This window comes from Eschrichtius robustus, chromosome 4 (assembly GCF_028021215.1).
Source record: "Eschrichtius robustus isolate mEscRob2 chromosome 4, mEscRob2.pri, whole genome shotgun sequence".
In the NCBI taxonomy this organism is placed as follows: Eukaryota; Metazoa; Chordata; class Mammalia; order Artiodactyla; family Eschrichtiidae; genus Eschrichtius; species Eschrichtius robustus.
In genome coordinates, this window is record NC_090827.1 from 65168001 (window position 1) to 65312179 (window position 144179).

At 35.4% G+C, this 144179-nt stretch overlaps 5 protein-coding genes and 1 long non-coding RNA gene across 9 annotated transcripts in view; 4 read left to right on the top strand and 2 right to left on the bottom strand.

Annotated features, from left to right (window-relative positions):
* Nucleotides 1-11838: 11838 nt before the first annotated feature.
* Nucleotides 11839-42851, top strand: LOC137764134 (UDP-glucuronosyltransferase 2C1-like). Its single transcript, XM_068542857.1, has 6 exons — nt 11839-12581; nt 18664-18812; nt 25716-25847; nt 34043-34130; nt 35477-35696; nt 42347-42851. Exons 1-6 carry the CDS (start codon nt 11861-11863, stop codon nt 42624-42626), a joined length of 1590 nt encoding a protein of 529 aa, XP_068398958.1. The 5' UTR covers nt 11839-11860; the 3' UTR covers nt 42627-42851.
* LOC137764136 (uncharacterized) lies at nt 42392-65870 on the bottom strand. Its single transcript, XR_011073922.1, has 3 exons — nt 65772-65870; nt 45222-45381; nt 42392-42600 (listed from the first exon to the last, which is right to left on the bottom strand). It is a non-coding gene; the product is annotated as an uncharacterized lncRNA (long non-coding RNA).
* A 295-nt stretch (nt 65871-66165) lies between these two features.
* On the top strand, nt 66166-72821 carry LOC137763473 (UDP-glucuronosyltransferase 2A1-like). Its single transcript, XM_068541980.1, is given in 4 exon segments — nt 66166-66200; nt 67234-67340; nt 68689-68914; nt 72542-72821. Coding segments are annotated over 4 exon segments (648 nt in total).
* Nucleotides 72822-79731: 6910 nt separating this feature from the next.
* LOC137764135 (UDP-glucuronosyltransferase 2B17-like) lies at nt 79732-88982 on the top strand. Its single transcript, XM_068542858.1, is given in 3 exon segments — nt 79732-80446; nt 85090-85238; nt 88845-88982. Coding segments are annotated over 3 exon segments (1002 nt in total).
* Nucleotides 88983-99056: 10074 nt separating this feature from the next.
* On the top strand, nt 99057-121720 carry LOC137763474 (UDP-glucuronosyltransferase 2B4-like). Its single transcript, XM_068541981.1, is given in 4 exon segments — nt 99057-99794; nt 100410-100558; nt 102888-102903; nt 121476-121720. Coding segments are annotated over 4 exon segments (1140 nt in total). The 5' UTR covers nt 99057-99064.
* A 7173-nt stretch (nt 121721-128893) lies between these two features.
* Nucleotides 128894-144179, bottom strand: part of YTHDC1 (YTH N6-methyladenosine RNA binding protein C1) — a 34741-nt gene continuing 19455 nt past the window's right edge. For 2 of the 4 annotated variants that reach the window (XM_068542863.1, XM_068542861.1), the window contains 8 exons: nt 138528-138612; nt 137367-137533; nt 134766-134848; nt 133482-133518; nt 133346-133385; nt 133175-133237; nt 131527-131661; nt 128894-129901 (listed from right to left, as the gene is read on the bottom strand). In XM_068542863.1, the coding sequence (XP_068398964.1) occupies nt 129677-129901; nt 131527-131661; nt 133175-133237; nt 133346-133385; nt 133482-133518; nt 134766-134848; nt 137367-137533; nt 138528-138612 (835 nt within the window). In that variant the 3' untranslated portion in view covers nt 128894-129676. Of the gene's footprint in view, nt 129902-131526; nt 131662-133174; nt 133238-133345; nt 133410-133481; nt 133519-134765; nt 134849-137366; nt 137534-138527; nt 138613-144179 lie in introns of all 4 variants that reach the window. The other 2 variants (XM_068542862.1, XM_068542860.1) reach the window with 1 other exon arrangement.

Consider the following 144179-nt stretch of genomic DNA (forward strand, 5'->3'; position numbering starts at 1 on the left):
TATATCAGGTACTGGATAAATATGAGAAAAACAGAAATTACGAGTAAATGAAGGTACATGTTTGTTTCTGCATTATATTTTCTGTGGCAAATATAATGACAGAATGAGGACTCTAAACCATCATATTAAGGCTAAGTGAGAAAGCCAGAGGAGCGTCCTTAGCAGCTCCTAATATAAAGAAATTCTCATCTCTTGCAGAAGGAAAAAGAATCAGTATCATTTTAAAATAAAACATTTCCAGTTCTGCTTAAATTCCCAACCTAGTTTTAAATTTTTCGAAGATCAAGACCCTAGTTGAGAAAGAGCAGAATGCCCGAGAAATAGTTAATGTATGTGAAAATCTTGAATTCCTAGATTCCCCTGAGCCCACTCCTCTCTGTGAAGGGGTAGCACTTCTCCATTGTTTGAGGATGATATACTGTCCTCTACCCTTCAGAACATCTTGCATCCCTGCCAGTATCTGCTCTTATCTCCCTTCTTGGCCACGGGCCAATACCTAGGGTTAATCACGTGTATAAAGCCAGGTATAAGATGGATCTACTAAGGGAGGAAACATAGTATAACTCAAAAGAACTGGAGGACCTACTAGTAGGAACTGAGAGATTATATGTGGAACTGTATGCTGAGGAAAGGATTAAGGAAAGTAGAAGATAAAGTTGTATAAGGAAGCATCTTTTTAAATTTTGGAGCCCTCTCTCAGGACATAGGATTTAATACCTGGGTTTAGACTCCAGGAGAAACTTGGAAAAAGTGATGGCCTATAGGAAGTAAAACTGATATGCTGAAAGTGCCATGATAAACAGTGAAAGAAGGAATCCAAAGGCTTAGAGTAGTGGATATATTAAGATTTATATGCTTGTAAGTCTGGAAAATCTACCACATGATTGTTTACTGAAGTTATAAAATGTTCATTGTGGCCATACTGTGAGGGCCAGGCTGTTGGCAGTAACAAAACTGAGCTCAATGATGTTAATTGTAATCAAATCCAAAAATAATACAGACTAGGTAATGGCACTCAGTCATCAGAGGTCAAGCAGTCACAATGGTCACAGTGAACAGTGAGGTTACAGTGGCAGCCAGGCAGTCTTAACCCATGAAAAGCTATCAATATGGCGATAGAGATAAACAGGCCACCAAAAAGGGCATTGTCCTGTCTATTCTACCAGAAGAGCTCGAGGATGAGTATCCGAAGGATGAGTCCCATCGCTTCACTCAAATCATAATCACTTGCCAAGCTTTTAGACCTGAGAGTGTTTAGACCTGATCCATTGACTAATGAAGAGACTGGGTCCTTTAGAGGAAGAACGCTGTAGCATCACAGTAAGTGTACATGCTAATAATTTCCTCAATTCTTTCCCAAGAGGACGACAGCATCCTGGGACAGCTGATGATTTTTTCAGTCCTTCAAATATATAATTGGATAGAAATACTTTGTCAGTGGCACAAATCCAAACTGTATCCTTGACATGTGGGATAAAAGGTGTAATAGTGGGAAAGGTCGGGTAGAAGCACTCTGTATTAGATTGCTAGGGCTGCTATAACAAATTACCACAAACTTGGTACTTTATAACAACTGAAGTTTATTCTTTCACAGTTATGGAAGCCAGAAGTCTGAAATCAAGGTGTTGTTATGGTCCATTACTTTTTGAGATTTCTTGAAAAATCCATTCCATGGCTCACTACAAGATTCTGTTGGCTTCTGACAATGCATGCTGTTCCTTGGCTGTGGTTTCTCTCCAGTTGCTGTCTCTCTTCACATCACCTCTTCCTTTGTGTGTCTATAAACCTCTTCCATCCTTCTTGCCATAAGAATATCTGTCATTGGATTTAGAGCCCATCCTAAATCCAGTAGGAACTTATCTTGATATCCTTAACTTAATTACAGGCATATTTCAGAGGTATTGCAGTTTGGGTTTCAGACCACCATAACAAAGCAAAAATCAAAATAAAATGAGTCACAAATTTTTTGGTTTCTCAGGGTATATAAAAGCTATGTTTACACTACAATGTAGTCTATTAAGTGTATAAAAATGTACCTTCCTTGATTAAAAAGTGCTCTATTGCTAATAAATCTGAACGTTCAGTGGGTCATAATCTTTTTGCTGGTGGAAGTCTTGCCTTGTTAAAGACTGTTAACAGATCAGGGAGTTGGCTGCTTAAGACCAGGTTGACTGTGACAATTTCTTAAAATAAGAAAACACTGAAGTCTGCACATCAACTGACTCTTCCTTTCATGAATAATTTCTCCGTAGCATGCAATGTTGTTCGATAGAAGTTTACTGTCAGTAGAACTCCATTGAAAATTGGAGTCTATCTGCTCAAACCCTGCTGCCACTTTATCAACTAAGTTTATGTAATATTCGAAATCCTTTATTTTCATTTCAACAATTTTCACAGCATCTGCACCAGCTGTACTTTCCATTTCAGGAAATCACTTTCTTTGCTCATCCATAAGAAGCAACTTCTCACCGGTTAGTTCTATCAGGAGATTGCTGCAGTGAATTCAGACCTTCAGGGTCCACATCTAATTCAAGTTCTCGTTCTATTTCCACCACATCTGCAGTTCCGTCCCCCACTGAAATCTTGAACCCCTCAAAATCATCCATGAGAGCTAAAATCAACTTCTTTCAAATCCCTGTTAATGTTGAGATTTTTACTTCTTCCCATGAATCACGAATGTTCTTAATGGTGTCTAGAATGGTGAATCCTTCCCAGAAAATTTTCAACAGACTTTACCTAGCTCCATCAGAGGGATCACGATCTGAGGCAGCCATAGCCTTAAAAGATGTATTCCTTAAATAATAGGAGTTGAATGTTGCAATTACTCTTTGATCTGTGGGATGCAGAATGGTTGCTGTGTTAGCAGGCATGAAAACTACAGTAATCTCATTACACATCTCCATCAGAGCTCTTGGGTGACCAGGTGCTTTGTCAATGAGCAGTATATTTGAAAGGAACCTTTTCTTTCTGAGCAGAGGACTCAACACTGGGCTGAAAATATTCAGTAATCCATGTTGTAAAGAGGAGATGTGCTGTCATCTGTGTTTTGTTGTTCCATTTATAAAGCACAGGCAGAGTAGATTTAGCATAATTCTTAAGGGCCGTAGGACTTTTGGAATGGTAAAAGAACACTGGCTTCAACTTCAAGTCACTAGCTGCTTTGGCCCCTAACACGAGAGTCAGCTTGTCCTCTGAAACTTTAAAGTCAGGCATTGACTTCTCTTCTCTAGCTATGAAAGTCCTAAATTGAATCATCTTCCAATATAAGGATCTTTTGTCAACATTGAATGTCTGTCGTTTAGGGTAGCCACTTTTATGAATGATCTTAACTAGATGTTCTGGATAACTTGCTGTAGCTTCTACATCAGCACTTGCTGCTTCACCTTGCACTTTTATGTTATGAAAATGGCTTCTTTCCTTCAACTAAATGATTCAAACTCTGCTAGTTCCAACGTTTCTTCTGCATCATCCTCACCACTCTCAGCCTTCTCAGAACTGAAGAGAGTTAGGGCCTTGCTCTGGATTAGGCTTTGGCTTACGAGAATGTTGTGGCTGATTTGATCTCCTATCTAGACCACAGAAATTTTCTCCATATCAATAATAAGACTATTTCACTTTCTTATCATTTGTGTGCTCGCTGGAGTAGCACTTTTCATTTCCTTCTAGAACTTTTCATTTGCAAAAATATTCCTTGATTTTGTGCAGGAGGCCTAGCTTTTGGCCTACCTTAGCTTTCCACCTGCCTTCATAACTAAGTTTTATTATTTCCAGCTTTTGATTTAAAATGAAGTACATTCAACTCTTCCTTTTACTAGATACTTAGAGGCCATTGCAGTGTTATTAATGGCCTAATATCAATATTGTTATGCCTCAGGGAAGCGGGAGATCTGAGGAATGGAAGAGAGACAGGGGAATAGCCTGTTGATGGAGCAGTTAGAACACATATATTTATTGATTAAGTTCACCATCTTATATGGGTGAGGTGTTCTGGTGCAACCCCACAACTTAAAATAGTAACATCAAAGATCACTGATCACAGATCACCATAGAAAATATAATAATAATGAAAAAATTTGAAATATTTCAAGATCATCCAAATGTAACACAAACATATGAAGTAAGCAAAGGCTGTTGGTAAATGGCATGGATTGACCTAATTCACTCAGGGTTACCACAAACTTTCACTTTGTCAAAAGCCAACATGTGTGATGCACAATAAAGCAAAACACAACAAAACAAGGTATGACTGTACATTTCAAGGACCCTTTCTCTATATAAGATCAGTTTCATAGTTACAACATGGACGTATTTTGGGATATCCACTATTCAACCCACTATAACCTTGAAACATCTTCCGCTCACCACCACCCTGACCCAAACCAAAGCACAAACAGAAGATAAGATCACATTTCTATGGATGGTACAAATTAGCGATCTTAAAAAGTTAAAGAATGCAGGATGATTAGCTCCATCATATCTGGGCCCTGCAAAACCAAAAGATCCTGGAAAATGGTACTGGCCTCCTGCAAACTCATCCAAGAATTCATTCTACTCTCAGCCTCTCTTTAAGATGGGATATCTCTGCTAGAGCCTATTAACACATCTTCAGGTACATAGTAGGAGGTCATTTCTTTGGTGCTTGTGTTCTCTGCCATCTCTACCTGAGAAGATCAGACAGAGTGCTCATTCACTTGGAACAGAAACAGCAGACATTTACAATTTTTACTGAGGACCAAATAAAGTAAACTTTTTTCTCTTCCCTCATGATATAGGCCAATGAGATATGAATTATCTGGATATCCTTCAGAAAATTGTATGAACTGACTATGTTAATATAACATTGAGCTAATCACACAGGACAAACAAGAAGTGAATAGTATGTTGGACACCTGTGTAAGACACATGCACCTTAGAAAGTGGGAGATAAACCCTATGAATATTCAAGTGTGATCTGCCACATCAGTGACATTAATTGGAATCCAGTGATCAGGGGTATTTGAGGTCATGATTTCCAAAAGAGAATAGATTTTTGTATTTGCCTTTCTTTCTACAAAGAGAAAAAAACAGTAGTTATTTGTAGGCCTTTCCAGGAATTGGGGAAAGCATATGTATTCCATCCTGTGACTCATATGCCAGGTAACACAAAACACTACCAGTTTTGAGTGGGCCCATAGCAGAACAGAATTCTGCAGTTGGTGTAGCCTGTGATGGGCTATAACATTAGGTAGACCTTATAGTATTAAATACATCAATAGTGAGGAAAGACAGTGTGTAGAATCTCTGCCAAGGTTAATGGCAGAATCACAACATAGCAATACAAAGTCATCTGGACTGAAGAATTACATGTGTTTGGAAAAACAACTCCTGGCATGCTATGGGACCCTGTTAGAGATGGAACATTCAACCATAGAACAGAATGTTATTTCCTACCAGAGATTATCCATCATAGAATAGGGATTAAGCAATAAAGTAGGCAAAATTATCCAGCCAGGTCACATCAGACAGCGTTTATTATCATCCACCCCAGTGCCTGTCCCTAGAACAAATTAACAAAGTGGTTATGGTGACAGCGAGTGGAGCTATGCATGGGCTCCAATGTATGGGCTCCTGTTTACCAAGGCTTATGTAACTACTCCCTAACTGAGTATCAAGATGATCACATCTGCTAGGAATCTAATTAAACACTGAGTTCCTGATAAGGCACTGTTGTATGAGCAGACCAACTGGATACTGGGGGCCACTTTCCTAACTTGGATCTCTTCCACACTGGCTATTTACCCTGACAGGAATAGTCACATATACTAGGAATTACTTTATCTTATTAGCTGCATGAACTCTGCAAAAAGGTCACATTCCATTAACCAGGAATTTTAGCAATTTTAACAGTTCATAACACTGAAAGATATAAAAATGGTAAAAAATCAAGATATTTTAAGGTCATGGGTGAAAATTGACTTCAGCATGTGAACACAAAATCTTACTTACCAAATGACTAGCTTACTTATTTGGTAGAAAACAGTGTGGGACATTTTGAATTTCCAAATTATGCTGTGCCTATTCCAGATGTCAATTCTCCTCAAATTCTAATTTCTTTTTCTTCAATCATTGATACCCCCAGTTTCTGCTGTTGATTCTATTTGGGGCAATGTAATCTCAAAAGTGGCTACAGTCAGAAAGCTATAGTGATCTTAGGGTTCACCTAATTAGCTTCCCTTCTCTTAGTTGTCATGTTTCTGTGATGCCTGATTTCATAACTGAAAATAGTGTTACATATAATTTGTCCAGTTTTCTATTTGTTCATGGCAGAGGGTTAGTCTGGTCCCTGTTAACACTACCATGGCCAGAAATGGAGTCAATACCTTAAATGACTTAATTACTAAGCAGTTTAACCAACTTGGAATAGTCTTTGAGTAGACAAATGGAAGCAGAAACTGAGGAAGATTTCTAACAAAAAGGGAATTTTTGTAATGTAGAAATTCAGTGACTCGCTGAACTCGTATGTAAGAGAAAGCATATCCTCTTGTTTTTCCAAACTTACTAAGATTAGGAGAACAAAGTAAACACCTTTTATTCCTCCTAAAGTACAACCAGGCCAGGAAACACCTAATAATATTGAGAGAGTAATGTTGATAATGGATATATTTGTTGGCTCTGGGTCAAAGTTCTTTAACTCTTCTGTAGTTCATGACAAATATAATTCTGAAAAAGTGTTGATGCAGAGAATTTTTTAGTGACATCTAAGCATTATTTAAAAATTTTTTTTCCAGTTTATTGAGATAAAATTGACACATAACATTGTATAATTTTGATGTGATTTGAAATGCTTATATATTACAAACATATACTGGTATTAATTAACACCTCTATGACATCACATAATTATCATTCTTTTCTTTTGTGGTGAGAAAATTGAAAATCTATTCACTTAACAACTTTCAAGCATAATACAATACTATTAACAATAATCACCATTCTGTACATTGAATGCGCAGAACTTACTCATCCTATAACTGGAAGTTCGTGCCCTTTGACCATCTTCTGCCCCTTTACCTTAACCCTCAGCCCCTGGAAACTATCATTCTATTCTCCGTTTCTATAAGTTTAGCTTTTTTAGATTCCATATATAAGTGATATCATACCGTATTTGTCTTTCTCTATCAGACTTATTTAACTTAACATAATGACCTCAAGGTCCATCCATGTTGTGGCAAAAAGAAAGACTTCCTTCTCTCTCATACATAGCTAAAGAATTTTCGATTGTATGCAATGTATCACATCAACTTTAGCCACTGATGGACACGCAAGTTGTTTCCATATTTTGGCTGTAGTTAATAACGCTGAAATAAACATGAAAGTGCAGATATCTCTCCAAGATTCTGTCTCCATTCCCATTGGATATATACCCAGAAGCAGAATTGCTTAATCATGTGGTAACTTCATTTGTCTTTTGAGAAACCTATATAGTGTTTTCCATAGTAGCCATATTAATTTACATTTCCCAAAACAGTATACTAGAGTTCTCTTTTCTCCACATCCTAACCAACACTTTTTATACTTTGTGTTTTGATGATAACCATTTCAATGGGAGTGAGGTGACATATCCCTGTGGCTTTGATTTGCATTTCTGTGATCTTTAGAAATGTTGAGCACATTTCAATGTAGTTGTTGGTCATATATGTATTCTTTGGAAAAATTATTCAATGTGTCTGCCCATTTTTAAATTAGACTTTTTTTTACTGTTAAATGTATGAGACTTTTTTCTTAATTTTTAGTGGAATATAGTTGATTTACAATGTTGTGTTAGTTTCTGCTGTACAGCAAAGCAAATTGGGAGATTGGGTTTGACGTATGAATTCTTTTTATATTTTGGATATTAATGTCTTATCAGATATATGATTTGCTAACATCTTCTCCCATTCTGTCAGTTACCTTCTCTTTTGTTGATTTCTCCTTTTTCTGTGCAGAACTTATTAGTCTGATAAGGTCCCACTTGTTTATTTTTGCTCCTGTTGCTGTGCTTTTGGTGTCAATCCAAAAAATCGTTGCCAAGACCAATGTCAAGGAGCATTTCTCCTGTCTGTTTCTCTAGGAATGTCTTCAGTTTTTGTTATATTTAATTCTTTATCCATTTCATGCTAATTTTGTGAGTGGTGCTGTATAGGGGTTCAGTTTCATTCTTCTACATGTGGTGATCTGGTTTTTCTACCCCATTTACTGAAGAGATTATCCATTCCCCATTTAGTGTTATTGGATTTTGTGTCAAATATTAGTTGACCTTACTTATGACAGTTTTTTTTGAACTCTCAATTCTGTTCCATTGGTCTATGTGCATATTTTATGCCAGTGTCGTACCGTTTTGATTATTATTATTCCTTTGTAATATAATTTGAATCAGGAAGTGTGATGCCTCCAGCTCTGTCCTTCTTTCTTGGGATTGCTTTGGTGTTTTGAGGCTCCATACAAATATTAGGATTGTTTTTTCCTATTTTTGTGAAGATGCATTGGAATTTTTATATTAACTGCATTAAATAGAGAACGCTTTGGTTAGTATGGACATTTTAACAATATTCTACTCATCCATGACTTTGTATATCATTATAACTTTTTGTGTCTTCTTCCATTTATTTCAAAAATGTCATAGTTTCCTGTGTACAGAACTTTCCTTTCACCTCCTAGGTAAATTTATTCCTACGCATTTTATTATTTGTTATGCTATTTTGAATGGGATTGTTTTCTTTGTCCCTTTTTTAGGTGTTTTGTTAATAGCGTATAGAAACACAAATCATTTCTTTTATGTTTATTTTTATCCTGAAAATATACTGAATCCACTGATTATTTCTAACAGTTTTTTGGTGGAGTCTTTAGAATTTCCTATGTATAAGATCATGTCATCTGCAAAGAAACACAATTTTACTTTTTCCTTTCAAATTTGGATGTCTTTTATTTTATTTATTTATTTATCTATTTATTTATTTATTTTTGGCTGAGTGCTCTGGCCATGACATCTAGTACTCTGTTGAATAGAGCATATGAGTTATTCCTGGTGAAATTTCAGAGGGAAAGTTTTCAATGTTTTATTATTTTCTATTATGTTATCTGTGGGTTTGTCATGGATTGCCTTTATTATGTTGAGTCATGTTCTTTTTATACCCAGTTTAAGTGTTTTTATCATGAAAAGATATTATGTTTTTTCAAAATTTTTGCATCTATTGAGATGATCACATAATTTTTATTTTTCATTCTCTTAATGTTGTGTATCACATTATTGATTTACTTATGTTGACCCATCCTTGAATCCCAGGGATAAATCCCATTTGATCATAGTGTATGGTCCCCTTTTTTGCACTGTTTAATTTGGTTTGCTAATGTCCTAGTGAAAAATTTTATGTCTATATTTGTCAAAGATATTGGTCTGTAATTTTTTACTCACTCAGATTTTGTTTTTCTGGGAAAGTATTTCTCTCTATTTTTGAAGGACATCATTTTCAGGTAAAATATTTTCGGTCACAGATTTTGTCTTTCAGAACTTTGAATATACGAACCAACTCTGTCCTGGCCTGCGAAGTTCCTACTGAGAAATCCAATAATATTCCAATGGGGATTTCCTTGTATGATATGAGGTGTTTTTTAGACTTTCTCAGAACATTTCTATGGATATGTCTGTTCCACATTGCTTCTTCCCTCTTGAGGGGGATTTCTTTTGATTGTATGTCTCCTTTTGATCCCACAATGCAAGCCACATGTTGAGAGTCTCCCATTCATTTTCCCTAGTACCAAGTCCTGAAATGTTAGTTTGTGAGTATTCTTCCAATCCAACAGATATGGGTCCGATTTCTGCACTTGCTAGTTCCCGCTTTCCATGGCAGTGCACAGAAGGATACATTTCTGTGGGTCAGGGAGGAGGAGCAGAGTGGTGTGGGTGAGGTACACGTAGCATTGGAGAAAACTGTGGCCACTCAGAGGGGTCTGCAGATGAGGTGCCCAAGGAGATGGTGGGAATCCTGATGGAGTCCACAAATTGTTTAGCAGGAAGAAGCACAAAGTGGTTAGTAGCAGTGCTTTGATGAGTTCTAAGGCCTGGCAATGATCCCAGCCTCTCGTAGCCCCTAAGCTTTTCAGATCACCTCAGTAATCTCGGTAAGGTGAGGAAAAAGGGGACATCCCTTATTGCTGGGGAAACCAGGCACTCACTCATACAATTTCACTTTCCCCTGTGGGAGACGTTACATTTCACATGGATCTTTCCTGGCACTAAGCCACAATAATTGGGAAAGGAGTGACACAGAAAAGTGAAACTATTCATCTTACCCTCTTCAATGCACACGTTCTTGGAATTATTTGCTCCAGGGGTGGGACAAAACTTCTTCACTGGACTTTCTGATTCCCAGAAAGTTATGCTCACCCCTGGGGGACTGCCAAAATCATTGTTCTGTGGGGATGACAGTAGAGATATCTTATTCTGCAGTCCTGCTGATGTTACTACAGAAAAGAAATTCTTACCATGAAAACCTCAAAGGAAGCTGATATCAATGGAGGTGGAAGAACATAAGATTAGAAAACAAGTCAGGATCTTGTGGGCCATTTCAGAGAGTATAGATTTTAATATATAGATGAGAGAAAGTTATTAAAGCATTTTTACCCAAGTATGATAATTTCTAAAACAGATTTTTTTTTGAAAGTCAGAAAAGTTTTTTATGGAGAGTGAGCTGCAGGTATGCAGAAGTTGAAGCAGTGATATCGGAAGGGTACTGCAGTAAGTCAAAGTTAGTTATAAAAATGACTAGAGTCAGATAGATGCAGTGAAGACTACAAATGAAAATAGGTTGATTTATAATTTGTGAGTAGAATGTATAGAAATAGTAAGCAATTGAATAATTACACAATTACATTTTTATTAAGGACCAGTTATTATCATCATATATTCTTATTGATTAATTGCTTGAGGAAAATCAACTTTTTAAGTAAAAGGATTATAGATGAAGTTATTGTCCTAAATATCATTGAATCCATTTCTACATGGGGTAGTGTCTTCCAGTTGTGAAGATCCAAGCAAAAAATAGAATTTTACATTATAAAAAGTATCTTAGAACAGGAAGGCAAAGAAAATAGAATTGGATGTGCTGGAAGGAAGGATAAGCTTATCAAGTTATGTTCTTCATGACTTCTCCATTCTAAGATATCTCTTCTCAATATAACATTAATCTGATGAGAACCAGAACTTGAACTCCTATCTTCAATAACAGTAAAAAGATATCTTTTTTCTTTTTCTCTTAAAGATAGATGTGATTTAGCAGGAAAGGCACTGAATTTAGCTTCAGAACATTTGGATCTAAATCTCCCTGCCTTAACATCTCAAAGTGTGCATATTCTCTCCTTCTGGCAGTAAGTGATGGCCTCATTCTTATCTGCAATATTTAGCAGAATTATCAGCAAGAGAAACACTACAGAGACCATTTTGTTCAAAAGAACATTCAAATAAAAGCAGAGAAAAAGATCCAAAAAATCTAGTCTTATTTGAATATGCATCAAATGATGACGGATTTTCTTAACATTATTTAGAAATTATTATGGATTTGTGTTTAACTTCACACCCCCTTTTTTTGATATCCTCTAAAAGAAGTTTGGTAACTCTCATTCTGAGGTTTGTTTTTTTTCCCTAACTTATTTTATTGACTTTATTGACATTTTTTTTTTCCATCAAGGCACTTGCGTTTCATTTTGCTCTTCAATACAAAGTACACAACTCAAAGTTCAGCCCAGCCTACTATAAATTGATTGGGAGGGTCAAGGACAAATCTTTGGATTGTGAGTTTCATGCACTTGGTATAAGCTCAGATTTAGTTTGAGCGAACTTAATATCATGAAGACTGTGAAAGGCTTCTGTGTCCTTTTTATGCTGCATCTATCGTTCTTTGACTCTGGAAGGACTGGGAAAGTACTTGTATGGCCCATAGATTTTAGTCATTGGATTAATCTAAAAGTTATTCTGGAAGAACTCCACCTTCATGGGCATGAGATAACCATCCTGGTACCTTCAACAAGTTCTCTGCTTGATCATACCAAGATTCCCTTTAATGTGGAGATACTTCAACTTTCAATAAGTAAAGAAAGTTTCATGGAAGAGTTCAGTGCTGATCTCTATACACTTTCTTTTGAACTGCCGAAACTTTCATGGTGGGACAGGCAAGTGAAACTGACAAAAGTTATAAACAATTTTTTCGCATCAGCCAAAAGAGTATGTGACAGTGCTGTCACAGACAAGGATTTACTCAGCAGGCTACAGGCAGCTAAATTTGATATCTGTATTGCTGACCCTTTAAGCTTTTGTGGGGAATTGGTGGCTGAACTCCTCAATATTCCATTTATATACTCTTTTCGGTTTTCCTATGGGAATGTCATTGAGAGATTGTGTGCTAGGCTTCCTATGCCTTCTTCATATGTTCCTGGCATCACATCAAGACTGACAGACAACATGACTTTTATACAGAGACTGGAGAACTGGTTATTGTATACAATGAGTGATATGATGTCTTCATACTACGCATTTGCAGAATGGGATGAGTATTACAGCAAGATTTTAGGTAAGAGAAATTTGCATGTAATAATGATTCTTATTTCGTATGTAAAATGTGAATATTTATCTGACTGTAGGAAAACTTACAAAAGCCTTTTTTAAGTGAGGACCCAAGCTCCTGTTGCTTAACTGTTTTGAGTGAAAACAATAAAAACAACTCTTTTTCTTTCTTTTTTTTTAACTTTTTCTTTTTTGTTTTTTTTTTTTAGATCATTGAGTACTGCAAATATATCAGAGAGGGAATATTCTCTATATTTCTCCATAAATTCTGTTTGATGCTACTAATTGTTTTTCAGAGTATCTGGAAAACCCAAATCTGATGTGCGCTTAAGTTCCATAAACTTGGACTACTTCTCTCTTGTTTACTTCTCCTTTTATACACTTGTTTTCTTTCTGATAAACCTGCTGTTTCTCAGGCTTTCTGTTTGCATCCTATCAAGGCTTGATTGACTGATTCCTGGGCTTGGAAAGTGGTAAGCATGAAACTGGAAAATAAATAAATATATCTTGATTTCATCTGCTCTTGTCTTCCAAAGGAGAAACAAGGAAGATTTTTCTCTAAAGGACCATGTTTCTAGACTTTTAAACTTATCTCATTGTTATCTTGTTGTTATTGTTCTATTCATAATTGCATTAGAGGTCAACTAGAGAGCTTTGACCCTGAGCGCAAAGCTTTTCTCAATTTAAACAGGTCTGTAACCACTTTAATTTTCCTTTTGCATAATTGATTTTTTTATTAAAGAAGCTTTTATTTAATTGTGTTAAGGATGATTTTCCATAGTATATTAGTTATCTTAGAGGAAGCAGTATCCTATTTATATTATTTAGTTAGATTTTTTGAGATATAATTAATATATAACATTGTATTAGTTTCAGGTGTGAATGAAAAAGTTAATCAATAGTCAATCTAAGAAATGGAAAACTTTATTTGAGCCAATGTGGGGATTATAGCCCAGGAGACAGTCTTTCAGAAAGCTCTGAGGAATGTTTCACCCATTAGAAGTCAAAGCACAGTTATATGTTTTTGAGACAAAGGGTTTTACATCAAAGGGTTATACATCCTAGTAATGTGTTGATGGTTTACATAGGCCAACAAAGCGAGTAATGAGTTACTGTGACCCTTTAGGGGATTAAGGAAAGAATGTTGTATCGTAAGGAGTTGCCTTGCTGGCACCAGGAGGAAATTGGCTTTTTTGTTTGTTTCGTTTTTGTTTTGTTTGTGAGCAGACATTCCTGTGTCTTCTAAGGAGATCTTGTTAATGTACAATGCAGATGCAAAATGTACACTAAAGGGGAGCAGGGTGGTGGCTCAAATGGCAGAGAAAATTTTACATTAAATTTTTCTTGTCCTGCCTTAAAATCGTTTTGTTTCATCACAGGTAGACAACGTAATGATTTTATATTTGTATATATAGTGAAATGATCGCAACAATAACTCTAGTTAACATTCATCACCACACATGGTTAAAAGCCTTTTTTATCTTGAGATGAGAACTTTAGATCTATTCTCTTAGCACATTTCAAATATTCAATACAGTATTATTAACTATAGTCACCATAGTCTACATTACATCCCTAGGACTTACTTATTTTAGAACTGGAAGTTTATAACTTTTGTCCACCTTTACCTACCTATTGTGCCCACCCTCCAAACCGTAGGATCTTGCAACAACCAATCTGTTCTCTGAAACGTTTTTTTTCTTTTTTGTTTTGTTTTCTTTTGAGGTTCCACATCTAAATGATATCAAACAGTATTTGTCTTTCTCAGTCTGACTTACTTCATTTACCACAATTTCCTCAAGTTCCATTCTTGTTTATGCAAATGGCGGGTTGTGCCTTCCTCTCATGACTTAATATTACTCCATTGTTTATATAACCATGCTTTCTTTATCCATCATCCATTGGAAAACAGATTGTTTCCGTAGTATGGCCATTGTAAATAATGATGCAATGGACATGAGAGTGCAGTAAGAATTTTATTTTGACTTTTTTGAGGAACATCCATACTATTTTCCAAAGTACCTGCACCAATTTACATTCCCACCAACAGTGCACAAGTGTTCCCTTTTCTGCACATCCTCACCAATATTTGTTATCTCTTGTCTTTTCGATGACAGCTATCCTAATAGGTGTGAGGTGATTCCTCACTGTGATTTTGATTTGCCTTTCTCTGATGATTAGTGATGCTGAGTACCTTTTTATGTATTTGTTGGCTATTTGAATATCTTCTTTGGAAAGATGTCTACTCAGGTCCTTTGCTCATTTTTTTAATTGAATTATTTGCATTTTTCTTTGTTTGTTTTTTTGCTGTCGAATTCTATGAGTTCCTTAGACATTTTGGGTGGTAATGACAAATCAGATACATGGTTTGCAAATATCTTCTCTCATTTCATAGGTTGCTTTTTCATTTTGTTGATCATTTCTTTTGCCGTTCAGAAGCTTTTAAATCTGAAGTAGTCTTCACTTTTTTATTTTTCATTTTATTGCTTATGCTTTTGGTGTCATATTTAAAAAACCATTGCCAAGACCCATGTCAAGGAGCTTTTCCCCTATGTTTCCTTCTAGGAATTTTATGGTTTTTCAGGTCTTATATTTATGTTTTTAATCCTTTGCAAGTTAATTTTTGTAGCAGAGTAAAATGGGGGTCTAGTTTCATTCTTTTGCATGTGAATACCCAATTTTTTCAGCAAAAATTATTTAAAAGACTGTCTTCCTCCATTAAGTATTTCTGGCTGCCTTGTGAAATAATAGTTGACCTTATATGCATGGGCTTATTTCTGGGCTGATCAATGGGTTTATTTTCATGCCAGTACCATATTGTTTTGATTAGTACAGCTTTAAAATATTGCTTGAAATCAGAAAGTGTGATGCTTCCAGGTTTGTTCTTCTTTATCACAATTGCTTTGGCTCTTTGGAGTCTTTTGCACTTCCATATGAATTTTAAAAGTGTTTTCTTTGTTACTAATTTTAACAGAAGTATCTCTAATACCCTATCGTTACTAAAAATTAATTTTATTCCTAAAGAATTAAAATTTACCCTTACAGTTGCGATCTATTATTTTATGTAGCCACTTCCTTTTTTCTTTTTTGGATATCTGTTCAAAATTTCCTCTGGGAAATTATTTCTTCAACCACTCACAAACAATATGAGTGCTTCTAATGAAGTATGCTGCCCAGGAATATACCATATATTCAAAAAAGGCATATGACCTAATCAAGGTCGATATGTTGCACTGAGGATTTTTCTGGGCACTCTGTGACAGAAACAGGTGCTTATATTTCTAGACTTGACCCTAAAAAAAAAAAAAAAAATGCACAGAAACTGCTGTACCCATCTCTTACCCAAAGTCACAGCCCAAGCTGCAAAAGGCAAAACCGAAAAAAGATAACTTAAAATCTCATCCTAGTGACATTTTCTGAGCCATGGATCAAGCAGTGACTGATCTACAGGTGTATTGAAGTTATTTGTTTACCTCTGGTTCCAGCAATTTTGTACTCAGTTTTGGAAGCTCTTTTATAGGGAGGCATACGTTATAGGACATAACTCTGTCTCTGATTCCTTGCTAGCTCTTGGCACCTTAGAACATTCTTTTGGGGAACGTATCAATAATCTGAGAAAGAATAATAAAGGCTTGGTAAATAGAAGAAAAAATTTCTTTTACTCTCATAAATTTTAAAATGCTATTAGATATAGATTGTCATTCAGTATCAATTTAGTATCTTCCTTATAAAATGCATTCCAAGTATATTTTTCAAATTTTAAAACTATAACTCATAACTTATACAATTATAAATTGAATCATGTCATAGATATGTTCAAATAATTGAGGAGGAAACAAGTAAGAAGGTATCTGGTTCAAACCATATTTTGAGGAAATATTAATATAACATTTTGGGAGACAAAGGAATGTTAGGATAATACTATTGGGTTAGACACAAAAATGGTCAATGTCTAATAGGGCAATAAATTCATAATTTAGGGGGTGATCTTTTCTACCAGACAGAAATATACACGCCAACTTTTTAACTTCACCGTGCCTGAACAAAAAAGTCCACAATAAATCAATAATAAATAACAAAATAAAATGTAGGCACACTTTCCTGAAGATGTAAATAATCCTTTAATCATTCAACGAGTGCCCTAGCATTATATCAAATGTGGCATTGCTTTTGGAAATTTGGAAAAGCTTTTCCAAATCTGAGATATTTTCTCACAATCTCCTTATTCAGATCAATTATTTTTTTACTTCTACAACATTATCTTCATTTCAATAAGATGCATTAAGCACACCAGATTACTAAATCAGTAGTGGAGAATTAACAGGAAAAAGATGCCATCTTGATATGAAAGAAAGTGAACCAAACATATGACCCTGCAATTCTACTCCTAGGTTTATAACCAAGAAAAATGAACACATATGTCCACAGAAAACATATACATGAATGCTCATAGCAGCATTATTCATAGTAGACAAATGTGAAAACAACCCAAAAGTTCACCAACTAATGAATGAGTAAACAAAATAACTTATATCCCTACAAAAATATCATTCAGCAGCAAAACGTAATGAAATACTGATACATACTACCACGTGGATGACCCTTGAAAAACATTGTGCTAAATGAAAGAAGGCAGCAAAAAAGACCACATAGTGTGTGATTTCATTTATATTAAGTTAAATAAGGTTTTTCTGGAATCGGCAAATGAAGGAAAAAGTAGATTAGTGGTTGTCATGGGCTGGGAAGAGGGAGAAATGAAGAATGACTGCCAATGGATACAGGATTTCTTTTGCAAGTAATAAAATATTTTTTAATTTGATAATGGTGATGGTTTCACAATGTTATAAATGTACTAAAAACTACTCAATAGTTTATTTAAAAAGAAGAATTGTATGGTATGTAAATTATACCTCAATAAAACTGTCATTAAAAAAGCGTGGGAGTAAAGCGTCACACAAAGAGAATAAAATTATACCCATGGCTGATACAAATAGGGCTCCAATATGGGGTCTGTACTGGGTCTGAAACTGGATTTTGAATACTTTTGTCATTACCAGAATAAAACCCTTAAATTACTGAGATTTGCTTGTGATCTCTTACATAGATAGATTGTCCTGGTCAGATCAAAACCCTTATATTTTCTGGTCAAAACTTTAGCACACTTAGAACATCAAGGAGCATATTCAAAAAGCCATGCGGTGAGAAACCAGATAGCTATGGTTTCCTCCTATCAGTGATATGGAGTACGTATTTCAAAAGGACACCAAAACTCTGGGTAAGGTTCCTTATACCACAGTAATTGAATAGAATTCAGAAATGAAGCTCTGGTTCCCAACTAAGTAAAATGATTTAATTCAGAGTCACTAATTTGAGTTTTTATTCTGTTAATGTTCACTTGATTTCCACTTCAGTTCAAAGGTATCCCTTTTGTACTGTTTATCAGCTAAATATGTCAAAATCGCAAATATTTCATCACCAAATTATTATGCAGTGCTCTCTCTTCACCAAAGAGGACAAGGGCTTGTAAAACAGGAGCTATAATTATGTACAGCAAAGGAATAATCACTTTTAAATTTTTATGAAAAGATTTCCATTCCTGATAGGATATAATTAGTTATGGAAGCACAGTCCCAAACACCAGAAGAAAAGATGGATAAATTTCAAAAGCTGTTTTTAAAAGATATCAGAGGCTTTTGGAGCAATGAGGATGAGATAAATTGGAATTCCAGAAGACGAGGAGACTCTACCATAGTAGGCTGGGATCACTGGCTGAATTTCTTGTTCATTGCTAGGAGCACGTGCTGATTCTGAGCTTGGAGTGGGGGCTCAGGCTTAGCTCAAGCAGAAAGAGTCTGTTGGCAGAGAGAAAGCAGCAGGCTTTTGCCTTGTTCCATACTTAAATCTGTGTTTGGTTATTCATAATCTCAGTATTGTGTACTCTTGGGGTGCAAAGGCCTATTGATTTCTCATGGGTTGCATAGAACTAATATTGCTTCTTTAAAGATTTTTCGTAGAAAATTCTATGGTAAAACATGTCTCACTTAACTTATCAGATTGTTTTCCCTCTATCGTCTTCTATTTTTGTTCAGGAAAACGTACCACATTATGTGAAATTATGGGGAAAGCTGAAATGTGGTTGATTCGAACATACTGGGATTTTGAATTTCCATTCCCTTACTTACCTAACGTTGAATTTGTTGGAGGACTGCACTGCAAGCCTGCAAAGCCCCTACCTAAGGTAATTAAAGGTGTTCCTTTTTGCTTCTCTGAGTATTTACCTCCTGGAATCATTTCTAGTTTATTATTTTTTTAGTATTTGATCCTCAAACTGAAAACCTGGACACAGGAATTAATGGGTATTATCCACCTTAGACTATTACATTACCATTAAGTATTTACTACATTATTGTGGTAATCATTAGTGATGCATATCGAATATGCCAGATATTTGACAACAAAAATGTCCCTAGCCCCTGAGTTTAGTGGAATCGTCCAATACTCTCAGGGCAGTGAGAATGAACTGAAGTGACAGGTATCACTTCCAGGTCCAACACTTAATTGTCAGGTGCACTTACTCCAGAGTTCTCTTTTCCTTTGTGATGTCTTTGGGGGCTGTGTTCCAGAGTAGCTACTCTGCCAATCTGAGTCCTGGTTAAAGAATATATATAACAGTTGCAGCTCAATAGATGGACATATGACACGGGAAAGAAAGAATGTAACAGGGAAGAGCCAGATCTTGACTACATGTTGGATCTGTTTCTTTTACTTTAACCTTTGCTTTCCGCTGCTTTTGTTCACTAAAAGGATACTGTCTATACATAGTGGCCTGCCTTGGGGAACCCTACCCCTCTGCCTGAATGTTAAACCAAAGTGCCTTTGTTCAGGCAAACATCCAGACCCTGTCCACCTGTGGATGGCTACAAGAAAGAAGAAATTAACACATCCCCTCCCCGAGGCTGGCCGTTCTAGGTGATATCTGCAAAACTTATGGCCTTTTTACTTTACTTCCTCATCTCCCCCCCACTCTCTGTGCTATAAAAGAAACTGGCATCCAAACCCCGATAAGATGGTTATTTTGAGACTTTAGTCTGCCGTCTTCTCAGTTTGCCGGCTTTCTGAATTAAGTCGTATTCCTTGCCTCAACACCTGGTCTTCAGTTCATTGGCCGGTCCTGCAGCGAGCAAAGTGAGCTTGGACTTGGTAACAATAAGGTGTTGTTTTAGGCCACTGAGATTTTGGAGCTGAAAGTTATTTTGCATAACCTAGTCTAAAAAATGGACATAGTAGGGAAATTATAGTAGTTTGAGAAAAGATCAAATAGAGATGGATGGCCCACCCAAAATCCTGGCATAAGTTCAGTAATGGTGACCTGTTTGGTTTGAATAGAGGAGAGAAATTAGCCTGGAGAGATGATCGCAGGATAGGTTATAAATAAACAAATGGGCAATACTAAGTATTCTTTACTTCAAATTTAAGGTCAATGAATGATCAATGTATAATTTTTAAGCAGTAACGTGATACAACTTACCCTTTCATAAATATTGTCTATTGAATTGTTTGGAATGTAACAAGATCTAAAGGAGGGAAATGAGCTGAGATAGAGGTGCAATAGTTCCTGCAAGCCGTTATAGAGATCCAAACTACAATATGATAGCAATTTTGAGTAGAAATGGAGAGGTTTAGGAAGTATTTACAAAGAAAGTCAATAGGATTTTCCGATAGGCTGGAGATGAAGGGAGAGAGTTCCAGAATTAATCCTTGGCTTTTTTTTTTCTTTGTACATGTCATTTCTTTACATTTATTTATTTATTTTTTGTACAGGCAATTTAGTAGAGAATATTATCATTTACGAGGAGAAGAGGGAAAGGGGACCAGTTGTGAGGGAAAATGATTTGTTCATATTTGCATATGCTGAATGCGGTACAATGCAGTGTCTAGCAAGCATCTATCAAATACATTGGTTTAATCTCAGGGAACAGATTTATGTAGTATTTGTGTTTTTTTTAATTAATAGACTATTTTTAGAGACACATTCACAGCAAAACTGAGCACAAAGTACAGAGAGTGCCACCTATCTCTTGCCCCCTCCCATGCACAGCTTCCCCAACCATCAATGTCCCACACTCCTGCAGCACATCTGTTACATTTTATAAACCAACATTCACATTAATCTCAACCAATGTCCACTGCATGCAAAAATGTTAACTCTTTGTGTTGTACATTCTATATTTTGATAAATATATAATGACATGTATCTACCCTTATACTCTCATACAGACTCTCCACTGTCCTAAAAATTCCCTGTGCTCCACTTCTTCATCCTTCCCTGTCCCTAAATCTCTAGAAATCACCATTTTTTAAACTTTCTCCATAGATTTGCCTTTTCCATAAGCAGTAGTCTCACATTAGTAGTCAAGGAATAAGAACTCATGACTTTTTACTGGCTGCTTTTTGTGAGCATTACATCACCCAGAGTGAAAAACAGAACTTGGGGTGGATCAAAATACTATAAACTAGATGCCTAAGGCTTCTGTGAAGAGGGGTTATTCCTGAAAACCTGACCATTGACATTAGAGCAATAGATGACAGTATAGAATAAAGACATAAAGACAAGGATACTTTTTTAAAAAATTGAATTTTAAAAAATATTTTATTTTATTATTATTATTTTTTACTAGGGTATACTTGCTTTACAATGTTGTGTTAGTTTCTACTGTACAGTGAAGTAGAGTTCCCTGTGCTATACAGCAAGTTCTCACTAGTTATTTATTTTTTACATATTAGTGTATATATGTCAATCCCAATTTCCCAATTCATCCCACCCCCCCTTTCCTCCCTTGGTGTCCATACATTTGTTCTCTACATCTGCGTTCTATTTCTGCCTTGCAAGCAGGTTCAACTGTACCATTTTTCTAGATTCCACATATATGTGTTAATATATGATATTTGTTTTTCTCTTTCTGACTTAACTTCACTCTGTATGACAGTCTCTAGGTCCATCCACATTTCTACAAATGACCCAGTTTCGTTCCTTTTTATGGCTGAGTAATATTCCATTGTTTATATGTACCACATCTTCTTTATCCATTCATCTGTCGATGGGCATTTAGGTTGCTTCCATTACCTGGTTATTGTAAATGGTGCCACAAAGAACATTGGGATACATGTGTCTTTTTGAATTTTGGTTTTCTCTGGGTATATGCCCAGTAGTGGGATTGCTGGATCATATGGTAATTCTATTTTTAGTTTTTCAAGGAACCTCCGTACTGTTCTCCATAGTGGTTGTATCAATTTACATTCTCACCAACAGTGCAAGAGGGTTCCCTTTTCTCCACACCCTCTGCAGCATTTATTGTTTGTAGATTTTTTGATGATGGCCATTCTGACTGGTCTGAGGTGATACGTCATTGAAGTTTTGATTTGCATTTCTCTAATAATTAGTGATGTTGAGCATCTTTTCATGTGTTTGTTGGCCATCTGTATGTCTTCTTTGGAGAAATGTCTATTTAGGTCTTCTGCCCATTTTTGGATTGGGTTGTTGTTTTTTTGATACTGAGCTGCATGAGCTGTTTGTATATTTTGGAGATTAATCTTTTGTTGATTCATTTGCAAATATTTTCTTCCATTCTGAGGGTTGTCTTTTTGTCTTGTTTATGGTTTCCCTTGCTGTGCAAAAGCTTTTAAGTTTTATTAGGTCCCATTTGTTTATTTTTGTTTTTATTTCCATTACTCTAGAAGGTGGGTCAAAAAGATCTTGCTGTGATTTATGTTAAAGAGTGTTCTGCCTATGTTTTCCTCTAAGAGTTTTATATTGTCCAGTCTTACATTTAGGTCTTTAATCCATTTTGACTTTATTTCTGTGTGTGGTGTTAGGGAGTGTTCTAATTTCATTCTTTTACATGTAGCTGTCCAGTTTTCCCAGCATCACTTATTGAAGAGGCTGTCTTTTCTCTATTGTATATTCTTGCCTCCTATGTCATAGAGTAGTTGACGATAGGTGCGTGGGTTTATCTCTGGGCTTTATATCCTGTTCCATTGATCTATAGTTCTGTTTTCGTGCCAGTATCTTTAGAACAGGGTCTTTTCTTTTTAAAATTTAGCCCCATCTACTGAAGAACTAGAGGGAGAATCACAGTTAAGCATGTATGTGTGTTCTTATAACTCTCAGCACAACAATCCTCTAGTGAATGTGACCCAACTAAGGATCTGCAGTAAGACTCAGACTTTCATCTTTTCCTTGTAAGGAAGACATAGGAAAATGTTGGGGAGAGGAGTGAAAAATTTCCCTCGCACTACAACATGATAAAAATGTCAGTTTGATTTTGAATGCCACAACATGTTTGTGGAATTACAGAATTTGTTTTTCTTTGTTTTTCGTGCATCTCGGGGCAACAGAATGTATTAATCATACTCTCAGTTCATTCCACTCCATAATCAGCCCATGACAAACATCTCTTTTGGTTGATTTTTCTTACGTTTTTTCTTTATCTTCTTCTCTTCCATTACCCCACAACCAGTGGGCACCCAGTCAAATGCATTTAATATTTATCATCTTATTTCAATTTAAACAGATAACTGTGGATCCTCAAACTATATGTAGAAATGATTTGAGTTTTTTAATTATATAAATGATGTTATGTTATAATTCACACTTTCTCATTCTTATTAGTCTATATAATTTTTTTCATATGTATCCAAGTTTCTATTTGTAAATCCATTTCATTCATTCTGACTATAGCAGAGAATTTTGGTATATGTATTTATTCCCCACAAAGGACAATTTGTGTCCCCATATCTATCATACAACAAAGAATATTGGGAGGAAAAATTGCAAACCTATGCATATATTTGAGAATTATATCCAATAGTGGGATGATAGTGTCATGGGTCATAGGCATACTTAATTTTTTTCTGCATTTAACTTCACTGAATATCTATAAAAATGTATTGTTTCATCAGGAATGCTTAGGGGGTTACATCTTCCACATCTTGTCTAAACCTTGATTATTATTCTATTTTCTAATATGGGTCAGTTTCATAGAGGTAAAGTGATATCACACTGATGAATTTTATTTGTAATCTCCATTTATAGCAAAGTTGAACATTGTTTCAGAAACTTATCAGTTGTTCTTATTTTCCCTTTGTGAAACTCATATATTTAGTATATTTTTTGGATAATCTTTTTTTTCAAGTAATATCAATTCTTTCCGTAATTTAGAATATCTAGGTATTAATCCTTGATCTAGCCATTGCAAATATCTTCTCCTATGACTCCATATATTTGTTAATATTTTCTCTAATTACCTTTTTTAAACATAAAGTACCAAATTTGATGTAATCAAATCCATCTTTTTATACATTATGATTTGTACTTTTAAGAATCTCATTTAAAATATTTTTCTCTTTACTAAGGTTAAAAAGACATTCTCCTATATTTTATTTTTAAATGTATAATATTATATTTTAACATGATACATTTAATCCATTCAGATTTTTAAAATTAATACATGGTAGGAGGTAAATATTCACCTCCCTTTTTTGTCTGAATAATGAACATATTATTGTACCACCACTTAATAAACCATCCACTCAGTGTGATATTTTCTCACTGATTATCCCAGTGAATTGTGATATCATCTTATCATACAGGAGGCTTTCACATACTCATGGCTCTCTTTCCGGCCTCACTACTTTATTCTATTGTTCACTTTGTTAGCAGGTCAGTAGATTTTATTTTGTATTGTGTATTATTATCGGATTGAAATAGTCTCCAGTACTCCTTTTTCTTTTTCAAAATTCATTCATTATTTATGAAAATGTATTTTTATATAATCTTTAAAATATTTCTTAGTATCTGAAGAATATGATGATATAATTGAAAACAAATTAAAAGTGATTGATAGCTTTACATATTATGTCAATCCATCTATAAATACAGTGTAACAGTTAATTTTATGCATCAATTTACCTGGGCCAGGTACCCAGGTATTTAGCCAAACATCACTCTGGAAGTTTCTGTGAGGGTATTTTTGGATGACATTAACATTTAAATATGTGGACCTTGAGTAAACAAATTGCTCTCCATTATGTGGCTGAGGCTCATCCAATTAGTTGACGACCTGAATCGAACAAAAGGCTGAACTCTCCCAAGGAAAAAAAGAATTCTGCCAGTAGACAGCCTTCAGACTTGAACTAGGGCTATGGCTCTTCTCTGAGTCTCCAGCATGATGACCTATTCTGCAGATTAAACTTTCCAAACTCCATAATCATGTGAGTTAATTCCTTAATATAAATTTCTTCCTTGTCTTTCCACTTTAAGTCTTACACATTTTTATCTTCTCTTATTTGGTTAAATTAGTTTTGTTACTAGTTCAACACAGGATGAAAAGATTTCTTTTTACTTCATCATAATTAGATATGATATTTTAATTTTTAATGGAAAGCCATATATTTCTATTATATTACTGTTAACCTCAGAGTATTCATTATAGTTCTTTCTGCATGTCTTATCTGGTCAGGAATTTATATGGCTACCTCATTTCTAAATGTGCTTGTGGAAGCTTATACGAAGAGAAAATAAACCAAAATAAAAGAAAGTTGAAATTTAGAAAACAGAAAAACGTAAATATACCAAAAGTATGTCATTATACTGTGATTCAGCAGAAAAATGAATGATAATCTTATTAGCATCCAAGGCTAAATATAAAGTGAAGCACCAGAACTATTTAACGTAAACTAGAAATTTGGCTCTGCCAGCTACTGCTGCATAGACTTGGACAAATTACTTAACCTTACTGAGATAGATTTCTCATCTGTAAATGTATACATACCTCTTAAGATTCCCATATATCTAAGTTAAATCATACATGTAAAGAGCTCTGTAATTGGGAGAAGATAACATGTAGTCAGTAATTTGTAAACACGCACACACACTCCCCTCTATCATGCTGAAGGGAACCTCCAATTTAAATCATTTTTAATTTGCTTAATAACCAGTGATTTCAGGTCATATTTTGTATACTGAAATGGTTAACATATGAAAAAACAGAAGTGTTATAAGAATTCAGACATATTGAGAAAAGTGTGTGACTTATTCTTGTAACTATCAACTTTCAAATAACAAAGACTATTTCCCTCACAGGAGTTAGAAGAGTTTGTTCAAAGCTCTGGAAAAGATGGAGTTGTGGTGTTTACTCTGGGGTCAATGATCAAAAACCTCACAGAAGAAAAGTCTAATGTGATTGCATCAGCCCTTGCTCAGATTCCGCAGAAGGTCAGATAATCTTATTTTTTCAGGGACAGCTACTTTAAATTCCATGAAGATATCCTTAAAAGTGTGCTTAAAAAAGTAGGAAAAGTTATTGGTATTGTTAGTGTCAATTTAACTGAACTGTAAAGAAAAAATATTAAATGGTAAAACAGGATATTTGATTCTTATCTTGCTTTAAACCTGGCATTACTAACAGGAAAACATATTGCAGAATTTTCTTTAAATAATGACCTAAAACTTAATCATTCACTACTGTCAAACAATCAGTCAACTTTGTGTCTAGGTTTTAAGGCTTCCATGTAATCTAACATTGTTTTTTGGTGTTTATTGGGGTTTTTTTGGTTTGTTTGTTCATTTTTTAATCTGAGGCATATACACAAGTTACAACTACCTTCATGGAGAATAAAGGAATAGATATTCAAAAATACAGCCTTAATTCACTGGATGCCTTGGGACTATATTTCCTTATAATTAGTGGATTTGTACCAGGCCATGGTTGAGCCTGGAATTGACAACTTATATTCCTGGAATGCTCCTAAATAGATACTCTTCATTTTAAACAGTTAAAATCTTTAATAATACAGTACAAGATTTATGCAGTTCACTCCTTGAGGTTCCCCCAAATTATAATTTTTAATTTATACCATTCTAGGTTATAACTGAGTGGCATTGTTTTTAAACTACCATGAACACTTTTTCCCCCTACATTTAGTTAAAATAGAAAATTGCATGTAACTTTAAGTTACAAATGCTCACAATAATTATTGTATTCATAACCAAATTACTTTCAATAATTGTTTTGTGGAAGCAGCACCCATTTAAATATTTAATCTAAATTCCCTCTTCATAAAAATATTAAACTTTCAATTGCATTAAAATACAATGTTTAGGGGTGAAACGAGGGTAGACTAGGAAGCACCAAGACCTGTCTCTCTACCTAAACAAAATTGCACTAGCAAAAACTGTCTGAAGTAACTATATTGGAACTCTGGACTCTAACTGAGCACTTGCAACTCACAGTGGAAAAACTGAGTGGGAACTGTGGTTAATTTTAGTCAATGCCATCCCTTTAGAATATCAGCAGCTTCAAAGTCTTCATCACTCTGTCCCATGGCAGCCAACATGCCTGCATTCCTGGTGTAATTTGGTGGAACCGGTAGACAATAAAGACCTTATCCTCCAAATACTGTGGTTCTGCATTCTAATTGCTGATTACTGCCCATGATCATTGAGGTATATGCACAGAAACTGGGCACAGTTGTTTCAACATTCACTAGAAGAAGCAACTTCCAGGGGTTTTAAAGGATAAGCTTTTTTTTTTTTTTTCTTTTTCCTTTTTTCTCCATTTGGGAGCCACGCGTTAAAGAATTAGACCATTAAAAAAACAACCTCACAAACAGTGGAATTTAGAAAACTATGTGCATGTCCAGGGAAAAACACTGGCTCATAAACTACCTGAGAAGACCTAAAGCTTTAACCTCAGCCTGATTTCTAGCAAAGAGAAACACTTCAACAACAGCAACAACAAAATCAAACTCTAACAAAAGGGCAAATCTGATTTCTGAAGATAGAACATTATAAAAAGCAAACGTACAATATTCGAAAAATATCACAAGGCATACAAAGATAGATGAAAGTATGGCCCAATCAAAGGAACAAAATAAACTGAGAGAAACCATTCTTGAGGGAGCCTGGATTTTGGAATTACTAGAAAAAGCCTTTAAAACCACATTTTTAAAGATGTACAAAGAACTAAAGGAAGACAATGACAAAGAGAAGAAAATGATGGAGGACCAAAAGGAAATATTGATAATGAGAAAGAAATTATTTTTAAAAAGAATCAAAAAGAAATTCCAGAGGTAAAAATTACAATAACTGTAATGAAAAGTTCACCTCGGGTTCAAAATCAGACACGAGCAGGCAAAAGCATCAGCAAACTTGAAGAAAGAATATTTGAAATTATCGAGTTCGAGGAAGAAAAACGAATGAAGAAAAATGAACAAAGCCTAAGGGACTTGTGGGACACCATCGTGTGAATGAGCATACACATTGTGGGAGTCTCAGAAAGAGAGAAATGGGCAGAATGGGCAGAAAGAATATTTAAAGAAATAATGGCTTAATATAGTCCCAATTTAATAAAATACATAAATTTACAAATCTAAGAAGCTTAGTGAACTTCAAGTTGGATAAACTCAAAGACACCTACACCAAGACACATTATATTCAAGTTGTTGAAAACCAAAGATAATAGTGACTATTGAAAGAAACAAGAGAAAGAATTCATCACCTAAAAGATATCTTCAGTAAAGTGATTATCCAGTTTCTCATCAGAAACACTGGAGGCCAAAAGGCAGTGGATTGATAAATTCAAAGTGCCGAAAGACAAAATTGAAATTGAGTTATTTGTAGTGAGTTGGATGGACCTAGAGTCTGTCATATAGAGTGAAGTAAGACAGAAAGAGAAAGACAAATACCATATGCTAACATATATATGGAATCTAAAAAAAAAAAAAAAATGGTTTTGAAGAACCTAAGGGCAGGACAGGAATAAAGACTCAGACGTAGAGAATGGACTTGAGGACATGGGGAGGAGGAACAGTAAGCTGGGACGAAGTGAGAGAGTGGCATGGACATATATACATTACCAAATGTAAAATAGTTAGCTAGTGGGAAGCAGCCACATAGCACAGGGAGATCAGCTCGTGCTTTGTGACCACCTAGGGGGGTGGGATAGGGAGGATGGGAGGGAGAGGCAAGAGGGAGGAGATATGGGGATATATGTATATGTATAGCTGATTCACTTTGTTATAAAGCAGGAACTAACACACCATTGTAAAGCAATTATACTCCAATAAAGATTAAAAAAAAAAAAAAGAAATCTTTAGCATTACTGTGAACTGGAAAATTAGACACCCATAACTTGTAGGCCCCTAGTTGAAATTTTGATACAAAGAGAATTGGTGAGGGAGTTATATTAAAACATTAAACCTGTGAATATGTGAACTCTTAAAAAAAAAAAAAAAGTAATGAGGACAGTTTAAGAGACCTCTGTGACAACATCAGGCATACTAACATTAACATTATAGGGGTTCCAGAACGAGAAGAGAGAGAGAAAAGGGCAGAGAACATATTTGAAGTCATAATAGCTGAAAACTTCCCTAACTTGGGAAAGGAAATGGTCTTCCAATTGTAGGAAGCTGAGACAGTACCAAATAGAATGAACCCAAAGAAGACCACACCAAGACACCTTGTAATGAAACAGCAAAAATAAAACATAAAGAGAGAATTTTAAAAGCCCAAGAAATAAGGAACTAGTTAAGTACAAGGAAACTCCCATAAGGCTAAAAGCTGACTAGTCAGCAGAAACACTGCAGGCCCGAAGGGAGTGGCAGGATATATTTAAAATAATGAAAGGGGAAAACTTACAACCAAGAATACTCTACCCAGTAAGGCTCTCATTCAGATTTGATGGAGAGATCAAAAGTTTTACAAGCAACCAAAAGCTAAGAGAGTTCAGCACCACCAAACAAGGTTTACAAGAAATGTTAAGGGGACTTCTCTAAGTGAGAAAGAAAAGCCCACAACTAGAAACATAAAAATTACAAAGGAAAAATCTCATTGGTAAAGGCAAATATGCTGCAAAGTCAGTAAATCAGCCATGTATTAAGCTAGAAGGAAGGCTAAAAGACAAAATTATACAATCATGTATACTCACAATAACTAGTTAAGGGATACACAAAACAAAAAGATTTAAAATATGATGTCAAAAACAGTAAGTGTGGTGAGGGAAGTAAAAAGACAAGGTTGTTTAAAATGCATTTGATCTTAAAAGATCAACAACTTAATCATGTATTTTACGTATATATGTATGTATTTTGCTAAGTACAGTGTGAGGAATATGGACAATAGCTATGTAATATCGTCACATGTTCTAACTAGACTTACCGTGATAATCATTTTGAAACATATAGAAGTACCAAATCACTATGTTGTGTAACAGATACTATCATAGTGCTATAGGTCAGTTTTACTTCAAAAACAAAAAAGAAACAAACAAACTCACAGAAAAACAGATCAGATTTGTGGTTACCAGAGTCAGGGGATGGGGGAAGGGACAATTGGAAGAAGGTGGTTAAAAGGTTCAAACTTCCAGTTATAAGATAAATAAGTACTAAGGATGCAATATACATCATAAATTTAGGTAACACTGCTGTACCTTATAGGTGAAAATTGTTAAGAGAGTAAATCCTAAGAGTTTTCATGTCAAGAAAAAAATTTTTTAACTTCTTTAATGTTGTACCTACTGTGAGAATCATTTCATAGTGTATGAGAGTAGAATCATAATGCTGTACACATTAAACTTACACAATGCTGTATGTCAATTATATCTCATAAAACTGGAAGATAAAAGAGGATATTATGAAAAGTTGCACAACAAAAACTAGACAATCTAGAAGAAGTGGATAAATGCCTTGAAAAACTCTATTTACTTACACTGACTAAAAAAGAAACAGATTACTTCAACAGACCTATATCAAATTAAGAGACTGAATTACTAATCAAAGACCTGCCAAAAAGGAAAAATCAGGGTCAGATAACATCAATGGTAAATTCTACCAAATGTTTAAGGAATTGAATAATTAAGGTAATCCTTTTCAAATATTCCAAAAATGTGGAAAGGATGAAACAATAAATTATTCTATGAGGTCTGATACAAAAGCCAGATAGGGCTTCCCTGGTGGCGCAGTGGTTGAGAATCTGCCTGCCAATGCAGGGGACACGGGTTCGAGCCCTGGTCTGGGAAGATCCCACATGCCACGGAGCAACTAGGCCCATGAGCCACAACTACTGAGCCTGCGCGTCTGGAGCCTGTGCTCCGCAACAGGAGAGGCCGTGATAGTGAGAGGCCCGCGCACCGCGATGAAGGGTGGCCCCAGCTTGCTGCAACTAGAGAAAGCCCTCGCACAGAAACGAAGACCCAACACAGCCATAAATAAATAAATAAATAAATAAATAAAGGAGTTCCTTTAAAAAAAAATAAAAAAAATTTTAAAAAGCCAGATAAAGACATCACACAAGAATAAAATTACGGACCATGATCATTTCTAAACATAGATATTAAAATACTCAAGAAAATATTTGCAGATCAGATCCACTAGAATGTTGAAAAGAGTATTCACCATAGTAAAATAGTATTTATGCTATTTATGCAAAGTAAATAAATATTACATTGATTAATTTACCGAAAGTAAATCAATCAATGTAATACATGATTATAATGAAGGGGAAAAAAAAAACCCACTATCAAATGATCATTTCAACTTACACAGAAAAGGAAGTTGAGAAAATCCAACATTCTCTCCTGATAAAAACTCTCAAGAAACTAGGAATAGAGGGAAAAGCCCTCAATATGATACAGGGTATTTCTGAAAAACCCACAGCTAATATCATACTCAATGGTGGAAACTAAGATCAGGAACAATACAAGGATGTATTGTTTCACTGCTGTTATATAACCTTATACTAGAAGTTTTAGCAAGGGGATTATATGGGAAAAAGAAATGAAAGGCATCCAAATTGGAAAGAGAGAGGTAAAACAATGTGTATTTGCAGATGACATGATCCTATGCATAGAAAATCTCAAGAATTCACAAAAAGCTACTAGAACTAATTACCAAACTTAACAAAAGTGCAGAATACAAGATTAACACACAAAAATCAGTTTTGTTTATATAAACGTCAATGAACACTCTGAACATGAAATTTTTAAAATTCCATTTACAAGAACAACAAAACAAATACTTAAGAATGAACCTAATCAAGGAAGTAAAATATTTGCTGCTGAAAACCACAAAACATTATTGCTGCAAGAAATTAAAGAATACCTAAATACTTGGAAAGTCATCCCATGTTCATAGATAGGAACGCTTAACATGGTTAAGAAGTCAACACTATCCAAAGCAATCTACAGATTCATGCAATGCCTATCAAAACTCTAACAGCCTTTTTTATAGAAATGAGTAATCCAATCCTCAACCTCATATGGAACTATAAGAACTACAAGCAGACAAAAAAATCTTGAAAAACAACAAAGTTAAAGGAGTCACATTTTCAAACATTGAAATTAGAAATATGCTGTAATACCTACAGTAAATTAACACTGTTGTACTGGAAGAGGGGCAGGCATATAACCCAATGGAACAGAAGAAAAGGCAGAACTTAATCCTCACATATATGGTCAATTGATTTTCAACAAGAGTGCAAGACCATTCAATAGGGGAAAGGACAGTCTCTTCTCAACAAATAATGCTGATAGAATCTTGATATCCACATGCAAAAGACTGAAGTTGGATCCTTACCCTACACCATATGCAAAAATTAACTGAAAATGGATCAGAGACAAACTTTAGAAGTAAAGCTGTAACACTTTCCCAAGAAAATTCTCAGGGAAAACTTTATCACATTGGATTATGTCAGGATTTCATAGATATAACACCAAAGCACAAGCAAAAAATTAAAAAATAAATAAATACATTGGACTACATCAAATTGAACTACATCAAATGCAGAACTTTTGTGCATCAAAAGATACTATCAAGAAAGTAAAATACAATGTACAGATTGGGAGAAAATCTTTGCAAATCATATTGCTGACAAGGAATTAACATGCACAATACATAAAGAACTCCTACAACTCAACAACAGCAACAAAAACCCAATTGAAAAAGGGGAAAGTACTTGAATAGACATTTCTCCAAAGAAGATATACAAGTGGTCAAAAAGTATATGAAAAGATGCTCAACATCGTTAATCATTAGGGAAATGCAAATCAAAGAACAAAGAGATACCACTTCACATAGGACAGCTATTATTTAAAAAAAAAAAAAAAAGAAAATACAAGTGTTAATGGAGAAATGAGACCTCCTGCATTGCTAGTAGGAGAGCAAAATCATGCATCTTCTCTGGAAAACATTTTTGTGGTTCCTCAGAAAATTAAACACGGAGCTATCATATAACCCAATAATTCTAATCCTGGCTATATAGCCAAAAGAATTGAAATCAGGGGCTCAAACAAATACTTGCACACCAATGTTCACAGCAACATCATTCACAATAGTAAATGAGTGAATAAAGTAAATGAGTGAATAGTAAATGAATGAATAAAGTGAATAGTAAATGAGTGAATAGTAAATGAGTGAATAGTAAATGAGAGAATAAATGAGTGCACACCAATGTTCACAGAAACATTATTCACAATAGTAAATGAGTGAATAAAGAAAATGTGATATACACACAAAACAGAATATTATTCAGCCTTAAAAAGAAAGGAAATTCTGGCATGGTACAACATGCATGAACCTTGAAGACAATGCTAAGTGAAATAATGCTAAGTGGGAAAAGGGCAAATACTGTATGATTCCACTTATATCAGATGTCTAGAGCAGTCAAATTCAAAGAGACAGGAAGTAGAATGTACTTTACCAGGGGCTAGAGAGTGGAGGAAATAGGGAGTTATTGCTTAATGGTACAGAGTCTATGTTAGGGAAGATGAAAATATCTGGGGTATAGATAGTGCTTATGGTTACAAACATTATAGATGTATTTAATGCCACCAAATTCTATACTTACAATACTTTAAAATGATAGACATCATTATGTATATTTTACTATAATTAAAAAAGGCAATGCTTGATTCTATATTACTGTGTCTGTGTGTATATATATACATATATATGTATATATATATATATATATACATATATATATATATATATATATATATATATACACACACATACATATATATATAAAACAAAGGTCAAAGCATTAACAGTTTCTTAGTGAGGTAAATAACATCTCTCCCCTTTGCCTCTGAAAACTGTTTCAAAAATCCCCTTTACCAGAATGGTTTAGTAACACCACTATGTAATTGTTTGAGGTACAGGTTATCTTTTTTCTTCATCTCCTAAGTGAGAATTAACCTGATGATAGCCTATCAATTAGAATTATTGCAAGCATTTGTAAACATGGTTATAGCGTCAATGGTTTGAAAACATTCATTACTTAATCATTTCAGGCCTCAGTTTGCTTGTGTATTACCTGGAGGCACCAAACCAGGTTAATTCTAAGTCAGTTGCTTCCTTCTGATAGGATGTGATTCTAAAAATTTTCTAGAGTAAAGGCATTTATCTTAACAGGTCCTATGGAGATACACAGGAAAGAAACCAGAAACTTTAGGAGCCAATACCCGACTATATGAGTGGATTCCACAGAATGATCTTCTTGGTAAGACCAAAGAGAAGCAAAATTAAATGGAAGTGAATGAGGGATAATCTGAATGATTACTCAATAACAAATATATCCAACAAATTTCTATTCAAAATAAGGAACAAACAACAACAAAAAAAACCCTTGATGTCTTCACATTTCTTGTGGAGCTTGTTAAAGAAAAAATTATAAATGGCACTTGTTAAAGACTGTAAAGCACACATTATTCAAAACCATCATGATAAGTATAGTTACTACTGCAATGGACTTCTACAGTAAATCAGAGAGATTGGGCTCAACTCTGAGTGCAAAAAGGAAAAGTGGGAAATTGGTAGGCAAAGTTCAGAGTGGGGGGTGTCACTGGATGGAAGAGTACTAAGGAAACCTCAGGAGTAAGGGGGGACCCTGGCAAAACTGACTTAATCAGATTCTTGCTGAAGGCAGACATCACTTGGGGGATGGTGAAGTATGAGGCAACAGTTACATAGGGTGATCAGATATCAGGCTGGAAGATTCTAGCTAAACTGACTTAGTAGGATGCTTGCTAAAATTGGGCAATGCAGAGATAAACAAATAAACCCCCAAATCAGGGCCTAGTTGAGAAGAGAGTTCAGAGGAGTTTGACTAGACTTTGGTCAAGGATAGAATCTTTGTTAAGTTCTAACATAAATATGGAATTTATAATTCTCCCATTTATGATACAATCTCTCCCTCCTCAGAATCAGAGTCAAGGAGAGTACCTTTAGATCAGGCTTTCATTAACTTTTGTATACAATATTGCAGCATCCTCCTGACTTTCAGTATCCATTTTCTCCCACCTCTCTTCTCTTTTCCTCACTATAACTACTTGAAAAAACTCTGATAAACCATTTCACCAACTATAATGTTATAAATGGTTCCATATTACTCAAAATAAAGGGCAAATTCCCATTTTCCTAAACAGAAACCTCATGACCTTGCCCTCATCTATCTTTCTAGCCATTCTCACATTGAAACCCTGCACATATTACCCCCCTTTCCCATCCACAGAAGCATTTTTGTCTTAAATCCCTCAGTCCTGTTTACTAAAGTATTCTCACCCCAAAAACTTGTCCAAAGGCAAGTATTCTTCATCATTTAACTCTGTGCAAACCTTTCAGAGGCTTATGGGATCACTTAATTGCTGGAATCACTAGTTGCTGCTTAGCATGGAGTAATCAATTTCTGCTTTCTTTAGCGTTTATAGGAATTTACATATGGCCTCATGGCACAGAATTATATAGAAGATACTCCATAACTGAATTAATTATTTATACAAGTGTCATGATTTTCTGTTTCTGAAACTCTTACAACATAGAATAATGATATATATTTTTTCGTTTTAGGTCATCCCAAAACCAGAGCTTTTATTACTCACTGTGGAACCAATGGGATCTATGAAGCTATTTACCATGGGGTCCCTATGGTGGGAATTCCCCTGTTTGGTGATCAGCATGATAATATTGCTCGTGTAAAAGCCAAAGGGGCAGCTGTTGAAGTAGACTTGCAAAGAATGACAAGTTCCGATCTGCTTAACACTTTGAAAGCAGTTATTAACAACCCTTCGTGAGTATAGAATATATTCTTTTCTGAGAAGCATCAGTATTTTAAAAGGAGTAAATTGTTTTATTCTACTAAACTGATTACTTTTACATAACCACCAGGGCCTGGCTAACATTAAATATGATTGTCTTATACCTTTCAAATTTTATGAATGCATTTAGATTCACCTGGGCAATAGATTACTGGGCAACAAATTACAACCTCAAAGAAATACCAAATTTATTTAAATAAACTAAGCTATTACTAAATATTATTATTTTTATTAATAGTATTTATTGTTTATTTCCTAAAAATTGCAGATATTACCATTATAAAGAATTTAGGCAATATGACAAAAACATAAGGAAATAAAAATGAAAACCCACTTAACTCTCCTCACGTAGCTATAACCAATTACCAGTAGAAATATTACCTCAGCTATTTCCTTGTGCTAATTTATAAATAGAAAAGAAAAATAATCTTATAAAAATGGGATTGTGCTACTTTTTAATTAAAAATATTTCAAGAGAAATTCAATGAAGTAAAATTGAGAGCTCCAAATGGAGACATAGAAGACCCCAGCCTCCCTGTCCCCTGACAAAGATCAACAATTAGACACTATCCATGAACAAAAACATCTCTGGGAGAGCTCTAAAGTTCACTTAAGAAATTTTAGCAACAATGTGGAACAAAAAACTCTGAGAATAATCACAGAAGAACAGTGAAGACAGCTTATTTATGCCTGCATCATCCCATCCCCAGGCCAGCATTGCTCAGCACCAACAGAGAACTTCCCAGCTAGAAAGAGTTCCTCACCAGGAAAGGAAGAGTGAACTGAGTGACCAGCTTCTAAAGCCTTTTGGGGCACAGAAATAGAAAAACCAATTCTAAATTTGTATGAAGCCACAAAATATCTCAAATAGCCAAAGAAGTCCTGAGAAAGAAGAATGAAGCTGAAGGCATCCCATTTCCTACTTCAAACTATACTGCAAAGCTATAGTGAATTTAAAAGTATGGTATTAGCATAAAAATAGACACATAGACCAATGGGCAGGATTGAGAGCACTGAAACAAACCTTCGTATACAAAGTTGAATAATATTTGAAAAAAGAGCCAAGAATAATCAATAGGAAAATGGTTGTCTCTTCATTAAATGGTACTGGGGTAAACTGATAATCATATGCAGGAGAATGAAATTTGGACCGCTATGTTCCATCACTTAGAATCATTGACTAGAAATGGATTAAATACTAAAACATAACCTGAAACCATGAAACTCCCAGAAGAAAATAAAGGGGAAAAATTCCTTGACAAGGGTTTTGCCAACAATATTTTAGGTATGACACCAACAACACAAGGAACAAATGCAAAAATCAACAAGTGGGACTACATCAAACTTAAAAACTTCTGCACAGCAAAATAAATGATCCACAAAATGAAAGGCAACCTACAAAATGGAAGAAAATATTTGCAAAGTACATATCTGATAAGAGGTTAATATACAAAACATATAAAGAACTCTTATAAAGTAGAGTTACTGAATAGATATTTGTCCAAAGAAGACACACAAATGGCTAACACGTACATGAAAAGGGGTTTGATGTCACTAAGCATCAGGAAATGTAAATCCAAACCTTAGTAAGGTATCACCTCACACCTGTTAGAATGGCCACTATCAAAAGACTAGGTATATTGTCTTTTCGTCTTGTTTATTGTTTCCTTTGCTGTGCAAAAGCTTTTAAGTGTCATTTGTTTATTTTTGTTTTTATTTTCATTACTCTAGGAGGTGAGTCAAAAAAGATCTTGCTGCAGTTTATGTCAAAGAGTTCCTACATTTTCCTCTAAGAGTTTTATAGTGTCTGGTCTTACATTTAGGTCTTTAATCCATTTGAAGTTTATTTTTGTGTATGGTGTTAGGTAGTGTTCTAATTTCATTCTTTTACATGTAGCTGTCCAGTTTCCCCAGCACCACTTATTGAAGAGACTGTCTTTTCTCCATTGTATGTTCTTGCCTCCTTTGTCATAAATTAGGTGACCATATGTGCGTGGGTCTATCTCTGGGCTTTCTATCCTGTACCATTGATCTTTATTTCCGTTTTTGTGCCAGTACCATACTGTCTTGATTACTGTAGCCTTGTAGTATAGTTTGAAGTCTGGGAGCCTGATTCCTCCAGCTCCATTTTTCTTTCTGAAAATTGCTTTGGCTATTCGGGGTCTTTTGTGTTTCCATACAAATTGTAAAAATTTTTGTTCTAATTCTGTGAAGAATGCCATTAGTTTGATAAGGATTGCATTGAATCTGTAGATTGCTTTGGGTAGTATAGTCATTTTCACAATATTGATTCTTCCAATCCAAGAACATGGTATATTTCTCCATCTGTTTATGTCATGTTTGATTTCTTTCATCAGAGTTTTATAGTTTTCTGAGTACAAGTCTTTTGCCTCCTTAGGTAGGTTTATTCCTAGGTATTTTATTCTTTTTCTTGCAATGGTAAATGGGATTGTTTCCTTAATTTCTCTTTCTGATTTTTCGTTGTCAGAGTATAGGAATGCCAGAGGTTTCTGTGCATTAATTTTGTATCCTGCAGCCTTACCAAATTCATTGATTAGTTCTAGTAGTTTCCTGGTGGCATCTATAGGATTTTCTATATATAGTATCATGTCATCTGCAAACAGTGACAGTTTTACTTCTTCTTTTCCAATTTGTATTCCTCTTATGTCTTTTTCTTCTCTGATTTCTGTGGCTAGGACCTCCAAAACTACGCTGAATAAGAGTGGCGAGAGTGGACATCCTTGTCTTGTTGCTGATCTTACAGGAAATGCTTTCAGTTTTTCACCATTGAGTGTGACGTTTGCTGTGGGTTTGTCATATATGGCCTTTATTATGTTGAGTAGGTTCCCTCTATGCCTTTTTTCTGGAAAGTTTTTATCATAAATGGGTATTGAACAAAAGCTTTTTCTGCATCTATGGAGATGATCATATGGTTTTTATTCCTTAATTTGTTAATATGGTGTATCACATTGATTGATTTGCATATACTGAAGAATCCTTGCATCCCTGGGCTAAATCCCACTTGATCATGGTGTATGATCATAAATACAATGCTCAGAATGGGAGAAAATATTTGCAAACGAAGCAATGGACAAAGGATTAATCTCCAAAATATACAAACAGCTCATGGAGCTCAATATCAAAAAAAAAAAACCAATCCAATTAAAAAATGGACAGAAGACCTAAATAGACATTTCACCAAAGAAGACATACAGATGGTCAAGAGGCACATGAAAAGATGCTCAACATCACTAATTATTAAAGAAATGCAAATCAAAACTACAACGAGGTATCACTGGTCAGAATGGCCATTATCAAAAAATCTAGAAACAATAAATGCTTGAAAGGGTGTGGTGAAAAGGGAACCCTCTTGCACTGTTGGTGGGAATGTAAATTGATACAACCATTATGGAGAACAGTATGGAGGTGCCTTAAAAAACTAAAAATAGAACTACTATATGACCCAGCAATCCCACTCCTGGGCATATACCCTGAGAAAACCATAATTCAAAAAGAGACATGTGGGCTTCCCTGGTGGCGCAGTGGTTGAGAATCTGCCTGCTAATGCAGGGGACACGGGTTCGAGCCCTGGTCTGGGAAGATCCCACATGCCACGGAGCAACTGGGCCCGTGAGCCACAATTACTGAGCCTGCGCGTCTGGAGCCTGTGCTCCGCAACATGAGAAGCCACGATAGTGAGAGGCCCGTGCAGGCCCGCGCACCACGATGAAGAGTGGCCCCCACTTGCTGCAACTAGAGAAAGCCCTAGCACAGAAATGAAGACCCGACATAGCAATCAATCAATCAATCAATAAATCTTTAAAGAAAAAAAAGAAAAAGAGACATGTACCACAATGTTCATTGCAGCACTATTTACAATAGCCAGGACATGGAAGCAACCTACATGCCCACTGACAGATGAATGGATAAAGAAGATGTGGCACATATACACAATGGACTATTAGCCATAAAAAGAAACAAAATTGAGTTATTTGTAGTGAGGTGGATGGGCCTAGAGTCTTTCATACAGAGTGAAATGTCAGAAAGAGAAAAACAAATACCGTATGCTAACGCATATATATGGAATTTAAAAAAAAATGGTACTGATGAATCTAGTGGCAGGGCAGGAATAAAGATGTAGACATAGAGAATGAACTTGAGGACACGGCGGGGGAGGGGGAAGCTGGGGTGAAGTTAGAGTAGCAGCGACATATATACACTACGAAATGTAAAATAGCTAGTAGGAAGCAGCAGCATAGCACAGGGAGATCAGCTTGGTGCTTTGCGATGACCTAGAAGGGTGGGATAGGGAGGGTGGGAGGGAGGCTCAAGAGGGAGGGGATATGGGGATATATGTATGCATATGGCTGATTCACTTTGTTGTACAACAGAAACTAACACAGTATTGTGAAGCAATTATACTCCAATAAAGATCTATTTAAAAAAGAAAGACAAGTTATAACAAGTGTTGGTGAGGATATGAAGGAAGGGGAACTCTAGTGCACTCTTGGTGGGAATGCAAATGGTGCAGTGACTATAAAAAAGAAGTATGGAGGTTCCTCAAAAGATTAAAAATAGAACTACTACACTATCCAGTAATCCTACTTCTGGTTATGTATCTAAAGGGAATAAAAACAGAATACGGAAGAGATATCTTCACTCCCATGTTCATTGCAGCATTGTTGACAATAGCCAAGATATGAAAACAACCTAAGTTTCTGTCAGTGGATGAAAGGATAAAGAATATGTAGTATACGTATGTAAAGAAATATTATTCAGCAAAGCGAAAATAGGAAATCTTTCCATTTGTGACAATATGGTAAGTGAAATAAGTCAGAGAAGGAAAAATACTGTATGATAGCACTTATATTTGTATATAAAAAGTGAAACGCACAGAAATAGATACTAGAGTGGTGGTTACCAGGAGCTAGGAGTTGGAGGAATGAAGAGATGTTATACAAAATTACAAACTTTCAGTAAATTGAAACTTACTTCAGTTAATAAATTTTGGGGAACTTTGTACAACATGAAGATTAGCTGTGATCATAAATAAATAAATAAATTCCTAATGATGAATGATTATATTTATTATGTTATTCTTTCTCATAAAAATCAAATAAATATATTCTGTGAGGAAAAAACATTAAAATTAAAACTATTGCCAGGCTTTGGATAAACATTTCTTTAATATCAGATAAATTCTTACTAAAAATTTCATATAAATCTATGAACAAATTTTGACATTAGAGATTAGAATAATTGTTTTGTAAATGTTTCCAATTTTGGTCAGTATAGAATGACTTTTACTTGAAGTCAATTCTCAACTTCCAGCCCATGTCTCTTAAACATCACATGTTAATTTCTGTTAACTGTATTATCATTACAACATTATCAAAGCTTACAACATACACATCTTGTCCATGACCACATTTCCAACATTGTTTAGCACTAGTTTGGTGTTTATATGGACTTGATGTAATTTGCGTTTTATTACAGTATTTCTATTCCTGAACAATTTTGTTTTTATTATTTTTTTATCTGACAAATATTTTGTTTCTGTGTCTTGGAGCTTTTGTTGTTGTTGTTTCCTTGTTTTCCTGAGATATATCCAGAGGTATTTACTCCTTAAATTCTTGTGTATTAAGAAAGGCCTGTTGTAGTGTGTTGTTTGGTTTTTTTTTTAGCCAAAGAGCAACAGGACTTTGTATAATTTTTTTTTTTTTTTGGCCACAGTTATCTTCCTCAGAACTTTCTACATGCTGTTCCACTATTTTCTATAATTTAATGTTCTGTATTCTCCATCAATGGCGACTGCACTTCAATTTGGGAGAATACCCTCCCTTCTTCATCTCCTTCACAAACCCAAGGAAATCCTTTCTCTAAGTCAGCCGTTCAAAAACTTAAACCAAAACCAGGGACTGGTCTTCTGTTCCTTGACTAAAATTAGAAGGGTTAGTGTTCTAGTTATTGCCATTTTTCCCTCTCACCACTGCACTTGCATCCCTCTGGTTGCCTGAAGCAAAGTTTCCAGCATCTACTCAATCTCAGGCCCTTCTTCTCTCCCATAGGGTCACTTTTTGTTTTCAACTGAAATGTCAGGGTCATGAAGATCACAGACTGAAATCTTTCTTGCTACTGTTGAAGACTAGCTTCTTGTTAACACTAACACTCCAGACAGAACCTGAGGAAGGTTGGGGGGGAAGAGGAAGGGGTTCCTTTCTCATAGACCTACCCCTCAACGCTGCTTCCTGTCACTATCATGTTCCCAATACCACACTCAACAAATGAGATCAAATTCTATATTCTCAACCTACATATTCTACATTCCTATTTCTGAACTTTTAAAATTCTACTTCCAATTAGAAATTATTTTCTCCCCTACCTCCAATCATTACTAAGACTATGAAACATCCAATGAATTCCAGCTGATATGCCACCTTATCTAGAAATATCTCAAGAGAAAACAAACTTTCATGTGCATTCTGTGCCCTTAGTGATATATTTATGAAATAATGTATTAATCATTATGTAATATACCTTTAATAATATATAACAATTTTAGGTATTTCATGTCCTTAACAAATTTTTCAAGTGAGTATCTACATATTTATTCAATCCTTAGCTATAAAGAGAATGCTATGAAGTTATCAAGAATTCACCACGATCAGCCTATGAAGCCCCTGGACCGAGCAGTCTTCTGGATTGAGTTTATCATGCGCCACAAAGGAGCCAAACACCTTCGGCCAGCCATCCACAACCTCACCTGGTACCAGTACAATTCTTTGGATGTGATTGGGTTCCTGCTGGCATGCATGGCAACTTTTATATTCCTGGTCACTAAATGTTGCCTGTTTTGTTACTGGAAGTTTGGTAAAACTGCAAAGAAGAAAAAGAAAGAGTAGTGTTTTTTTGTTTTTTTAACAGTTGGGCTGGAAACCTTGATAAAGTCCATCTGAATTAACCCAGCCACTGATTTGAACAGATTCCTCTCCTACTCTCCTGGGTTCTTATCCATTCCTCAGCTTATCAAGTCACAGATCAAAGACTCACCCCAAAAATGTGCCACATGATTTAGAATTAAGGTTTAATCTAATCTATTCTTTAAAAACAGAGGATAAACAAATAAACACATGGAAGTTGCTACCATTAAAGACTTAATGCTTTACTTCATTCATTGCTTTCAGCTCAACAAATTGAGATGCTGTTTGAGGCCTTAGGGACATAATGATTAATTCTATTTTCAGTACTGATCATATTGAATATTTCCTAAATATCTAACATCATTTTGGGCCCAGTATGTAAGAATTATTGCATATTATCTAAAGGAACTAGACAAGAAGTAGTGTAGAGCATACTTTCTCTAGTCAGAGCTTCCCTTCCAATCAGGAAGGCCAGGAGACTGTTAGGGTTTCTAGTCTGCTATTAAGCACGTTTTGCACCATCACTTTCCTTTCATATGACACACTGGACTTTGCCCCTCTTAGAATACAAAACACTACTTTTTGTCTTTGATTTGAAGATTGTCTTTCATTTGGATATTAATAATGATAGTACTTCATTTGTATTGTAACACTTTGTGGCTTCGGAGAACTAGTTAATTATCATATGTTAGCATGGTTAATAGTATGATGGAGCAAAAGTAAATGATTGGAATTTAATACCCACTTTTTAAAAGTAACTTAATTTTTAAAAAAATTCTTTCCTACGTTAATTTTACTTACAATAAACACATTTGGAAATAAGCAAACTTCTTAGACTACACTGCAGATTCTTTGGGGGGAAAATGCATTTCTCTGAAATACTATCTGCTATGAGGATGATTTCTACATATAATCAGAAACTCGGTGAGTTTTCTCATTTCTTCCTTTTCTTTTACTCCATAACTTCCCCTGGTCTTCTCATAAACTGTATTGTGATGACTATACCAAGCACAAGTACTTAGGCTTCTTATTAACTAGCGTCAGCCTGAAATCTGCAGTAAACATGAAGACAACATGTTGAATTTTAATAGAAAGATGTCTCAAAAAAAAGAGTATTCCCTCTCCTTCTTCTCTAACCATACAGGATCAATTTTGGGGAGTTCTGACAATGATTTTATTTTGAAATTCTGCCAAATTCTCCATTTAAAAAAAAAGTCTCTTTCTTTCATTTCCAAAAAGTAGTCTATCTTCAGTATGCTTGCCAATAATTTGCCCATGAGGTCAAAAAATTATTCAATATAATACATATCAACCAAGTTCAGTAATAATTTACTATGGACTTTGATATTTATAACCCAAGCAAAATAGACTGAACGTTACTATCATAGAACAAACATAAGTCTATCGAATATAAAATTATTTTAGAAAATAATATAAAATTATCTTAGGACAAATGAAAATTATTTGGGCATTTATCTGTTTTTTTAAACAGGAATAGTGGCACAAATAAATACAATGTAAATATAAATTTATTCTTAAATGGTAAATTAACTATAAAGAAATATAGCAGAAAAAACGTATTTTCTTAATTTTATGATTTGAAATAATTAAATAATTATTATACTTTAAGGTATAAAGTTTAAAAAATGTAAGCACTAATGCTGTTTGCTTTAAGATCTAATTCATGTAATCAAAGCAATAACTTACCATACTTCTAAATCATTTATTCTGGCAATAAGATAATGTCCTTTCCTATAATAATCTTTAAAATCATAGTTTAATCTTAATGTCAAGATATCGCTTCACTTTTTCATTCTTATAAAATGCTTTAATATAAAGGAGATTAAACCCAAGATTTGGATACCTTGTTAGCAATTTGTTTATTCAAAAGAGCTACTCCAACAAATAAGTGAATATATTCTATTTATAGAGACCAAAGCTTTTCTTAAACACAAATATTTACCTATTTATATCATCTATGCATCATTATATTAACAATCTGGTAATAATTTTAGGTATGCAGAGGTTAAACCTTTCTAATATGTTATATTTTTCCAGTTTCAGTTTCAATAAGAAGACTTTTTTCTGGAATTTGATGACCTCTGGCTTTCCTAGTCAGTTAAAACGATATGATTTAAAATACTCTATTTGTAAACGACATATAATCTATATGTGGCTATGTTAGGAAATCCTGCTCAAATATCTTCTGTGTCATGACTTATTGGAAAATGATAATAGGTATATGCAGGTATTTTGTACATGTGCACATGCATATATGTGTGAACACAAAGTCAAGCTCTATCTGTTATAAATAAAAAGTGATTCATATGGTTGTATGTTTTGATTGTCAAACTTGCTTCCCTTTTCTGATGAGGGAAGTGTTTGTTACTGTAATGTTCTACATATTTTACCAACAATAATGATTAACCTACAGCCTCAGATCTACCATACTCCCCAAATTTATGGGAATATCAATGGTGATATTTTAAATGGCAATACAGTTGGGACTTCGAAGAGTCTGCTGCCTATGGAACAAGGAACCATCAGTCCCACAATGCACGTTGAATCGCTACCTACCCTTGGCGTCTCAATTTCATTTCCTCTGCAGGTTCTTTGCTTCTGAGTCCCACTCCAATTCTACCATGGTTCTCGATTCTGGCTCTAATGTCTCACTCTCAATTCCTCCATTAATTTCCCACAGAGATGACCTTTTTATATCTTCAGATGTAAACCACTCCTATATGATATCAGAAGTCAACATGATACCATGAAATGCAGGCACCTATTTTTCACCCTTAAAGCATCTGTCAGGTGGTAAAATCATGATTCTTTTACAGAGGGAAACCTCCCCACATCTTAGATCATTTGCCCTGGTTAACATGCTTCATTTTAGATCCTGTCTCCTTTCCAGGACTCCTAGACATAAAATCTCATCATGCAGGTAGCGATAGTGATGATCCTAAAACTCATGGAGAGTTTGGAACAAATTAGACCTTTCTTCCTTTATTGATATAAAACTGCTATTTCATCATGCTCACTGAGAATGAAGAAATGCCCCAAGGTCGATATAAATGGTTAAATGAGAAACTGATTTCTAAAGATGACAAATTCTTCCATGCTAAGTATGGAAGTGCAGCATAAAGAATTTGCATCACTCACATGTGTCTCAATTTGGTCTCCAATTGCACTAGTCAGCCACCAGAGAATAAACAGGTTACACATGAGAAGGTGAATTTCCTTTTGGGGTGTAAAGAAAGGCAAGCAGAGAAGCCCCAGTGGCTTAAGAGCCCACCCTAATGATGCAGATCTCACCAGGAATCAACAAGTCTTCCCTACCATAGCGAAAAGACTCATCCTTCTATGTATATTTTATAGAATAAAGGTTATTGCAGGACTAAATTCCTGGTTAATCCATGATCAGTAAGGTGAGTGATGAATGAGATGCACTAAATGAAATGATGTCTTTCACCTCCGTCTCCATGTCATTTATATTCTTCTTCCTAGGTAAGTTGGAACTTCCTGAAATGTATTGATTATTGCAATTTAATATAAGTAAAAGGTTGCTTGATAACTGCCCGGAAAGAACAAGTCCATGAAGAAGTATAGCATGATTTAATCTATCAAATGTTTTCCCATATCTAAATTTGTGTCTCTGGTTTCAAGAAAAAACATAAGTATTAAAAAAACTGAAAAATATTACTAAGCAAGCAGGAATGGGTAAAAGGGAGATTCAACAGCAAAAAGCTAAAAGTTAGCACTTGTATATATTATAGCTTGGTCAAAATATCTCCTTTGTCAGTTTCTATCCATAGACTAAATCAACAATGCTGTGACGGGTGCCTGTTCAAGGAATGACATAAAAAATCTGGAAAGTTAGGCTGGAGAACTGACTTGGTTGTAAAAGCCTATTGGCAGTAACCGTACAATCAGAAAATAGATACTTGATAATAATAATCCTAATGTTAATCCCCAAAGTTTTAGTTTTCCTTAACAAATGAATTTTAATCCATTGAGAAGGAAGGAGTAATAACAGACAATGCCCAGAGACAACTCATCCATAACTAAGCAATCTTCCTTCCTAATAGAGAAATAGCACAGATACAATAATAGAAAAACTTGAATTTGGAGAAGAGATATCAGAGATATCATTCTGAAAGCTGCAGGAACATCAGGTGTGAGCCCGTAGAAACGTTTGATTTGTAAGGCAAACAAACATAAAGTTTACATAAAGTAGTCATACTTTCTTATGTTTAAAGTAGATTTTTTACTAAAACCATGTTTGAAAGATGTACTTCCTCATGACTTTATTTATATTTTACTGAAGTTTCTTACTGCAGTATAATATAAATGGTTACGTTTGCTTTGTAACTCCTCCCGTCAAGAGGTGAAGCTACTTCTCCAGCCTTGAATTTGGTCTTGCCTCATGACCCGTTTTAAAACCCAATAGAAGGTAGCAGTGTTTGTGATATATCATGTATTTGATAAATATGGAAAAAGCAGAAATTATGAGGAAAATGAAGGTACATGTTTGTTTCTGCAGAATTAGTGCTTTGAAAAATATGATAGAATGAGAACTTTAGACCATCGTATTAAGACTAAGTGAGAAAGCCAGAGGAGCCTCCTTGTCAGAATATAAAGCAATTCTCATCTCTTGCAGAAAGCAAAAAAAAGAAAGAAAAATCAGTTTTATTTTAAAATAAAACATTTCCAGTTCTACTTAAATTCCCAACCTAGTTTGAACTTTTTTGAAGAGCAGGACCCTGGTTGAGAAGGAAAAGAATGCCAAGACATCAGAGAAATAGTTAATGTATGTGAAAATCTTGAATTCCTAGATTCCCCCGAGCCCACTCCTCTCTGTGAAGGGGTAGCACTTCTCCATTGTTTGAGGATGATATAGGGTCCTCTACCCTACAGAACATCTTACGTCCCTCTCAGTATCTGCTCTTATCTCCCCTCTTGGCCACAGGCCAATGACTAGGGTTAAGTCACACTGTAGAAAGCCAGGTATAAGAAGGATCAACCAAGGGAGGAAACATAGTATAACCCAAAAGAACTGGAGGACCTATCCAATATTTCCCAGCAGGAACTGAGAGATTATATATGGAACTGTATGCTGAAGAACAGGATTAAGGAAAGTAAAACATAAAGTTGTATAAGGAAGCATCATTTAAAATTTTGGAGCACTCTCTCAGGACATAGGATTTAATACCTGGGTTCAGACTCCAGGAGATGGTGGTAACAGAGTACTAAGATGCCTGTAGAAACTTGGAAAAAGTGATGGCCCTTAGGAAGTAAAACTGATATGCTGGAAGTGCCATGATAAACAGTGAAAGAAGGAATCCAAAGGCTTAGAATAGTGGATATATTAAGATCTATATGCTTGTAAGTCTGGAAAATCTACCACATGATTGTTTACTGAAGTTATAAATTGTTCAGTGTGGCCATGGTCTGAGGGCCAGGTGGTTGGCAGTAACAAAACTGAGCTCAATGATGTTAATTGTAATCAAATCCAAAAATAAGAGAGACTAGTGATGGTACTCAATCATCAGAAGTCAGACAGTCACAATGGTCACAGTGAACAGTGAGGTTAGAGTGGCAGCCAGGCAGTCTTAACCCATGAAAAGCTATCAATATGGCGATAGAGATAAACAGGCCACCAAAAAGGGCATTGTCCTGTCTATACTACCAGAAGCGCTCGAGCATGAGTATCAGAAGGATGAGGACCATCGCTTCCCTCAAATCATAATCACTTGCCAAGACTTTAGACCTGAGAGTTTTTAGACCTGATCCATTGACTAATGAAGAGACTGGGTCCTTTAGAGGAAGAACGCTGTAGCATCACAGTAAGTGTACGTGCTAATAATTTCCTCAATTCTTTCCCAAGAGGACGACAGCATCCTGGGACAGCTGATGATTTTTTCAGTCCTTCAAATATATAATTGGGTAGAAATACTTTGTCAGTGACACAAATCCAAACTGTATCCTTGACATGTGGGATAAAAGGTGTAATAGTGGGAAAGGTCGGGTAGAAGCACTCTGCATTAGATTCCTAGGGCTGCTATAACAAATTACCACAAACTTAGTAGTTTATAACAACTGAAATTTATTCTTTCACAGTTATGGAAGCCAGAAGTCCTAAATCAAGGGGGTGTTATGGTCCATTACTTTTTGAGATTTCTTGAAAAATCCATTCCATGGCTCGCTACAAGATTCTGTTGGCTTCTGACAATGCATGCTGTTCCTTGGCTGTGGTTTCTCTCAAATTGCTCTCTCTCTTTTCACGTCACCTTTTCCTTTGTGTGTCTATAAACCCCTTCCATCCTCCTTGTCATAACAATATCTGTCATTGGATTTAGAGCCTATCCTAAATCCAGTATGAACTTACCTCGATATCTTTAACTTAATTACAGGCATACATGAGAGGTATAGCAGGTTGGATTCCAGACCACCACAACAAAGCAAAAGTCACAGTGAATTGAGTCACAAATTTATTTGTTTCTCAGTGGATGTAAAAGTTATGTTTGCATTATAATGCAATCTATTAAGTGTGTAAAAAAAAGTACCTTCCTTAATTAAAAAACATTTTATTGCTAATCAATGTTAATCATCATCTGAACCTTCAGTGGGTCATAATCTTTTTGCTGGTGGAGGTCTTGCCTTTTTGATGACTGTTAATGAATCAGGGTGGTGGTTGCTTAAGACAAGGGTGGCTGTGGCAATTTCTTAAAATAAGACAACAATGAAGTCTGCACAGCAATTGACTCTTTCTTTCGTTTCTCTGTAACATACAATGCTATTTGAAAACATTTTGTGCTCAATAGAACTTCATTTGAAATTGGAGTCAATCCTCTCAAACCGTGCTGCCCCTTTATCAACTAAGCTTATGCAATATTCTAAATCATTTGTTTCCATTTCAACAATCTTCGTAGCATCTGCACCAGCACTACTTTCCATCTCAAGAAGTCACTTTCTTTACTAATCCATAAGAAGCAACTCCTCACTTGTTAGTTCTATCATGAGATTGCAGCAATTCAGTCACATCTTTAGGCTCCACTTCATTTTTTTTTTTTTTTTTTTTTTTGGCTGCTTCGGGTCTTAGTTGTAGCATGTGGGCTTCTCTCTAGTTATGAAGGGTGGGTCTTCTTTTCTCTAGTTGTGGTGTGGGCTCCAGAGTGCACGGGCTCTGTAGTTTGAGGCACACAAGCTCTCTCACTGAGGTGCGCAATCTCAGTAGTTGTGGCACGCAGACTTAATTGCCCTGCAGCATGTGGGATCTTAGTTCCCCGACCAGGAATTGAACCCATGTCCCCTGCATTGGAAGGCGGATTCTTTATCACTGGACCACCAGGGAAGTCCCTAGGCTCCACTTCTTTTTTTTTTTTAACATTAAAATAGGAACTATAATTATGGATAGCAAAGGAGATAATCACTTTTAAATATTTATTAAAAGATTTCAGTTCCTGATAGGATATAGTTAGTTGTGGCGGCACACTCCCAAACACCAGAAAAAAAAAAAAAAAAAAGATGGATCAATTACAAAAGCTGATTTTTAAAGATATCAAATTCTTTTGGAGCAATGAGGATGAGATAAATTGGAATTTCAGAAGAGGAGGAGACTCTACCATAGTAGGCTGGGATCACTGGCTGAGTTTCTTGTTCATTGCTCGGAGCACGTGCTGATTCTGAGCTTGGAGTGGGGCTCAGGCTTAGCTCAAGCAGAAAGAGTCTGTTGGCAGAGAGAAAGCAGCAGGCTTTTGACTTTGTTCCATACTGAAATCTGTGTTTGATTCTTCATAATCTCACTATTGTGTACTCTTGTGGGGGAAAAGGCAAGAGTTACATGGGACCAATACTGGTTCTTTAAAGATTTTTCTTAGAAAATTTGATGGTAAAACATTTCCCGTCTCATATATCAGTTTGTTTTCCCTCTATCATTCTTTATTTTTATTCAGGAAAACCTACCACATTATGTGAGATTATGGGGAAAGCTGAAATGTGGTTGATTCGAACTTACTGAGATTTTGAATTTCTTCACCCTTATTACCTAATCTTGAATTTGTTGGAGGACTGCACTGCAAGCCTGAAAAGCCCCTGCTAAAGGTAACTAAATGTACTTATTATTGCCTCTTTGAGTGTTTACCTCTTGGAATGATTTCTAGTTTATTATTTTTATTTTATTATTATTTATTTATTTGATCTTCAATCTGAAAACTTGGACATAGGAATTAATGGGAATTATCCACTTGGAGTATAATAATACCATAGTATTAATAACATTATCATGGTAATCATTAATGATGTTCATCAAATATGCCAGATATTTGACAACAATAAAAATCCCTAGCTCCTGAGTTTAGCGCAATTGTTCAATACTCTCCAGGCAATGAGTATGAGCTGAAGTGTCATGTATCACTTCCAGGTCCAACACTTAACTGTCAGGAGCACTTACTCCAGAGTCCTCTTTTCTGTGATGTCAATGGGCTGTGTTCCAGAGTGGCTACTCTGTCAACCTGAGTCCTGGTTAAAGAATATATGTAACAGTTGCAGCTCACTAGATGGACATATGGCATGGGAAAGAAATAAGCTGTTGTTTGAAGCCACTGAGATTTTGGAATTGCATGTTATTTAGCATAATCTTGTCTAAGACATGGACAATAGTGGGGAAATTATAACACGTTGAGAAAAGATCTAATAGAAATGAGATGGCCCAGTAAAATTCTGGCAGAAATTCAGTAATGATGACCTGTTTGATTTGAATAGAGGAGAGAAATTAGACTGGAGACATGATTGGAGGATAGGTTGTGAAAAAACAAAGGGGCAATGCTAAGTATTCTTCACTTCAAATTTGAGGTCAATGAGGATCAACGTATAATTTTTAAGCAGTAATGTGATATAGCGTTCCCTTTCGTAAATTTTGACTATTGAATTGTTTGGAATGGAGCAAGATTTAAAGCAGGGAAATGGGCTGAGATACAGTTGCAATAGTTCCTGAAAGTCATTATAAAGATCCAAACTTCAATATGATAGCAATTTGAATATAAATGGAGAGATTTAGGAAGTATTTACAAAGAAAGTCAATAGGGTTTTCTGATAGGCTGAAGGTGGAGATTAAAAGAGAGAGTGCCAGAATTAATCCTGGGCTTTTGTTTCTTTGTATATGTCAGCCCTTTACTTATTTTCTTTTTTGGTATGGGCAATTTAGTAGTGAATATTGTCATTTACTAAGGTGAAGTAAATGAGAGCAGTTGTGAGGGAAAATGATCGTTTCATATATGGGTATGTTGAATAAGATACAATGCAGTGTCTAGCAAGCAGCTATAAAATACATTGTTTCAATCTCAGAGGACAGGTCTATGCAGTATTTGTGGGGTTTTTTAAAAGTAATTGACTATTTTTAGAGGCATTTATATTCACAGCAAAGCTGAGCACAAAATACAGAGGGTCCCCACCTATTTCTAGCCCCCTCCCATACACAGCTTCCCTCACCATCAATATCCCACACTCCTGCAGCACATTTGTTACACTTTATGAACCAACATCCACGTGAATATCAACAAATGTCCATGGTTTACAGTAAGGTTTACTCTGTGTGTTGTACATTCCATCTTTTGATAAATGTATAATGACATGTTATCTACCCTTATACTCTCATACAGAATCTCCGCTCTCCTAAAAATCCTCTGTGCTCCACTTCTTCATCTTTCCCTGCCCCTAAATCTTTAGAAATCACTATTTTTACTTCCTCCACAGTTTTGCCTTTTCCATAAGAAGTGGTTTTAAATTAGGGATGTCAATGAATAAGAAGACATGACTTTGTATTGGCTGTTAATTGTAAACATTAAAAAAGAAATTGGGGTGGAACAGGAGACTATAATCCAAATGTCTAAGGCTTTTGTGAACAGGTGTTGCTCCTGACAGCCTGACAGTTGGCATTAGAGAACATGAGTAGTTGACGGTACAGAGTAAAGACATAAAGATAAGGATATTTTTTAAAAGCAGAGAAAATGAAACGGTTGGAAATGGCAGTCAGAAGAAAGCAGGACACACATTAAGACTCTGTCTGGACCCTGTTTGATGTAGGTAGGGTAGAATGATTGAGTATACTTAAAGGATTATAGGGCAAGACCTGAGTTTCAGGTAAGGTCAGGAAATACATGGAATACTCATTGAAGAGGTTGAGAATTTGGAGGAATTTTTAAATCATGAAACAGAAATTTTTACTTTATCCTGTTATATGAATATGTACATTAATAGTTTGACAAGTTAAATGGTATTGGATATCCATTCTACATTGTTCTAAGCCATTGTTTCTGCTCAGAAAGCAATCACTTAAATATTCTGAGCCTTTTTTATTTTATTTCATAATTTTTGATAAAAGGTCTATGCCCTGTTGGGATAGTGTGAGACTTACTTATAAGTATATTTGTTATATTTAATAATTCAAAAATATTCAGAATTCTCCTATTGCCTTATTATTGACCCAGTAACACACATACATGTATATATAATGTGTGTTTGTGTGAATTTGTGCATTTATTTATTTTACCAACTATATGTCACCAAGGATCTAACTGATTTTTTTTGTATGAACTTTAAAGTGTAAGAACTTTGAAGTATTTCCAGTGGATCTTATTTCCCCTGTCTCCACCCATCAGAGAACACTAGAACCCTGGGGACACTACAAAAGCACAATCACATCTCTGCAGTCCAATAATGACATGCTCTCACACTCATGGAAAAAAAAAAAAAACGATTCCTAAGTTTATGACAGCTGTAAGGGGGTTCTTTAATATAGCAAGCATTTTCACAACATTAATTGTTTGAATAATTCACATGATTAATTGTGGTATTAGAATATTTCCAGAAGATTTTCAATAATATCCCTAACTATAAAAAGCAGATACTAGGGACCTCCCTCGTGGTCCAGTGGTAAAGAATCCGCCTTAACGGTGCAGGGGACGCGGGTTTGATCCTGGTCAGGGAACTAAGATCCCACATGCCGCAGGGCAACTAAACCTGTGCACCACAACTACTGAGCTCGCGCGCCTCAACTAGAGAGCCTGCCGTGCCGCAAACTACAGAGCCCACGCACTCTGGAGCCCACGTGCCATAACTAGAGAGAGAAAACCCGCACACCATAACTAGAGAGAAGCCCACATGCCCCAATGAAGAACCCGCGCACCGCAAGGAAAGATCCTGCATGCCTCAGTGAAGATCCCGCGTGCTGCCACTAAGACCTAATGCAACCAAAAATAAAATAAATAAATCTTTTTAAAAAAAGCAGATACTAAAGTACACTGTATCTACATTTACATACAAATACGAGTCAATGTGAATGTGCAAAGTAACACATAAAGAGAGTGACAAGTAAAGTAATCGTGAGGTTTGAGGCTCTAATAGAAAGGAATATGATGGGAGAAAGTGTAAAACTTGAACCTTTCCACAAACAGTAACCACATTTCTGTTCTGTTTCTAAGTTAGAGTATGTACAATGACAGATGATATATAAGTGCGAGCCCTTTGTTAACTACATTTGTGCCTTAATCCCTCTGCAGAGCTCTCTGGTAAATTAGCCTGGATCATTTTGTTAAACTCAAAGTGTACACAGCTGCTTCTTCCCTTGAGCCAAAATCTTATCAATGTCAGGCAGCTATGTCAAATTAATGAGATCAATGTAAACATTAAAAGGAAAAAGCAGCATTGAAGACCCATCTTTGGAACAGGGTCTTTTCTTCTTAAACTTTTAGCCCCATCTACTGAAGAAGTAGAGGGAGAATCACAGTTAATCATGTATGTGTGTTCTTGTAACACTCAGCGCCACAGTCCTCTAAGGAATGTGACCCAACTAGGAATCTGCAGTAAGACTCAGACTTTCATCTTTTCCCTGCAAGGAAGATGTAGGAAAAGGTTGGAGAGAGGAGTGAAAAATTTCCCTCCAAATAAAAGTAATAAACTTATTTACCTCCTTCACACTAGTCACACTATTCATATTAACAATTCCAATTATAATAACATTTACAATTATAAACTCCAGCATTTACAAAATATATATCCATCCTATGTAAAACAACAATCTCATATGCTTTTATCGCCAGCCTAATTCCAACAATAATATTTATTCACACAGGACAAGAAATACTTATCTCAAACTGACATTGAATCACAATCTAAACCTTAAAATTATCACTTCAAAATAGATTATTGGGCTTCCCTGGTGGCGCAGTGGTTGAGTCTGCCTGCTAATGCAGGGGACACGGGTTCGAGCCCTGGTCTGGGAAGATCCCACATGCCGCGGAGCGGCTGGGCCCGTGAGCCACAATTGCTGAGCCTGCGCGTCTGGAGCCTGTGCTCCGCAACGGGAGGGGCCGCGATAATGAGAGGCCCGCACACCGCGAAGAAGAGTGGCCCCCGCTTGCTGCAACTAGAGAAAGCCCTCGCACAGAAACGAAGACCCAACACAGCCAAAAATAAATAAATAAATAAATAAATAAATAAATAAATAAATAAATAAATAAATAAATAAATAAATGTTAAAAAAACACTTTGAAATATTCTAAAAAAAAAAAAAAATAGATTATTACGCAGTAATGTTTGTGCCAGTAGCACTATTTGTCACATGATCTATTATAGAATTTTCAATATGATACATGTATTCAGATTCCACTACAACATGAAAAAGATGTCAATTTGATTTTGAACGCCAAAGCGTAAGTTTGTGGAATTATGGAATTTGGGGTTTTCTTTTTTTAATTTCAGAGCCTCAGAATGTATTAATCATTCTCTCAATTCATGCCATACAATAATCAGCCCATAGCTGACATCTCTTTTGATTTATTTTCTTACATTTTTTTTCTTTATCTTCTTTTTTTTAATTACCCCATAACCAGTAGGCACCCAGTCAAATGCATTTAATATTTATCATCTCACTTCAATTTACACAGATACTGTGGATCTTCAAACTATATATAGTATTGATTTGAGTTTTATAATTATGTAAATTGTTTTATACTATAATTCACATTTTCTTTTTATTATTACTCTATGATTTTTTTCAAATATATCCAAGTTTCTATTTGTAAATCCATTTCATTCATTGTGAGAGTTGCAGAGTTTTGGTTTATGTACTTATCACATTTTATTTATTCCTCACAAAGGGTAATTAGGTGTCCCCATCTCCATCCTACAACAGAGAATATTAGGAGGAAAAATTGCAAAGCTAGGCATATATTTGAGATTTATATACAATAGTGTGATTAAATTGTAGTATCATGGGTTATTGGCATATTTAATTGTGTTGTACATTTCATTTCACTGAATATCTGTACAAATGTGTTGTTTCATCAGGAGTGCATAGGTGGTCACATCTTCCACATTTTATCTACACCTTGATACTATTCTATTTGTCAGTTTCAAAGAGGTAAAGTGATATTACATTGCTGAATTTTATTTGTATTCTCTGTAATAGCAAAGCTGACCATCTTTTCAGAAACTTATTAGTTATTCTTATTTTCCCTCTTTGAAATTCATATACTTAGTACATTATTTTGGATATTCTAACTTTTTTTGCAAGAAATACAAATTCTTTCCATAGCATAGAATATCTAAGTATTAGTCCTTGATCTAGCCATTGCAAATATCTTCTCCTATGACTTCATATATTTGTTAATATTACCTCTAATTTCCTTTTTAAACATAAACTGCCAAATTTGATGTAATCAAATCCATCCTTTAATACCTTATGATTTGTACTTTTCAAAGTCTCATTTAAAATATTTGTATCTTTTCTGAGGTTAAAGAGACATTCTCTTATATTTTATTTTTAAGTGTATAGCATTATAGTTTAACATGATATATTTAATGCATTCAGATTTTTTTATTAATACATGGTAGGAGGTAAATATTCACCTCCCTGCTTTGTCTGAATAATGAATATATTGTTATACCACTACCTGATAAACAATCCACTCAGTATGGATTTTCCTCACTGGTCGTCCCAGTGAATTGTGATACCATTTTTAGCATAAATGGGGCTTTCACATACTCATGGGTCTCTTTCTATCCTAACTACATTATTCTATGGTTCACTTAATCTGTTAGCAATTCAGTAGCCTTCATTTTGTATTCTGCATTATTATCTGATGAAGTAGTCTCCAGTATTTCCTTTTCTTTTTCAAAGTTCATTCATTATTCATGAAAATGTAATTTTTATATAAATTTTAAAATATTTGCCAATTTGTCAAGAAAAATGCCATAAATGAAAAGAAATTTAAAGAGATTGATAGCTTTACATATTAAGTCAATCCATGTAAAATATAGTGTGATGTTTAATTTTATGTGTCAACTTGCCTGGGCCAGGCACCCAGCTATTTAGCCAAACATCATTCTGGAAGTTTCTGTGAGGGTATTTTTGGATGGCATTAACATTTAAATATGTGGACCTTGAGTAAACAAATTGCTCTCCATTATGTGGGTGAGCCTCACCCAATTAGTTGAAGACCTGAATAGAACAAAAGACTGAATGCTCCCAAGCAAAAAAGAATTCTGCCAGTAGACAGCCTTCAGACTTGAACTAGAGCAATGGCTCTTCTCTGAGTCTCCAGCCTCATGGCCTATTCTGCAGATTAAACTTTCCAAACTCCATAATCATGTGAGTCAATTTCTTAATATAAATCTCTTCCCTGTCTTTCCCTTTCAAGACTCACACATTTTTTTCCTTCTCTTATTTAGTTGACTTAGTTTTAGTTTTGTCAGTAGTTAAACATAGGATGAAAGGATCATTTTTTACTTCAGCAATGATTAAATATGATATTTTTATTTTTAATGGAAAGCCATATATTTCTATTATATTACTGTCAGCCTCAGAGTATTCATTATAGTTCTTTCTGCATGTCTTATCTGGTCAGGAATTTATATGGCTACCTTATTTCTAAATGTGTTTATGGAAGCTTATACAAAGAGAAAATGTAACCAGAATAAAAGAAAACTGAAATTTAGAAAACATAATAAAGTAAATATACCAAAATTATGTCATTATACTGACTGTGATTCAGCAGAAAAATGAATGATAATCTTAATAGCATCCAAAACTAAATATAAAATGAAGCACCAGAACTATTTAACTTAAAGCAGGAATCAAACGTTCTTCATTTGGAACATTGTGGAGAGGGTTTTGGAAGGCAATAGAGAGTACTGAATATAGTCATTGGCTTTACAGTCAACAAGCTTAACTTAGAAATTTGGCTCTGCCAGATACTGCTGTGTAGACTTGGACAAATTACTTAACCTTACTGAGATAGCTTTCTCATTTGCAAATGTATAAATATCTCTTAGGATTCCCATATATCTAAGTTAAATGATACATGTAAAGAGCTCTGCACATGGCAGAAGATAACATGTAGTCAAAAATTTGTAAACACACACACACACACACCGCTCTATCATGCTGAAGGGAACATCCAATTTAAGTCATTTTCAATTTGTCTAATAACCAGTGATTTCAGGTCATATTTTCTACACTGAAATGGTTAACATATGAAAAAACAGAAGTGTTCTAATAATTCAGACACCTTGAGAAAAGTGTATGACTTATTCTTGGAACTATCAACTTTCATATAACAAAGACTGTTTCCCTCACAGGAGTTAGAAGAGTTTGTGCAAAGCTCTGAAAAACTGGAGTTGTGCACAGTTTTGGAAGTTTTAGCCACAGCAATCAGAGAAGAAAAAGAAATAAAAGGAATCCAAATCAGAAAAGAAGAAGTAAAGATGTCACTGTTTGCAGATGACATGATACTTTCACATAGAGAATCCTAAAGATGCTACAGAAAACTACTAGAGCCAATCAATGAATTTGGTAAAGTAGCAGGATATGAAATTAATGCACAGAAATATCTTGCATTGCTATACACTGATGAAAAATCTGAAAGTGAAATTAAGAAAACACTCCCATTTACCATTGCAACAAAAAGAATAAAATATCTAGGAATAAACCTACCTAAGGAGACAAAAGACCTGTACGCAGAAAACTATAAGACACTGATGAAAGAAATTAAAGATGATACAAACAGATGGAGAAATATACCATGTTCTTGGATTGGAAGAATCAACATTGTGAAAATGACTATACTACCCAAAGCAATCTACAGATTCAATGCAATCCCTATCAAACTACCACTGGCATTTTTCAGAGAACTAGAACAAAAAATTTCACAATTTGTATGGAAACACAAAAGACCCCGAATAGCCAAAGCAATCTTGAGAAAGAAAAACGGAACTGGAGGAATCAGGCTCCCTGACTTCAGATTATACTACAAAGCTACAGTAATCAAGACAGTATGGTACTGGCACAAAAACAGAAATATAGATCAATGGAACAGGATAGAAAGCCCAGAGGTAAATCCACGCACCTATGGTCAACTAATCTATGACAAAAGAGGCAAGGATATACAACGTATATAAGACAGTCTCTTCAATAAGCAGTGCTGGGAAAACCAGACAGCTACTTGTAAAAGAATGAAATTAGAACACTCCCTAACACCATACACAAAAATGAACTCAAAATGGATTAAAGACCTAAATGTAAGACTGGACACTATAAAACTCTTAAAGGAAAACATAGGAAGAATGTTCCTTGACATAAATCACAGCAAGATCTTTTTTGGCACACCCCCTAAAGTAATGGAAATAAAAACAAAAATAAATAAATGAAACAATTCATTTGGACCTAATGAAACTTAAAAGCTTTTGCACAGCAAAGAAACCATGAACAAGATGAAAAGACAACACTCAGAATGGGAGAAAATATTTGCAAATGAATCAACAGACAAAGGATTAATCTCCAAAATATATAAACAGCTCATGCAGCTCAATATTAAAAAAACAAACAACCCAGTCCAAAAATGGGCAGAAGACCTAAATAGACATTTCTCCAAAGAAGACATACAGATGGCCAAGAGGCACATGAAAAGCTGCTCAACATCACTAGTTATTAGAGAAATGCAAATCAAAACTACAATGAGGTATCACCTCACACCAGTTAGAATGGGCATCATCAGAAAATCTACAAACAACAAATGCTGGAGAGGGTGTGGAGAAAAGGGAACCCTCTTGCACTGTTGGTGGGAATGTAAATTGATTCAGCCACTATGGAGAACAGTATGGAGGTTCCCTAAAAAACTAAAAATAGAATTACCATATGATCCAGCAATCCCACTACTGGGCATATACCCAGAGAAAACCATAATTCAAAAAGACACATGCACTCCAAAGTTCATTGCAGCACTATTTACAATAGCCAGGTCATGGAAGCAACCTAAATGCCCACTTACAGATGAATGGATAAAGAAGATGTGGTACATATATACAGTGGAATATTACTCAGCCATAAAAAGGAATGAAATTGGGTCATATGTAGGTACGTGGATGGACCTCGAGACTGTCATACAAAGTGAAGTAAGTCAGAAAGAGAAAAACAAATATCATATATTAACGCATATATGTGGAATCTAGAAAAATGGTACAGATGATCTGGTTTGCAAGGCATAAATACACATATGTAGAGAACAAACATATGGACATGGGGGCGAGGGGTGGTGGGATGAATTGGGAGATTAGGATTGACATATATACACTAATATGTATAAAATAGATAACTAATAAGAACCTGCTGTATAAAAAAAATAAATAAAATAAAATTCAAGAATAAATAAAAACCTTAAAAAAAAAACAAGTGTACCATACTAATGTTAGATGCTAGTAATAGCAGAAATTGGGTGTAGGGTTTATGGAAGTTCTGCAATTTTTCTGTAAATGTAAATGTATTCTAAAACATAAACTTTAAAAAAATCTGAAAAAAAATAGTAATTGGAAAATATTTTTTTTAACGAATGAAAACACAACAGTCCAAATCAATAGATGTAGAGAAGCAGGACTCAGAGAGGAATTTATAGGTGCAAGTGCCTACATTAAATAAGAAGAAAGATCTAAAAATCAATAAACTAATATTATACTTTAAAGAACTACAAAAAGAAGGCAAACTAAACCAAAAGATAGCAGAAGGAAAAAAATAATGGAGTTAGAGCAGAGATAAACAGAATGAAAAAAAAAAAAAAAAAAAAAACAGAGAAAATCAATAATACCTAAACCTGGTTCTTTGGAAAGGTCAGCAAAATTATCAAACTTTTAGCTAAACTGCCAGAGAGAAAAAAAAAGTAGATGCAAATAATTTTAAAATGAGAAATGAATCTAGGGAGATTACTAATGGCTTTTCAAAGATAAAAATTTTATAAGAGGATATGAAGGAGGTGTAGCCAAGATGGGAGAGTAAGAATACCTCAGCTTACCTCTTCCCACAGTGAGACAGATAGGGGGGATGAAGAAGTGGTATAGTCAAGACTCATACCACCAAGTGAGCAAATTAGCAAAGGTTGTCCCCAAGGAGTGCATAGTTCAAGCCCAACAAACATTAGGCTCCCCAGACCAGGGCTCTGGCACCAGGAAGCCATGCCCCCAAAACAATGGCCTTAAAGGCCAGTGGAGAGTACTTTCAGAAGAGCTAAGGGCTCATAGTAATCAATCTGCCACAACAAGAGGACACAGGTAGCCCAAATACAGGTACCCCTAGAGCATCTAAGTCTGGTGACCGGATGAGGGTGCACTGCTTGGATGGATAGGATGTCTAATACAAAAGGCCACTTTTCCAAGGTCAGGAAATGTAACCAACCTTCAGATACATAAAAATAAAAACAGCAAGTTGGGTGAAATAAGGCAACAGAGGAATATGTTGCAAATGAAGCAACAACATAAAACCCCAGAAAAAGAACTAAGGAAGTGGACATAGGCAATCTACCCCATAGAGAGTTCAAGGTAATGATTGTAAAGATGTTCAGAAAAACTGGGGAGAAGATTAAATAAACAGATTGAGAAGGTAGAAGTTTTTAGCAAAAAATTAGAAAATATAAATAAGAACAAAACAAAGATGAACAAAACAATAACTGAAATGATAAATACACCAGAAAGAATCAACAGTAGATTAGATGATACAGAGACATCGATCAGCGAGCTGAAATACAAAGTAGTGGAAATCATTGAAGTTGAACAGAAAAAAGAATAAAAAGAAAGGAAGACAGTTTAAGAGACTTCTGTGACAACATCAAGCACATTAACATTTGCATTATAGGTCTCCCAGAAGGAGAAGAGAGGCAGAAAGGGGCAGAGAACATATTTGAAGACATAATAGATATAATTCCCTAACTTGGGAAAGGAAACAGTCATCTAGTTGTAGGAAGCAGAGGCAATCCCAAACAGGATCAACCCAAAGAAGACCACACCAAGACACATTGCAATTAAAATGGCAAAAATTAAGAGAAAATTTTAAAAGCAGCAAGGGAAAAGGAACAAGTTACTTACAAGGAAACTCCCATAAGCCTATTGGCTAACTTTTCAGCAGAAACACTGCAGACCTGAAGGGAGTGGCACAATATATAATATTTAAAATGATGAAAGGGGAAAACCTACTACCAGGAATACTCTCACCAGCAAGGCTCTCATTCATGTTTGATGGAGAGATCAAAAGTTTTACAAGCAAGCAAAAGTTAAAGAGTTCAGCACCACCAAACCAGGTGTACAAGAAATGTTAAGGGGACTTTTCTAAGTGAGAGAGAAAAGGTCACAACTAGAAACATGAAAATCACAAAAGGAAAAATTGGTAAAGGCAAATATATAGTAAAGTTAGTAAATCAGCCAAGTATAAAGCTAGAAGGAAGGTTAAAACACAAAAGTAATACAATCATGTATACCCATAATAAGTAGTTTATTTGTTTATTTGTTTGTTTGTTTGTTTGTTTGTTTATTGAATAAGACAATAACTATGCAATAGCTTTACATGTTGTAACTAGACTTATCGTGATGATCATTTTGAGAGGTATAGAAATACCAAATAGCTGTATTGTGTAACAGGAACTAACATAGTGTTGTAGGTTAGTTATACTTCAAAACAGAAAAGAAAAAACAACCTCATGGCAAAACAGATCAGATTTGTGGTTACCAGAGGCAGGGGCTTGGGGAAGGGACAATTGGAGGAAGGTGGTTAAAAGTTTCAAACTTCCAGTTATACAATAAATGAGTACTAGGAATGCAATATACATCATAAATAAACACTGCTCTATGTTATATATGAAAATTGTTGAGAGTAAATCTTGAGTTCTCATGTCAAGAAATGTTTTTTTCTATTTCTTTAATTTTGTACCTACATAAGATGATGGATATTCACTTATTCACTTATCACTTATTGTGATAATCATTTCATAATGTATGTAAGTAAAATTATAATGCTATACAACTTAAACTTAGTGTTGTATGTCAATTATATATCAACAAAACTGGAAGAAAATAGGATATTATCAAAAATTGCACAACAAAAATTAGACAACCTGGAAGACGTGGATAAAGACCTTGAAAAACTCAATTTACTTACACTGACTAAGCAAGAAATAGAGTATTTCAACAGACCTATATCAAATTAAGAGACTGAAATAGTAATCAAAACCTACCAAAAAGGAAAAGTCTTGGAGAGATAGCATCACTGGCAAATTCTATCAAACAGTTATATAATTAAATAATTAGGTAATCCTTTTCAAATATTCCAAAAAAAGTGAAAAGAAGGAAACATTAAATAATGCTGTGAGGCTAGATTTACCTGATATGAAAGCGTGTGTATTGCCGAAACCTGCTTTCAGTTTCAAGGTTCGTTGGACTCACCGGCAAAATAACCACTCGTCTCACACAACTGAACAGATTTAATTAATTTCTTTAAAAGAAGATGATTTAACTTAATTTCAATATACAGTCATTAGAAGGGGATGAATAAATGCATTAGAAAGACATAACAGAGTATACATCACCGGATTGGGCCGACACCTTCATCCAGATTCAAACAGCAGCTGGGAAATCCCGAGTAACAGTAATCTGGAGTCCCAGCTGGGAAGGGTCCCAGGCGGTGCGTCCACCTCAGGGGTGAAACTTCAAATTGTAGTTCTGGGGTCTTCCGTTTATAATTCCAGGCCACAAACTGATGTCATCAGTTTGCATGCAAAAATGCAGCTCTGGTTCAACTGTAACAATGCTGTTGATTTCACCATAAGAGTCACAAGATTTTCTAGACCCCAGGGGACTAGCCAGGTCCCCAGGGCTCAAGAAATTCCAAGACCCACTCCCTTTCTTATTGTACTTGCTGCTTGACTTGTTAGTAACAATTGTTAGGTGTGCAAGCAGGCATGCAGTCCAGGCAGGGTCACAAGTCGGTCAGAGGCCTTCTTTTGCCTCTGAAGCCTAAACAAGACTACTTTACTAGTTTTCCCAACAGCCAGATAAAGACACCACAAAAGAATAAAATTACGGACCATGATCATTTCTAAATATGGATATTAAAATACTCAAGAAAATATTTGCAGATCAAATCCACTAGAATATTGAAAGGAGTATTCACCATAGTAAAATGATACTTACTCTATTTGTGCAAAGGTGGTTCAGCAAATGTAAATCAATCCATATAATACAGCCCATGAATATAATGAAGGGAAAAACAAACAAACAAACAAATGATCATTTTAACTTACACAGCAAAGGAAGTTGAGAAAATCCAACATTCTTTTGATGAAAACTCTCAAGAAACTTAGGAATAGAGGGAGAAGTCCTCAATATGATACAGGATACTTTTGAAAAACCCACAGCTTATATCATACTCAGTGGTGTAAACTGAAAGCTTTCTTCCTAAGATCAGGAAAAATACAAGGTTGTATTGTTTCACTGCTGCTATTTAACCTTATACCAGAAGTTCTAGCATAGGAATGACACAGGAAAAAGAAATAAAAATGCATCCACATTGGAATGAGAGAGGTAAAGCAATGTGTATTTGCAGATGACATGATACTATACATAGAAAATCTCAAAGAATTCACAGAAAGCTACTAGGGATAATAATCAAACTTAACTAAGGTGCATAATACAAGATTAACAGCAAAAATCAGTTTTGTTGACACACAGGGTCAGTGAACACTCTGAACGTGAAATTTTTAAAATTCCATTTACTAGAGCAACAAAACAAATTAAATACTTAAGAATAAATCTAACCAAGGAGGTAAAACATTTGCATGATGACAACCACAAAATATTATTATTATTATTATTATTATTATTATTATTATTACTGTGCTGCGTGGCATGCAGGATCTTAGTTCCCCAACCAGGGATCGAACCTGTGCCCCCTGCAGTGGAAGCTCAGGGCCCTAACCACTGGACCGCCAGGGAATTCCCCACAAAACATTATTGCTGCAAGAAATTAAAGAATACCTAAATACATGGAAACTCATCCTATGTACGTTCATGATAGGAATACTTAACATGGTTAAGATGTCAACACTATCTAAAACAATCTACAGATTTAATGCAATGCCTATCAAAACTCTAACAGCCTTTTTGTAGAAATAAAAAAATCCAATCCTCAACCTCATATGGAACTACAAGAACCACAAATAGACGAAACAATCCTGAAAAACAACAAAGTTAAAGGACTCACACTTTCAAACACTGAAGTTAGAAATTTACTATAAACCTACAGTAAATTAACAGTGTGGCAATGGGAAAAGGGCAGACATATAAACCAATAGAATAGAAGACAAAGTAGAAATTAACCCTCACACGTATGGGCAATTGATTTTCAACAAGGATGCAAGACCATTCAGTGGGGAAAGACAGTCTTCTCAACAAATAGTGCTTGTAAAATCTTGATATCCACATGCAAAGGAATAAAGTTGGACACTTACCTTAAAAAACTTAACTCAAAATGGATCAGAGACAAACTTTAGAAGTAAAAATATAATACTTTTACAAGAAAATCCTAAGGGAAAACTTCATCACATTGTATTTTGCTATGATTTCATAGGTATGGCACCAAAAGCACAAACAATAAAAGAAAAAGTAAATAAATTGGACTTCATCAAACGCAGAACTTTTGTGCATCAAAAGATACTATTATAAAAAATAAATAAAAGGAAAACAGCAAGGGTTGGTGAGAATGTGGAGAAATAGGACCTTGTGCGTTACACTTCTGTTACCAAATGCAAGTTTGTATACCTGATGCACAGTGAGTCCAGACAAACCAAAACATAGGAGTTTGGAGCAGAGAAAGGTTTACTGCAAGTCCACGAAGGAGGTGGGTGGCTTGTGCCCAGAAAACCCGGAACTCTCATAAGGGTTTCAACAAAGCACTTTTAAAGGCAAGGTAAGAGAGGTGTGTGGTTAGTCGTTGAAAACTTCTTGATGTAGGACTGTACTTTGTTCTTGCCACTCTCCAAGTAGGTCAGGTCACGATGTTCCTGTAAACCTCCAACAAGACAAATATTGTTTTCTGTTCTGCAACTTTTATCTCTATATTAATGGACTCTTAAAGGTCAGAGCCTTGAGAATAGGCTATCCTGTACATTTCAGTCTGCAAGCAACATTATTTCACAAAAGGTGGAGAGCCAGCATGACCAACACAGGAAACAGAACAGAAAGATTAAAGTAAAATTTGTTCTTCTCTATTATACTCATAAGAGTGCAAAATGATGCATCTGCTCTGAAAAACATTTTTGTTGTTCCTCACTAAGTTAAACATAGAGCTGTTATATGACCCGGTAGTTCTAATCCTGACTATTTATGAAGAGGAATTGAAATCAGGGACTCAAACAGATATTTGTACAACAATGGTCACAGCAACATTATTCACAATACCAAAATGAATGGATAAAGAAAATGTGATATACACACAAAATGGAATATTATTCAGCCTTAAAAAGAAAGGAAATTCTGATATGCTACAACATACACGAACCTTGAAGACATAATGCTAAGTGAAATAATGTTGTCAGAAGACAAATACTGTATGATTCCACTTATATCAGATACCTAGATTAGACAAATTCATGGAGACAGAAAGTAGAATAGAGGTACCAGGGGCTAGAGAGTAGGGGGATTAGGGAGTTATTGCTTAATGATACAGAGTTTATGTAGGGAAGATGAAAACATTTGGGGTATAGATAGTGCTTATGGTTACACATCATTGTGGATATATTTAGTGCCACCAAATTCTATACTTACAATACTTTAAAATGATAGACATCATTATGTATATTTTACTATAATAAAAAAGGCAATACTTGATCCTAAGTTACTACCAAGTATATAACAAAGATCAAAGCCCTAACAATTTCTTAGTGAGGTAAATGACATTCCTTCCCTTTGCCTCTGAAAACTTTGTTTCAAAAATCCACTTTACCGGAATGGCCTAGTAATACCAATATACACTTGTTTCAGATACAGATTGTCTTTTATCTTCATCTACAAGTTAGAATTAAACTGATGATGACAGCCTATCGACTAGGATTATTGCAAGCATTTGAAAACACTGTTGTGGTGTCAATGGTTTAAAAACATTCATTACTTAATCACCTAGGACCTCAGTTTGCTTGTGTATTACCTGGAGTCATCAAACCTGATTAATTCTATGTTAACTGCCTCCTTCTGATGGGATGTGATTCTAAAAATCTTCTAATAGAGTAAATGCACTTGTCTTAGCAGGTTCTGTGGAGATAACACAGGAAAAGAAACCAGAAACACTAGGAGCAAATACCTGGCTATCTGGATGGATTCCACAGAATTATCGTCTTGATAAGACCAAAGAGAAGCAAAATTAAATAATTTTGCTTAATTATGAATGAGGAATAATCTGAATGATTACTCAATAACAGATAATTTGTATTCAAAATAAGAAAAAAAAACTTAATTTCTTCTTCACATTTCTTCTGGAGCTTGTTAAAGAAAAACTTATTCATGACACTTGCTAAAGACTGTAAGACACACTTTAGTCAAGACCACCATGATAAGTACAGTTACTACTGCAATGGACTTTTACAGTAAGACAGAGAGATTGGACTAAACTCTGAATGCAGAAAGAAAAGTGGGAAATTTATAACCAAAGTGCAGAGAGGGAGGTCAGTGGATGGAAAATTACTAAGAGGAAACATCAGGGTCAAGGCAGGATGCTGACAAAACTAACCTAATCTGATTCTTGTTGACGGCAGGCCAGGGTGATCAGCCATCGCTTGGCGGATGGTGAAAGAGGAAGCAACAGCTAAAAAGAGTGATCAGGTATCAGTACTGGGAGAATCTAGCTAAACTGACTTAGAAGGATGGTTGCTAAAATTGCGCAATGCAGAGATAAACAAAAAGCCCCCAAATCAGGGTTTACTTGAAAAGAGAGTTCAGAGGAGCCTGACTAGAGTTTGGTCAAAACTGGAATCTTTGTCAAGCACTAACATAAATATGGTATTTATAATTCTTCCGTTTATGATACAATCTCTCCCTCCTCAGAATCAGAGCCAAAGAAAGTACCTTTACATCAGGCTCTCATTATCTTTTGTATAGAATATTGCAGCACCCTCCTGGCTTTCTGTATCCATTATCTTCCTCCTCTCTTCACTTTTCCCACAGTAGCTATTTGAAAAATCAATCTGATAAGCCATTTCACCATCTACGATATTATAAACGGTCCAAATTACTTATAATCAATTCAAAATCCAATTTTTAAAACAGAGTACTACATAAACTTGCCCAGGTCGATCTTTCTAGCCTGTTATGCCAACATTCTCACATTGAAACCCTGCACATCTCAACTCCCTTTCCCTATTAAGGCAAGCGTTTGTTTTCTTAAATCCCTCCATTCCTTTTTATTAAAGTATTCTCACCCCAGCAACTTGTCCAATGTCAAGTACTCTCCATCGGTTAACTCTGCACAAACTTTTCACAGGTGTGGAATGACTTAATTGCTGGAATTACTAATTGCTCCTTAGCCTGGAATAATTAATTGCTGCTTTCTTTAGAGCCTATAGGAATTTATATACGGCCTCATGGCACAGAATTATGCAGAAGATGCTACCTAATTGAATTAATGATTTATAAAGGTGTCATGATTTTCTGTATCTGAAACTCTTACTAATGATATACATTTTATTTTTAGGTCATCCCAAAACCAGAGCTTTTATTACTCACTGTGGAACCAATGGGATCTATGAAGCTATTTACCACAGCGTCCCTATGGTGGGAGTTCCCCTGTTTGGTGATCAGCATGATAATATTGCTTGTATAAAAGCCAAAGGGGCAGCTGTCGAATTAAACTTGCACACAATTACGAGTTTCAATCTCCTTAACACTTTGAACACAGTTATTAACAACCCTTCGTGAGTATTGGCTACATTCTTTTCTGAGAAGCGTCGGTATTTTAAAAGGAGTAAATTGTTTCATTCTGTTAAATTGACTACTTTTACATAATCACTAGGACATAACTAACATCAAATATGATTGTCTTACACTTCTCAAATTCTATGAAAGTATTTAGATTCACCTACTGTTACTGGGTAATAGATTCCAACCTCAAAGAAATACTAAAAATCACTTAACTCTCCACATGCAGCTATAACCATCAGTATAGAAATATTACTTTAGGTATTTCCTCGTGCTAATTTATAACTAGAAAAAAAAGATAGAAATACTTTTATAAAAATAGGATCATTCTACTTGTTAATTAAAAACATCCTATATTGGTATATTTTAATTGAAAACAAGAGAAAGACAGTGAAGTAAAGAGTGTGAGACAGTGAGATCCAAATGGAGACATAGAAGACCCCAGCCTCCCTGTCCCTTGACAAAGATCAACAATTAGACACGACAGTACCCATAAACAAAAACATCTCTGGGAGAGCTCTAAAGTCCACTTAAGGAATTTTAGCAACTCTGTGGAACTAAAAAATTCTGAGAATAATCACAAAAAAAAACAGAATGAAGACAGTTTCATTCTACCCGTATCATCCCATTTCCAAGCCAACATTACTCAACACCAAGAGAGAACTTCCCAGCTAGAAAGAGTTTCTCAACAGGAAAGGGTGAGTCGAGTGACCAGGTTCTAAAGCCTTTAGGGGCACAGAAATAGAAACACAAATCCTAAATTGTAGCTACTACAAAGCTACAGTTCTTTTAAAAGTATGGTACTGGCATAAAAACAGACACATAGACCAATGGACAGGATTGAGTGTCCAAAAGTAAACTCTCACATATAAGGTAAAAAAATATTTGACAAAAGAGCCAAGAATACTCAATAAGAAAACAGTAGTGTCTTCAATAAATGGTGCTGGGGAACCTAGATAATCTCATATAGGAGAATGAAATTGGACCCTTATCTTACATCACTTACAAAAATTAACTAGAAATGGATTAAAAACTTAAACATAAGACCTGAAACCATACAACTCCTGGAAGAAAACATAGAGGAAAAAAGCTCCTTGACAAGGGTCTTTGTAACAATTTTTTGGATATGCCAATGACAGCACAAGGAACAAATACAAAAATCAACAAGTGGGCTACATCAAATTTAAAAGCTCCTGCACAGCAAAAGAAATGATCTACAAAAAGAAAGAAAATGTACAAAATGGGAGAAAATATTTGCAAATTAGATATCTGATAAGGTTAAAATACAAAATATATAAAAACTCATATAACTCAAGTAAAGAAGAATTTAAAAATTAGTAGAGTTACTGAATAGACATTTTTCCAAAGAAGATGTACAAATGGCCAACAGATACTTGAAAGGGGACTTGACATCAGTAAGCATCAGGAAATGCAAATCAAAACCACAATGAGATATCACCTCACATTTATTAGAATGGCCATGATCGAAAGAAAAGGTATAACAAATGTTGGTGAGGAAGTGAAGAAGCGTGTTGGTAGAAATGTAAATTGCTGTAACCACTATGGAAAATAGGAAGGAGGTTCCTCCAAAAATTTAAAATAGAACTACTACATCATTCAGCAATGCCACTTTGGGGTATACATCTAAAGGAAATTACAACAGAATATGGAAGAGATACCTGCATTTCTATGTTCATTGTAGCATTATTCATAACAACTAAGATATAAAAACAACCTAAGTATCCATCAATGGATAAATGGATAAAGAAGATGTGGTATATGTATGTAAAGGAATATTATTCAGCAAAAAGAAAGAAGGAAATCCTGCCATTTGTGCAACATGGCATTTTGCTAAGTGAAATGTCAGGCAGAGAAAGTCAAATACTGTATGATAGCACTTATATGTGTAATCTAAAAAGTCAAATTCATAGAAACTGAAAGCAGATTGGTGGTAACTAGAGTCTAGGGGTTTGGGAAGTGAAGAGATGTTGGTCAAAAGGTACAAACTTTTAGTTTGAAGTGAGTAAGTTATAGGGATATTTGTAGTGCATGGTGATTAGCTGTGATTATAAATAAATAAAAATATTCTCAACAGCAAGTGATTATATTTATCATTTTAGTGTATTTCAAATAAATCAAATATATTCTTGGGAAAAAATAAGCTATATTAAAATTAAAAGAATTGCCATGGTTGGATAGATGTTTTTAAATATTAGATAAATTCTTACTAAAATTTTCCTATAATTCTATGTACAAATATTTACATTAGAGTTTAGAATAATTACTTTTTAAATATTTCTAATTTTTGTCAATATAGAATGACTTTTCACTATGAAGTCACTTTTAAACTTCCCATTCATGTCACTTAAACATCACATCTTAATTTTTGTTTGCTGTATTATCATTATAACATGTTCAAAACTTACAACGTACACATTTTGTCCATGACCAAAATTTCGAATAACATTTAGCCTTAGTTTTGTATTTATATGGATTTAATGATGCACTTTCTGTTTATTGCAGTCTCTCTATTCCTGGAGGATTTTCTTTTTCATTAATTTTTTTATCTGACAGATATTTTGTTTTTGTGTCTTGGAGGGTTTCTTGTTGCTATTTCCTTGTTTCCTTGAGATACATTCAGAAGTACTTATTCTTTAAATTCTTGGCATTAAGAAAGGCCTATTTTATTTTTTTTAAACCAAAGAGCAACAAGGATTTGATTTTTTTCTGACTTACCGTTCCCTTCCTCAGAACGTTCTACATGCTCTTCCACTGTCTTCTACTATTTAATGTTCTATATTCTCCATCAATGATGACTGCACTTCAGTGTGGGAGAATAACCTTCCTCCTTCAACTCCTTCACAGATACAAGGAAATCCTTTTTCTAAGTCAGACATTCAAAACCTTAAACCACACCTTGGTCTGGTCTTTGTTCCTTGACAGAAGTTAGAAGGGTTAGTGTTCTAGTTATTGCCATTGTTCTATCTCAACACTGGCACTTGCATCCCTCTGTATCTTGAAGCAAAGATTCCAGCATCTACTCACTTTCAGGCCCACTTCTTGCCCAGAGGGTCACATGAAGCTTACTGGTTTCATCTGGAATGTCACGGCCATGAAGATCACAGACTGAAACCATTTCCCGTTACTATTGAAGACTAGCTCCTTGTTAACACTGACACTCCAGACAGAATCTGGGGAAGGGCGGAGTGGCGGGGGGAAGAGTTCCTTTTTCATAAACTTACCCCTCATTGCTGCTTCTTGTCACTATCATGTTCCCAATACCATACTCAGCAAAAGAGATCAAATTCTTTATTCTCAACCTACATATTCTACATTCCTATTTCTGAACTTTCAAAGTGCCATTTCCAGTTAGAAATTCTTTTCTCCCCTGCCTCCAATCATTACTGAGACTATGAAACATCCAACAAATTCCAGCAGATAGGCCACCATATCTAGAAATATCTCAAGAGGAAACAAACTTTCATATGCATTCTGACTCTTGGTGATATCAGTTATGACACAACTTATTATATAATTATGTATATACTTTTAATAATATACGTTTTAGATATATCATGTCCTTAACAAATTTTTCAAGTTGCTATCTGTATATTCAATTTTAGCTATAAAGAGAATGCTATGAAGTTATCAAGAATTCACCATGATCAGCCTATGAAACCTCTGGAATTAGCAGTCTTCTGGATTGAGTTTATCATGCGCCATAAAGGAGCCAAACACCTTCGGCCAGCCATCCACAACCTCACCTAGTACCAGTACAACTCTTTGGATGTAATTGGGTTCCTGCTAGCATGCGTGGCAACTTTTATATTCCTGATCACTAAATGTTGCCTGTTTTGTTGCTGGAAGTTTGGTAAAACTGCAAAGAAGAAAAAGAGAAAGTAGTTTTTTTTTAACAGTTCGGCTGGAAACTTTGGTAGGATCCATCTGAATTAACCCAGCCACTGATTAGAATAGATTCCTCTCCTGCTTCCCCAGGCTCTTGTCCATTCCTCAGCTTATCAAGTCACAGATCAAAGACTCACCCCAAAGATATGCCACATGATTCAGAATTAAGGTTTAAAATAATCTGTTCTTTAAAAGAGAATATAAACAAAACACATGGAAGTTACTACCATTAAAGTCTCAGTGCTTTATTTATTTCTTTCAGTTCAACCAATTGAGATGCTGTTTGAGACCTTAGGAACATAATGATTAATTCTATTTTCAGTACTGTTCATGCTGAATATTTCCTAAATAACATCGTTTTGGGTCCAGTGTATAAGAATTATTGCATGTTATCTAAAGGAACTAGACAAGAAGTAATGCAAAGCATTACTCTAGCCAGAGCTTCCCTTCTGGTCAGGAAGATCAGGAAACTGTCAGGGTTTCTACTCTGCTGTAAAGCAGATTTTACACCATCCATTTCCTTTCATATGACACATCAAACTTTGTCCCTCTTGGAATACAAAACACTATTTTTGGTCTTTGATTTGAAGATTTCCCTTCATTTGGATATTAATAATGATAGTACTTCATTTGTATTGTAACACTTCGTGGCTTCGGAGAACTAGCTGATTATCATGTGTTAGCATGGTTGATGATATGATGGAGCAAAAGTAAACGATTGGAATTTAATTCCTACCCTTTTAAATTAATTTAAAAATTTATTTAATTCTTTCCTACATTAATTTTACTTACAATGTACATATTTGAAAAGAAGAAGCAAACTACTTAAGAGCTACTCTGCAAATACTTTGGGAAGAAAATGTATTTCTCAGAAATGCTATTTTCTATGGGTATGATTTCTCCATCAGAAACTCAAGAGTTTGCCCATTTCTTCCTTTTCCTTTGTCCCATCACTTCCCCTCGTCCTCTCATGAACTGTACTGTGACCACTATCATAATAAGCACAAGTACCCATAACGGTAATTTACCCTTTAAATTACATAATCTCATCTGCCAAACTTGGAAACATATAATGTTTGCAGTCTTTGTGGAGGAAATGTTTAATTGAATATTAAATTGTCTATAAAAGTGGATTCTAAGTGAGAAATAAGGGTGCAAGTTTTCTTTAGCCTTGTTTCATAAACTCATATTGGTCCAGAGATAATGTTGACTAGATGTTTTACCCAGTAGTTCATACCAGAGGAGTAAAAGCCACCATCCCGATGAGCTATGGACAAAATCTGCCAATCATTAACAAGCATAGTGTTCTGGTCCCATGAAATAATAAGGCCAATCATCAGCTATATGGTCAAATTTTTATCTCATTAGCGACCTTATGAAACAGACTGCAGAGCTGTTGAAAATGTTTGCCTGATGTGAGGCAGTTATTAATTGGCATGTCCAATTTTAACTTTTCCACCTATACTAAAATCATTTTCCAAATCTTATGCCTCTCTAAGGAATTAATGTACTGTTAGAAAAAAGTTAGTGAATTGAACTATTAGACAAATTCAGGGTGCTTAATGTACTAGTAATGTGGGAACTTGAAACACCAGGAAGAACATTGTGAACAAAGTTCTTATGAGCATCAGAGTGACTTAACAAAAATACTTCTCTTCTTAAAACAAAGCAAAGAGACGTAAACTCTCTGGCCTTCATTACTTGGAGAGATGTAAAAGAACTAATTCACTAAAAGGAAATCCTGAGAGCCTACCCAGAAGAAAAGTAAATCAATCTAACAATTTTATCAGACATAGAATGGCACACAAATAATCCTAAGGACCAAGTTATGGACCGACCATCTCTTGTTTCCTCTTTGAGGAACAAGAACTCATCTCTATCATAAATTCGTGGTCATTTCCATTGCTTATCTTGTTTATCTATAATTTACGGGTTATAGATTTTATATCAACTATCTCAAGTGAAGATATTTAATTATTTGGCATATTAGAAAGTAGCATTATAGTAACAATTTATTTCTATTTACAAGTGTATGCATCTATTTCTTTTTGAAAAATCCTTCTGATGCCTTTCTTTAATGGATGAGCAAATTCTTTCTTTACAGAAAATGGAGAAATTTGTCCAGAGCTTTGGAGAAGATGATGTTGTGTTATTTCTATTGGAATCAATGATGAAAAATTTCACCAAAGAAAACACAAACATGATCACAGTGATCTTTGCCCAGATCCCATAGAAGTTCAAATAAACTTTACACTCTTGATCATATCTGTAAAATGTTTTCTACAAAAAGAGGTAAAATTTCAAAATGCATGTATAGTCAAATATCCTCCTATTTCCATATTTTTTAATAAAATTTCTTAAATTTTGCAAACTTTGCTTTGCTTTCAGAAAGTTATATGAATATAAATTAAGAAGGAGATTTTGGTATTATGACCAGGAACAAAAGAATGCCTAGATTCATCCATCAACTAGACTTCATCCCAAGGGATTTTGAAATAAAATGTGACACCTGCAAGCAGCAACAGAGGGAGTCATGCTATCATTCCAACCACGTGTTACCCAGTGTAGAGTTTGGTTAAAGGCTGAGTTGACAAGCTCTGATTCCAGGTACAAAATGGCCTCCAACTTTCCCTCTGCTCATATTCCCTTTTTCCAACTGAGTACTGTATAAAATTGGGGAATAGCATACTTGGTGTGTAGCCTAAGATAGATGACATGGGCCACTCTGAGTCCACTTACACTGTGGAATAGAGGTAAGAGACCAAAAGTCAGTCTAAAAATGGCTAGTTCTTTATCTGGTTTCAAGTGGGAAATGACAACATAAAGATTGATCCATAGGTTCCTGAATTTAATGTCTCCTCAATTGCCCATGCAGAATGTGACTTCATCAATCTAATTGCTTCTGAATAATTAGATGAACAATTCCAACTTTCTCAGCTAGGGTAGGAGTGTACAGGTATAAACTTGGGGAAAAAAAGTGGCAGAGTCAGGTCTACCCTAGAAAAGAGTAAATAAGTCCCCTTTGTTTAAAATCTTACTGTTTTTTTCTAAAATTGTAAGATCAGAGTTCTCTCATTGCTTTTGAGCTACAGGCTAGGTTCATGATTGATCTGAACTACTTCCAAGCAACCTACACACAGTGTTATTTTAGAGCTGACCTGGAATGCAGTACATAGCAATTCGTCCTTAAAATATATACATTCCAGTAATTTCAGATTCCCTGGGATTTTATTCCATGGATTTGGTTGCATAATCAGGCTCTAGTTAGATTCATGGTATATTCGATCTTTTATAGATAATAAAGTGTGATTAGATTGCCTAAGAGAACACCCTGACAATTTTCACATTTTCACTAATGATGGTAAATTGACTATAATGTGGGATGATCATTCTTGTGGATATACCAATAATAACATTATTATTATTTCTGTCATTCCTATGGGCTTTTTTATTTCTACATCAAAACTAATGACTAGGCCCTCAGTGACAAAACACATTAGATGCAAGTCAAAGATTTCTGTCCACAATATTCTAGGAAACAAGGTTTCCCACTACTATATAATAAAAACTTAGTTATAATGCCTCTCAAAGAAGAATAAATTATATTCTTACTCCCAAGTCAATGACAATAGTATTATTGAATACATAACATAGAAAGATATAAATCTTCTGTGAAATATCTTATGGGTAAGAAATATAAGCAAATCACTCCATATTTCCTAAAAAAAAAAAAAAAAAAAAGAGTAACAAGGATCATAGTAAAGGAACTAAACTGGCTTAGAGAATACCTAAAACATAAAAAAATAAACTGTCAGTGTAAATATTGGCATTAAATTTGCTGCCAGTGAGTGCTCAAAAGAAAATGAAAAGTGTATGATTGGAAACTGGAGGAAAGAAAATCCTTGTTATATCGTATCAGAAAGCTTAAAGAAATTGTCCTATGACTACATGGAATGAAGGATTCCTATGTGACAAAATTGTATGTCTAGCTGAGGAGATTTTCAAGCAAAGTTTCAAGATACTGACTGGTGTCTTCTGCTGCTTATAATAAAATGTGAGAGGAGAGACAGTAAAGTGATGGAAGAACTGTTAAACAAAAAGTAACCTGGACTTGATGACTTGTGAAATTCACAGTCTGTCCAGATTGCAAAAGAAGCTAATGTTAAGAGAGTCACTGTAAAACAAAACAAAACAAAATAAAACTGCTCTGGAGAAAAAGCCAAGATGGCTATAGAATCTTTTGCTAATACCTCAGAAAAATCAAAAGATCAGAGTACTCAGTCGCACAAAAGACTCTTTGGAGACATTGAGGGTATGAATCAATCAAACCAGAGAGCATAGTGGAAGTTACCCTTTCTTCCCCATTTCCTCCTCTTTTGAACTACAGTGTCTATCATTGTTATGCTAGATCTGTCACCATTATATTTGGAGAGCGGAAAACATCTTCCTTAGTTTCACAGGAGAGGAATCATTCTCCATAATGAATCATATCCAGAGCTTCTCCCATACCTGACTGAGATGATATGAAGGATGAAATTTGGGACTTTGAGATCATGCTGTAATGTGTTGAGACCTTTAGAAACCTTAGGAGGAAGTGAATATATTTTGCACGTGTGATGAACATGAATCTTTGGGGCCCAGAGGATAGACTGTGGTGATCAGAATAATGGCTGACAAAGATATCTAAGCCCTAATCCTCAGAATCTGTGAGTATATGTGAGCACCCTTGGTGAAAGTAACTTTGCAGATGTTATTATAATTAAAAACTTTTGAGGGGAGGGAAATATCTTGGATTATCCAGGGAGAGCCCATCTAATCACATCTAAGATTTCTCAAAAGTAGAGAACTTTACCTGGCTTCAGGGGACCAGAGAGATGACAAGATGAGAAGAAATCAACTTGCTGATGCTGAATTTGGAGATGGAGGAAGGGGTTGGAATGCAGGTACTCAGGGGAGAAATGCACCAGGGAATGCAGGCAGCCGCCTGAACCTGAAAAAGAAAAGAAAATTGATTACCCCCTAAGCCTTCAGAAGGAAATGCAGCTCTGTCAACACCTTGAGTTTATTCCACTGAGACCTATATCAGACTTCTGATCTAAGAAGTAAATTTACAAGGTTTAAAGTTCTGAGTTTGTAGTAATTTGTTACACCAGCAATAAAAAAAAAAAAAAAATTAAAAAAAACTAACACAGAATTAAATTCTATGATTCCGTACTTCTAATCATGGAATAAAAACATTTCTTTATATAAACAGGTTCTATAGAGATACAATGACAAGAAACCTAACACCTTAACCTAACATCCATTCTAAAGATTGATCACTGGAATGATCTTCTTGGTATAATTCACAGACACAAACACTGAAAGTTAGAGTAAGAGTAAAACCAATCTGAGAAATAATAGTTCAACAAGAAACCATTTAACATTTGCTACTCTGAAACATTGACTCCTAAGTGCTAATTACTTCTCCTCTGGAAATTTTAAGAGTTTCTACATTGGTCCCCTTATTGAGTGGTTCTTTCATCTCATATCTACATTCTTACAATCTGCCATAAGAAATTTTCAAAAATGAAATAAGGAAATATCTCTCCATGACTCAAAACTTTCAAAGACTCCTCACTGTCTACAGAGCAAAGTCTAAATATTTATATTACCACTGCGAATTGCTCCTCATACTCTGAGGAAACTGTGTTCCTTCAGGCTTCCATGCTTTTTCACGTTGCTTTCTAAATCTAGATTCCCCCACACACCTATTATACTTGACAAAACACTAGTCATTACTCACTCTCTGCACCAACATCACTTTGTGAACATCACTCTTTTACTATTCCAGGCAGACTTATACTGTATCCTACAGGGATTTATAAGGAGCTTTATGAACAGAACAGTCATGACTAAAATAATGCCTCCTTCATGGGTGTACACTAGCCATTTCCATTTCCATTTCTAGATTTCCAAATTTATATTTCTCCTTTATCTCTTTCCTCAGTCTCCTGGAAACCAAAGCTTATATCACTCACAGAATGAATGTTTACTTAGAATCTGTATCCAAATCCTTTTTAAGGAAGATTCTCCTCTCATTTCAGGTCAATAGATTATTGACAGCATGAAAACAAATCTATCCCATGACATGCATCTTTCCCTTCCTACTTCTAATTTGATGGGAATTCCTGGTAAGATATTTTTTTAAATATAACTTACCTGGACTACAAAGGCAGGATACAAAACAAAGTTCAGAAGAAGGTACTTAGAGGATAAATACTTTCTAAGAGTAAGTATTGAGGAAGTATTGAAGAAGTGAGAGAAATATAAGGAATGTTGCAAATGTTCAGAAAAGGAAATGATCATAATTCAGAGGTAATATTCTTAAATAAAGGAAAGTAACCAAAGTTGATACTCAGAGGATACCCATGTTTGGATAAAAAGGAAAAAAGGGAAGGAATAACTATAGCCAAAAGAACAACAGCAAGCTAAATGAAATGGAGCTAATAAAACAGGTCTGAAAATATGGAGAAAAATGCTTAGAAATGCTCAAATAAATCAGACTATCCTTGTGTTGACACATGCTACTTTCGTATCTGGAAACTCCCTACATACAAGGTAATTTCTTCTTAGCCTAGAGCCAGTCGCATTTACAGTGATACTGGTATTTATTTTTCACACATAGAGGCACAAGATCATCTACGCTTTTCTTTATCTATTTGCTTTCCAAAGCCTCTGAACTGGAGATTAGCTTGCAGAGAAATTACGAAGGCGTGCTCTTGGAAACAGTCTTTATCTCATAGTCATTGTGACCTTGCTATGTGCCAGTTATATTTTAACTACTTAATTGACTCCATCCTGGATATAAGTGAGAGCTACCTCTGCAGTAAAGAAAGTTTATGAAGAAGGTTTGGATTTTATCAAGATGTCTAAGACACGGGCTTCTGCTCTTGTGCTTTCTTTTTATTTCGGCTGTGCATCTTGTGGAAAGGTGCTGCTGTGGCCAATGGAATATAATCATTGGATCAATTTAAAGACAATATTGGATGAACTTGCTCAGAAGGACCATGAAGTGACTGTGCTAGTATCTTCAGCTTCCGTCCTTGTGGGTCCCAATAAGCCATCTACCCTTAAATTTGAGGTTCACCCTACATCCTTCACTAAGAATGAGCTTGATTTGCTTTTTGTAAAATGGATCAAGATATGGACATATGAGTTACCAAAGAGTACATTATGGGCACATGATCCAAAGATGCAAAAAACATATTATGAATATTCTGATACTGTTCAAAAGCTCTGTGAGGATGCAGTTTTGAACAAAAAACTTGTGAAAAAACTGCAGGAATACAGATTTGATGTTGTTCTTGGACATGCCATTTCTCCTTGTGCCGAGCTGCTGTCTGAACTACTTAACCTACATTTGGTCTACAGTCTTTGACTTACCACTGGCAATACATATGAAAAATTCTGCGGAGGGCTTATATTACCTCTTTCCTATGTACCTGTTATCATATCAGAACTCAGTGACAAAAGGACATTTATGGAGAGGGTAACAAATATGTTGTATTACCTATATTTTGACTTTGCATTTGAGACTTTTAACAAGAAGTAGTGGGATACATTTTACAGTGAAGTATTAGGTAAGCCTGGTTTATTTATTACATTTTCCCTCTAGTAGATGGAAAGAAATCTTACTTCCTTTGTGTGGGTTACAGTGTATATGTGTGTATATATATATATATAATTTAAAATAAAAAATAACTTGTATTTTCTTAGTTTTAGTGTCAAAATGGAAATAGAACAGCTTCTCAGTCAAAATTTATCAACTATTCAAGAAAGTATGCAAAGTAATCTAGAACTGTGTGACACTGGAGATATCCCTCCATTTGACAATAATGTTCCAATATGTGAATATTCTTGGGACTTGTTTATTTAGAAAGCTACATACTCACTGTGTTTTTGATAAATCATACTGTCTGTTATTTATTGCTGCAAAACCAACCACCCTAAAACTTAGCATTTAAAAGAGCAAACGTATTATTTGCTCATGATCCTATGAATCAGCAACTTGGGCTGAGCTCAGGGAAATGTTTCTTCTTTGAGGCTTGTCTGGACTTCTTCATTAGCCTACGGTTAGTTATCAGCTTGGCTGCAGTGGAACAGTCCAAGAAAGTGTCACTCTCATGGCTGGGATTTGGCAGATTGGCAGGGTACTGTGATTGTCTCTTCCATGTGACCTCTCCAACAGAAAAGCTTGGAATTTTTCACATGACAGCAGAATTCTAGAACAGCTTGTATGAAAGTTTTAGGCCTAGATTTGGAAGTCACACAATGTCACTTCTGCCACCTTCTATTGGTAAAACAAGTCACAAGGCAAGCCCGAATTCAAAGCGTGAAGAAGTAGCCTCCACCCCTCAACAGGAGGAGTTTCAAAGACTACGTAGCCATTTTTAATATACTATAGTAAGAAACTTCATTAAATATATTTAAAAGTCAAGTGAAAGTCAGTCATGAGCAAATGTAATTTTAAACCTGGGTCTAGTAAAAAAATCTACTTCATGTACAAGAAAGTATGACACTTTGTGTAAGCTTTATGTTTACTTGTTTTTAAAATTAAACATTTCTATGAACTCATACCTGAGGTTCCTTTCAGCTTTCAGCATCGAAGTCTCTGATATCTCTCTTCTAGATTCAGTTCTTCTATTATTTTAATATCTCTAACATCTCCATCAGCTAATATCTCTATTAAGAAGGAAAATTACTTAGTGTGGATGAGTTGTCTCTGGGAATTATATAGTATTATTCCTGCCCCCTCAATGTATTAAAAGTCATTTGCTAAGTAAACCTAAAACACTGGGGATTAATATTAGAATTATCAATGTCTGCTTTCTGATTCTACAACACTGCAGTTTGAAAAATGAAGCAAAAGGCGAAGGTCCAGTATATTTTTCATATCTGGATGATTTCTAATCTTGATTCTGTGAGTACATTCATTCAACTACAAATATTTATTGAGCTTCTTCTTGTTTATGGGGGGGTGGAGCACAGAAGGAAATTAGTAAATATTTATTGAGAATTTACTCTTCTCCAGGAAATCTTCTACATCCTTTACATTTATTAACTCATGAGAGACACACATAGAAATCCTGTTCATAGGCACTATTATTCTTGTCATTTTATAAATATGGAACCTTAAGTAAGATAACCTACTCAGGTTCTCTTGGGGAAGAAGTGATGGAGATGGGGTTAAAACACAGCAGTCTGGCCCCTGGACCTAAGCACTTGTATATTGCATTAACTGAAAGAAAAGCATGAGACTGTAATTTCAAAACTCCATGTACGATTTGGAGAAACATTGTGCTAAGCACCAAGTGTGCTGCAATATAGAAGACCAAGAAGATTAGTTTTTCTTGATGTTGGTGGTCTTTATAACAAACACTCTCCATAGTCAGCATATACCGCTCAACTAACCAAACTTATCTTTGCCAGGAGAGATGTTCCCTCACCACCATTTACTCATAGATACATATAAAGCATCTTTTTGTTTGGGAAGTATGGTAAAAATTTTGGAAACCTAAGAAAAGTATCCCTTCCAAATTGATCTTAACCATCCTTGACAGAAATTCATAATTACTCTCAATGCCTAAGAATATTTACAAGGTAATTTACAATTACAAAGGAAATAAATATCCGAGTTATATAAACATTAAACTTCGAATACATATATAGTGTATGAGGTTATAGGAGGTAGTGGATTGGAGAATAGAACCAAGGTCAAAGTCTCAGGAACAAATTCTGCTAAAAATTAATCAAGAATCACAGATCATAGAAAATAAGCTCTTAGATGAGATTCCATTGCCAGGGCATGCAAGGTAATGTGAAGTAAAACAGAGCATCAAATGCCAAACAATCAAAGTAGAAAGCTGGTTGGTGAATGAAGTGGGAGGATGAGTAGGCCTATCTGGAATAAAAGACTAAACAAATAACCCAAAGACCAAAGTTTCTAAGATAAAAATTAATCAGGAATCATAGGTCATAGAAAATAAGCTCTTAAATGAGATACCATAATAAGCACATGCACAGCAATGGGAAGGAAAACAGGGCACCAAATAACAAACAATCAAAGTAGAATGCTGGGCTGTGAATGGGGTGGGTGCATTGGTCTGTGAGAATATGACTAAGCAAAAAATCCAAAGTCACGAAAAAGCTTAGAGAAATTGTAGGTAAATAAGGGGACAGAGGTGAAAGTGATTGACACAAATAGACTTTTACAACCAAGGCAGTTTTCCAGTCTGACTTTCCAGAAGTTTTATGTCATTCCTTGAACAAGAAAGCCATCACAGCATTGCTGATTTATTCTAGGAATTGAAACTAACAAAGGAGATCCTTTGGCCAAGTTATAAACACTAAAAAGGAAGATTTTTCAGCTTTTGTCAGGTGAGTCTCCTTTATCACTCATTCCCACTTGCTTCATAATATTTATTTTTAGCTTTTCCAGTATTTATAGTTTTTCTGGAGACCAAAGAGACAAGTTTAGATATGGGAAAACACTTTACAGTCTGAATCATGAGATACTTCCTTAGCCTCCTATCCTTTCTAGGCAGTTATCAAGCAGCCTTCCCTTTATATTAGATTGTAGTAATTGATACAGTCAGAATGTTTCAAATTTCCTAGGACAGAAAAAATAAATGACATAGAGATCAAAGTGAAAGACATCATTTCATTTGGTGCACCTCATTCATCATGCCCTTTCTTGATCACAGATGGTCCAAGAATCTAGTCCCACAGTAAGCTTTCTTCTTTAAAACATACAAGAAAGGGTGAGACTTTAAGCTATGGAAGGGAAGGCTATTGATTCTTAGTGATATACGCATCATTAGGGAAGCTTCTTAAACCACTGGGGTTTCTCTTCTCGCCTTTCTCTATATCCCTAAAGGAAATTCAATCTCCTATGAGTAACCTGTTTATTCTCTGGTGGCTAGCTTAGTGACACTGGAGACCAGATGGAAACAAGTGTGAACAGTGCAAATTCTTCATGCTGCAGGTCCATGTTTAATGTGGAAAGTCATTAATAATCTTTAGAAAACAATCTCTATGGGGGTGAGATCAAGTTGATGAAGTAGGAAGGCCCTGAACTTACCTCCTCCCATGGACACACCAGAATAAAACTACTCACAAAGCAACTATCTTTGAGAACAACTTGGAGACTAGCATAAAAGATTGCCCACAACTAAAGATATAAAGAAGGAGCCACAACTAGACAAGTAGGAGGAGCAGAGATGCAGTCTAACCAGGGCCCACACCCTGGGGTTGGCCACCCACAATCAGGAGGAATATCACAACCACAGAGGTCCTCCTCCAGGAGGAAGGGGTCTGAGCCCCCACTTCAGGCTCCCCATTTTGGTAAGATAGGCCCCCAGAATGTCTGGCTTTGAAAACCAGACGGGCTTACATTCGAGAGAACAGGAGAGTCTGTAAACAGAGATTCTGTTCTCAAAGTGTGCACACAAAATCTCACACAGTCTGAGTCCCAGTGAAGAGGCAGTAGTTTGAAAGGCACCTGGGTGAGACCCACTTGCTGATCTTGGCGAGTCTCCTGGAGAGACATTGTGCAGCTGGGACTCCTCCTAGGGATGGAGACTCCGGTGGAAGTCATTTTGGGGAGCTTGTTCTACCGTGCTGACACTGGCACTGGCAAGCACCGTTTTGGAAGCCTCCCTCTAACCTATTAGCACCAGGGGCTTGCCTGCCAGTGGGTCCATGGCAGTCACACAATGCTGGGTCATCCCTGGAAGATGGGGATGCTCAGTTAGTTTAAAAAAAAAAAAAAAAAGTTTAAAATGTTAGAGCATTAAGTAAAAATGCACAAATATCATGAACGTGATACAAGCCCAATGCTACGCAGGAAAATGACCATTTAGAATGTAATATTCATCACACACTTACATAATTACAGAGAGATATTGACTTAGAATTAAAATCTGTTAGTTAACTTGAACTTGTAATACATAAAACAAGAAGTAATCTTTAACAATTACTTGAACCTGGCTTCAAAGGTGCAGAGGGGAGAGGTTATTGTAAGCTATGTAAGTCTCTCACTTAACATGTATTTTTTTTTCTTCTCTTTTTTCTGTATATATGTTTGTTTAAATTATAAAACACTGGCATTATTTGTTCATCTTGACCAACACAGACTTGACGCTTTACTGCTATATCTTGTAAGAAAAAAATGGATACAAATTCACAAATTTACATATATTCCTTTTCCTATTTTCTTTTTCAGGAAGACCCACTACATTGTGTGAATTGATGGGGAAAACTGATATTTGACTGATAAGAAGCTATTGGGATTTTGAATTTCCCCACCCAATCTTACCAAATTTTGAATTTGTTGGAGGACTCCACAGCAAACCTGCCAAACCACTGCCTAAGGTAAACTGGTCTCTTGAATAGTTTTCCATTCCCAGTCCAAATACTGTCTTATGGAAAAGACATGGACAATATATAAAATTTCTTCACACCATGCCCTCACTTATTATGTGTTTCATGTTTTATTATCACTGAAGATTCTGAGCTACATAACAGTCATGAAAAGTAAGAGAGAAAGGCAAGATTGTGTGGATATAGCCACTATAAAAAAGTCTTCCAACACATAAGAAATGATAATTTTTTTCAACAAATGTGTATTCTTTGTCTGCTAGATACCAGATTCTACACTCTGAACTGAAGAAGGAGGGGTGAATGAAATAGACACTGTTGTAGTCCTTACGGATATTATAGACTGGTCAGCCAGAAAAACTATAAATGTTAAACAGTTATTTACAGTAAAGTACAAATCACAAAATGCATAAGACTGAGGTAATGTGGGAGCTTATCTCTTGTATTTTATTAAAGTAAATTGCAATGAGGTATTTAAAAGAATCAAATTCTGAAAATGCGATATTAAAAGTGGAAATATGTGAGAGTATTCAAAGGTTATGGAATCTGGTGCTTTAATATATGGTACTATGGTAGCTAGGAAATATACAAAAGCCAAATCCTGCCGGTAGTGCATTTCCTATAAAATATGGATGCACAAGAAAAAAAGAAGAAAAATGAGGGAGGGGGTTTACTTACCTGTCTCATTGGAGTGGCGTGAGAACAAAATGGTCTAATACAGTCATTCCTCATTATATACAGACTCTGTATTTTCAAATTTGCCTACTCACTAAAATTTATTTGTAACCCCAGAATCAATATTTGTAGTGCTTCATGGTCATTCATAGATATGTACAGAGCAGCAAAAAAGTTACTCACTGAACGTGCATGTTCCCAGTTGAGCATTGAACAAGGCAATCCTCTGCCTTTTTGTTGCAGCTCTCACACTGTAAATAAGTGTCCCTTTCAGGTCTAATTAATGCCACATTTTTGCATTTGAGTGCTTTCTGTTGGTGATGTCGCTGTTTAGAAGGGCCCCCAAGGAGAGTGTTGACATGTTTTCTGTTGTTCCAGAAAAGAAGTAAGAAGGCTGTGATGTGCCTTAGGAAGAAAATATGTTTGCCAGATAATCTTCATTCCGTTCCATGAGTTATAGCACTGTTGGCTATGAGTTCAGTGTTAATGAATCAACAATGTATGTTAAACAAGGTGTTTTAAAACAGAAACACACATAAAACCAGCTTATGTGTTGAGCAGTTGACAAAAATGTTGCGACAAGAAGCTTGGGTGAAACCAGGAGCAATGATTCATTACTCACTAATGACATGTTTGTGGCAACTTTATAGAACATAATTACTGAGAATAAAAAGAATCGACTGGATACATAAAGCCCGTACACAGTGCCAAGGACACAGTGCTTGATAAATATTAGCTATTGTGAAAAATTTCTTAGTGTCCCTTTTGACAAAAGGAATTTGTCTCAGAAACCAAAGTAAGAAGAAGAAAATGTTAAAATTGTATTTGAAGCTTTAAGCAGTCTCACTAGTATCTAGAGTGGAGGGATTCCTTCTGATATATGCACTTGTGTATGTGCCATACTGGCAAACTCATGACAGTTTTCCCAAAAAATTTGTTCTCATCATATTTGAGATCAAAGAACTTCACAGCACAAAATAGAACAGATATTATTGTATCCTGATAATACAATTCATGGAAATAAGCCTCTCTCAGGAATTGGTTGTAGTGGTGCATTAAAAATCATCCAGTAATGCATAAATTAGATAAGATATAGTTCTATTTCAATCATGTAAACTGCCTGATCTCACTAGCTAGGCTTGGAAACAAATATAGTAAAGTAGATATCAGAGAGAAAGTGCCTAGTTTAGTATTAACCTGCACAATAGGCTACAAATTTTAAAATGTAAATGAAAGTTTTCCATAACTTTATGTCATGAACCCCAATTAGTTCATAGATAGCCTGATCAGATGTTTTACCCAATAAATCACACTCTCATGGAGTAAAATCCACCCAAAATAAACAGTTTACAGGCAAAATCTGTCACATTCATTATGTCATAGCATTAATTCCCTTAAAATATCTGGGCCATGATCAGAAATAAAATTAAATTTATACTCAAAATTTAAACATCCCATATAAAAATAATGATAATATATGATATTGTAATTTCATTAGGTTTTGAAGGAAAATAGAGAGAAATAAACTGCAGGAAGTTTTGAAAAGCTATTTCCTTAAGAGAGATGAAATTAATATAGCATGCCCAGTGTTATCAGAGCATGAGGTAGAAAGAAAAAGGAAATAATATTTTAAGATAAGGAAAATTTCTTTCATCAGTCTTTTTCTCTTTCAGTCAATTAATGTAATATCACCAGAAGTTTAATAGATCAGAACCTTAGCTGAGGATTAAATTTAAGGAACCTGTCAGTATTGGGAATTTGAAACACCAATAAATAAAGAATAAATTGTGATTAATAAATTCAGAGTCATTTATTTATATATAGATGATTTAACAAGAGCACTTTCCTTCTTTTACCAAAGCAATTATATGTAACCTCATAATCAGGTTATATTATCATATGTAGCCTTTATAATCAGGAAAGCCTGTACACCAAAAGAGACATCCTGAAAACTGCCAAGAAGAAAAGTAGACCAGTTCAGTAACAAATACACTGGACATAGAATGACCTAAAAATTCAAGAAGCCGAGCTACAGACAGACTCTCTGTTAGGAATTCAGGTCCTTTTAAATATTTGTCTTCTGTCAACTCCTCCAAACAAAACCAAAAAATAACCAACCAAACAAAAAAAAACTTGTTGATCAAGCAAGGCTGGGTTTATTTGACTTATCATAGGAAACAAGAACAGCACTTTGACAGAGTTTTATTACTTTTCAGCAGAGGAAAGTCAGGGGAAGATAATTCTAAGGTGTTGGGGCCTGGTTGGTGATATCGAGGAAGAATTTGTAAAGTAAGGAACAGTTTGGGACTGGGCAAAGTTCAAGGCATAACTTTGGATCGCTGGACACAGTGAGGTCAGGTCTTGAATTTTGTCCTGGTGAGCAAGTCACGTGTTTTAATAAGCACACTATTTTACTTGGTCACAATCCTGTCATCCTGGGACAAATTACTAAGTCATTGTTGCTGGAACTTAGCATTATTTAACACAGAACTAGAAAAAAATTCCTGGTCCTGCTATTGTTTGAGACATGGAATAAAAATTACACTGTTTTCAAAACTCACTTAAGAAAATTAAACCTGTGCTGTCACAATGTAAAATGTTCTTCACTGGAAACTTTCACTTTACTGCTGTCTCTTGTTGATAAGTAATAAATAAATCACCATACTTGCCTAGTAGTCAATGATTATACATTGATTAAAGAAAATAGATTTCACATTACACATCTCTTTCCAAGGGGGTTTAATGGTTTGGCATGTTAGAAGATGAGGCATTCTAAAAATACTTCTCTCTTTAGAAATGTATGTATTCATTTCCTTCAAACAAACTAAAAAAAGAATGAATGAAACAAAAAAACAAACAAACAAAACTCTCTCTCTCTCTCTTTGCTGATGCCCCTTTGTAGTACAACAAACTATTTCTTTTCAGGAAATTGAAAAGTTTGTCCAAACCTCTGGAGAAGATGGCATTGTATTATTTAGTTTGGGCTCAATGGTCCAAAACCTTCCAGAAGAAAATGCTAACATGATTGCATTGGCCCTTGCCCAGATTCCACAGAAGGTATGATACATTGCCTTTGTGCTGAACAACTACTTGAATGACTCTCTTTAATGTCTATGAAGTGGGTCCATTAAAATAGTTTTTGCAAGGGGGAGAGAATTTCATAACACAATTAGATCAAAATGAACTGGTATATCTGTTTTTCTTTTGAAGTCAAATTTTAAAATGGCGCAAGGGGGACTCATGTGCTTAAATATTCCAACTCAAGTTTTACTTTGTTCTCAGAGACACTTCTATATAAGAGGTTATGTGTGAGGTTTCAGTGCTATTAAGTTAATAGTAAGAACATAAGAATGTCCAAATCTTACCCCACAAATGATAAGTTTCTCTCAGAGGAGTTCCTGGGGGACTGTGGAAGTTTTGAGCAGCAGAGAGGCATTGTGTTACAGTTCAGTTAGTAGCTGCACTCGATATTCAATATTCAAAATAGAATTTTGAAAAAGGCTGAGTTGGAGCATAAAGATTCAGATCCTTCCTCCTGCTCCTGCTCTCCCTTTTCCCAAGATGAAAAGAGCATATATCTTTTTTTCTCTCTCTTTTTTTTTAAACATCTTTATTGGAGTATAATTGCTTTACAATGGTGTGTTAGTTTCTGCCTTATAACAAAGTGAATCAGTTATACATATACATATGTCCCCATATCTCTTCCCTCTTGCGTTTGCCTCCATCCCACACTCCCTTTCCCATCCCTCTAGGTGGTCTCCCTGTGCTGTGCGGCTGCTTCCCACTAGCTATCTATTTTACATTTGGTAGTGTATATATGTCCATGCCACTCTCTCACTTCGTCCCAGCTTACCCTTCCCCCTCCCCGTATCCTCAAGTCCATTCTCTAGTAGGTCTGTGTCTTAAAACCAGTCGTTGAATAAAAGACCAAGAGAGACCCCTGGGAGCCATGCTTTGTTTCCTGTTAAAGCAGAAAAGGGTGACAGGAAGAGGCATAGGCTCTGAATTTAAGGTCTCTTAGTCCTGCCCATTAACAACTTGGCCTAATCAACATACGGTTCTGACCAATTGGATTAACAGCTACTTTCTCAGAGGTGGGGAGGAAGAGGAGAGGTAAAAACTGGAAAGCATGGGGGTAGGCAGGGTTAGCATAGAGAAAATTACAGAAGCGCTCCCTGGTAAAATCCTATAGCTATTTTTATGACAGTATAAATCCATCTGAGCTCTCTCACTACTTGTGAACTACTTGCCACTTTCAGGCATGATCTAAACTGCCCCAAAACAACCCACACAATTTTTACCTTCTACAGCCTGGAATCAGGCTGACTGCCTTGACAAGTAATAGACAGCCACCTGCCTTTAAAAAGAAAAAATTGCCCCACTAACCTAGGATTCCTTGGGATTTCATCCCATTGAGAAGTGAGAATTTCAGCATCCATGAATTCTTTCGGCTGGATATAGCATGTTCAATACCTTCTAAATTAGTGTTTTCCATTGTTTAAAATGCAGTTATATCTCCTGAAAGCATAAACTGCTAATTTGCCTATTTTAGCATATAATGGTCAGTGAAAATTAATGTGACATTGTCTTTTTTTAAATTTTATCACTTGTATTATTCTTCAGTTCCTAGCTTTGTATAAAAATATGTAAAACTGTGCATGGATAACTCCACTCTTAGTAACTTTGAGGGAAGAAAACTAAGATAACGTCTTGAAAAATTTATACTTAAAAGATTATAGGAGATTGATTCAAGATGGCAGAGTAGAAGGACGTGCTCTCATTTCCTCTTACGAGAGCACCGGAATCACAACTAACTGCTGAACAATCATTGACAGGTAGACACTGGAACTCACCAAAAAAGATACCCCACATCCAAAGACAAAGGAGAAGCCACATTGAGATGGTAAGAGGGGCGCAGTCACAATAAAATCAAATCCCATAACTGCTGGGTAGGTGACTCACACTGGAGAACACTTATACCACAGAAGTCTACCCACTGGAGCAAAGGTTCTGAGCCCCACATCAGGCTTCCCAACCTGGGGGTCCGGCCACAGGAGGAGGAATTCCTAGATAATCAGACTTTGAAGGCTAGCAGTATTTGCTTGCAGGACTTTGACAGGACTGGGGGAAACAGAGACTCCACTCTTGGAGGGCACACACAAAGCAGTGTGCACATCGGGACCCAGGGGAAGGAGCAGTGACTCAATGGGAGACTGAACTAGACCTACCTGCTAGTGTTGGGGGGTGTCCTGCAGAGGCGGCAGATGGCAGTGTCTCACTGTGAGGAGAAGGACACTGGCAGCAGAAGTTCTGGGAAGTACTGCTTGGTGTGAGCTCTCCCAGAGCCCGCCATTAGCCCCACCAAAGAGCCCGGGTAAGCTCCATTGTTGGGTTGCCTCACTGCAAACAACCAACAGGGAGGGAACCCAGCCCCACCCATCAGCAGACAAGTGGATTAAAGTTTAATTGAGCTCTGCCCACCAGAGCAACAGCCAGCTCTACCCACCACCAGTCACTCCCATCAGGAAACTTGCACAAGCCTTTTAGATAGCCTCATCCACCAGAGGGCAGACAGCAGAAGCAAGAGGAACTACACTCCTGCAGCCTGTGGAACAAAAACCACATTCACAGAAAGATAGACAAGATGAAAAGGCAGAGGGCTATGTACCAGATGAAGGAACAAGATAAAACCCTAGAAAAACAATTAAATGAAGTGGAGATAGGCAACCTCCTAAAGAAAGAATTCAGAATAATGATAGTGAAGATGATCCAGGACCTCAGAAAAAGAGTGGAGGCAAAGATAGAGAAGATGCAAGAAGTGTTTAACAAAGACCTAGAAGAATTAAAGAACAAACAAACAGAGATGAACAACACAATGACTGAAATGAAAACTACGTTAGAAGGAATCCATAGCAGAATAACTGAGGCAGAAGAACGGATAAGTGACCTGGAAGACAGAATGGTGGAATTCACTGCTGCAGAACAGAATTAAGAAAAAAGAATGAAAAGAAATGAAGACAGACTAAGAGACCTCTGGGACAACATTAAACGCAAAAACATTCGCATTATAGGGGTCCCAGAAGGAGAAGAGAGAGAGGAAGATACAGAGAAAATATTTGAAGAGATTATAGTCAAAAACTTCCATAACATGGGAAAGGAAATAGCCATTCAAGTCCAGGAAGCACAGCGAGTCCCATACAGGGTAAACCCAAGGAGAAACACGCTGAGACACATAGTAATCAAATTGGCAAAAATTAAAGACAGAGAAAAATTATTGAAAGCAGCAAGGGAAAAACGACAAATAACATACAAGGGAACTCCCATAAGGTTAACAGCTGATTTCTCAGCAGAAACTCTACAAGCCAGAAGGGAGTGGCATGATATACTTAAAGTGATGAAAGGGAAGAACCTACAACCAAGATTACTCTACCCGGCAAGGATCTCATTCAGATTTGATGGAGAAATCAAAAGCTTTACAGACAAGCAAAAGCTAAGAGAATTCAGCACCACCAAACCAGCTCTACAACAAATGCTAAAGGAACTTCTCTAAGTGGGAAACACAAGAGAAGAAAAGGACTTACGAAAACAAACCCAAAACAATTAAGAAAATGGTCATAGGAACATACATATCGATAATTACCTTAAAAGTGAATGGATTAAATGCTCCAACCAAAAGACACAGGCTTGCTGAATGGATACAAAAACAAGACCCATATATATGCTGTCTACAAGAGACCCTCTTCAGACCTAGGGACACATACAGACTGAAAGTGAGGGGACGGAAAAAGATATTCCATGCAAATGGAAATCAAAAGAAAGCTTGAGTAGCAATACTCATATCAGATAAAATAGACTTTAAAATAAAGAATGTTATAAGAGACAAGGAAGGACACTACATAATGAACAAGGAATCAATCCAAGAAGAAGATATAACAATTATAAATATATATGCACCCAACATAGGAGCACCTCAATACATAAGGCAACTGTTAACAGCTCTAAAAGAGGAAATCGACAGTAACACAATAATAGTGGGGGATTTTAACACCTCATTTACACCAATGGACAGATCATCCAAAATGAAAATAAGGAAACAGAAGCTCTAAATGACACAATAGACCAGGTAGATTTAATTGACATTTATAGGACATTCCATCCAAAAACAGCAGATTACACTTGCTTCTCAAGTGCGCACGGAACATTCTCCAGGATAGATCACATCTTGGGTCACAAATCAAGCCTCAGTAAATCTAAGAAAATTGAAATCATATCAAGCATCTTTTCTGACCGCAACGCTATGAGATTAGAAATGAATTACAGGGAAAAAGAACGTAAAAAACACAAACACGTAGAGGTTAAACAATACATTACTAAATAACCAAGAGATCACTGAAGAAATCAAAGAGTAAATCAAAAAATACCTAGAGACAAATGACAATGAAAACACGATGATCCAAAACCTATGGGAGGCAGCAAAAGCAGTTCTAAGAGGGAAGTTTATAGCTGTACAAGCCTACCTCCAGAAACAAGAAAAATCTCAAAGAAACAATCTAACCTTACACCTAAAGGAACTAGAGAAAGAAAAACAAACAAAACCCAGAGGTAGCCGAAGGAAAGAAATCATCAAGATCAGAGCAGAAATAAGTGAAATAGAAACAAAGAAAACAATAGCAAAGATCAATGAAACTAACAGCTGGTTCTTTGAGAAGATAAACAAAATTGATAACTCACTAGCCAGGCTCATCAAGAAAAAGAGGGAGAGGACTCAAATCAATAAAATCAGAAATGAAAAGGGAGAAGTTACAACAGACACCGCAGAAATACAAAGTATCCTAAGAGACTACTACAAGCAACTCTATGCCAATAAAATGGACAACCTGGAAGAAATGGACAAATTCTTAGAAAGGTATAAACTTCCAAGACTGAACCAGGAAGAAACAGAAAATATGAACAGACTAATCACAAGTAATGAAATTGAAACTGTGATTAAAAATCTTCCAACAAACAAAAGTCCAGGACCAGATGGCTTCACAGGTGAATTCTAGCAAACATTTAGAGAAGAGCTAACACCCATCCTTCTCAAACTCTTCCAAAAAATTGCAGAGGAAGGAACACTCCCAAACTCATTCTATAAGCCAGCATCACCCTGATACCAAAACCAGACAAAGATACTACAAAAAAAGAAAATTACAGACCAATTTCACTGATGAATATAGTTGCAAAAATCCTCAACAAAATACTAGCAAACAGAATCCAACAACACATTAAAAGGATCATACACCGTGATCAAGTGGGATTTATCCCAGGGATGCAAGGATTCTTCAATATATGCAAATCAATCAATGTGATACACCATATTAACAAATTGAACAATAAAAACCATATGATCATCTCAATAGATGCAGAAAAAGCTTTTGACAAAATTCAACACCCATTTATGATAAAAACTCTCCAGAAAGTGGGCATAGAGGGAACCTACCTCAACATAATAAAGGCCATATACGACAAGCCCACAGCATACATCATTCTCAATGGTGAAAAACTGAAAGCATTTCCTCTAATATCAGGAACAAGACAAGGATGTCCACGCTCACCACTACAAACGTATGGACACCAAGGGGGGAAAGCCGCAGGGGGGTGGGGATGGTGGTATGATGAATTGGGCGATTGGGATTGACATGTATACACTGATGTGTATAAAATTGATGACTAATAAGAACCTGCTGTATAAAAAATAAATAAAATAAAATTCAAAAGTTAAAACAAAGAAACAAAAAAACAACTAACACTAAACTTTCTTTGGGTTATTTGTATGGAAATATGTTAATATAAATGTTTCAGACATTACATGAAATTCCTAAAAGTCTTATATATTCTGGTATAATGTTATAAGTCATAATTCTAGTTATTATTTTAAAATGTATATCTCAGAAATAACTAAATTTCCTTGTCAACTACATTATTATGAACTTTCATCAAATCTTTAACCGTGGTCATTTTTAAGTCTTTTGTCATTTACAGACAGTTCTGGGTGTACTCTGATGCTTTTGCAAAAATGTTCCTATAAAAGGGTTTCATCTTCAAGGAATTCATGGAAAAGACTCTGACAAGCACAGGTTTCTGGTAACTGACTGTACTGCTGAACTGAATGAATAAGCATTTTCAGAACTCTAATGGAAAACTGATGAATTCATAAAAGTGCTAACAAAAGATCAAGATGAAATAAAAATTAATTACGTGGGACTAAGTGAACTGATGAGGATGATTATAATTTTTGTGACTTGCTGTTTGAATAAAAAAAAAAAAAAAGAACTGTTAACAATGAAAACTTGCTATGCCATGGTTTAGTATGGCCTGACTTGGAAATTTAGTTTCGCAGGCTTTTGTGAATATACCAAGGAAAGAGGACCTAGGTGTATCTTATTCCCACAGGCCGCCAATAAATATTTGCTTAACGGAGAAAAAATTAATATATAATATAGGAGAGAACCTGACAGATGTTTAACATTATTGAGTGATAGCAATGCCCAAACTCATCTGTGATCAAACACTATGAAGTATCCTCCTAAGGATAAACTAATTACAAATAAGAAGTGAAAATTCAATTATGGAGATGCTTTCAGTTTCAGCTCTGATATGCAAAAAGCTTGGAAGTTGTCACTGTATCTTGTCCTTACAAGATAATGCTGTACAAAATGAAAATCAGTGACTTTTCTCAGATGTGATTAATAAAACATGTAACTACGAAATAAAAAAAACAATAGGTGTATAGTGGTACCTCATGGTTTTAATTTGCATTTCCCTAATGACTAATAATGTTAAGCATCTTTTCTTGTACCTTATTTACCACCATATATCTTCCTTACTGATGTATTTGTTCAACTCCTCTGCCTGTTTTACAAATGATATTTTTGTTTTCTAATTGCGTTCTAAGAGAGTTCTTTACGTATTCTTGATACAAGTCCTTTATCAGACATATGATTTGCAAATATTTTCTCTCAGTCTGTGGCTTGTCTTTCATTCTTTTAAAAGTGTCTTTCAAAGAGAAGTTTTAACTTTGATAAAATCCAGTTGATCAGTTTTGTCTTTTCTGAACCATGCTTTTGGTGTCATATTTAAGAAATTTTTGCCTAACTCAGGGTCATGAAAGTTTTCTCCTAAGTTTTTCTCCTAGGAGTTTTATAGTTGTAGATTTTGCATTTGATTTCATGGTCCATTTTAAGTTAATTTTTGTATATGATACAAGGTATGGTTTGAAGTTCTTTTTTTGGTTTGTTTATTTTTTTGTTTTTTTGGCACATGCCTATCCTGTTATGCCAGCACCACTTGTTGAAAAGGTTATCCTTTCTCCACTAAATTGTCTTTACACCTTTGTCAAAAATCAATTGTCCATATATGTGTGCCATATGTGTGTGGGTTAGTTTCTGGACTTGCTATTCTATTCCGCTGATCTATGTGTCTGTCTTTGTACCAGTACCATACTCTCTTGATTACTTAGCTTTACAATAACTCCTGAAATCAGGTAATGTTAGTCCTTCAACTTTGTTTTCCTTTTTAAAGTTTGATATACAACTTTGGCTATTCTAGGTCCTTTTCCTTTCCATATGAATTTAAAAGTCAGATCATCAAGGTCTATCCAAAAATAATAATAAAATCTTGCTGAACTTTAAAAAAACAAAACAAAACAAAAGCCTGCAAGGGACTTCCCTGGTGGCGCAGTAGTTAAGAATCCACCTGCCAATACAGGGGACATGGGTTTGAGCCCTGGTCCAGGAAGTTCCCACATGCCGTGGAACAACAAGCCCGTGCATGACAACTACTGAGGCTGCACACCACAACTCCTGAAGCCACGCACTTAGAGCCTGTGCTCTGCAACAGAAGAAGCCACCACAGTGAAAAGCCCGTGCACCACAATGAAGAATAGCCCTCACTGACTGCAACTAGAGAGAGCCCATGCACAGCAACAAAGATCCAACACAGACAAAAATAAATTTAAAAAAAACCCCTGCAAACTTGAAGATAGATCAATAAGATAATACAACTCAAAGAACAGAGAGAAAAAATAATGAAGAAAAATGAACTGAGGGGTTGAGAATTGTGGGACATAATTAAGCACAGTAACATACACAAAATGGGAGTGTGTCAGAAGAAAAAGGAGCAGAGCAAAATATTTTAAAAAATAATGACTGAAAACATCCCAAATATGATGAAAAGCATTAACCTACGTATCCCAATTGTTCAACCAAGTCCAAGTACGATAAACATAGGAGAGCCATACACAGACCTAATCAAATGTTGAAAGCTAAAGACAGAAAATCTCGAAGCATTAAAAGAAAAGTAATTTATCCATACAAGGGAATTCCAATAAGACATCACTTATATCTCATCAGAAACAATGGAAGCCCTATGGCAGTGGGATGACATATTCAAAGCACTGAAAGACAAAACTGTCAACCAAAAGGTCTATATCAAACAAAACTATCTTTCAAAAATGAGGGCAAAATACAGATATTCCTCTCCCTCCACTCCCCCCCAAAAAATTCATTGCTGGGAAATCTGCCTTATAGGAAAAACTAAAAGAAAGTCTTCAAACTGAAGGAAGTAAACCCAGATTGCAATTCTAATCACCATGATAAAACAGAGAGAACTGGTGAGATAAGTAATTATATGACAATATAAATGCATATAGCTTCTTTCTTCTAATAAATATAAAAAGCAAGCATGTAAAACATGTATATAGTTGTAGTCCTAGGCATTTGACATATAGTTAATCTATTTGGGGGGGGGGTGAGTGGGATGCAGCAGTGTTACAGGCCCTGAGATGACAGGGTTCTACAATGGCTTAGGTCCAGGGGTCCAGGGTCCTGTAGCTGCACAGCTTGGAAATGGTGGGGCAAGATTCCAATTCTGGCCCTAGTGGAAGTCACAGAGCAGCTGCAACGTGTGCCCAGCAATGGCCTGTTAAAGTCACAAGTCAGGACCCATGGGGTGGGGTGCAGAGCCCCAGCAGTGTGGCCATGGTAATTGTGGATCAGAACCCTGACCCAGGGTGAGGTACAAAGTAGCAGCATTTTAGCCCCAGCAATGATAGGTTAAAACCGTGACTTAGGCTCCAGGAATGGTGTGTAGCTCAGCAGCTCAGCCTAGGTAATGACCAGTCAAAGCCACAACTAGGAATACACAGTGAAGTCCAAGCAATAACAGCATTGCTCCAGTTATGGCAAGACAAAGTACTGACTTAATACCTGTGGGCAGGGCACAGAGCAGGAGCTCCATTCTCATAGATAGTCAGACATTGTGGCAACTCAACCAGGGAAAGCCAGGTACCGGAGTGATGGGGCCCCAAGTGTCAGATCTCACCACAGCAACATTTCCAGCCTCAGGAAAGACACAGAAGCAGGGACTCTGGGCAGCTCTGTCTGCTGTAATCAGTGTTGGTGAAGACTGTGGAAGTCCTCAGTAGCAAATGCTGCAAACCTCTATGATGGTGAAGCTTGCTGGGATTCTCCTGCTCCTCTTCTCCCCATGGGGTGAAATCCATTTGAAGGAATTTCTGTGGGTGCCAAGCTGCTCTGAACTGGAGGATGAGGTGATGGAGGTAAAATCTTCCCCAAGCTTTTTTACAGGGCCATCCTCAGTTTTTGCAATCTGCAGGGTTTCTGCTGCTGCTTCATTGTAGTCCAGAGCTTTCCCAAAGTAATTTACATTGGTTTGTAGTTGCTCATTTATTGTTTTTGTTGCTTTTGTGGGGGATACAAGTGTTGGGACCTCCTAACCCTCTATCCTGTTGATGTCACATTATCTCTAATTCTGTGTCAATTCTGTGTGGGGGCTGCAGACACAAGAGCCTCTCACTTGCCACTGTTGTTACACTATTTTCCTCTCTTACATAATAACTGATTTGCGTGTGCAAGGTCATCGACTTTTAGATGGGTGATAGCACTGATGAAACAATATTAAACACCAGTATAAACATGAAGTGTTCTACACTTTGCCCTTTCACTTGATTTCCACAGCTGTGACTATTCATATAATGTAGTTATTTCAGGCATAGGAGTTATAATTTAACATCCTGATTGATTTCTCCTTGGATATAAGCATGAGCAATGGCAAAAGGATAATGTAATTTTTGAAAAGTACTGCATATGAACAAGATGTCTGTGAAATGGCTCTCACTTCTGCTGCTACTACAGCTGACTTGCTACTTTAGCTCTGGAAGTTGTGGAAAGGTGTTGGCATGGCCAATGAAATACAGTCATTGAATGAATATGAAGACAATCCTGGATGAACTTGTCATGAGGGGTCATAAGGTGACTGTTCTGACATCTTCAGCTTCCATTCTTATTGATCCCAACAAACCATCTGCTATTAAGTTTGAGACTTTACCTATGTCTTTCACTAAAGATAATTTGAAGAATGCCATCAAGCATTTGATAGAGAAATGGACATATCTGGCAAAAAATCCGTTGTGGCCATATTTTTCATCATTGAGAAGTTTATTTTGGGAACTTTCTGACATGCTTATGAATATCTGTAAAAATGTTGTTTCGAACAAGAAGCTTATGACAAAACTACATGAATCAAGGTTTGATGTTGTTCTTGCAGATGCTGTTGGACCCTGTGGTGAGCTGCTGGCTGAGGTACGTAAAGTACCTTTAGTGTACAGTCTCCGCTTCTCTCCTGGTTATTCAGTTGAAAAGTATAGTGGAAGACTTCCATTCCCACCATCCTATGTACCTGCTATGTTTTCAAAATTAAGTGATCACATGACATTCGTGGAGAGGGTCAAAAATATGATATATGCACTTTATTTTGACTTTTGGTTCCAGACATTTAATGAGAAGAAATGGAATCAGTTTTACAGCAAAGTACTAGGTAAGTCATATTTTTAGTTGGTAGCATGAAGCCCTAACTTTCCTAGTGCCTTGGAAGGTGAGTTTGTATAAAGTAACAGAATTTTGTCTCTTATAAGTGAAACAATGAAATGAAAATATAAAATGATTTCATAAATATTATCAAAATATTAAATTATAGGGTAAGGTATAACCCTGTTTCCCATTACTCATACAGATTCTCCAGGAAGTCCTAAAACAAAAACTGAAGCACTTAGGACTTCTCCAAGCAATTATATATCCATATTACTAAACTTCTATTTTTAACTTAAAAAAAGTCACTAGAAACCTCATAAAATGCCTTGATAAATGAAGACAGGTAGATTGAAGAGTTACACACATATTTGTAGCACAAGTATCTAGGTAGCATTCAGAAATTGTTTCTACTTGTGTAGCTCGGTTTCTGTATTATATGATATGATATATGATACAATATGATATACACTATACACATACATATATATTTGCTTTATTAGAGAACACATTCAAACATCTTTGGCTACATCATTCCAATCTCCTTTCCAAAAATTACCTAATATATTCACATGGCAATACTCTTATTTGATCTAACTCTTGTTGTTTTGGTTTTTCCTTCCAGGAAGACCGATTACATTATTAAAGGCAATGGGGAAAGCTGAAATGTGGCTCGTTCGAACATACTGGGATTTTGAACTTCCTCTCCCACTGCTACCAAATTTTGAATTTGTTGGAGACCTCCACTGAAAACCAGCCAAACCCCTGCCTAAGGTTACCTATTCCTATTTATTTTGTTTTGTTTACATTGCATTTTCAATAGGAATAATCCTGTGTTCTTTATTTAGAATATTTAATTACAGTGAGAGAGATGTGGGATGCTAGATAAAGTGACTTGCAAATTAGAAATTCATATATTTATTTCTATACCAACGCAAGTATCAGAATTTCATTATCAAACAGAATAAAGTGGAAGACTTTGAGACTATGTCAGTAAAATTATTACTTTCATTATTCAATACCTAATAAAGCATCAGACTTCATTAAAAGAATTATTATAAAAAATTTTAAAAATAATTATAAAATGACTAGCATATTCCAGAAGTAAGTGCTAATATGCAGAGAAATGGTATAGACACAGTTTCTGCCGTCTGACACTCTACCTGGAAAGATAGAATACCAGCAAGTAGTAAAAACTGTGTGAAATTTTTATAATAAGGAAAGACCACAACACTAAGGAAACATCCAGCAGGAATCAGATGTTATCCCTGAGGCACTGATAATTAAGACAAGATCTGAAAGATGTTCAGGATAGGGCAAGGGTAGAGGAAGGCACAAAAGAAAAGCAGGTAGAGTAGTAATGACAGTTTCCAAGAAGTCTAAGTTTAACCTGAAAAGGAAGAGTCTGAGTAAAGAGGCAGATGATACTGGAGAGGTAAGTTGGAGACAGATAATTATAAGGAGTTTGAAACATCTAGTAGGAGCATTAGGGAGAAAATTAAAAGGGTAAAGAAAGGGAGAGAGATGTTCACATTAAAGAAAACACACACAGGATGTAGTCACTGGGTTGGATTGTAAAGGGGCAAGAGTGAAAAGGGACACCATTTAGCTGGTTGTTGCAAGATACAGGCAACAATGACGGAAAACTAGAATGCAATGTTCGTAGAGTTATGTCCGCACTAACTTTTATAATAATAGTACCAACCTCATATTGTTGTGGGGAAAAAATCTGTTAGTACATATGAAACACCCAAAATGTCTCTGGAACATACTTAGTGATCCAGAAAAAATATTACCTATTGTCTTTATTGTTATTTTGTTGCTATTCCATACTGTCAATAACCCAATGTGTACCAGTCACATGGATCTAATTTCTAAATTACTAGAAACTGGTTTTCCAATATATCAAGATTATATAATCTAGCAAAGCCCTAAAGAGTAGATATCCCAAGGAGTAGTTTAAAAGTAAATTTTAAAAGTTTTTAAATGAAAAATAAAGGTAATTAAAATTTTAATATGTTTAATAAAACTTAAGTTAAATAAAATATAATTTAATACATTTAATTTAAAGTTTTTTTAATTTTAAGAATTTTTTAAGGTTTGACTATCCGATCAGCAAGATGAAACGATAAAATTCTTTTCTAAGGATTGAGAATCTTCACTGCTGCACTAGCCAAAAAGAAGACCATTCTTGAACAATATAAATGTATGACCTAACAATTTTTGGAGCCAAATTCAGCATTCCCTAGCTTTCACATCAGCATTTAAACCATTCCTCATTTCAAATCCCTGGGTTTTACAACTTGCAGAATAAAAGAGATAACTTAGTTTATTAGGATAGGTGTTTTCTGCCTATACCAACCCTATAGAAAACCTCAGTAAAGCTCCCTTAGGGATGTACATCTCAACATCATAGCTGCCTAACAGAATGAGCACAGGGAAAATATACACTGCATATATAAGAACCATAAACTCTGCACATACACTAAACAGCAAATAATTTGTACCACTTCAATCTGAAAACTTCCCGTAGTTTAAAAATACAAAGAATTCTCAACAGTTTATAGGATGCTATTCCTCATGAAGGAAAGTAAGAATCTAATGTGTTTTAAATTGATATGATCTCTTTTAAATTGACTTAAGGGCTTCCTTGGTGGCACAGTGGTTAAGAATCTGCCTGCCAGTGCGGGGACATGCGTTCAAGCCCTGGTCCGGGAAGATCCCACATGCCGCAGAGCAACTAAGCCCGTGCACCACAACTACTGAGCCTGTGCTCTAGAGCCTGTGAGCCACAAGTACTGAAGCCCGCATGCCCAGAGCCCATGCTCCACAACAAGAGAAGCCACCGCAATGAGAAGCCCGTGCACTGCAAAGAGTAGCCCCACTCACCGCAACTAGAGAAAGCCCGTGCACAGCAAGGAAGAACCAATGCAGCCAAAAATAAATAAAAGAAGATGTGGTACATATATACAATGGAATATTACTCAGCCATAAAAAAGAACAAAATAATGCCATTTGCACCAACAAAAACTGAGATAAGATTAGTGAAAGTTCTATGCTATCTAACCCTAGTCTTTGAAAGATTTCCCCGTTCTTATTGCAGGAAAGTGATAGTGTTAGTAAGAAGGGAGGTTAAGAGGAGAGGAATAAGGACAAAGAAAAGATGAATAGTAGGATAATGATAATAATTAGTAATAGTAACTGTTGCTATTAAGTTGCAAAACAAGATTTAAATCCGTCAATGACTGTGAAGATTTCATGATATAAAGAAACTATTCCTTCAAACTACTACCTTTTCCATTCATTATTAGGTTCTCAGAAAATTTCTGTAATTTTTAAAGAATTAAGACATTTGGCAAAATGCTTCAAGAATCTTAAAAATGCTATAGCCTTTGACTTCATAGTATACTCCTAAGAAACCATACAGAGAAAATTAATCAAGATGTGCAAAAACAATATTTTGGGCAGTAATTCATAAAAGCCAACACTGGATGCAATGTAAATATTCAAAATTAAGCAATAATTAAATAAATTATCATGTGCACATCACACCATTACAATCGTTCTCTCAAAGAATTTCTTATTACACTAAATCAACTATAGTATGAGGTTTAGTTGGAAAATAACAGCTATAATAAGATCACAGTTTTCTTGTAGGATAAAAAATATAAATTAGAATTACAATTTTCAAAATATATGTCACAATGTATATTTAGTTATAGGAGTAAATAAGATTAGAATGAAAGCACAAATTTTAGCATAATGCCATCAAAGTCCATCCATGATGTCAAAAAATGGCAGGATGTCCTTCTTTCTCATGGATGAATAACATTCAGTTCTCTGTGTGTGTGTTCATGTGTGTGTGTGTATTATATATATCACATCTTTATCACGTTGAAGTATGTTCCTTCTACACCCAATATGTTGAGGGTTTTTATCAGGAAAGGATGTTGTATCTTGCCAAATGTTATTCTACATCTATTGAGATGATCAAGTTATTTTAAATTTCATTCTATTAATGCAATGTATTACACTTATTGATTTGGGTACTTTGAACCATCCTTACATCCCAGGGATAAATCCCATTTGGTCATGGTATATAATCCTTTTAATGTGTTCTTGAATTTGACTCGCTGATATTTGGATGAGAATTTTTGCGTCTATATTCATCCTGGATAATGGCTTATATTCAAGGTAATACTGGCCCTGTAGAATGAGTTTGGAAGTGTTCCCTCTCTCCTCTTTAATTTTTTTGGAAGAGTTTTTGAAGAACTGGCATTAATTATTCTTTAAATATTTCATAGTATTTGTCAGTGAAGCCATCTGGTCCTGGGGTTTTCTGTTGAGAGGTTTTTGAAACTGATTCAATACCTTTACTTATTATGACTGTCCAGATTTTCTAATTCTTCCTGATTCAGTCTTGATAGATTGCGTGTTTCTAGGAATTTATTCATTCTTCTTGGTAATGTAATTTTTTGGCATATAATTCTACACAGTAGTCTCTTACGAGCCTATGTATTTCTGTAGCATCAGTTGTAATGTCTCCACTTTCATTTCTAATTTTATTTATGTCTTCTTCCTTCCTTAGTTAATCTAGCTAAAGATTGTCATTTTGTTTATTTTTTTTAAAGACAGAGAAAGACAAATACTATATGCTATCCATTTTATATGGAATATAAAAAAGTCAAACTTGTAAAAGCAGAGAGTAATATGGTGGTTACCGGGAGCTGAGGGGTAGGAGAATAGGAGAGATGTCTTTTAAGGGTACAGATTTGCATCTCATAGAAAAATAAGTCCTAGAGATCTAAGGTACAGTACAGTGAATATGGACAACCATATTATATTATAATCATCAAACTTGCTAAGAGACTACATCTTAATTATTCCAACCACAAAAAGAAATAATAATTATGTGACATGATAGAGGTGCAATCATGAAAAATGACAATCCTATTACAATATATTGAATATAAATGTATCAAATCAATACATTATACACCTTAAATTACATAATGTTTTATGTCAAATATATTTCATCTTTAAAATGTACTAAAAACACCTTATTGGTAATAAATACTAATCACATTGAGCCTTCAGTGAGTCATAATCTTTTTGCAATAGTAGCGTCAAAGATCACTGATCAGAGGAGGATTAAATGGTGGTTGAGCAAGATGATGTGGAGCTCACCTCCCCCCACAAACACATCAAAAATACATCTACAGGTGGAACAATTCTCATGGAAAACTAACTGGAAAGTGGCAGAACTCCTACAAACCAAAGCTGTAAGTAAGATACACACATAATTGAGTAGGACAGGATAAAAAGCACTGGTCTGGGACCAATGTCCCTGGGAGGGTACTAAGAGGAAAAGAGAGATTGCACAGGTGGACACTCACTCTGGGAAGTGAGTGAGTCAAGTCACAGACTGGGCATCCCAGTCCTGGGGTCCTACAGGGAGGAGACAAGTTCCCTTGGCTGCTTGGAGAACTGCTGGGACAGATAGAAAGTCTGGAGAAGCCTAGACTCCACTCATGTGGAATGCAAGGGTGCTGGCTTGCCAACAGACAGGGCAGAGAGAGGTCAGCCCTAGTGGTTGCTGCCTCACTGGGCTCCCCAGTCCAAGCCAAGCAAACACTCCTACCCCACCCACTCCACACCACAGCTTGGCCCTGGATCTAGGGAGATTTCCCACAAACTGGGAAAAGATTCAATCTTGGGACACAGAGGTGACCCAGGGCCCGGGGTGTTTGCAGGTGGGATGGTGGAGGCCGTTGTTGGTGCTTACTGAGACAGCACCCCATAAGCAGCCCAGACTTCTGATGGCAGCACAGCTGCTTGAACTCCTGTGACCACAAGTACGCAATCCCAGATGAGCAAATGCTCCAGCCCTGCCCACTTGATACCACAACCTAGATCTGGAGTGACCACAACAGGGGAAGAGATGTGAATGTGAGCTGTGTCTGAGCTAGCCACAGATGCCTACACAAGCAGTGCATCAGACCACTGTAAGCACAGGAGCCCCACTTGCTTCAGCACTCCCCTGCTTTGGGGAAAAGGCCCCAGTGCAGGGAGGAGGAAAAACACACACTTAAATGGAACACACAACCAGCTCGAGCCAGATTCTCAACCTTCTGCTCCAGCACCTTGGGGGCAGACTCCACCTGTGAACGGGTGGAGATTGCCACTGAGCAGAGCAGAAGTCCCACCTCACACCCTGCACAGGCTCAGGCTTCTCCATCACCAGCCACAACCACTACAACAAGGTGATAGCTACCAGCACACCCTAAGGAAATGTGTGACTGGCATCCACATTAAACACAGCCCTCCCACCAAAGGCACACAAGGTCTACATAAGGATGCTTCCACATAAGAACACCACTTCAGGACCACAAGAGATAACTGTTTCACCTATATTCACAGAGACAGAGCAAGTAAAATGAAAAGGCAGAGAACTACTCTCAATTGAAAGAGCAAGACAAAACCCCTGAAAAAAAAAAATAATGAAACAGAGATAATCAGTCTACCAGACAATGAATTCAAACTGTTGATAATAAAAATGCTAACTGAATTAGGAAAGAGAATTCATCTAAGCACAGATCATTCTAACAGGGAACTAGAAAATATAAAGAAGACACACAAAAAAATAGATAATTCTATATCTGAGATAAAAAGCACTCTAGAAGCAATGAATAGAATACTAAATGACACAGAAGAATGCATAAGTAAACTAGAAAATAGAATGAAAATCACCCAATCAGAACAAAAAACAAATAAATAAAAATAAAGTAACATATGAGATCTATGGGATAACATGAAACATGCCAACATTTGCATTTTAGGGGTTCCAGAAGGCGAAAGAGAGAGAAAAGGGTATCGAGATGTATTTGAAGAAATTATGGCTGAAAAATTCCCAAATCTAAAGAAGGAAACAGACATTCAGGTATAGAAAGCACAGAGGATCTGAAACAACATGAACCCAGACAGACCCAGAATAAGACATATCATAATTAATGACAAGAGTTAAAAATAAAGAGAGAATTCTAAAGGCAGAAAGAGAAAGACAAAGAGTCATATACAAAAGAATCACTATAAGGCTATTACCTGATTTCTCTGCAGAAACTTTCAGGCCAGAAGGGGGGCAGCATGATCTATTCAAGTTCCTGAAAGGGAAAAATTTGCAACCTAGGATACTCTACCCAGCAAGATTGTCATTTAAAATAGGAGAGATAAAGAACTTCTCAGACAAGCAATAACTAAAAAAATTTGGCAATAATAAACCTACCCAAAAAGAAATGTTGATGGGTCTTCTCTAAATGAAAAAGAAGTAAGAATCTATAGGAAAGGGATAATCACAGTAGAAATGGCAAATATAAAGTAAGGATTGAAGATCACTTTTTTTCCTGAAGAGCACTTAAATAAGCCAGTATATACATTAAAAGACAAAAAAAATATTGCAAAAGCAATTATAACTACAATAAACAGTAAAGGGATAAGCATGAAGATGTAAAATATAATATCAAAAACACAAAATATGAGGGAGAGGAATAAAAAAATTAATATCCCTTAGAATGTGTTTAAACTTAAATGACTATTAGTTTAAAGAAAGTAGATATAATTATGGGTTAACATATATGAACCCCACGATAACCACAAATTAAAAATGTATAATAGATACACAAAAATCAAAAAGATGGATCCCAAGCATACTATGAAATAAAATCATCATACCACAACAGAAAAACAAAAAGAAGAAGTGAACAGAAAAAAACTACAAAAACAACTGGAAAACAGTTTTAGAATGGCAATAAGTCATTAATAACTATCAAAAATTCCTTTACATGTCAATGGACTAAATGCTCCAACCAAAAGACATAGGGAAGCTGATTGGATAACAAAGAACAAGAGTCTTCAGTATGCTGCCTTACAAGAGACTCACTTCAGGGCAAAAGACATACACAGACTGAAAGTGAGGAGGTAGAAAAAGATATTTCATGTAAATGAAAACAACAAGAAAGCAGAGGTAGCAATACTCATATCAGACAAAATAAACTTTGAAAGGCCATAATGAAAGACAAAGAAGGGCATTATAGGGCTTCCCTGGTGGCGCAGTGGTTGAGAATCTGCCTGCCAATGCAGGGGACACGGGTTCGAGCCCTGGTCTGGGAAGATCCCACATGCCACGGAGCAACTGGGCCCGTGAGCCACAATTACTGAGCCTGCGCGTCTGGAGCCTGTGCTCCGCAACAAGAGAGGCCGCAATGGTGAGAGGCCCGCGCACCGCGATGAAGAGTGGTCCCCACTTGCTGCAACTAGAGAAAGCCCTCGCACAGAAACGAAGACTCAACACAGTCATAAATAAATAAATAAATAAATAAAAGAACGTGAATTTCTTTAAAAAAAAAAAAAAAAGAAAGGCATTATAGAATAATAAAGGGAAAACTAGAAGAGGATATTACACTTGTTAACATATACACACCCAATACAGGAGCACCTAAATATATATAGCAAATACTAACAGACACAAAGGGAAGACTTCACAATAGTACTATAATAGCAGAAGACTTTAAAACCCCTCTGACATCAATGGGCCGATCATCCAGACAAATATCAATAAAGCAACAGTGGTCTTAAATGGCACAATAGACCAGACGAACTTACTTGGTATCTACAGGACATTACTTCCAAAAAAAAATAAGAAATATACATTCTTTTCCAATGCACATGGAATGCTCTCCAATATGGATCACATACTAGGTCACAAAACAAGCATCAACAAACTTATGAGGATAGAAACTATACCAAGCATTTTTCTGACCACAGTAGCATGAAACTAGAAATCAGCTAAAGAAAGAAAATCGGGAAAAGAACAAACATATGGAGACTAAACCGCATGTTACTACCAAAAATGTGGGTCAACAATGAAATCAAAGAGGAAAAAGGAAAACACCTCAAGACAAATAAAAATGGAAACACAGCTTTCCAAAATCTAGGGGTTGCAACAAAAAGCAGTTCTAAGAGGGAAGTTCATAGTGATGCAGGCCTTCCTCAAGAAATAAGAAAAATCTCAAACAACCTAATCTATCAACTAAAGGAATTAGAAGAAGAAGAGAGAAAGCTGTAAGTTGGCAGAAGGAAGGAAATAATAATGATCAGAGAGGAAACAAATGAAATAGACATCAAAAAAAAAAAATAGAAAAATCAATGAAACCAAGAACTGGTTTTTTGAAAAGATAAACAAAATTGATTAATCTTTAGCCAAGCCCACCAAGAAGAAAGAGAGGACCCGAAAAAACAAAAGAAGAAATAAAAGAGGAGAAATAACAACCAATTCCACAGAAATCCAAAAAATCATAAGAGAATACTATGAACAATTACATGCCAACAAATTGGACAACCTAGAAGAAATGGACAAGTTTCTAGGAGCATATAGCCTGCCAAGACTGAGTCAAAAAGAAACAGACAATTTGAACAGACTGATCACTAGAAGTGAAATTGAATTTGAAATTTAAAAAGACTCCCAGGAAACAAAAGTCCAGGACCAGATGGCTTCACTGGGGAATTCTACCAAACATATAAAAAAGAATTTATACCTATCCTTCTCAAACTATTTCAAAAAAGTGAAGAGAAGGGAACACTCCCAAATTCATTCTACAAGACCACAATTACCCTGATACCAAAACCAGTCAAAGACAAAAAAAAGAAAATTATAGGTGGATATCATTAATGAATATAGATGCAAAAATCCTTAAAAAAATATTAGCTAACGAAAAATATTAGCAAACTGAATCCAACAATACATAAAAAGAATCACACACCATGATCAAGTTGGATTCATTCCAGGGTCACAAGGATGACTCAACATATGCAAATCAATCAATGTAATATACCACATTAACAAAGGGAAAGATAAATTATCACATGAATATCTCAATAGATGCACAAAAAGCAATTGATAAAATTCATCATCCATTCATGACAAAACTTTCATCAAAGTGGGTATAGAGGGAACATATTTCAACATAATAAGGGCCATTTATGACAAACCCACAACAAACCTATTACTCAACAGTGATAAGCTGAAAACCTTACCTCTAAATTCAGGAACAAGACAAGGATGCCACTCTCACTGCCTCTATTTAACATAGCATGTGAAGTCCTAACCACAACAATCAGATACAAAAAGGAAATGAAAAGTATCCAGATTGGAAGGAAAAAGGTAAAACTGTCACTATTTGCAGATGACATGATACTCTATATAGAGAACACTAAAGTCTCCACACAAAAACTATTAGAACTAATAAATAATTTCAGCAAGGATGCAGGATACAAGATCAATACAAAGAAATCTGTTGCATTTCTATAAACTAATAATGAAATGTCAGAACAAGAAAGTAAAATAAAAATCCTGTTTAAAATCACATAAAAAATAATAAAATACCTAGGAATAGACTTAATCAAGGAGGTGAAAGACCTACAGGCTGAAAACTATAAAACATTGATGAAAGAAATTGAAGATGATTCAAAGAAATGGAAAGATATCCCCTGTGCTCTTGGGTTGGAAGAATTAGTATTATTAAAAACTGCCTTAGTACCCAAAGCTATCTACAGATTTAGTGCAGTCCTGATCAAAATACCCAGAACATTTTTCACAGAACTAGAACAAATAATACTAAAATTTATATGGAACCCCAAAAGACCCCAAATTGCCATAGCAGTCCTGAGGCTAAAGAACAAAGCTGGAGGTATAATTCTTCCAGACTTCAGACTACATATATGACAAAGCTACAGTAATGAAAACAGTGTGGTACTGGCACAAAAACAGACACATAGATCAATGGAACAGAGTAGAGAGCCCGGAAATAATCCCACACACCTATGGTCAATCAATCTCTGAGAAAGTCAGCAAGAATATGCAACAGAGAAAAGAGTCTCTTCAACAGGTGGTGTTGGGAAAACTGGACAGCCACATTAAAAACAACGAGGTTAGACCATTCCTTTACAACATTATACAAAAATAAACTCAAAATGGTTTAAAGATTTAAATATAAGACCTGAAACTATAAAACTCCTAGAAGGGAACATAGGCAGAACACTCTTTGACATAAATCACAGCAATATTTTCTTGGATCATTCTCCTAAGGCAAAAGAAATAAAAGCAGCAATAAACAAATGAGACCTAATTAACGTAAAACCTTTTGCACAGGAAAGGAAACCATTGGCAGAACAAAAATACAATCTACAGAATGGGAGAAAATATTTGTAAATGATCTGACTGACAAGGGGTTAATATCCAAAATACACAAACAGCTCATACAATTCATTATCAAAGAAAACAAATAACACAATCAAAGAATGGGCACAAGTCTCAAATAGACATTTTTTCCAAAGAAGATGTACAGACGGCTAACAGGCATTCAAAAACATACTCAACATTGCTAACTATTAGAGAAATGCAAATCAAAACTACAATGAGGTATCACCTCACACCTGCCAGAATGGCTAGCATCAAAAAGTCTACGAATAACAAATGTTGGAGAGGATGTGGAGAAAAGGGAACACTTGTAAATTGTTGGTGGGAATGTAAATTGGTGCAGCCACTATGGAAAACATTATGGAGGTTCCTCAAAAAACTAAAAATATGATCCAGCAATTCCTCTCCTGGGTATATACCTGAAAAAAATAAAAACACTAATTTGAAAAGATACATGCACCCCAATGTTCATAACAGCACTATTTACAATAGCCAAGACATGGAAGCAACCTTAGTGCCCATTAACAGATGATTGGATTAAGAAGATGTGGTATATATATATAAATATATATATATTGTACAATGGAATATAACTCAACCATAAAAAATATGAAATACTTCCATTTGCAGCAACGTGGATGGACTTAGAGAATATTATGTTTAGTGAAATAAGTCAGACAAAGATAAACACCATATGATATCATATATGTGGAATATAAAAAATAATACAAATGAAGGTATACGCAAAACAGAAATAGACTCATAGATACAGAAAACAATTTTGTGGTTACCAAAGGGGAGAGGGATGGGAGAATGGACAAATTAGGGATATGGGATTAACAGATATATAAACTACTATGTAGATACACAACAAGGATATACTATATAGCATAGGGAAGTATACACATTATCTTGTAATAACCTATAATGGAGTATAATCTGCAAATATACTGCATCACTATGCTGTACACCTGAAACTAACACAATGTTGTAAATCAACTATACTTCAATTAAAAGATAAATAAAATTTCAAAATTAAAAAATAATTTTTAAAAAGTTCATTGATCCCATATCACCATAACAAACATAATAATAATGAAAAAGTTGGAAATAGTGCAAGAATTACCAAAATGTGACAGACATAGAGACACGAAGCGAGCCAATGCTGTTAGGAAAATGGCGTTGATAGACCTGCTTGACACAGGGTTGCCACAAACCTTCATTTTGTAAAAAAATAAAAAGCAATACCTGTGAAGCATAATAAAGCAAAGCACAATAAAATGAGATATGTCTGTATCACAAAGCTGTATTTGGAGTTGAGACACAATAAATTGAAAACTGGTAGAGCAGACAATAACAGTATTTAAGATTTCTCATTTGTTAGTGTCCCAAATGTTTTTGCATCCTTGGGCACTGCATCATAGTAAAATTCAGGTGAATCAGAGGCATGGCTTTTCTTTAAAATGAAGTTTGTACAAGTGGCAATATATAGAGCTCCTGCCAAAGGTGAACTTAAGAGTAGGCCCCTTTGGGTCTGCAGCCCCACTGGTGGTTACTTCCCTGATGTGCAAATATAATAGTAGAATAGACATACTAGCAGACTAGATTCTTGACTTAAGTAATAGCTAGCTCAGTCTTGGTTACAGGGAATCCATTATGTTGGGCCTGAAGGGGAACAGAATATGCCACCCCAAAATATGTCACTTTGGCATATTATTTTGAATTAAAGTTACTTAGGAAACAGCTGGTGCAAGGATACTCTGACCCTCCTTATCCCCCCCTGAAAGCAGGAAATAAATCTCCCATGTGAAGCTACCCTCTCTATGACCAGGAGAGTAGAAGGCATCCTTATCAACAGAGATAAGGAATTTAGGGCTGAGAAGACTATTTAAACAAACCTTGTTACTCCTTCACGAATTTGCTACCCCAAGCCCAAACCCCTTTATCTTGTCTATTCTTCACAAATGTATTCTTTTTTTTTTTTTTTTTTTTAATAAGTCATTTCTCCTCCCTGAGCCTCAGCTTCCTTATCTGTACCACGGGTCTGGCTACCAATTTCACAGAGATGTGGATTACTCTTCATTTTCTTAAAAAATTTATTCAATTTATTTATTTATTTATTTTTAGCTGTGTTGGGTCTTCATTGCTGCGTGTGGCTTTCTTTAGTTGCGGTAAGCGAGGGCTCCTCTTCGTTGCAGTATGCGGGCTTCTCATTGAGGTGGCTTCTCTTGTTGCAGAGCATGGGCTCTAGGTGCACGGGCCTCAGTAGTTGTGGCACATGGGCTCAGTAGTTGTGGAACACGGGCTTAGTTGCTCTGCTGCATGTGGAATCTTCCCGAACCAGGGCTGGAACCCCTGTCCCCTGCATTGGCAGGCGGATTCCTAACCACTGCGCCACAAGGGAAGCCCCAAAAATGTATTCTTTCTTTGTTTAAAAGGTATAAAATGTGCCTGTTTTGGTCATTTCTTTGAGTCTCATATTTTTATGGGATCACTTATGTACAAAATTAAATTTGTTTTTTTCCTGTTAATCTCTCATATGTCAATTCAATTATTAGATCAGTCAATGAACCAGGGAGAGAAGGAAAAAGTTTTCCTCCCCTACAGGCCCACATGTAGCATTCATCTCTGAACCCGATCTGTTCAAACAATCTGTTCAAACATTCATCAAACCAGCACTAGAGTGACCAGATATTTGGTGCCTCCTCTATAATAAATATTAAGTCTAACAATCCAAAATATATGGAAATATAGTATTTCATTGATTTAACTGGCAAATCTCTAATTATTAATATGATTAGCCATCTTTGTGTGTATGTGTGTGTATATGATTAGCCATCTTTGTGTGTGTGTGTGTGTGTGTATATTTTGTGTGTGTGTGTGTGTGCGCATCCATTCCAGGCTCTTTTTTGCATATATTGCACACTTTTTCCATTGTGCTTTTTCTACTGACTCTTGTTTGGTTTAGAGAAGGTACAAAAGATCAATTCGTCATTTGCAAAAAATGGCTGAGAGTGACTGGCACAGAAACAAGATTCATGAAAGACAGATAAACTGGTAAAAATTAATCAGAAATTCAAGGTCAGAGAAGATGAACTTTGGAGCTGGGTTGATCAATCATAATGACGACATGCAGGTTGCAAGAGTCAGGATGGAATGAAATAAAAAGGGAGGCAAACACATTGAATCAGATCACAAATACTGCAATGCAGCGCAGGACGGGTAAGTAAGGCCAGGAAAGCAATTAGAAACAAGAGAGCTTTAAAAGCACAACAGATAATCAGGAGGGCTCTGATGCAATGTATTAGCAAATAACACATATTCTAATCAGTTTACTGAAAATTCATAGAGCCTTTAGGTCTAGGGGGCTCTATCAGTCAAGGTTCAGTCAGGAAAACAGAAAATTCAGTAATTCTCTCTACAGCTGATCGTGTTCATTCTTCTGTTCGTCCATTCAGTTCCATTTATTTCATATAATCAATGAATGTATTTCTGATTTCTAGAATTTCTAAATGGTTCTTTTTATAGTCAACCTTCCCACCCCAACCCATTCTTAACTGCTTTCATCTCTGAACAGTCTAAACATCCTTTTTTTAAAATAAGTTTTTATTGAAAGTATAGTTGATTTACAATGTTTTGTTTCTGGTGTACAGCAAAGTGATTCAGTTATATGTATATATATATTCTTTTTTGTATTATTTTCCATTATAGTTTTTTACGAGATATTGAATATCATCCCCTGTGCTATACAGTAGGACCTTGTTATTTATCTATTTTATATGTAATAGTTTGTATCTGCTAATCCCAAACTCCTGATTTATTCCTCACCCCCCCTCCCCCTTTGGTAACCATAAGTTTGTTTTCTATGTGAGTCTGTTTCTGTTTTGTAAATAAAATTGTATCACTTTTTAGATTCCACATACAAGTGATATCACATGACATTTGTTTTTGTCTGACTTACTTCACTTAGAATGATTATCTCTAGATCCATTCATGTTGCTGCAAATGGCATTATTTCATTCTTTTTATGGTTGAGTAATATTCCATTGTATAAATATACCACATCTTCTTTATCCATTTATCTGCCAATGGACATGTATGTTGCTTCCTTGCCTTTGCTAAACAGTGCCACTATGACCAACACTGGGGTGCATGTATCTTTTCGAATTAGAGTTTTCGTCTTTCCCAGATATATGCCCAGGATTGGGATTGTTGGATCATATGGTAGTTCTATTTTTAGTTTTTTAAGGAACCTCCATACTGTTCTCCATAGTGACTGCACACCAGTTTACATTCCCACCAACAGTGTAGGAAGTTTCCCTTTTCTCCACACCCTCTCCAGCATCTATTATAGACTTTTTAATGATGGCCATTCTGACCAGTGTGAGGTGATACCTCATTATAGTTTTGATTTGCATTTCTCTAATAATTAGCAATGCTAAGGATCTTTTCAGGTGCCTATTGGCCATCTGTATGTCTTCTTTGGAGATATGTCTATTTAGGTCTTCTGCCCATTTTTTGATTGGGATTTTTTTGTTATTAAGTTTTATGAGCTGTTTGTATATTTTGGAAATGAAGCCCTTGTCGATCATGTTAGTAAATATTTTCTCCCAGTTCATAGGTTGTCTTTTCGTTTTGTTTATGGTTTTCTCTCCTGTGCAAAATCTTGTAAGTTTGATTGGTCTCATTTATTTTTGCTTTTATTTCTATTGTCTTGGGAGACTGACCTAAGAAAATATTGCTAGGATTTATGTCATAGAATGTTTTGCCTATAAGCATGCTTACTTTAAAATCTCATCATGATTTTTTTCCTCTATCTATAATCCTTGGGTGCAAATCATCCTATTTTGTATGGTTGGTTATTTCCTCATGTGGTTTTCATGAATTTATCTTCAACAGGTGTTTATTTCTGCAAACATTCCACATGTCCTGTATTGTAAAAGCATCCCTTCAGAATGTTTTTTGATTGCCTCTGCTGCAGCCTAAGGGGATGACCAGTTCCATTACAATTTATTTATTTATTTTTAGCCTAAAGTCACTGCGTTCTATAGACAGAGTAAATTTTGATCCCTATTGTTAAGGTCCTTATCTTTTTAAAATTCCTCCCCAAAGCCACTGTTGTATAGCTCCCGTAAGCATGTATTCATGGGATTTCCTCTTATGCTAACAATTCGTGGATATCCTTTCTTGGTTTCATACTTCGCTGTGTATGTTGTTCTATGTTGTCTTTTCTTCAGTATGTATATGCAACTGAAGCAGAAGAAGTACAAGAGGGTTGAGTCATTTATGATCAGCTCAGTCCACTACACTGAATGGAACTCTTAAATGTGTTTGAGGATATGACATTCCCTTTTAATTATTTTTTAAATTTTATTGTAGTCAGAGACGTCTCACATAAATACTTTAGAATTTGTTGAGATTTCATTTGTGACCTTGCGTAAGGTCAATTTTGTAAAATGTTTCATGTGTGTGCTCTTGAAAAGAATGGATATACTCTATATGTAACCGTGGAATTCAATAGATGAATCTTGTCAATTTTTTTCCCAAAACAATCAAATTTCATACTAATTTTTGTTTGCTTGATCGATCAGTTTCCAAGGGTACATTAAAATCTCACAGATTTTTCTTACTTGTTCATTCTTAGTCAATTACTTCTACCCATAGAAATGTTTATCACATTTTATACTTTCCATCTTTCATCCTACTTGTTTGATATTATTACATCAATTTTCATTTAGTTAGTATTAGAGTGTGTGTGTATATAACAATTCTAGGTAATTTGTATTATTTATTTCATTTTAAATTTAAAAAATTGTAACTTTACAGTACAGAACCTGTAGACATCATCTTAACCAAGTGATCAAAGATAGTATCACCATTAATGAGACACATTAATATCATGTCTCCTGAAAATGATGTACTGAGAAGAGCACATCACTTCTGCAGTATTATTGCCAAAAATGCATAATTTGAATTGAATCATAAGTAAATATTAAGCAAACCTAAATTGAGGGTCATCCTATAAAATAACTGGCCAATAATTTATCAAAAGTGCCAAAATTAAGAAAGACCAAAAAAAAAAAAAAAAAACCAAGGGACTATCCAAGATTAAAAGAGACTAAGGAGATATGACAACTACGTGCAACATATGAACCTGGATTGGATCCTGGTGCAGAAAAAGTTACTGAAAGAATAGAAAAACCTGAAGCTAGATCCTTACACTGTGGTTCCTACACCCTACCTACTCTCATTCTCCACCCCCACCCCCAGAAAGTTAGGGTCCTTTTTTAAAGAAATTGTCCAGAGTGAAAAAAATTAACTAAAATCGATGTAACACATCAAAGTAAAGCCCTTCTCATTCTGACATGTATGGGTCCCTTAGGTAATGTGTAGTAATACACACTCAGCATAAAAGTCAAAGCCAGGCAGTTAATAAATCCTTCACAAGTACAAAGAAATCCCAGTGATCCCTTTGATCAGTTGTCTCATTCTTTAATATGAACAAAGATCAGGAAACATTTAGGGATAGCTAATAAAATGGCAGATTAAGGCCAACATAAACACACACACACACACATACACACACACATAAACATAGTGAACAAATGAGAATTTTAAAAATAAAAAGTTTAACCTTATTTAGTAACCACAGAGGTAGTCAAAAATATTTCATTCAGGAAGAATAATATACTACAAAATGAAATGAGAAAAAAGGGAAAGCGCTTGTATATTTCACACCTCTTATGCCCTGTCTCATACCTTTTTAACCTATTTTGTTCATTAGCAAGAAGCTTCTGCACAGTTATAATTTGATAGCACAGATCTCTCACTTTCTACATTAGGGCTTCTTTGACACCACTGCATGGAACTGCTGAGGGAACTCACCTAACACTCACCCATGCATAATCTAGCAGTATATTGAATAGGAGCCCTCTCCCACCCTTCAGGTGGTCATTTGTGATTATATTCTACATGACTTTTTACTGGGTCCCAGTGGGCTTAAGTTCCAGTTGCTCACAGTGATGATTAGCTTGGTAATATACTTGTACAAACTTTCCTCCCTTCCTGTTTCACCCTTCCCTGTCCCCTACTCCTGCATCCTAGGAGTTCTCAAAATAAACTACTACTTTGTGATCCTTATCTCAGGCTCTGTTTTCTGAAAATAGACTGAGGCAGTTTGTACAAGAACTGGCTCTAAAAAGCAGACCTGCACGAGGAAACTTGGAAATTGGCTAATTCACTAATAACTGGCAATAACAATCTCACTGCTGATGACGTGCAACAGTGATAGCTCCTAGCATTCGATAAAATCACAATTTATAAGATTCACACAACGGGGGAGCAAGAATTGGGGTGAGGTTCATGGGGAAGATAAAGTATTGACTTATGGACAGTATGGAGACAATGGTAATTACACAGTTTACAGAGTGAAATGGATTTTTTAACAGTTTTAGAAACCTTGTAAAAAGTAAATGACAAGCTAAGTTTAAGTAAATATCAAATCAAAATACACTGCAAAAGTCAGAAGTTCTCCTTGGCAGTGTTTAGAGACTCTTCTGCAACAGCACCAAAACAGACTTAGAATTTAATTGCAAAGAGAGCAGAGATACAACAGAGACTCAACTCACGTCAACAATTTTCCTATACCAAAGTCAGGGCCTAGATAGAAAAAGAATGGGACTCTTGAGAACTGGGATGGGGGAGCGAGCCCGAAAATCCTCAATCCCCAGATTCTTTTGGGTTCTGCTTCTGGGGGTAGGGTAGTGAAGACAGTTCTATCAGGGGTCACAGTAAAGTTACCACTGAACTTAAAGCTATGACTACCACATTTTGGACTCCTCATATCAGTGACACAGTGGACAAAGAAAATAGTAACTATTAGTGGGGACAATTGACCCTGATTCTAGTCAGGAGATAGGATCACAGTTCCATGATAGGGAAGGAAGGGATTTATCAGAAACTCTGGATGCAGAGGGGTGCCTAAAGTTTAGAGGAATGGAACTCATTTGTTCACTGTGTTTATTCTGGTGTGTGTGTATGTGTGTGTGTGTTTAGTTACCTAATGTGTTTAGTTAACTAATTTAGTTAACTACTGATAACTCTAAGAGTGTACTTGCAGCAACCATGACCCAACAAGGGTAAGGTAGTTTGAGGATGAAGGCTCACGGCATCCCATCAGACTAGCAATTTAGAACACCCTAACTGCTGGCCCAGAGAGAGGGAAACATAGAATTTGTAGTAGAGGAGGAAGATGCAGAAACAAGTGAAGCTTTCTCTAAAGAAAAAGATAGTGGTAGCAGTGCCTCAGTGGAGGAATTGAAATTAAAAATGTGGCTGGTTTGAAAACAGGCAACAAATTTTATGAGGTTTGGATAAATGAATGAAATACACATTTTCTAAACTTGATAAACCTAGAAACAGCTACATATTATTTAGCGATATGATAACCATCAGAAGAAACCAAAACTTAGTTAAGTAGGATAATGGTCAGGAGATACTTCTTTTATAATATAAGCCCATGTACACTATTTGATCTACTTAACCACGTGTATGAATTCTTAGGTTTTTGCTAAGCTTTTTTTTCCTTTCCCAAATGAAGTACTATCATGAAAATCAAGAACCAGACAAGAATGTTTAGTTGTTAATCTTTAACTATTCAGTACTGTACTGGAAGTCCTGGACAATTCAATAAGAAAAATATGTAAAAGTAATAAAATTTGGAACACAGGAGGAGAATTGGACATCATTTGTAGGTAATATGGTGTGTTGAGAAAAATCAAACAATTGAAAAATGATCATAGGTTACTATAAGTTCTGTAAGATGGCCAAAAATAAGACTAATATTAAAAATAAATAGACTTCCTAAGTTCAGGGGAAAAAAATCAAATATAAAATATTGTAGAATTTACCACAGTAGCAACAGAAAGCATAAATAAAAATAATCCTAACAAGAAATATGTAATACATACTGGAAGAAAAATATCAAGGTCTATTTAAGAATATGAAAAAAATGGAAAGAACTACCGTGTACCCAGATGGGTAACCTCAGCAGTTAAATTATTCTCTCCAAATTGTTGTATAACATCAATGCATTTATTTCAAAATCCTGAAAATATTTTTAAAAGGCCCAGAAATGTTACACTGTTATTATGGAGTATTAAATGCACAAAAATAAGAAAAAAATTGAAAGTGAACAATACACACTAGAGTGGATGATAGTTATTAAAAAACCGTGGCCCTGCTGCAAGCAGACAGAGATAAGTAGATCAATGAACAGTCTAGAGTCCAAAGCAGACACACATGTATGTAGAAATTCAGTGTATAATAATGGGGGCTTTGAAAATCATTCAGACATGATTACTCAATTATAAATGGTGTTGGGACAACTGTACAATGAGACCCCCCCCATGTCATATTCTCACACTCTGCAGATTGAATTAAAGATTTAAATATTAAAAAACTTCTAAATTTTAAAATACATAGAACCCTTTTCAGAAACTTGGAATGAAAACAGCATAAACTCAAGAATCCATAAGTAATTTACATGTTTAACTGTATGAAAGATTTAAACTTTTAAATGGAGGAAGATACCATCAACAAAATAAAAAGAAAACCTATCATTAGCTGATAACACTGATAATACATAATTAATATTTGTATGTATATTATTAATATGTATAAAATATAAATATAAAGGTAAACTCATATATAAGCAGAGAATAGGAAAAGGCAATTTCTAGGAAAAGAAATATAAATGTTCAACAAATTTATGAAAAATGCTCAAATTTATAAATAATTAAGGAAATATCAGTCAGCATAAAAATGAAATAGTGTTTTTCTCCTGTCAGACTGCAGGAAGTTAAGGGCTTTATAGTTTTCAGTGCTGATAAGAGTATATAGTAAATGGGCAAGTCTCATAAACTGTTTTAAGTAAACTGTACAACTACTTGGCGAATGATTTGACAATACCTATCAAAATGTAAAATGACTAAACCGTATCGTTTCAAGATCCCTCCTTATCTTACAAAAAAGAGTATAAGTGTTAAGGTATGTGTACTAGAATACTCAATACAGCACAGTTGTAATAGCAACATTTAGGAGTTCTCTAATTGTCTAAGAGTAGGTTAATGGATAAAGACATTTTGGTACATCCATACATTAGAAAAGATGGAGCCACTGAAAAGAAAAAAGGCAGTCAATATGCTCTAACTCAGAAGTATGTTCATGATACATTGTTAAGTGAAAAAAAGCTATTTGCAGAAATATTTTCTAAAATAATTTTAAACAATGCACGCAAAGAATTACATAAACATAGAAAAAAGTGTGGAATAAACATCAAACTGATAACATGCTACCCGTGCTTCCTGAGATAACCTCCAGAGACAGAGGCTGGCAGGCACCATTTTCACCATCTTTTTTTCTTTCCTCTTTTCTTGACAGGAGCCATCTTCATGCTCTCCCTCTGCTGCTGCCCCGATTTTTGTGGTTGCCATGCAGGGGACACCCCTAATCGCTTGTCTCTGAAGGCCAGAGGGGCTTACAGGGCTTGCTCCCATGGCACTGTAACAATCACAGAAAAGTTCTTGGCAGACTACCACCCCCAGCGTGCTGCACAGACAGTAGACAGAAACACACCTCCAATCTTCCTGAGAAAGAGGCCTGTTTGTCCAGAAGCTTTGGCCTGAGGGGCAGGCTTCTGGTCTGGCACACTTCCAAAGGCATACAGAGATGCTCTCAGGGAGTTGTTAGAACTAATAAATTCAGTAAAAGTGTAGGATATAAAATTAATATACAAAAATCTGCTGCATTTCAATACTCTAACAACAAACTATCAGAAAGAGAAATTAAGAAAACAATCCATTTATAATTGCATCAAAAAGAAAATATCTAGCAATAAATTTAACCAAGGTGAAAGATCTGTACACTGAACACTGTGAGACATTGATGAAAGAAACTGAAGAAGACACAAATAAATGAGAAGATATCCCGTGATCACGGATTGGAAGAAATAATACTGTTAAAATGTCCATACTAACCATAGTGATCTACAGATTTAATGCAGTTCTTATCAAAATTCTAATGGCATTTTTCACAAAAATGTAACAAACGATCCTAAAGTTTGTATGGAACCACAAAGGACGCCCAAATAGCCAAAGCAATCTTGAGAATAAAGAACAAAGCTGGAGGCATCACACACCCTGATTTCAAACTATCCTACAAATCTATAGTAATCAAAACAGTATGGTACTGGCGTAAAAACAGACATAGATCAATGGAACAGAATAGAGTTGAGAAATAAACCACACATATATGGTCAACTAATTTACAACAAAAGAGACAAGAATATACAATGGGAGTAGGGCAGTCTCTTCAATAAATGATGTTGGGAAAATGAGACAGCCACATGCAAAAGAATGAAAGTGGATGTCTTACACCATATGCAAAAGTTAACCCAAAATGGGTTAAAGACTTAAACTTAAGACCTGAAACAAGAAAACTCCTAGAGGAAAAAAATAGGCAGTAAGCTCCTTGACATTCATCTTGGCGACGGTTTTTTGACTCTGATTCCGAAAGCAAAGGCAATAAAAGTAAAATAAACAAGTGAGACTACAAGCAACTTTGTTTTATTGCACTACCCTTTAATATGCTTTACTGATACTGCATTTTTTTTTTACAAATTGAAGGTTTATGGCAACCTTGCATTGCTAGATGATGGTTACCATTTTTTAGCAATAAAGTTCTTTTAACTAAGGTACATACATTGTTTTTTTAGACGTATTGCTATTGCACACTTAATAGACTATAATATAGTGTAAACATAACTTAAATGCACCAGGAAACCAAAAAACTCATGTGACTAGTTTTACTGAGGTATTTGCTTTATTACAGTGGTCTAGAATTGAACCTGCAATTATCTCCATAGTATGCCTGTACATCAAACTAAAAAGCCTCTGCACAGCAAAGGAAATCATCAACAAAATGAAAAGGCAGCCTACAGAATGGGAGAAAATATTTGCAAATCATATATCTGATAAGGTGTTAATATCCAAAATATATTAAAAAAACTCATACAACTCAATAGCAAAAAAACAAAACCCCCAAAAAATCCAATTAAAAAATGGTAGATCTGAATAGCTATTTTCCAAAGAAGAGAAACAGATGGCCAACACGTTCATGAAAAAGTGCTCATGATCACTAATTATCAGGAAAATGCAAATCAAAATATCACCTCACACCTGTTAGAATGGCTATTATCAAAAAGACAAGAAATAACAAGTGTTGGTGAGGATATGAAGAAAAGGGAACCCTCCTATACTGTTGGTGAGATTGTAAACTGGTGCAACCACTATGCAGAACAGTATGTAGTTTCTTCAAAAAACTAAACAATAGAACTACCATACTATCCAGCAATTTCACTTCTGGGTACTTACCCAAAGAAAACGAAAGCACTAATTCAAAAAGATATATGCACGTCCATGTTCATTGCAAATTTACAATAGCCAAGATGCAGACATAACCTGAGTGTCCACTGATGTCTGAATGAATAAAGAAAGTGTGGCATACACACTATGGAATATTATTCAGCCATAAAGAAAGAATGAAATCTTGCTATTTCTGACAACACAGATGACCTTGAGGGCATTATGCCAAGTGAAACAAGTCAAAGACAAATACTGTACAATCTCACTTAAATGTGGATGGAATCTAAAAGAAAAAATTTTTAAGTAAAAATTTTATAAAGCTCAAAAATTTTATACAGAAAATAGGTTGGTGGTTACCAAAGGTGGCGGGTGGTGGAGGTGGGCAAAATGGCTGAAAGGGGTAAAAAGGTACAAACATCCCGTTATAAAATAAGCAAGTCATGGAGATGTAATTTTAACAGCATGGTGACTATAGCTAACATCATATTGCATATGCGGAAACTGCTGAGAGTAAATCTTAAAAGTCCTCATCACAAGAAAAAAAATTACGTGGTGATGGGTGTTAACTAAACTGACTGTGGTGATAATTTCACAATACATAAATACCAAATCATGTTGTACACCTCAAACTAATATGTTACATTTCAATTATGCTTCAATTAAAGAACAAATTAAAATGAATTTAAAATTTTTAAATGTTTTAAAAAATATTTTGATATTTTTTTCCTTCATTCCTAATCAACATATCTCGACTCTTTTGCCAGATTGCACCAGGAAACACATTCCCAAACAGAGGAGAAATAAGCTCTTCCTTCCTCCTCTCAGAAGATTGTGGGCTACTGAGTTAAAACAATGTGGCTCAAAGCCTGACTTTGTTGCATACTAGCAATAAAGTCTGAAGTGCCTACCGGAGAGAGATGATGTAAAGATTAAATGTAACATCATTAAATTTCTCCCTTCCCTTTTCTCCCTTCACCAGATTTTTACTATAAACTCCAATGTGCTCTGAGCACCTTTTCCCCACGCCAGCATTTGGGTCAGATGAGTTCAAGTGCAAAGCATAACCCTGTGTCACTTTTTCATGAGCTGAAATGTACTTTATCAAGATCTGTTTGCCCATATTGATCCTGCACCCTCACTCACCCTCTGCTTTACTCAGATCTATGACCTCTTCCCAATGATTTTTCCTTATTTCTGTAAATCCTTGACTGTACTTACAGCATCTTTGGTTCAAGGCCCAGTGAAGTAGAAAAGTTCCTCAAAGATTACAGAAATTTCTACCCTATTCTATGATGCAAGACAGAACGCGTTGTCCTATTGTTTGTTGGATTTATCCTTAAACCAGTTCCCTGAAGCTGGCAAAATAGTTAAAACATTTCCACACTTCACACTCACATAATTTAGTCCCGTGAGATGAAAAAGTATCTATTTCAGTGACTCTCTCCGAAGAGCAGGCAAACGTTTCCCAGAAATTCTCAGAAAAACTCCCATGGCATTTCATTGGCCTAAGTATGGTAAACTGCCTAATTTTAAGCCAAGTCCTGGCAAAAGGAATGCCATGCCCTGATCCATGAGTTCCTACAGGAATGGGATAACCCTGGCCAATCAAGTCCACTCTCTGAGGATGGGGCCAACTAATCCTGAATCACATGGGTTCTAGCAGGGTGGGATACTTGAGTGATAATTGAAGAACTGTTAGGATGGATAAAACAATGAATGGAGGCTATGAAAGAAATCAGTACCATTCACTATAACAATTATTTAGAATTTATTAATGAGTCAGTGGATCTGTTCTCAAATTTCCTCTCAAGCTATATGACCTCACTGCAGTGATGAAAAACAGCTGCTATAGTACAGATAATGTACGTTTCTACAGAGGTCTGCTTACCAAGTAAGCAGTTCTTGTACAAGTTTTTCTACTACAGAATATGGATGATTTTGAAATAAGAAATGACACAAATGGAGATTTAACCTTATCCAAAATCCCAAAAGGAAGTTTATATATAGTATATATTTTATGTGCATTTAGCTTTGAAAACAAAAATAAAAAACAAATTATTCTGAGCTTAAAATTAATCCCAATAATATTCTGTCTCCATAGACTTCAGTTAAAAACTCTCAGAAGTTACAGAGGAAAAATACAATTACCCTCATAGTAAAAGAAATACTTTTAATCTAAATAGTATGTTCCCATAAAAACCACTTACATTTCCTAATTTTGTATCAAAATTCTCATCCACTTCTGAAAACCACTACAGATGAAGTGGGTAGTAGGAATTTCTGCATTCTTATAAGCCAGTTGTTTGCCAATTGATTGAATATTTCCAACCAAAAGTACTGAGCTCACATTCCAAAATCACTGAGTCCTTTGAAAACTATTTGAGGCTAACTGCAGCCTCCTGTCTTTTGCCACGTAATTTAAAAACAAAGCTCCTTTGAGTGAGTTCAGTGGACGCCAAGATCTGGAACAGTTTTCTGACCTGTTATACCCTGAATATCATTTGTAGGACTGAATAGTCTTTCAGATGTCATAGACAAGTTTAGGACATAGAGAAGAAACTGAAAGGGAAACACGAAGTATAAGACTTAAAAGCATGAAAAGGAGAAAAAACTTAATGACCCATAATACAGAGGATAGAATACTATGAATTGTTTTAAGTTCTAAGATACCTATTCCTAGTACAAGGAATTTGAAGTCTAAAGGTTTGGATGAATAGTGTCACATGTGCCTCAATTTTTAATACGTACATCAAATTACATTTGGAATGTTTTCTATCCAAATCACACAAAATTTTAAAAGTTGAGATAAAATGACCCATGTGTGAACAGTCACCCTTACCTTGGGGTCAGGGAACTCTAGCATAGTCAGTCAAATGCTGGCCACAACTCATATTTCCTTATTATTACATACATCGATGCCTTAAGATCATAATTTTAGTGATATGACAAAGCAGGATCTACGTCTTTCAGGTGAGTGACCAAGGAATTCTACAGCAGGATGAAAAGAGACATCCAGGAACAGAAGGAAGCTATGCCTACGACGACAAAACATTGAGTGAAAAGTCAGACATAGAGATGCTAGTTCTATGAGAGAACATGCATTTAACAGCTATCTACTTGTCCATGTCATTTGGCAACGGTCCCTCCTGATGTAATTCCAGTGGCACTGACAATATCCCCAGCTTCTCTTGCCTCCAACGCTGGCTAGTCAAAGAACACCATTTCCCTGGACACACACACTGGGTCAGAGCTGGCTCCATGAAACCAGCATGGCTATTCAGAGTTCTTTTGTGGAATTGATATGGAAACTTGTTGGAAAAAAAATGGTCTCTCTCCTTCTGACACTGAGAACTATATGGATAATAGAAGCCTGGAGATGGTAATGGCCATTTTTGGAATACTTAAAAGACTATGCCTGAGAATAAAGTCATCATACAGGAAAGCAAAGCCAAAAGAGAAGTGACATACCTGAATTAAATTTCCCTCCCTTGAATTTTTACTCCACCTAATAAAAACCCTGAATTTCTAAACTCTGAATAGGGAATTCCCTGGTGTCCAGTGGTTAATTAAGATTTGGTGCTTTCACTGCAGTGGCCAGGTTCAATCCCTGGTCAGGGAACTAAGATCCCATGCTGCCAAAACAAACAAAAAAAGAAAACCAGTCTGAATAACTGAATTTTGACTTGAACATGTTGCTGATGTAGAGATTTTTACAGTCAATATTGTAGAATACATGGAAGAAACTATGCTTCTCAACAATAAGGAAGGCTGTCATAAATGTCTTCAAATACCTAATCAAAATTTCCATTTTACACTTCTATTATCTTGATTTCTTTGCATAGGAAAACAAATTATCATTCAATCTTTCACACCACATTCCTGTCAGTTTTTTCATTCAAAAAAATCAGGAGGAGAAAAACCAGTTATTGTGAGGATTAAATCAGCTAACATTAAGTATACAGAATAATACGTGATAACATAGTAAGAAATCAATAAATGTTAGCTTTTTAGAATAGATTAACTAGATACTAAGCATCTTAACACCTAAAATACAAAGCACACGTTAACATGTGATTGGACACTTTTAATAAGGAAGCTTGAAATACGTTTAATATCCTTAGTAGAACGCAGCACCATCATTTAAAATATTTATTTTCTACTTTTTCCAAATGATGAGATGGCTTCTTCAAAAACACCAAACTGGATGAAATATATGGATGGAATCTTGGCTCCATCAATTACCACCTTTATAATCTTGAACAAATTATTAACCTCTTTGGGCCTGTCTCTCCATGTATAAAAATAGAGATGCTATATGAAGATGAAAGCACAAAGTGACTTTAAATACAAAGTGCTCAACATGATGTATATTTTATTATTACTATGATTATTTCAGAAAGATGACTTTAATATTACCTACTTATCTCATAAAGTAACATTTTTGGTGATTCCTCTACATTTTAGAAATTCTTCAGAGTTTAAGAACTTGAAAAGAAAACCTTAGATATCAACTTGCAAAACATATTGATGAATACAAACAAAATGTCAGTGAAATGACTTACCATACATTACCAACTGGTTTAATCAAAGGCAATGCTGAAATTAGAACCCAGGTTTCCTAATACAGTTAAATGTTCTTTCTTCTCTACCACACTGCAGATTTAAAATAAATCCTTATGCTTTATTTTTGAAATAGGTAAATATACCTACTAATTGTAAGTGAATGGAAAAATATTCTAAATATCGGTGAGAATATGAAAGCAGTAAACTGATAGTTTTAAATATCCTTCAACAGTGAAGTTCCTGTGTTCTTTTGACACTAATATAAATATAAAACTGTAATCATGATCTGGTACAGAACACAATTATGACAATGTATGAAAACAAAAAAATGTGGTCAAATATTCAAATATCCCAAATAAATATTCAACATAACAAAGGCCAAAACTATAGGTATAACTCAAAGTACAAAAAAAATCTCTCATAAACTGTATTTTATACAGCTTGTTACTACTGAGAGGGACTGATGATTAACTTAACTTAAAATAAGTAACTATAAGAGGGTTAAATTTTAAAAGTGTATTCTAAAAGTAAAATAGAAAATACCTAAAGTAGCTAACTTATCAAAGTTACACACAAACCAACACAAAACCTGAAAAAAGAAAACAATCCTATAACCAGAGTAGATACAAAAATGTTATCAGATGAATACTTAACCAAAATACTAACGAAACTCCACTGTGTACCGTTAGTTCTTATATTAGAAATAGAAGTAATAAGCCTTTAATATAATTGACCTAGGTTAATCATTTCTGATAAAATATGCAAAAAAAGACAAATGGGGTTCCCACAATTCCTGAACACAAAGCATTCTTTTATGTCCACTAATATATAAGGAAACACACTTGCATCCAGACAAGAAAGAAATACAAGACATAAGTGTCAATCTTTACCAATTTATTTTATACAAAACAGTAGCAATGTAGAATATGGGAATTATCTTCCGCTGCCACACACGCAAGTTGTGAACATTCCAAGCCAATGTATACAGTTTGGAGGGGAAGGCTAAACAATAGCATCAACCATGCTACTGAACATAGGAATTTTTTATCTAAAAAGATTAAAAATTAGATAGCAATGTCTTCTTAATATTGCTCTCATCATTGAAGACGGAAGAAACATAAAAAGTGACCTTTTTTAAGATTAAAAAAAAGAAGGAAAAGGAGAATCCAAGAGGCTGCTACAACACTGCCATACAGTCAAACCATCGTATTTCAATATTTGCATACTTGATAGCAGCATTATTTTTACTGAACCGTGTGCACCTACATTTAGAAATACATCAAAGCAAAATATTGTGGCAGTCGTCAATCAAGATCCAAAAGAAAGAAAACAAACAAAAAATAACTCTAGGATGAACATACTATATGTAGATGAACATTTATGGAGACTGAATCAATATCTACATTCTTGGACTGTTCCATTCTGCCCCAATAAAAGTCTCAACTCAAATTGTCAACTGTGCATTTTTTGGAGGATTTGAGTTTTTCCAGTTCTTATTATACTGCATGCTTGGAACAAAGAGGGTCATAATAAATCCTTCTACACAATGAACTTTAAGTAGACAGCTGAAAATAAATTTACTAGTTGTAAACACACACAAAAAGAAAAATACAAGATTCTTTTTATCTTTAAACAATCAGTGCTTCCAAAAGCACATTATCTTCTATATCGACCTCTCTCCCCTCGGTCTCTGTCCCGATCACATAATCGCTCTCTTTCTCTTTCTCTATCACGTCCTCTATCTCGTTCTCTGTCTCTTCTGTTATCTCTAGGGCGGTCTCGCTCTCGCTCCCGATCTCTTTCACGAGGTCTACTTCTCCGACCACTGACAACAGCTTGTGTTCGACGAAGGAAATCATCCACCCTCATATCATAATCATGCTAGAAAAGGTAAAAAATGGGTAAGGTATGTCAAAAATCAAATGGAATTTATGTGTCCCTTTATTGTAGAGAGAGAATATAAAGAAATGCCCTATTCATTAATTCACAGAATGTAATTCTGACATTGTTTAGAAAAAGGATTTTGATGTCTTACTAATTAGACACCTACAACAGAGGATTATTCAAATCTCACTAAAAAAATCACTTCATGCAGTTTTCTATTTAACTTTAATGATTTCTCCATCCAATCCCTTTATTAAGATTTATACGAAAATAATCACCAAATGATGACCATCAACCACATGATCAATACATCAATACATGCTGTCAACTACGCTAAATGTCATCAATGTTTTTCTGCAACAGGTGAGCTATACTTATTTTTCCTCCTTTGAGTCTACAAACTAAACCAAACCAGCTCTGCCCTCTAAAGGTGAAATTAAGAATTCTTCCATTCCTGATTTTTTTTCAAACTAAATCACTGTTAATGACAATTTATGGAATTTGACAGAATTTTAAGAAAATATGTACTGCAGTAAGATTGTACAGTCTATTCCACACAGAGCTAATAATACACAAAAGGTTGAGGAGGACAACAAAGGGTAAGGTAAGCAACTGAGGTGCAAGGCTGTTACGGTGGATATTTTTTTCTAAGCTTGACCCCTGCTCTAGATTTCTACTCTTAGTTCTCAATTCTTCTTTACTTACTGAACTTGGTCTCTTCAAAAGTCAGCTTAAATATATAGAATATAAGGTTCAAAAACAATTCCACACTACCTTTCACATATAATAAATATGTGAATATTACCTAAGTATGAAATATATACATATATACTAACAAAAAAGCTGCAACAGAAATAGAACTTGTTTAAAAGTACATTTTGATAAAAGAATCTAAGAACTTCCTTTTTTGAAAATGTGATCATTTACAAAAGGCATTTTTAAAAACACAACCCAGCTAGTCAACTAAGATTTCATCATACATAGACTGCATATTTCTTCTTCTGTGACTGAAAAAACAAACCAAAAAAAACACTACTAAATTAAAGTCTATTAGTCAATTAGGATTCTCAAATTGTTTAACCGAACATTAAAGATCCTAGTATGACTTTATTTTGAAGGATTAGTATCTTTATGAGGATAAGGAAATAAATGACAGATGAAAAGTATCTCAAAGATAGGCTAGGAAACTACTGCTCTGACTGGTCCTCTCAGATATGCATGCTCTTCATCATGTGGGAAGATAAAAGGATGTTTATGTGGCCCAGCACAGAGTCATTGTGTGTGTGTGTGTGTGTGTGTGTGTCTGTGTGTGTGTGTGTGTGTGTGTGTGTGTGTAACATTTAATAAACTCAGCCCATTGTGTGTGTGTGTGTAACATTTAATAAACTCGGCCCAACTACTATACTGAAGACCCAGAAATCTCAACCTCAACTATAGTCTGCTTAAATAATCAAAGGGACTAGCCATTTTTAATAAAAACAAGTTGTGAATTACTTCAAAAACAGCCTTCAATAAGAATATGAAACCATCTACCACTCAACATAATCTGGTATCCCTCACATTCAAATTATCTACAGAATTCTAAGTAGTTCCCTCATACTTTTGCCTTCTCATTCACTTACTACTCGTTTATCTCTGTATCTTGCTTCATGTGGTACTGGGTGATGTCCTGAGTAGGGGGGATGAGCTTGAGGAGGTGGAGCGTGGTGCTGATAGTAAGGATGGTGTGGAGGTTGTTCCATTCCAGGATAAGGAGTCTAAGAAAAGAAAACCACTTCCATAAGCATCTACCAAACATCCTTGTAAACAAACCATTCTTAGAATTCCCCTACCCAAACGACCCATCCCAAACAAATAATTTATTCTATACAAGCCATTTACTTTGATGGCATTAGGATTCTTCAAAATACCCTATTTGCTTGTTGAAAATGTGTGTAATAAACTCTCTAATTACATATCTTCCAAAATTTAACATTTATACTTTTATACATACCATTTACATACTAATAAAAATAGCGAGCCCTCACTACACAGTGATTACTATGGACCAGGCACTGTCCTAAGCACTTTACATGGCCAATTCTCACAGCAACCCTACAGATAGGTACTATTACGTAATCCTAGTTTACAAAAGGGAAACTGAGGCACCAAATGGTTAAGTAACCTGCTTAAGATCACACTGCTAGTAAAGGGGTGGAAGTTAGACACAACATCAGGCATTCTGGCTCTAGAATCAGTCATCTTAACCACTATGCACAAATGTATTCTTAAAAAAAAAAAAACAAAAACTCAGGGGCTAATGAACTTTTAAATGCCATTATAAAATGAATAATGGAAAATCAAAGGTACTTCTCCCCCTAATTAGTGCCAAGATAATATTATTAAATATTTTCTTTAATTTCCTAGAATCTAAAGGAAAGAAATCTCATAATTCATCTATCTGTACAGAGTACCTAAGTGAAACAAAAGTCAGATGGAAATGCCACATTACAGGCAGCATTTAAGATAAAAAAGGTAAGAAACAATCAGAACTACTTAAACTTCCAAGTTTTTTATTTTTTAGGGATTAATGCTTCAGCTATCCTCAATACCTTAAGATATATTCTAAGAATATCCAGTTTTCTTAAAGAAAGGAAAAAAAATTAAAGTTTAGGAACAGGGTTTAATTAACCTTATTTAATATAGAGAATTTACTGAATATTAGGGTCAGGCACTATGCTAAACTTAACATGTATTTTGTATATTTAGCTTCTTGACAATCCTGAGGTTGACATTAAATGACATTAATGACTATTCCATTAAATTTTAAGCCATAAAAGGAAAGACATAATGTCCAATTTATCCACCAACATATACCCAGAGCAAGCACAGTGCTTGCAAAGAGTAGGTACTAAATATTAGTTTGATGAGCCAAAGAATGAATGGATGCTTATCGAGTTTTACAGATAAGGAAAACTATAAGAAAAAAATACATTATGAAACTTGTCCAAGGTCAGAGCTGAGAAGGGAAGGTATTTGAACCCCGAAGAGTTTGCACTACTAGCCACTACAATAATAAATCATAATACTCATCAATTAAGCCAGTACTGTTAATAAAAATCAAATCATTCATTAGCCTTTAGTTTTAAAAACAGCATGCAAGTATGTATCACCAAAGATACGTATTTTAAGTCTCCTAATGGGTAACTGTAACATATTCCAAGTAGGCACTCAACATGTATGGAACTGCAAATGAAGTTAAATAACTTGCAAAAATAGAATAATACAAACCATTCCTTGCCAAGGTGGTGGTGGTCCCATGTTATGAAATTCCCTCACATAGTCATTGTAGGACTAAAATGAAAGATGATAATGTTAATAAATAAATAAAAAGCCCAGAAGTTACAAAATAAATCAGATACAGATTTTATGTACATTAAATTTAAAAAGCTAGATGCTTACCCCATTTAAAAACACATCTCGGCGAACTCCTGAAAACCGTCTGTTGGGAATAAGATTTGTGAAACTAAATTCAGGTAATTCATAAACTAGTTCCAAGAATGTAATTCAAAACTTAGCAAGAGTGAACCCAACTTACCTATCTACTTCCTGGTATCGTGGATCCTTTAAATACCCTGTTTAAACATCAAGCATTTTAGTATATCAAATATGTGTTTTTTATTATGGCATTATAATTAAACCTTACCACTCAATTCAATTCTTCCCATGAAATAATAGTGATGCTATTATTGTATTATTCCACTTTCAGATTTTCTTCTCAGATTACATGATAAAAGTAACTAAATAACTTACTGATATCACAGAATTATAAACTGCTAGAGAGATTTTCATATGGATCTTCTAAATTCACACCCCAATTCTTGCTAGACAGAAATTTCTTCATGCTGCACCATAAGGAAGGTAAGGGCAGAGGAATTATCTTGAGGACACCATAACAGGTCTTCCTTAAAACAAACGTTTACCTCTACCTTGAGTATACACAAGCCTTGCTAAGTCAACCATAGTTTTAAAAAATGCAAATGTACAGGGAGAAAAGCAAAATTAACAAAAGTTGCAGAAATGAAGATATATACATTTTATCAATAAGTGAAAGAACCACGGTAATAAGAGAAATATTCTCCCTCCTTCTTTTCCTAAGTACTCAGTAAATTAAAAATGTAAAAAAATCTGAGGGGCCAAGTTACTGGGGAAAAATTTAATTTTACTCTCTGGAATATTCCATTTTGGAGAAGAATGAGGCTTATCAAGCCACTTGTCACATACAGTGCTGTAATGCTAACACCAACTTCCAAACTGCCTAATTTTTATAAGGGTATCACTGACTGTTTTAAATAAATATCTTCTCTTAAATACACTTTGCCTTTTTCAACTCCAGTAAGGGAAAGACTAACTGAAAAGCTGCTTTTAGATTAAACCAAGCATTCCCCATTCCTCTCTAAAAAAATGATGTCAAAGGTATTTTTATTTAGAAAAATATAGCATAATTTCAGCTTCCATTTAAAGCTGTATACACATGAAATACTAAGTATCAAAGGGAATAAAAAGCTTAATAGAGTGTAAGTTCACTGCCTTCCCTAACTACATTTAATCTTAAAAGCACAAGTGCAGTTTCCATTTGTGCAATAATGATAAATTAGTAATTTCAGGTAATTAACAGATTATGATAATGAGTCACACTAGAATAAACAACCTTAACAAAGTAGAGGAATTACTACGTGATTAATAATTTCCTAAGGTTTAAGTAGTCACATCCTAAAGTTTTCTCATTTTTAAAACTATAGGGTCATGATAGAAGTTTGTGTTGTTGTTGTTGTTTTTAATAATTTCAAGTCAAATATCCGCAGGATTATAAAATATTAACCTGGTCTCTGATGAAACTCAGGGGCATAGTCAATCCTTGGTTTCTTTCTGCTGTTATGAATATCATAATCTTCTGGTCGACGCCTACACAAATTAGACACATTAGAAATTAAACCAAAAACTGCTGGGAGAACAAACAGCAAAGCAAGTGTTTCTGACAGAAATAAGCACACAAAAAAGCTCATTATTTCCTTTCAAATAACACCCTAATTTTTGGTGAGCAAATATCTTAAAATTTCTAAATTTTAACTCGTCAAAGTAATTACTATACACCAATCCTTAGATGTATCGCTGGAATAGATATTCTCTGTAATCCTCATACTATGATGAGACACTTGCAAAGAGTAATCTGCTCAAAATACGTAAATCACATTTTAGTAATCTAAACAAAAGTAAATGAGCTGCCCTCAAACTAACATAAATATCCAGTTTAACAATTAAAACACTTTCCCAAATAAAGTCTCCATTCAGGTAAAAGAAGGGGAAAAAGACTATCATCATTACACAACAGGTAACTCTAAAATCTATATATGTAAAGGTATTAATGTCATTTTAGGCTAAGTCTAAAGAAAATTAAGAATTTCTTAAATATTTTTCTCCTGCTTTGCACAAAATTACACTTTTCACATGATCGTACAGAAAATTTGATACTTATTAAAAGTGACTTTACAGAAAAGTTTTGAAAATCTTAATACTTTGAAAAACCAATTTCTAAAGTTAATAACATTTAGGAATTATGGGAATTTTTTCTAGAGACAATGCCTTAAAATAAAACTGGCACGTAATGGGGCAGAGTTTTAACAGAGTTCATAAAACGAGTTCAAAGTGTATTCTTTAGAAGGTGACAACTTTACTATCTGCAGAGGGCTGCTCTTCACTATCTTCCATAAATCTCAATGGTTAATGTAAATACATCATTAAATACACTTCATTTTACTTAGCATTTAATAAAGAGCTACACAAAAGAAAAACAAAAATCCAAGTTTTTAAGGTAATAATAAATACACCTTTTTACCCTTAATGTAAAAAACTCCATAATAACCTGGTATCACCAGTTTTCCAGCTATTTCTCTGAATTATCAACTGCTTTCATTAACTTTTGCAACACAAGTTCACTCAAACTACGAAGCTGCAATAAACCCAAACCCCCCAACAGAATAAAAACAGTTGCATCTACAATAAATAAGACTAAGAAAATTAAAAGCTGGTTTAAAAAAATAAACATACCGCTTTCTTGTAGTTTGGGGAGTGCATTTACGACCGGTATAAAACATGATAGTAACAGTTCATAAAGTAGTCCAACTACTGACTTTAAGCTGTAAGCCACATACAAATATGGAGGCCCTGGCAGGCTTGAGAGAAGGTGTAGTGTAAGTATAGTTTACAGTCCATTGCAAAACTGAGGTAAAAACTTCACTTGTATGTACTGTATTGCACTGGAAACCTCTTAGCTTAAAACTTCAAAAGACATCTCGGTGCTCAGTCCTTTTAAGCCAAAAATAAGGGGGCTCTGCCAGGTTTCCTCCTACCTACTTGACAGTGTCCTTCTTAAGCTCAAAGAAATGGGGACTCTTGTTGGATTATCTGTACCTACCACAGGATGTTTCCACCAAAAGGAAACTTAACCAAAGGTTTCATCCCATCAACCACACATCCAACAGTCTTTAGCAGAATATTTTAGATTTAGCTGTATGCATATCTATACAGGGGAAGGTGTTGGGTAGAAGGGCATAAATCAGTCCTTTGCAAAGACTTCTCCAATTCTGCAACAAGTTAAACCCCCTTTTCCTGGAAAATGCTGTTTAGTTCGTAAGTAGTGATCAATAACCATGGCGATCCTCTAAAAAACACTTTAAGTCCACAGGTACTGCCAGCATCTGGAAAAGCTGTAAACAGACACAGCAACAGCCCTTCTTTTTGGTTTGTTGCCGGGTCTCCCAGGGCCACTTGATCCCCTTTGGAGAGAACCTATTGTTTTCAGAAGCTCAGCAAGATGTGTGAATTCACTGGGTACAAGTTAGACAATATTTGACAATGGGGTTAACACATCACGATGGCAAAATCTGAAATAGTCCCAATAATGCTCCTCTTGAATATCAAAATAACTTAAAATATTTTATCCTCTAAATGAGGCGTCATCTTCTGAAAAAATATTAGTGATCCTTTATAAAAGTCCCATATCTGATAAGGCTTATCCAGAGACACACCTGAAAGAAAAGGCTTTTTACAAAATATTAACAATTTTTGCAAATAAAGACTTCCTCCTCTTCCTCCTTTCTAGCCTGTTCTTAGCAACAAAGGCCTACCTCATTTCAATGGTATACATTGTATTATCAGATTATTATCTAATCTAAACTGGTTATCACTCTTTAGCAGATAATTTTTTCTGCATAAGGAAAGATCCCCATTTTCCTCTTGAAAAATGACTGAGACCAAGGTGACCATGTGAAATCCTCAATGAAGCCACAAACTAGTCCATGCAGCTTGATTTGAGGATTTTCTCTTTCTTCTTTACCGCAGGACAAACTTTTGACGAATCACATTCCTCCATCATGTTATTCTGATACATGTGCCTATTATCAGTCCAAAGAACGTTTCTAACCTTCCCACATCCCGGACTGGTTCTCGACGGGATGGACGTCCTCTTGACCGGGGCTGAGAATGCATTCTTCTCTTGTGACGCATTTTATGAATGACCTGATACAAGTCAATACTTTCATCAGGGGGAAATAGAAGACAAAGCTGGGTTCCACATTCAAGTTCAATTTCCTAGAATAGGAAAGTAGTAATTTACAAGATGAAAAAAAAGGAGAAACTTTCAATAGACTTGTATTTTCCTGATGTACAAGAACAAAAACAGATTGACTTGGAGGCTTCCTTCCCAAGGCTGATGATCATATGCGATTCCGATAAATTTCCTTGAAAGGTTTTTAAAAAACCTTTTAAAAGTGTTTCACGTATTTGTATAAGGGGAAAAATTAAAAGTGTAGAATCTTCAAAGTTAACTACACAAAAAACTCTGTGACAATCACCCTCTGCAACAAAGGAATATTTCTTTGTGCAAAATACGGAAGTATCAGGACAAAGTCATCCATCTTAATACAGTGGAGGAAAAACATACATTAGCGTGGCAACAATTTTCGTAATCATAAATTGCTAAATGCACTTAAATACATTATATTAACTAGAAAAACAGACTAATCTACAGACTTTTTAAAATTAAGTTTTACTTTCAATTACCAATATTTTCACTTATGAGCAATGAAAACCTGGTTCAAAATTACATGTAGAAACTGTAAGGTTCACAGGTTTGGGTTTAAGTCACAGCACACTTTTGATTTCATTTGCAGACTTGAAAACCTGACTACACATACTTATCTCCTTTTCGTAAAGCTTCCTTCTACTCAGAAAACTTCAGCAAAGACATTAAATGGCATTTCTAAAATATATTATACAAAGTTCAGAATCTGTTAAACAGTAATAACATAATGAAAAAGCATGTAAAAATCATGCCAATTCTCTTTGAAAACTTTTCCTTCAACTGTATTAATGAAGTACCATATAAAGCTACCTATCTTTCAACATTAACGGAGGTCAGATTAATCAATCAAAATCACAGTAATCACAAACTCCAAATAAGACTATTTTCCCTTAATCTCTCCCACAAATTCAATCAAAAATGGTTTTAAAATATCCTTCAATAAAGATCTTTAAAAGGGTTGATTAAATATGTTTTTTAAAGAATCAATTAAAGTTAACAAACCTGTCCATCACGTCCGATCTTTACTGGCTTATGTTCATTCCAAGGATTGGTGAGATGAGCCGACTTAGTGAAGGGTAATTCACGCCTAAATACAAAGTAATATTCATTATATTACTTTGCAGAATCCTTATACTACTTTAGTAGTGAATTCCTATGTTAATCATGATTTAAATATGACTAAAATTTAAGACTGATAGAGCTTATTCCCCAGAAAGGGAGCCCCCTTCAGAGACACACTCTTTCCACGTTCTCACGTGTTCTCAAAATTAAAAAAAGCTAAATAATACGCTTATAAGATAATGAGCTTATAAGATAATGAGCTTATACGCTTATAAGATAATGAGCTTAAAACCAAGACAGTTTGGGGTTTAATCCCAGCTCTCTCTCAGCTTCTCTGAGCCTGAGTTTCTTCATCTTATAAACAAGGATAGCACCACCTTCTTCATACTTGTTTTAAGCAGTTTGCATATGAAATAACATATCAAATGTTTAGCATATTTCTTGTTTCTGTGTACTAAAAATCTTGTATTTTTTTTTTTTTTAATAAATTTATTTATTTTTTTTGGGCTGCGTTGGGTCTTTGTTGCTGCGCGTGGGCTTTTCTCTAGTTACGGTGAGCAGGGGCTACTGTTCGTTGCCGTGCGCGGGCTTCTCATTGCGGTGGCCTCTCCTGTTGTGGAGCACAGGCTCTAGGCACGCAGGCTTCAGTAATTGTGGCGCACGGGCTTAGTTGCTCCGCGGCATGTGGGATCTTCTTGGTCCAGGGCTTGAACCTGTGTCCCCTGCATCGGCAGGCAGATTCTCAACCACTGCGCCACCAGGGAAGCCCCTAAAAATCTTGCATTTTTAAATAACTGACCAACAAAGAGATGAAGCTTAACTAGGCAGTTAATACCAAATGAAAATACATGCCCCCTATCCTTGGTTCAGGGCTGCTTTCCCAGATTCAAATATCCTCCCTCCTTTTGATAAGGCAATACTCCCCACTACACATGGAATGGCTCTTGACAATACAAATGTCTTTATTCATAAATTCCTATATTTGCATGTATTAATTATGCCCTCCACTTACACTACAGTGCTATACCTAAATAATTTAAACAAACTCTGGCTCTAAGCTCTCTGAGCCATAGGGCAAAATGGTCTCACCAAGTTAAAAAAAGATACCCTGTATTTTTATAGTTCTTTAACAACCCAGCACAACACTGAACACAAACATGACACATGATAAGTACTTGTCAAAAAAAAAATAATCGAAAATTAACATCATTCAATAAGGTTTCATCTATTTGTGCATAAAGTAATGCCAAATTAAATAAATGCTTTAATTAAAGATCTATTATATATATATATACAATACAAATGAAACTGCTCAAAGGACATACAAAGATGAATAAAATAAAGAGCTTGCATTCCTAACCTTTCTTCCACAGCTTTTATCAGAGAGTAAACAAGCACACACAATTATTTTGTAAAAGAATGGGTACCCTAAAGTTTTGTTTTTAATGTGAATGGTCATATCTATTTTGGAAAGAAAGAAAAAACAATCAGAAAATGCTTCCTGGAAAAGGTGGTGGCATATGGGAAAAGTCTGAAAGAAAAGTGACTCAGGAAAAGCCGTATGTAGAGAGGTAAGGCAGGGTTACATTTGAAGCAATGAAAAGGACCTGAGCAAAGACATAATGGAGAAGAAAAAATACAAGCAAATAACCTGGCCCAGTGGACAAGCTATATAACCATTTATTCTAACCTTATGTGAATTTTCTTAAAGATGAATATTAAACGCCCAAATTTTACACTTTTTACACCTCAGAAAATATTTCGACATTTACAGGAAAAGAGAAGTATATCTAAAATTAAAGTATCAAGGTGGCATGATCTGTGGTGGTGGTGATGTGAATGTATGGGAGAAGTGGGCACAGTGTGACAGAACTGCTTACTAGGTACTACTACTGGATGCCTCATCTAAAAGACATCTTACCTCACACATTGAGAGTAGTTCAAGAGTGTATATACATACATAAAAATATGTGTGTATGTATATATATCTACACACACACACACACACACCCTTTACAGGGAGGGCAGGGGGAAAGAGACTATCATTAAGCTAGAATAAGTCCATACCAAAAGTCTAGAATATCCAGATGCAGATCTATAGTTAAAACTGTACTTTAATAGCTTCTCAGATTTTTCCTCTCAATTGCCAGTTAAAAAAAGGTTTCGGAAAGGAATAAATAACCTACAACTACGAAAGTGCAGGACGGTTACAAATTATTATCGCACAGAGTTACCACTGTTATTTAAACATTAGCAATGGAATAAATACCCTAGGTCCAAAAAAAGGGCATATGTTGGTTGAGCTGTTTGAGTCACTGAGGGTTAAAATTCTTTGGTGGCACTGGTTCTATCTAGATTCTAGAGACCTCTGCCCACTGTTTCGACACCGTAGTTTTAATCCCAGACTGAAAAGCACAGAGATCTATGAGGCCTTAGGAAAAACAGGGCTTAGATTAAGACTAAGAGAAATTGCACCTCTGTGGTCATCACAATTATAGAGCAGGCATCCTAAAAATCAGCTTTTGAGCAGACATGTAATGAAAAAGCCTACAGATGATTACCTTTACTGTGAGTACCCTAGGTAACATGGCAGTGATTCTCTGAATTAAGGAGCTTAGAAAATGGGGCATATTTAACAAAAGAACATGAAACTGTACAGAGGCGCTTATGTGCTGGATAGCTGTTTTGGTCATTAAAACTAAAAGGAATAATATCGAGAAACCATGAAAGAAAAGAGAAATGGGTTACCTGGAATGGACATGAAAGGGGTGAGGTTAAAATACAATATAGTCAGTAGATTTAATTCTGGTTGAATGACATTCTATAGATTTTAGCCTTATTTTGATCTAACTCCCAGCGGCAACTTAAGTCACTTTTTAATGCCTCCTTTCCTATCTGCTACCATGCACCATCTAGTTTTAAACTCCAGTGTGCCTACAGGTTTGAAGTGCATGTAAGGATTCTGCATTTTAATAATCAGATACTACTGATGCAGGTGATCCAGGGACCACACCTCAAAAAACTTAAGGCTAGTTATTAAATCCAAAAGGTGCTTAAATAAAACTCTGATAACTATCATATCTGAAAAGAAAATATATTAATAGCAGTTACTATTACTGATAGCAAAGCCTTCAGGGTTCATATTTATTAAAGTTTAATCCTTTTTTAACACTGAAGGTCAAATGTAATTCTCATTTCACACAGAAAATTTAGAGTTCAAGTGACTTACTCAAAGAAATGTCAATGTAATAAGAACACGTGCCCCCTCAGAACTCTTAAGTATTTTAATATTACTCTTTAACGCACTTATGAGTATTTAAAAAAAAAGTTAATTTTTTTTTTAAATTAAGAATATTCTTTCCAGTAAACCTAAAACTTACTTAAAAGTAATAAAAAACATTACTACCCAAAATTTTACACAAAATCTTAGCAGAATGGACTATTTGGGTTTGTACCTCTTCTGATGCTAGCTATAAATATTTCAAATGAGTTAGTAAAAGAGCCAGAAAGTCAATGAAGAAGAAAATGAAGACGATAATCTGTGAATAAATTAAACTCATCTTCTAAAATTAAGAAACAAATTTCCTTATCAATAATCTGAAAATGAAGGTTCATAAAACAAGTAACATTCAAAATAAAATTTGCTACCACCAATCTAAAACTGGGTAATTATTTTTCTCCTAAGAAAGCATCACCTCCAAATATTTTCCAGTGACACCAATAATGTTTCTAGTCATAAAACCATAGACTTAACAAACCTCTCCTTTGGCCTTTACAGTTATCCATCCAAAAAAATAAGTAAAAATGTCTATCTCTGCTAAGAAATAATTGACACCTTGTCTTCCCTATAAACTGCCACCAGATTTTTAAATTTTATAATTTTGATGATGATTTAACTTTAGAAATTAAGAACTATAAATCTATATTTAAAAACCCTGGGTACAATGGAGTATGGGAATATCATCTATAGTCTCACCACCCTAACAATGCATTCCAACATTATAATTATGTATCCTTTCATTTGTTGTATCTTTCCATGTTATTACATGGACAATTATTTTTGTGTATTACATTTAAGTGACAAACCATAATCTACTTAACCAATTTCCTATATGAGAGAATTTAGATTGCTTCTAATTTTTCCCTATAGAAAGTAATGACGGGGGGCTTCCCTAGTGGTGCAGCGGTTGAGAGTCCACCTGCTGATGCAGGGGACATGGGTTTGAGCCCTGGTCTGGGAAGATCCCACATGCCGCGGAGAAACTGAGCCCATGCGCCACAACTACTAAGCCTGTGCTCTAGAGCCTGCAAGCCACAACTACTGAGCCCGCGTGCCACAACTACTGAAGCCCACATGCCTAGAGCCCAAGCTCCGCAACAAGAGAAGCCACCACAATGAGGAGCCCGTGCACCGCAACGAAAAGTAGCCCCCGCTCACCGCAACTAAAGAGCCCGCGCGCAGCAACGAAGACCCAACACAGCCAAAAATAAAAATAAATAAATTTATAAAAAAAACAAAAAAGTAATGACGGGATGAATAATGGTGATATATTTATATGCGCATATAGCTTTTTGCTACTCTATTAAACATCAACCTAATACACTATCTCTGCTGTATCACTGCCCATTTTCATAGTTCCTCACTGTCCCACAGCAAAGGTTTATTAACTCCTTAGGCTGGCCCACATTACTACCCATCTTTGCCTTTTGTTCTTCTCTTTACTGACTGCTTTATTAAAAAGGTGGTTCCCTATCCCATCCACACACCCCACTCACACCCCCCACCCCATGGTTTCTGATTTCATGTCTCTTCTTTGTGCTAGTTTGCCTTCCTGAATATGAACAGCATTTTTCTTTCTTACCCAATTCCTCTATCCTCATCAAAAATCCACCTAAGCCGACTTAATGATACAAAAAAATCCATATGGTCCCTTTCAGGTAATTCTTATTTAGCTAAAATTAATTTTACAGGTAGTAGATTTGTGCATGCCATATAAAGTTCACTTAAATAATTAGCTTTTCATATTGTTGAAATAGCTTGCTAAGCCCAAGATGGAGCCACTCCTGCCCAAGGTGCTAAGCCAGCAAACTGAAACTTAGATAACTTTCATGTCCCTGTAAATGCTCCACTTGACCAGAAACGCCAATATATTGTCAGTCAGTCCCCAAACGCCAAGCCAACTCTGGGCTTCCTCCTCCCAAACAAGGTTCTGTGTGGCCCCATCCAATCAGATATTTTCTTATTTGTCTCTTTCTTATTCTTTACTATTTATCCTATAAAAGCTTTCTGCCTTCTGCCCCATTTTGCAGTTCTCGATAAGAGACTATCCATTTGCTGAAGTGTTAAGTCTCTCTGTATCATCTAAATTGACTTCTTTAATCATTTTTTTAAAACAATGTACAATCGTTCAGTAAGGACAAAAAAAGTGGTAAATAACTCAGATTTCAAAGTAAATCTACTTTTCTAACAAACATTTAAATCTTAACTACTGCAGTTTCAAAAGGTCACAATGCCAACTAACATGATTTGCTAACTTCCTTAAAAAACACTACTTGTTCACAACTAAATTAGTCACCTCCAAAATGTTATAT

Excerpts from the sequence above, each read along its gene's own strand:
- LOC137764134 (XM_068542857.1), top strand. The coding sequence starts at position 11,861 with ATGAAGACTGTGAAAGGCTTCTGTGTCCTTTTTATGCTGCATCTATCG. Across the intron at positions 18,813-25,715 it reads CTGCAAAGCCCCTACCTAAG|GAGTTAGAAGAGTTTGTTCA; the intron begins GTAATTAAAGGT and ends TTTCCCTCACAG. Across the intron at positions 34,131-35,476 it reads TCCACAGAATGATCTTCTTG|GTCATCCCAAAACCAGAGCT; the intron begins GTAAGACCAAAG and ends TTTTCGTTTTAG.